The sequence below is a fragment of the Oryx dammah genome, unplaced genomic scaffold (genome assembly GCF_014754425.2).
Source record: "Oryx dammah isolate SB20612 unplaced genomic scaffold, SCBI_Odam_1.1 HiC_scaffold_14, whole genome shotgun sequence".
Classification (NCBI taxonomy): domain Eukaryota; kingdom Metazoa; phylum Chordata; class Mammalia; order Artiodactyla; family Bovidae; genus Oryx; species Oryx dammah.
This window is the reverse complement of record NW_024070198.1, coordinates 20,444,063-20,566,151: the sequence shown is the minus strand read 5'-3', so window position 1 is coordinate 20,566,151 and position 122,089 is coordinate 20,444,063. Positions and strand designations below refer to the sequence as shown.

Here is a 122,089-nt window from a genome sequence, read left to right as displayed (position 1 = left end):
CGTGCACGTGTCTCCATCTGTGCCTGACATTCAGCTCCAGGGTTTTCCCCACATCACTCTGTGTGTGTGTGTGTGTGTGTGTCTCCATCCATGCCTGACATTCAGCTCCAGGGTTTTCCCCACATCATTCTGTGTGTGTGTGTGTCTCCATCCATGCCTGACATTCAGCTCCAGGGTTTTCCCCACATCACTCTGTGTGTGTGTGTGTGTCTCCATCTGTGCCTGACATTCAGCTCCAGGGTTTTCCCCACACCACTTCAGGGCTGAGCTCAGCTACACAAAGGGACCGGGTGTGAAGCCAGGGGTACGATCTCTAATCCTGTTGTAGATCCCATCATGTCTGCAGGCTAGATGTGTGTGTTTGGGAGGAAGGGATTGTTAGGCAGTATTTGTTTGTAAAGCCACTTGCTCTTCAGATAATACTTGCACTAACTTCTATTGATGAAGCAGTGTGAGCCCCAGCAAAGTCCTTTCCCAAAGTGTCTTTGAAGCCAAGAGCCCATTGAAGGGAAGAAAGGCCGGGAGAAGGGATTAGTTTGTTCAGCAGCTGTGAATTTCAGTGGGAGGTTGATGAACTCCGAAGTCTTTGTTTAAATTAAAGGGGGGGAGAAAAAAGCCGCTGCTGGAGCGAGAGCCCCACTTGGGGCCCTGAACTAACACAAGGAGAAGTCTGAGCTGCGGGGAGCTGTGTACTGACTGCGAAGACTTTTCCCAAACACTTTCGGAAAGGTGTTGTGAGAAGGGAAGGGGGCGGAGTGGGGGATTAGCATGTGAAATGAAGTTTTCATTGACTCCGGTGGGGGTAGAAGGCTATTTTAATGGCATTTTGTTCTCTTATTTTCTCTTCTTGAGCTCTTTAGAGATATTGTTTTGCTAAGGCCGCTTTCTTCCCCCTTCTTTCCAGTCTGCAGATTGCCTCTATGGGAGCCAACATAAATATTTCTCCTCCAGGAATGCGGGTTAATTAAAAGGAAATGAATGAGTGGAAGCATCCAATCCAGACCCACAATAGGCGAGTGCCCTGGCCTGCCCTTCCCTCCCACCACCCCCAGCACCGCCAGCGCTGAGCGCGACCCTGTCTCTGTCTTGGCCCTAACCTGCTGCTAAGGCCAGTTGAGGCTAAGATTCTTTTCAAGGAAAGCAAGCCCTGCCTGTGTGTAGGCTCACAGGCCAGGGACGGGAAGGAGACAGTGTTCTGTCCCCTCCACCCAGCATCCTTGTCACTTCTCAGGACCTCCCTCCACTTCTGTCCCCTGGCTGAGACAGATGGACTCCTAAGGAGCACACAAGAGGAGGGGAGGGGCCTGGGTTCCAGAACTCACCCCATGGTACCTTACTAGTTGGTGGAACAAGCCAGACATCTTTCTCAGCATCAGTTTAAATCTGTAAAACAAAAGATTTTTCACTCGCTGACCTTGAAGTTGTCTTCCCAAGCAGCCAGTCTGGTTGTCCACATTTATAAAGGGGAACACAGTACTGGTGATTGATTATAAGAGAGAACTTAAACTCCATGAACGCAGGAGGTCAGTATGTTGTTCACCACTGTATTTCTACTGTGGTGTTTGTTGAATGAATAAATGAATCAATGGATAATGTAAGGGGCAGGGGGAAAGCAATCCAGATCTAAGATAGCTCAGTATTGTTTTCTTTATAGACACAAATGAATGTGGTGTCAATCATAGCCATTTGGGAATGTAAAACCATAACCTGTGAAAGAACTTTCTGGCAGCATGACATGTTTCAAATACCTACCTGGAGTTGTCACACATGAAGCACGATAGTTCTCCTACTAGTATGCTGAGAGACCTCCTGGGGAATGTCACTTTCCTTTATAAGATTTTACTTTTATATTTTCTAGCTGCCTTGCCAGATTTTCTTACTGAACACTGTCAGGCAATTCTGCCAAGTGGGACAACCAAGTTAGTGCATGCTACTGCTTGATTAGGGACAAAGGGCTAGTTGGGAGATCCATGAGGCCCAGATCAAAGCTGAGGAAAGGAGCAAAAGGCCTTTGCTGATAGAACGGGAAGTGAAGCACTCCAGCACCCTGAAGGGCAGCATGTACCCTGTACGGAGGGAAGGTGAGCCTCTCTCCTCAGCAGGTGTTAGTGGGACCAGAAGACGTGTAGGGATGAGGCCAGGGATTTGAGGTCTGCCCTTGCTGTTGTCTCAGTTTGGAGCATGGGAGCCATTCTGTTCTCACTGATCGACCCTTAGAGCCTCCTCCCATTTTACCCACTTGGAGCTACTCTTCCTCTGTGCTCTCCTCTACAAGAGATGAGGTGAAGTCTTCTAGCATTTGACCCATTCTGCTCCAGACGGTTGCCTGGCACCCAGATCCAGGACCAGCCTAGGGGAAGGAGATGACTGGGAGGCTCCTTGGGCTGTAGAGGGTCTTTCAGGAGTTAGTTCTTCCCTTCCCGAGCCCCATTCCATCAGCAAGTCCCTGCTGTACTGCTTCCTTCTGAGAAAAGAATGAGAAGCACCACAGGTAGCAAGGTCTTAGCCACTGAGTGAATGTATCTGGGGAAGATTTATGGGCATGATTTCCTAATACTTGGCAGATGAACCTCAGTCAGGCCAGGATAACTACTTAGGCCATCAGGGAAGTGAGGCACACAGAAGGATAGTATCCAGGCAAGGTGGGAGGGAGGAGAGGGCCTAGAGGTTACATCTTCCATGCACCCTTCCCCATAGCCCCAAGAGTAAGTTCAATACCTGGAAAAAAAAGACAGATGTCACAGTGACTGAAATAAATTAAGGTTCAAGGTACTGAACTTCCTATTAACAGTTTCATTGCAGGAAGTTTACATATTGAAGGAAAGTATCCAGTTCCTGAATCCTGCCTGTTTGAGAATCAGGTTAGTGAAAAGGAGGGATCACAGCTTCTCATTCCTCATGACGTGTCTTCAGAGGTGCAAACCAGGGTCTGAAGGGAAATTAGCTTTATTTATCTCAGTCTTGGCTCAGGGGAATAAGATCCTTTGGGGAAGAGTAGAGGTAAAGTTGGTTGCTAGGAGAATGTAGGTTAGGAGCACAGAGAAGCTTATTTGAAAGACTGGGAAATAACTGGCACTCTCCCCTTACCTCTTTCCTGGATGTTGTGGGTATGTGTCTGGGGCACCTTGAATGATTGTCCAAGAAGGTCATTGCCCCACTGGCAAAGTCCATTAGAGACACGACAGGGGTGAGTGGCAGCCTTGGTTTTCATCAAATCAGCCCTCAAGCTTCTCACTTCCTCCATCTTCAACTTCCGCCTCTAAGAACCAACCCCTAAAGACATGCTTTTTCTTGGGTCAGTTTCCTCAGTATCTCTTTCAGAGAAAGAAGGAGGGATAAGGGGAGGGAAAGTAGAGATTCTTGGGGAGTCTATGCCAGCAGTTAGGGAATCAGAAGCACAGGAGGGCCTCTGCCGAAGGAAGGTGTGGCTGTGGCAGAGAGCTGACAGCAGGAAATAGGGGAGTAGGGGTAGAGGAGGGGAGATGGGTAAGAAAAAGCCATACTTTCTCTGGGCCCTGCATAACTCAGGAGGGTTCTTCCAGTTCCTAAGTTCCATAGGCTAGGTCAGGCATTAGGGCAGGCAGGACCGGGAGAAGGAACGCCCATTCTCTTCGAAGTCCTGGGAAGATCAATAGCTCAGAGTCTCAGAACAGAGCGCTGTCAGGCCTCAGTGTCGGGGGCGGACGATGCCGACAGCAGAGAAACTGTGGAAACAGGTTGGAAAGTGGCGAGCTCCGGAGAGAATGCAGCAGCTCTCCCCCTGGGGATCCCTGGCCTTGGTAGTGTGGGGTCCCTACTCCCTAGATTCCTCACTACTGGGGTCTCTAAAAAAAGCCAAGGACCAACGGGGAAACAAGAGGGGAGAGGAGTCGCTTAGGGTTTTCTCCCGGGTTCGTGCGCCGCGCCCCCCCGTGGCGGGTCCGCGCGGCTGCAGAAGTACTTGGTGACTCGCCGGCGGCACTGCTCGCAGCGGACCGCGCAGCACCAGTGAAACTTGCAGTTGCAACTGGACACGGTCTCGGCGCGGCGCTCCTCTACCGCCAGCCCGCAGTCCCCGCAGAGTCGACGGCAGCTGCGGCGCTCCCAGCGGCCTAGGGCCCGGCCGCGCCGCAGGCACTCTCTGCCTTCGGTGCCCAGCAGCCCTAGCGTCTTGTTCTCCAGGCAGTAGTCCGGGGAGTCCTCCAGGTGCACCAGCTCCCGCGTGGAGATGGAGCGAAAGGTGTCGGCGATGGCGCCGCGGCCCGCCGCGCTGTTGCCGGCCCCCTGCAGCAGGTCCACCTTGAGAGCTGCGTGGTACTTCTCTTTCAGGTGTGCGCCCACCTCTCGGAACTCCGGCAGCTGCAGCCAGCAGGTCTGCGTGGTGCAGCTGCCAGACACCCCGTGGCACTTACACGTGCGTTTCATGGTGCCCTTCACCGCCTGGGGAGAGAGCTAGGAGTGAGCCGGCCAGGGATTGCGCCCCTGCGGAGTCTCGCCGTCTGGCGAGTTGCGAGGCTTCCTGCAAGTCTGCCTGGCCAGCCGGCTTGGTACCACGTTTGCCCAGTCAGATAAAGACTTGACGGGCTGTCCGCACCTAGGCCTGGTAGTGGATGGAGCCAGGTGCCTGATTCCAGGGGCTGCAGGACTCACCTTGCGGCCGGCCTCGTTGTTGTGCAGGTTCATAGCTGCCCGAGCATCCTGTCCTGTCTCCAGAGCATCGACGAACTGCTTGGATATTGCCTCTCCAAAGCCCACGTTGTCGCTGCAGCCTCCCCACAGCCAGCCTTGGCCCCCTGGAAAACGTGGTGGGAAGAAAGGCCGTTGAGCAGGCCGCAGGGAGCTTCCTGGGCTGCTGGTTCTAAGTGGGTTAGGGGGATTGAGGAAGGATTCAGGTGGAGCGAGTGCACCCGCTCCAGATTAGTTTCACCCCAGATTTATTTTTGACACCTTTGTACTCCTAGCTTTAGCCCATCCCCTGCTCAGGACTCCATGACGTAAGTAACTACCAGGGGAGGCAGGTGCCTGCTCCCCGGGCTATGTTCCTGGCCTTTGAGCAGAGTGTACACGTGCTCTGCCAGAGATTGACGTCCGGAAGGCACAAAATGGTGTGGAAAAGGTGAGGAAAGTGCAGACACTAACGGGGAGAGAGGCCGATTGAGGTAATATGGAACAGCAGTTGGCAGTTGAGGTGGAGGGCAGAGGCTTGCAGAGGACAGTGGAGGTAAACAGGGGAAATGAGATAGGGGTGGGTGTAAGGTAAGGGAGTTAGAGAAGGTGAGGTTCGAGAAAAAAAAAACACAAGACTGGCACTTTACAGGAACAGATCACCTTTAATGAGGCGAGAAGGGGCAGCAGTCAGATTAGTGGGCTGCTGTGCTAAGTGGCACCCCATGCCAGTACTCTTGCCTGGAAAATCCCATGGACGGAGGAGCCTGTTGGGCTGCAGTCCATGGGGTCACTAAGAGTCGGACACTACTGAGCGACTTCACTTTCACTTTTCACTTGCCTGCATTGGAGTAGGAAATGGCAACCCACTCCAGTGTTCTTGCCTGGAGAATCCCAGGGACGGGGGAGGCTGGTGGCCTGCCGTCTCTGGGGTTGCACAGAGTCCGACATGACTGAAGTGACTTAGCAGTAGTGCTAAGTCAAGAAGAAAGTAGGTATATATAGAAAACATATGTATGCAGAGATACATTGTTTTGAGGGGGTCTGTTTTTTGTCATGATTATTTTTGACTAGTTAGCTTTCAACAACTGGGGCAAGGAGTTCCTGAGACCAGCCAGAGACTGGGATCGGCTGGGAGCTGAACGTAATCAATCTTAATGTCCATTCCTTTCTTCCGGGAAGAAAGTGCTTTATTCTGTATAGAACAGTGGGGAGGTCCTGGAGGGGAGTTTTAACTCCAGGCTATTTTGAGCCTTGTAGCTTTCCTTCATTAGGCATTGTGGAAGGGCCCCCCTCCCATGGTTGAGACAGTAATAGGTTAGAATCTGAAAGGATTGTTCTTTTATTGTTATTGTATTTAAATTAAGGGAACCACCCAGTGAGAGAAGGGCTCCCAGCTACCTATAGCCTTGTTTGTCACTGTAGCGCTTACGCTCAAAGGGGTCCTACCTTGATTTTCCTCAGATTTAGAAGACTATCACCCTTCTTCACTCCACCAAGTATCTGCCAAGCTTTTCATTGCCTGCGTGAACTTCACTGGGCTGCCCTAACCACCCCCAAGATCACTACTTACCCAGTTGCCCGTTGCGTGAGTCGTCACAGCCACAGTTGTCAAAATCCCCAAGGCTGCAGTTTCTAGTCAGAGTGTACATGACCCCAGCAGAACTGATGGCATGTACAAATGCTGTCTCCCGATTAGCTGATAGGAACCAAAAATTGAGTTAGAGGGAGGAGTTACAGCCCAAAGACATACCTTTAATACCATCATTATACCCTCCTCACTCTGCTCTGTTCTGTTGGGTTGGCCAAAAAGTTAGTTCAGGCTTTTCCACAGGGTCTTATGGAAAACCCCAACAAACTGTTTGGCCAACCAAATATCTTGCCACCTTTATAATGTACCTTACTCTCTTCCAGGATCTGCTCTAGTCCTGGTCTCAGCTCATCTCTTCTCTCTTCCCATCTTTTCAGGTTATACATTTTATGACTGAGTGGTTAGAGTATTGTTGATATGGGTGGCATTTAGGTGGGAAAGAAACCAAGAAAAATGGGGAAGAATCTGAAGGTCAGGGTGTAAAGAACCCATCCCCACTTTCTCTTAGAACATGGAAGTCTGAGAGGCTTCTGGGAGGCGCTAGCTAGTCCTCAATCATTTCCTGGCATGGCTACTTTTTAATCTTCTGTATGGGAATCTGGTCTCCAAGTCAATTCCCACTTGCCCTGTACCTCTCTACTGAGCCTGCTAAAGGAAGAGGCTAAGAGGCATGAAAATATACAACCTCTACTTACCTACCTATTTATATTTTGAGGAAGCTAGGAGGCTGCAGATGGTATAGGATTGGGGATGAGGCAAGGGCCATTTGTTGAGTAGAGAGGGTGTCAGTAAAGAAAAAGGGGAGCTGGAGCAAAAAACAGAGAAGATACTAGACAGGGAGATGACCTGAGACCAGAGACCAACAAAGGGAAAGAGGAGGCTTGGTTCTGTCCCTGGAGAGTGGGGCTCTGACCTGTGGCCAAGGGGTCCAGGGACCTGTGGCTGAAGCTTTCCTTACCACTGCGAAGGCCACCATGGCTGGACAGCTGCAGGGCTCTCTCAGGGCAATTCCAGCGGTCCCAAGCAAACTGGTATTTGCATTCTTCAATTCCACTCTGGGCACCAGCTGCCACGCTGCTGGAGTAGATCAGGTAAGCCTGCAGGGACACAGGGGTCAAACTTCAGAGTCATCGCAGCTGAACTTGGTAGGCATTTGCCTTAAAGTGGCCAAGCACGTCTTTTCCTGCCCACTTTCCCACTCCTCCAAATTAATGACAGAGTAAGCACTTTCAATATGCTGTCTCATGTAACATCACAAATAACCTTGTGAAATTGGTACCCCCTGGTGGCTCAGAGGTTAAAGCGTCTGCCTGCAATGCAGGAGACCTGGGTTCGATCCCTGGGTCGGGAAGATCCCCTGGAGAAGGAAATGGCAACCCACTCCAGTATTCTTGCCTGGAGAATCCCATGGACGGAGGAGCCTGGCGGGCTACAGTCCACAGGGTCGCAAAGAGTCGGACACGACTGAGCAACTTCACTTTCACTTTATAGAATAGCAACTTAAGGCTCAGAGAGGTGATGTAAAACAATTTGCTCAAGGTCCCACCACTAGCAAATGGTGGAAGTAGGAATGAAACTGGTGTTTCATTAGACTCTAGATCTCACGCTATTCACTGTACTCTGTCACTTCAAAATGAGACTCAATTACACGATTCATGAATTTTCAACTGTTTTCATCCTATGAAGAGAACATTTTGTAGCTGGAAATATTCTTAGACATCACGTAGTAGAATGCCAGCATTTTAAAGATGGAGAACAGCTTGCCCGCCCTGTGTTAACTATATGGCTAACTATAGCCTGACACTATGAAAGAAAACTTTTATTCTGGCCATAAATTCAGAGTCAATATTCCTGAGTTCTTGTCCTGGCTCTGACATTAGTTTGCTGTGTGATTTGGGGTGTATCCCTTTCTGTGCCACAGTTTTTCTGCCTAAAAGATACACAGTATAATAAAAGATGAGGATATAATGACAAGAAATTGACATGTATAGTCTTCAGTCAAGAAGCTAAGTGAAGTCCAAATAAATCAAAGGAATTTTTTTCTTACCTTTGGACCAGTCATCAGGAAATTGTTCACTGACCTAGAAGAGAGAAAAACCACAGAGCGTAATAGAGATACACCGATTCATTTCTGATGCCAAGAGTTTTAAGAATTACTTCAGCAAATATATAGGCATACCTCAGCGACATTCCTGGTTTGGTTTCAGACCACTGCAATAAAGCAAATATTGCAATAAAGCCAATCACATGAATTTTTTGGTTTCCCAGTACATATAAAAGCTATGTCCACACTATACTGTTATCTATTAAGTATACAATAGCATTGTCTTAAAAAAAATACAATGTATGTACCCTAATTTTAAAATACTTTATTTTTTCATGGATTTTACAGCCTTGGCATTTATTTGTTTATTTTCGGCTGTGCTGGGTCATCATTGCTGCATGCAGACTTTCCCTAGTTGTGGGGGGAGGGGACACTCTTCACTGTGGCCTTCTCGTTGCCACCGCTTCTCTTGTTGCAGAGCACAGGCTCTAAAGCGCTGCTGACTTAGTAGTTATGGTGAACAGGTTTAGTTGCCCCATGGCATGTGCAATCTTCCAGAGCAGAGACTGAACACAAGTCCCCTGCAGGTGGATTCTTAACCACTGGCCCAGCAGGAAAGTTCTAAAGAAAAAAAATAGCTTATTGTTAAAAAGTGCTAACCATCACCTGAGGCTTCCTGAGTCAAAATCTTTTTGCTGGTAGAGGGTCTTGCATTGATGTTGATGTCTGCTGACTGACTGGGGTGGTGGTTGCTGAAGGCTGGAGTAGTTATGGCAATTTCTTAAAATAAGACAGTAAATTTCTCCATATCAATTCGGTCTTCCTTTCATGAATGATTCCTCTGTAGTATGCAGTGCTGTTTGATAGCATTTTAGAGTAGAACTTCTTTCAAAATTGGAGTCAGTCTCTCAAATAGTGCCACTGCTTTATCAACTAAGTTTATGTAATATTCTAAGTCCTTTGTTGTCATTTCGACAATCTTTATGGCCTCTTCACCATGGGTAGAGTTCATCTCAAGAAACCATTTTCTTTGCTCATCCCTAAGAAGCAACTTCTCATCCATTCAAGTTTTATCATGAAATTGCAACAATTCAGTCACATCTTCAGACTCTGCTTCTAATTCTAGTTCTCTTTCCACCTGCAGTTATTTCCTCCACTGAAATCTTGAACTTCACAAAGTCATCCATGAGGACTGAAATCAACTTATTCCAAACCCCTGTTAAACTTGATGTTTTGACATTTTCCCGTGAATCCTGAATGTTCTTAGTTATCTAGAACGGTGCAGCCTTTTCAGAAGGTTCTCAATTAACTTTGTATAGAGGACTCATTCATGGCAGTTATAGCCTTATAAAATGTATTTCTTAAATAATAAGACTAAAAAGTCAAAATTATTCCTTGATTCATGGGCTGCAGAATGAATGTTGTGTTAGCAGGCATGAAAAATAGCATTAATCTCACTGTACATCTCCATCAGAGTTCTCAGGTATATTGTCGGTGAGCAGTCATATTTTGAACTGAATCTTTTTTTTCTGAGCAGTAGTTCTCAACATTGGGCTTAAAATATTCAGTAAACCATGTTGTAAACAGATGTGCTGTAATCCAGGCTTTGTTATTCCATTTATAGAGCAGAATTAGCATAATTCTCAAGGGCCCTGGAATTTTCAAAAGGGTAAATGAACATTGACTTCAGTCTATATCACGAGCTGCCTTAGTCCCTAACAAGAGTCAACCTGTCTTTTGAAGTTCTGAAACTGGACATTGACTTTTCCTCTCTAGCTATGAAAGTCCTAGATGGCATCTTCTTTCAGTAGAAGGCTGTTTCATCTGCACTGAAAATCTGTTGTTTAATTTAGCCTCCTTCATTAATTATTTTGACTAGATCTGGAATCTGGGTAATTTGCTGCAGATTTACATCAACATTTGCTGTCTGCCCTTGCATTTTTATATTATGGAGATGGCTTCTTTTCCGTAAGCCTCATGAACCAATCTCTGATAGTTTCAAACTTCTCTTTTGCATCTTCCTCACCTCTTTTGGAGAAGGCGATGGCACCCCACTCCAGTACTCTTGCCTGGAAAATCCCATGGATGGAGGAGCCTGGTGGGCTGTAGTCCATGGGATTGCTAAGAGCTGAACACGACTGAGTGACTTCACTTTCACTTTTCACTTTCACGCATTGGAGAAGGAAATGGCAACCCACTCCAGTGTTCTTGCCTGGAGAATCCCAGGGACAGGGGAGCCTCGTGGGCTGCCATCTATGGGGTTGCACAGAGTCGGACACGACTGAAGTGACTTAGCAGTAGCAGCACCTCTCTCAGGCTTTTCAGAAAAAGAGTTAGGTCCTTGCTTCGGGTTAGGCTTTGGCTTAAAGGAATGTTGTGGCTGGTTTGGTCTTCTATCCAGACCACTAATACTAATACTGTCTCCATATAGACTGTTTAATTTATCACTCTTTTTTTTTCTTTTTTTTGGCTGTGTTGGGTCCTCACTGCTGTGCAGGCTTTTCTCTAGTTGCAGAGAGCGGGGCCCATTCTCTTGTTGCTGGGCGCAGGCTTCTCATTGCTGTGGCTTCTCCTGCTGTGGAGCACAGTCTCTAAGGTGCGTGTGGACTTCAGTAGTTGCAACACATGAGCTCAATAGTTGTGGCTTCCAGGTTCTAGAGCACAGGCTCAGTAGTTGTGGCGCACAGGTTTAGTTGCTACATGGCATGTGGGGTCTTCCTGGGTCAGTGATCGAACCTGTGTCTCCTGCATTGATTGGCAGGCAGATTCTTCACCACTGAGCCACTGAGGAAGCCCCTCACTTATCATTCTTGTGTTCGCTGGAGCAGCACTTTAAATTTCCTTAAGAACCTTTTCTTTGCATTCACAATGTTTGGGAAAGAAGCCTAACTTCCTCACTAAACTTAATAATTTATAGCTTTTGATTTAAAGTGAGTGATTCTTGTTTTTATTGGAACACTTAGAGATCATTGTGGTATTTTCAACTGGCCTAATGCCAATATTGTTGTGTCAGGGAATAGGGAAGCCCTGAGGAAGAGGAGAGATGAAAAGGGCTGGTGGGTGTATCAGTCAGAACCCACCCATTTATTGATTAAGTTTGCAGTCTTATATGTCCTTTTAGGGAGTGACAGAATATGGATTATAGAAGGCATAGTGAGTGTGTAATGTGAGGAGAGCCAAAGAGGAAGGAACTTAAGTGTATATGTGTGCCACCTAGGGACAGCAATATGATGAAAGGAAAGATGCTAACAGACAGTGGAAGATGGAGACAGCTCTACGGAATTCGGTTCAAGCAGCACACTACTACTCCATGGGGGTGTAAGCTTCCCATTCCCTTTATATACAGTTGCTGATGGATGACATGACCCAGGCTGGTGTCAAAGGGTTTGTGTCTTTCTGGACCCTCTCAGCTCTTCTCAGACCTTTTGTTAAACTCCAGACTTGCATAAATACATATAATACATATAAAATAATACATATAAAACTCAGTTGTGTCTGACTCTTTGTGACCTCATGGACTACAACCTAACAGGCTCCTCTGTCCATGGACTTCTCCAGGCAAGAAACCTGGAGTGGGTTGCCATTTTCTTCTTTAGCCGATCCAGGGATCGAACCTGGGTCTCCCACGTGGCAGGCAGATTCTTTACCAACTGAGCCACCAGGGAAGCAATATATATATAAAGGAACTAGGGTTTGAGGCATTATTTATTTATTTATTTATGTTTTGGCCATGCTGCATGGCTTACAGGACCTCACTTCCCTGACCAGGGACTGGACCTGGGACCCCTGCAGTGGAAACTCAGAGAGCTAACCACTGGACCACAGGAATTCCCCCAACTATATTCTTGACATCACTTCAGGCTTTAATAGGCAGCTCAAACTTAACATGTCCAAACAGTTTTGATCTTTGCCGTCACCATTTCAAAACCTGTTCCTCCCATTGTCTTCCTCATCTAACGAAAGGACAGTTCTTTCTTCCAGCTGCTGGGTGTCATCCTTAACTCCTTCCTTTCTCTCACACCCTGTGTTCAGTCTGTCATCAGCTCCTGCCAGCTCCAGTTCAAAGTACATCCAGACTCTAACCAGTTCCCAGCACCTTCACTGCTGTCACCCTGGACCAAGCTGTCATTATCACTTGCCGGGACTGTTGTTATAGCCTGCTAACTGAACCCCTTGGTTCTACCCTTATTCTTCCCATAATCTATGCTCAAAATGATTGATCCCTTTAAAAAGTGATCCATTTAAAATATAAATCAAATTTTTGCCACTCTGCTCAAAATCCTCTAGTGTTTTATTTTAATTCTTAAATCTCACATAGAACGATAGCCAAATTCTTATTGTGGTTTATGAGATTCTATGCAATCTGGTACCCAGTTATGCCTCTGGTCTAATCTCCTGCTACTCTCCCCTCACTTAATCTGCTCCAGCCAGACTGGTCCTCTTGTTCTTCCAGCACACCAGGTACTCTCCAGCCTCTGGGCTATTGCATGGGCTATCTTTTCTGTCTGGAATGGTTTTCCCATATAACCATGTAGCTTGTTCCTTCACTTGCACTGGCCTTTTAATCAAACGTGTCATTTTCCCTGAGGCTTTCCTGGATCATCTATTTAAAAATTGCAACTTCTTCCACCCGCTCTCTCTGCTCCATTTTTCTCCAGGGCACTTTTCATCATCTAAATGCCATGTTTTACATCTTTATTTGTATATTCTCCTTCCACTAGATCGTAAGCTTCATTAGGCAAGGGTTTTTTTTTCCCCTTTGTTTTTTTCTTTTGGTCTGTTTTGTTCACCAAATATTATCAATGCCTTGAACAGTGCCCAAGGATAGTAACCATTTAATAAATATTTGTTGAATGAAAGAACAAAGGAACTCACATTTAGGGGTGGGAGCAGGAAGAAGTATCATCTGAGGAAACTCAGAAGGAACAGCAATCTAGAGAGATGGGGAAAGGAGAGAATCCTTCATTCATGCGCAAGGTCTTACCACCATGAATATGCAATATCTCCCAAATCTTTACCTCCAACCCTGACTTCCATCTTGAGATCCAGAACTACGTTTTCAAACAAATGCTAGACTTCTCTACTGGGAATGCTTCAGATTGTGATGGCAATATGTTTATTTTTTTAATTTTTACCATTTAATATGAAAAAGCACACCTTCCAAATAACTTCAATTTAAATATTAACAATGAGAATATCATATGAAGACTCATAGAAAGGGGTTGAAACTTGAGGTTTTTTCTTACAGAGGGAAACACACAGCTATTAGAAAGCACTCTCAAAACAGTATATTCTTCATAGGTTGGGGTGGGATGGGCAGTTGGTGCAAGGGACAAGAGAATAATAGATTATCTGTGAAAAAGTCCTCCTGGAGATTATAATTAGCCTGCCTCCCCATTCTCATGCTGGTTAAAAGTCGCTATTATATTAAGAGAAAAACTCTAAGCACTTTTTTTTAAGAGTTAAAAAAATTTTGCTATGTGTTCTTGAAATCAGCAAAGTGAATGTAAGAAAAATAGGCAACTATAATAAAAAAGATAAGAGCAAAAGTTAAAGAATTAGAAGCCAGAAAAACGGTAGTTTTATAGGGCTGTCTTTGAAAGATAATAAGACAGCAAATCTCTAGCTAGAGCCATCAAGAAAAGAGAAACACAAATACATACAATTAAGTTGGTGTGTGCAAAGAAAATACTATAAAAGATTTAAATATATCCTATTTTCTTTAAAATTTATTTAAAATACAGATGATTCTCTAGGAAACTATTACTAAATTTGCCTTATTATGAGGCAGAAAACCTGAAGATGAAGTTCTAGAGCCAGAGGGTCTGTGTCTCAGCTCTGCTACTTATTAACTATGTGACCCTGGGAAAGAGACTAGTCTGTGCTCAGTTAACCTCAACTATAACTGATGGGGTTATGATGTGGCAACTTCAGAGGCTATTGAGAGGGTCAGATGAGATAATACTTGTATAGGACATATGACAAATTGGGGGAAATGCTTACAATATATGACACATGAAGAGCTCTTACATATTTAAAAGAACAAACAACATTAAAAAAAAAAAAAAGGACATGAACAACATAAATCCCAAAAGAAATAGAAATGGCCAGTAAACAGTGGAGGACAGAATGTTTAAAAGTTAACTCATCTTCCCTGCCAACTAGCCACTTCTGACTTCACTGTTCCCCGCCCCCGCCCAGTCTCTCTCAATCCATTCTCGGAATCCAACCAGTTATTAAAACCCGAGTGTATCTTGCCTTTGTAATATGTTTCACATACAAGCTCCCTCTTTTCTTGCTCATTGTCTCAGTGACTCACTGTTGCAGCCTGAGTTGTGGCCCCCGACCTAAACCACTACAGAGCTCTAGTGATTAACCTCTCTACTTAACAGTTTTCATCCAGTTCCTGTCAGGTACAGTCTGAGCTAGATCAGTCTTCCAAAAGCCTGATTCCAATGTATCCTACTCAAGCATCTTTTGTAGTTCTCCAACTCTGGCCACTTCAGGCACTCCATAATCTGACCCTACATCCCTTTCCAGCCTCATTTCCCGTTAAACACGCCTACTTGTCTAGTCCTCTAGTCAGGCCTCTGCTGTGCTTCGTTGCTCAGTTCTGTCCGACTCTTTGTGACCCGTGGACTGCAGCCCACCATGCTCCTCTGTCCATGGGATTCTCCAGGCAAGAATACACGGAGTGGGTTGCCATGCCCTCCTCCAGAGGATCTTCCCAACCCAGGGATCAAACCCAAGTCTCCTGCATTGCAGGCAGATTCTTTACTGTCTGAGCCACCAGGAATCCCCTAGTCAGGCCTAACCAGTTGCTATTCTTGGAAATCCATGCATTCATGCCTCTATGCCTTTGATTATGCTGTTCCATTAATCTTACCTATTCTTAGTATTGTCAGCCAATAGTGCTGGGACAATTGGATAGCCACATATAAAAGAATGAGGTTGGATCTCTACCTCATACCACATAAAAATTAACTAAAAATGAATTACAGACCTAAGTGTGAGAGCTAAAACTACAAAAATGAAACTCATAGACGAAAACACAGTTTTAATTTTTCATGACCTGGAATCAGGCAATGGTTTCTTAGATATACCAAAAGCACATGTCACCAAAGAAAACATAGATAAATTAGACTTAATCAAAATTAAAATTTTTTATGCTTCAAAAGACACCCCCATAGAATGGAAGAAAATGTCTTCAAGTCATATATCTAGTTAGACTCTACCCAGAACATATAAAGATCACTTCAACTAAAGAGTGTAAAGGCAAATAGCTCAATTTGAAAATGAGCAAAGGACCTACTGTATGGCACAAGGAACTCTACTCTGTGCTCTGTGGTGACCTAAATGGGAAGGAAATCCAAAAAAGGAGTTACATGTATACACATAGCTGATTCACTTTGCTATACACTGGAAACTAATACAACATTGTAAAGCAAGTATACTCTGATAAAAATTAATTGAAAGAAAAGTAAAATGGACAGAGGATCTGAATAAAAATCTCTCCAAAGAAGGTGTACAAATGGCCACTAACTACATGATAAGATGCCAAACATCATTGCACACATCCTAAGGCACTTCAGTCGTGTCTGACTCTTTACGACCTTATGAACTATCATCTGTTCATGGGGTTCTCCAGGCAAGAATACTGAAGTGGGTGCCATGCCCTCCTCCAGGGGATCTTCCCAACCCAGGGGTCGAACCCGCATCTTCTGTGGCTCTTGCACTGCAGGCAGATTCTTTACTACTGAGCCACCAGGGAAGCCACGTTGTTAGTTATAAAAATACAAATAAAAAACACAACAAGAATTCTCACGCACTAAACTAAAAAAACTATAACAAGTATTGTCAAGGATGTGGACAAATTAAAACATACATTTAATGTATGAAATTAAATTTCATACATTGCTGGTGGGATTACAAAATAGTGTAACTACTTTGGAGAATAGTCTGGCAATTCTTCAAAAGGTTAAACATAGAGTGACTATATGACCCTGCAATTCCACTCCTAGGCATGTACTCAAGAGAATTAAAAGTGTGTGTTCAACAAAAGCTTGTAATACATGAGTGTTCATAGCAGCATTATTCATGATGGCCCAAAAGTGAAAACAACCCAAATGTCTATCAAGTGATGCATGGATGAATAAACTGTGGTCTGTTCATACAATGGAATATTATTTTGCCATAAAAAGGAATGGAGTACTAATGCTACATGAATGAACCTTGAAAATATCATTCTAAATGAAAGCCAGACACAAAAGGCCATACATTATATGATTCTTTTTATGCAAATGTCCAGAACAAGCAATTCCATAGAAACTGAAAGTAGATTAGTAGTTGCCAAGGACTAAGGGGTGGAAGAATGGGACATGGCTGCTAATGGATAAAGGATTTCTTTTTAAGGTGATTAAAATGCTCTAAAATAGATTGTGGTGAGGGTTGTACAGACTTTTTAATATTCTGAAACCCATTGATATGTACACTTTAAGAGGGTAAACTTTACAATGCATGAATTATATCTCAATTAATATGTAAAAAAAGAATAGCAAGGAGAGATAAGAAAGACTTCCTCAGTGATCAATGCAAAGAAATAGAGGAAAACAACAGAATGGGAAAGACTAGAGATCTCTTCAAGAAAATTAGAGATAGCAAAAAACTTTTCATGCAAAGATGGTCACAATAAAGGACAGAAATGGTGTGGACCTAACAGAAGCAGAAGATAGTAAGAAGAAGTGGCAAGAATACACAAAAGAACTACACAAAAGAGATCTTCATGACTCAGATAATTACGATGGTGTGATCACTCACCTAGAGCCAGATATCCTGGAACGCAAAGTCAAGTGGGCTTTAGGAAGCATCACTACAAACAAAGCTAGTGGAGGTGATGGAATTCCAGTTGAGCTATTTCGAATCCTAAAAGATGGTGTTTTGAAAGTGCTGCACTCAGTATGCCAGCAAATTTGGAAAACTCAACAGTGGCCACAGGACTGGAAAATGTCAGTTTTCATTCCAATCCCAAAGAAAGGCAATGTCAAAGAATGCTCAAACTATTGCACAGTTGTACTTATCTGACACACTAGTAAAGTAATGCTCAAAATTCTAAAAGCCAGGCTTCAACAGTATGTGAACCATGAACTTCCAGATATTCAAACTGGATTTAGAAAAGGCAGAGGAACCAGAGATCAAATTGCCAAAATCCGTTGGATCATCAAAAAAACAAAAGAATTCCAGAAAAACATCTAATTCTGCTTTAGTGACTATGCCAAAGCCTTTGACTGTGTGATCACAACAAACTGTGGAAAATTCTTCAAGAGATGGGAATACCAGACCACCTGACCTGCCTTTTGAGAAATCTGTATGCAGGTCAGAAAGCAACAGTAAGAACTGGACATGGAACAACAGACTGGTTCAAAACTGGGAAAGGAGTACATCAAGGCTGTATATTTTCACCTTGCTTATTTAATTTATATGCAGAGTACATCATGAGAAATGCTGGGCTGGATGAGGCACAAGCTGGAATCAAGACTGCCAGGAGAAATACCAATAACCTCAGATATGCAGATTACGTCACCTTCTTCACAGAAAGCGAAGAAGAACTAAAGAGCCTCTTAATGAAAGTGAAAGAGGAGAGTGAAAAAGTTGGCTTAAAGCTCAACATTCAGAAAACTAAGATCATGGCATCCAGTCCCATCACTTCATGGCAAATAGATGGGGAAACAGTGGAAACAGTGTCAGACTTTATTTTTGAGAGGGGCTCCAGAATCACGGCAGATGGTGACTGCAGCCATGAAATTAAAAGATACTTGCTCCTTGGAAGGAAACTTATGACCAGCCTAGACAGATTATTAAAAAGCAGAGACATTACTTTACCAACAAAGGTCCATCTAGTTAAAGCTATGGTTTTTCCAGTAGTCATGTATGGATGTGAGAATTGGACTTTAAAGAAAGCTGAGCAACGAAGAACTGATGCTTTTGAACTGTGGTGTTGGAGAAGGCTCTTGAGGGTCCCTTGGACACCAAGGAGATCCAACCAATCCATCCTAATGGAAATCAGTCCTGAATATTCATTGGAAGGACTGATGCTGAAGCTGAAACTCCAGTACTTTGGCCACCTGATGCAAAGAATTATCTCATTTGAAAAGACCCTGATGCTGGGAAAGATTGAGGGCAGGAGGAGAAGAGGATGACAGAGGATGAGATGGTTGGATGGCATCACTGACTCGATGGACATGGGTTTGGGTGGACTCCGGGAGTTGGTGATGGACAGGGAGGCCTGGCGTGCTGCAGTCCATGGAATGGCAAAGAGTCAGACACAACTGAGCAACTGAACTGAACTGAACTGAATATTTTTTAAATGTTACTTATTCTTAAATTAGTATCTAACTCAAAACCCACAACCAGTTTCTTGAAGACTCACAGCAGCTTTTTTCTGCCTCATATAAAGGTTTTTGTTTTTTTTTTTAATTCCCTTATACTCAGCTTCCCTGGTGGCTCAGAGGTTAAAGCATCTGCCTGGAATGCTGGAGACCTGGGTTTGATCCCTGAGTCAGGGAAGATCCCCTGGAGAAGGAAATGGCAACCCACTCCAGTACTCTTGCCTGGAGAATCCCATGGAGGGAGGAGCCTGGTAGGTTACAGTCCATGGGGTCGCAAAGAGTCGGACACGACTGAGCGACTTCACACTTCACACTCATACGCAACTTGAAGTAGAGGCTGTCTTAGTTATCATTGTATCCCCTCCAGCTCCTAATATAGTACCTTGAACACAGCAAGTACCCGATAAAAATAAATTAAAAGATTTTGCAAAAATAATGAGAGGATCATCAGAATCAACAGAAAATTCTAGGATAAAAAGGACTGAAAAAAGATTTGGGGGGATATGAGAGAGAAGTTTGTGGCAAGCCTGTGCTCCCGCTAATTTTCTAGCATGGTGAGCAGATGAGCGTGGTACATTAGCAGATCATTCCACAAGAGCATCAATGAACACTGAGCATATGTACACAGAGGTTGATGTTATAATCAGAACTTTTAGCAACGTTAATCTGACGCACTTAATGTTATGTATAATTGTTATTGTGCTTCATAGCAATTAGGCATAAGTAGCAAGCAATTTACATAAATAACTATAGTTAGTTTTGCTTTTACACTGCCAAATAAAAATTTTACAGTTGTTTCCTCTCCTTTGGTTAGTCCTCCAGTATATATACTAATCCCATATAAAGTTTAATTTTTATCACACAAGGAATAAGAATTTATTAGATATATAAGGAACTCTTTTGGGTGCTCTACCTGTGTCATCGTTTTCAATTTTTTTATAACAACCCCATGGAATAGTTACTGCACGACTTATTGGGTGTTTATTCTGTGCACACAAAATATTATTTTTAGTGCTTTACATGTTTTAAGCTCACATAATTATTACAACAATTATATGAGGTAGAAGCTAGTATGTCTTCCATTTTACAGTCACAGAAAGAGAAACAGAGTGTTAGCCAGTGTCCCACAGCTAGTTAAATGGTAAAGATGGAGTTGGAACCTAGTCGGTCTGATTTCTGGAGCATGTACTCCCTTACTGCTGTGCTTTTCTGCAACTCATATTTCTCTTGGTCTTATTCCCACATGCTAATTGAGGACTCCCGATCCCCGCTAATTTCTTGGTATTTCTTGGAGGTTTTAGGGGTGTTTTGCCCACAGTCATAAAGGGTTCAGTTAACTATCACCTTGTCTCTGCTGCTTTTCTATTATTCCGTTGCTCTTACTCTTTCTTTGGCTTCATGCCCACCAGGCACCCATATCTGCCAGGTTCTGCTTTATCTACCACCACATCCCCTGGGTACATTTGGAGCCCTGTTGCTGCTCACATTGGGCTCAACAGATGAAAAAGCAGGGACAAACCAATGTACCACACTAATGCAAGATATTAATAACTGGGAGAACTGTACAGGGGATCAGGGGAGCAGATAGATGTGAATTCTGTACTCTCTGCTCTAATTTTCTGTAAACCTAAAACTTCTCCTTTTAAAAGTCTATTTTTTAAATGTCAGGGCAAATATCTTTTAACTCCTTTTAGAGTTTTACTTTTCCACTTCGTATCAAAACTGCTGTTTGTGTACAAGTCTTACAGGGTTTCATGAAACTGTTCTTTTGTTTTTCCTTATAACCCTCTCCTGGTTACCCTCCCACCTCCTTCACTGGACTGAAGCTGAGGGGCTTGCTAACAAATTCCAGTGACAAGATTTAAGAGCTGATCTTCTCAAGTCCCTTCCTTTAGAGAGAATGCTCTCTTAGGAAGACTCCATAGTTACTCCTTTAGATAAACTTCTGGGGCCTGAGCCCTCCCAGTTTTCCTGACCTGCCTGCAATATGCTGAACCCAAGCAGTGATCCCAGCCTGGAGCCCCTTCATACCATGGCCCTTTCAAAGGGTGCCATCTTTGCAAGGAAATGGGAATTTTTTTAAAAGTATTAGACTCTGTAGTGTTCTTTCAGTACTTTTCTTGGGATCAATGTTTAGGGATCTCTTGCAAATAGTGCTTTGCCCACCCAAGAGGAATGTGCTTAGTCTTGGCATCTGGCCATTATTGGTTCTCCCACCCTGGACCACTTCCACTCCTATAACAACCCTGAAGAATTTCTGATTTTAGGGAAGATTATTACCTTGGAAGCTAACAGTTTCCAGTGGCTCAAAAGCAAAGACGTGGAGACTTGGATTTTAGCCAGAGAAGCAGGATGATTCCTCAATAAGACTCCAACTGAAGCTCCAGCCCTTCCCTTGTCTTCAGATGCCTGAAGACAGTGAATTTGATGCGAGCATCTCCTCAGACCTGCCCCGGCTTCACTGCTAGTCCCAGTGGAAAATGGTGTAAGCCACAGCCACACTGTACCAGTCCCCTTTAACTGTCACGCGGCCATAGTGCCTGACCTGGACAGGACTTGATTCTTTCCCAGCCTCCTTTCTCCTCCTGTCTGTCTTGCTTTGGTGATCTTTTAGAGGTATTCCATTAGTCTAGGACAGTGAAGTGACTGTGGTGTAGGTAAAACTGGTAAAGTCTGAATAAGCTTTATGGATATCATACTACAGTTGTAAGATGTTAATGCTGGGGGAGGCTAGGGAAAGAGGGCATAGAACTTCCCTGTACATTTCTTTGCAACCTTCTGCAAATCTTTTATACTAATTATGCAAAAATCACAAAATGTATATATACATAATCTGGAGTGCCAGAGATTTGAAGAAGGGACTTCATTACAGGCTTTGAAAATCAATCCAGATATATTATCTGTAGAGTGCATGAGAATCTTCTGGGGAGTTTATTAAACATGAAGGCCCACAGCTCCAGAGACTCTTGCTGGGAAGTAGAGTGTTGATGGGAGAGTGGGTAGAATCTGTATTGCTGGTGATCCTGAGAGTCCGCTTTGAAGCACTGGTCAGGGGGAGCACAGGGAGGTGCCGACAAGCATCCATGCCTAGGTATAATTTGAGGGCCTGGGAGACTCAAATATTGCCTCCATCTTCTGGAAAATGGCTGCTCCAACTGCAACAGTAACAAACAGGTGGACATTCTCTTTTTTGGTGACTGGATGAAGCACCTTCTGGTCTGGGCGGTTCCCAAAGCTCTCGCTGGTCCCTGTCTTGAGGGGCTGTCTCTGACTGCACTGAGAATGAAAACCATGGATCTCCTTGCTTCCCTGCAGTTTTTTCTTGGTATCAGTGTTTTCCTGGTGATTTCAGCTGCCCTGTTTATGCCCACCTTCCCCATACAAAGAGTGAAATATTTATTTGAGAAGGGTGGCATATGCCCACAAGGATTCTGGATCTTTATCTAGGGGCCCCCTGTCCTCTAAGAAACATGCTAACTACTTTCACTCAGAGAAGTCTTTAATGCCATAACTAGTATTCTATATTCTCAGGCCACCTCCACATTCTTGTCATTAACCCTGAAGGGAGTCTGTGACTTATGTTTTGCTTTATGCTTTTTCCTACAAGCTTCTAAAGCTATTTCATTCTTATTCCAAGTTAATTTACCAATGGGACACATTTGAATGAGCAATCAGATCTTTCCCCCTCTCACTCTCTCTCCATCATTCATTCTGAGATCTCTCAATGTTTCACTGGAAGTACCTCTGCTTTTACTTGCTCCCATCTGGGCTAACTGGCCACATTATGTCCTTTTGTCTTGTCTTCACTACCTTTTGCCACAGTCCCTGTAATATTGACATTAACAAGTTCCTTCCCCTTCCTTTTAATGTGAGTTTAGGTCCTTGCTGTTTTCTCCATCACTAAATATCTTTTCAACCCTTGTTAAGCAACCATCCGTAGATACAGATACATTGCAGTATCTGTAGGCTGTGAATAACTGCTGAAGCAGAGCCCTGTGGACCTTTTTTTTTTTTTTTTTTTAAATCATTTCCCCATTGCTTCTCTGCTCTGGGGAATTTCTAAACTTGCAGTACTCAGTAGCTATAATCTGCCCACAGTCTAACCACAATTCAAAATTCTTTGATCTAGAGCATAAACACCCACAGCTTCCAACACTACACAGCTTTTTCATAGGCTATCTGGCCTCCTGAATTGGCTATTCCAGAATCAGCCTGATCACCAGCACAATTTTCCCAGGGAACTGGTACAGGACAGGAGGGACTTTGGATCAACCCAAATACAAATGCCACAGCTTCTCTTTTAGCTCTTGGAAAGCCTCCAAGTTTGTTTGTCTTTTCTTACCTAATATTTATTATCCATAGAGCCATACACTCAGATTTTCAAAGCCCTTCTTCACCTGATACTATTTGAAGAAATGTACTTTATTTTATCTGCTTAGGAAGTTCTAGGGTCTTCCCAGGTGGCACTTGCGGTAAAAAAAAAAAAAAAAAAAAAAAACCCTCCTGCCAATGCAGGAGACTTAGGAGATTTGGATTCAATCCCGGGGTCAGAAAAATCCCCTGTAGGAGGGCATAGCATCCCACTCCAATATTCTTTCCTGAAGAATCCCATGGACAGAGGAGCCTGGCAGGCTACAGTCCATGGGGTCGCAAACAGTTGGACAGGAATGAAGCAACTTAGCATTCATGCATGCAGACATAACTAATAGAGAATGGGAACCTGCAATTTTGTACAACTTCCTACGTGCATGTGTGCTCAGTTGCTCAGAAGTTCTAGAGCCTGCCAGGCTCCTCTGTCCATGGGATTCTCCAGGCAAGAACACTGGAGTGGGTTGTCATGCCCTCCTCCAGGGGATCTTCCCAACCCAGGGATCGAACCCACATCTCTTATGTCTCCTGCATCGGCAGATGGATTCTTTACCACTAGCGCCACCTGGGCACTCTTCAGTTCATTTCAGTCACTCAGTCGTGTCTGACTCTTTGCGACCCCATGAATTGCAGCACGCCAGGCCTCCCTGTCCATCACCAACTCCCGGAGTTCACTCAAACTCAAGTCCATCGAGTTGGTGATGCCATCCAGCTGTCTCATCCTCTGTCGTCCCCTTCTCCTCCTGCCCCCAATCCCTCCAAGCATCAGAGTCTTTTCCAGTGAGTCAACTCTTCGCATGAAGTGGCCAAAGTACTGGAGTTTCAGCTTTAGCATCATTCCTTCCAAAGAACACCCAGGGCAAATCTTCTTTAGAATGGAATGTTTGGATCTCCTTGCAGTCCAAGTGACTCTCAAGAGTCTTCTCCACCACCACAGTTCAAAAGTATCAATTCTTCAGTGCTCAGCGTTCTTCACAGTCCAACTCACATCCATACATGACCACTGGAAAAACCATAGCCTTGACTAGACGGACCTTTGTTGGCAAAGTAATGTCTCTGCTTTTTAATATGCTATTAATTTTGGGCAAACACTACCCAATTAGTTTTACTTATTTCTCCCTGTTTGTAGGCTTTCTCCAAACTAGCATAGCCCATGAGGAGGTCTGTAGCCCATCACCTCGTGCTCTGAGTGGTGTGGCAGCCCTCGTGAGGACACATGCCTGATTCTGTACAGCCCCACAGCACAGACCAGCACAGGCCCAGGAAGGAGCACCCAGCATGCTACCCGCAGACTTACTCATCCCTTTGTGTGACCAGGACCTTGTTACTGCACCAAGTTTGTGGGCTCGACTCACTCTCCGCTCAGTACGAGAGTCCCTCCCAGGAAAGAACTCAGTCTCATGCAGCAAGGCTAATAGGCCAGCCTTACTGACTGGCAAGTGTAACCAGATACATTAGAACTCCAGTGGTTGATATAGCTTCACTCTAAGTTAGGATTCCTTTTTCCCCTTCCAATCACCTATTTTTTTTTTTTTTAACAAAGTTTCTAAACAGAATTTTCCAGGATTTGGTGTTTTCTTCTCAATGCCCAGGACTTTCATCTTTATGCCCTCTGATCCCCTCCTTGGTTCACTCTCCCCACGAGTCCTTGAGTAACAGGTTTGGCTTCTCTTTGCCCTTTGAGGTCCACAGAGAGTCTCTGGGTCATGAAGCTCTAGTTGGCCCACTTCAGGAAGACAGTCTGATAATAATAACTTTGGGTGAAGCCCAGGGAAGAGGAGAAGTGGCGGTAAATGAATGCAGAGACGGATCTTCCACTGGAGCTGGCGGTTTGGCACAGAGAGAGTACAGGGGAAAGGAGGAGAAAGGTTGAGGGGAGGGTCCAGACTAGCAGAGCTGCTGGCAGATGCCTCAGTGAAACAACTTTCTCTTAGAATGTATGTCTAACAGCCAGGTGTTTTACCCCATGGAATTTACAAAATCCACTGGGCCGGGGAAAACCCAAGGATAGCTCTTCCTGAGCAAATTTTATTGTGACTCTAGCCTTAGCAACGTCGGACCTGCAAAGCACACACAGATATGTACATACACACAATTATATACATAGAAAGCAAGCCTTACTGGTGACTGAAATAATATCTCATTGATCCAAACATTTTCACTACGTTTGCTGATAGTACCTAAGGAGTTTTGAGCTAGAAACAATTCACTGTACAATTAGACAGAGTTAAGTTTAAAATGCAGACTTTTCCAAGAGTGACCAGCATGACTAATTCTTATACATTGTAAAGTAGAAATAATTGAAATTAAGCTCTTTCCGATTTAGTCATTGGATGGGATTAGAAAGTAGAAGGCCCAAGATATTTAAAGTCTTGAAGGGAAGAGAAGGATTCAGGATTTCAAAGATAACCTTCCTCCAACTTAAAAGTTTGTCAGGAGGGAACAGAGGTGATATCAATGGAGAAATCTATTTCAGTGGAGAAATAGATCTATTTCAGAGGCCAGATTACAGCGAGTAAACAGTTGTGAAATGAAAGCAACTAGCATAGATTCACTGAAGGAGTGTGGATGTGAAAGGAAAGAAAGACATGATTGTGGTGAAGACTAGAGCCAAGGGTTTTTTATTTTTCAAGATCAGTAGGAAAGGAAAAAGTAACAAATGTGTAGTTTTGGCCATATCCCCATTATCTCTTTCATGGTTTTAAACTCCCTCTCATTCTTCAAAAGGAACTCAGCTCTATAAATAATTCTCAAGCTGTTTTATATAAATGTGAATTTTCTATATTAAAATGCAGTGCCCTAAAGTACTAGGAAAAAGTGTTATACATCACTTGGCTATAAAGAAAGAAATGTTAAACAGATGCTTCAGTTTTAACAGTTGTCCTTAATGTTTATATTAAAATCCTGTGATATCTCAGATCTAGCCCTTGCCAAGTAACTACTGGCAAAGGCAAAGATAATATATAATAGCCCAGAGTAATAGCCCATAGGCGACAATATATCATGCGTCTCTGCAAAACAGTCTCAGGCAGATTCCTTTCCCAAAGAAATCGCAAATTTTCAAGGGATAATCTTTTCCCTTGAAACTGAAAAGGCATTTGTATTCCAGGATATTTTATAGAGCGGTCTTTCTGTCCTCATATCCCTCCTTTATGTATTGTAGCAAACTGCTGAGAAACACTGAGCTACAAAAAAGCACTTCAACACTTAGCATGTAAATGAGGACTCTAACTGGGAATAAACTGAACTCATTCTCTGTTCTATGGTCTCTAAGTGAAAGCTGCTAAGGTTCAGCTCAAACCTCTCTTCCCAGAAAGCCTGGGATTGCAGGAACATTTTCCAGGATTGTTATGAAGGCAGAAAACTTTGTTTTGTTTTATGATCTTTAACATTGGTCCCTGTAGTGTAGACTTTAGAAAATATTCATGTTCTCAGTTGCATTGATGGATCAGTCGATTGGTTTATGTCAGGATCAAGGAGGAAAGTATGTATGGTAACTGTAAGAATTATCTTACAACACAATTAGGTGACCAGTTCAAGGTGGGAAAATTGACAAGCGTTGGCACTTTGGTACCATTTTCATTACTTAATGGAACTAAATCCAAATGGATGGTAAACGTTTTCTTTCCTCAATCTGACCCAACTATCATTTTCTGTTGCCTTTACTAACCAGCCACATCTCAAATAGAAATAAACTCAAATATATGTTTGAATAAATTTTCTCTTTTTACTAATTTGGGTTCTTGATTTTCCCCCAAGGGCAGTCATATCTATATGATGCTCCCCAAGATTCACTCAAATTGGCTATCAAGATCTCTCAGGCAAAAGAATCCTTTTCCTATCCTTCTTTTGCCTATTTTGAACCATGGTAGTATTTACCATGGAAGGTTTAGAGAAAGAGAAATATACGCAGTTGACAATAATACAAAAAGTATAGATGAAGCAGGATGAACCAGCAGTTGATAACTGTTGAAGCTGAACTATGGCAGGTCATTCTATATGCTACCCTATCTTTCTAAGAAAATGTTTATAATATAGAATTAAACAACAGAATAAATAGTCTGAACAGAACCAACCATCTGTGCAGTCTAGTCTCTCCCAGAGAGAGACTTAGATTAACATGAAGAAATGCCAGACAGGATAAAACAGTTCAACTATCACTATTTATTAGCTTGGGTATTAGTATGAAGTGAAATCTTCAAAGTCTGATATGGAGGGCCCGAGTAAAGCAAAAAGGACTATGATTTATGGTAGCAAAAAAAAGGATTACAGTTTTGAATGAAGGGGAATTTCTCCTTCTGAAGGATGGGTTAAGCTTGACCTAGTAAACGTAAGAATTTCATTTAGGGAATTGCATAGAAAGATTGAACTATTGTCTCACTTACAGGGTCTTTATGAGGCTGCTGGCACATAGCCTCACACTGTGCTGGTACCAGAGGAGGTTGAAGTTGGGAAAATATCCTATTAAGAAAGGTGAATTTGAACTGGTCAGACAATAGTGGATTTAAATGATCCCCTTATGGTTTGATTTCTCTTGGTCTGGAGAAAGCTCTGATCTTAGAAGCATACAGTGAAATGATATGATCAATAACAAGAGCCAACAATAAAGATTGAGAAAAACAAACCGTAAAAGTTTGGCTCATAATGAGACTAGAGAGTCTGTCTAAAATGGATGGTAGTTTCTTTCGAGAGGCCCTCAGAGTGTAGGTATATTTCAAATGGGAGGCAGTGGGGAATGTTGTTTATGTGAACCAGGCTCAGAGTTCCCCCAACTATTAACCCAGCCTGATCTTTTACCTAGGAAGAAAAATCTGCTTTCTGAAAAATGAGAGTTTATCCTAAGAAAAATTGTGTTGCTCCATCTCTCTAAACTCTATAAAATCTCCTCTGCCTTTCTGATGGAAATAGGGAAGAGTTTTTTGGGTGTGTCTGGTTTAACAACACTATATATTTATTCTATATGTCTCCTTGTCGTGCAATTAAATTAGGAATATTGGGTAATTTGTTTTTACTATTCGCAAGTTACTTTGATAACCAAAAGGCAAAAGAGCTCTAAAGATTCCCAAGTGTTTATTTAAAAGCTGTTAAATGAAAAATGATGAAACGGAGGATACCCATAATCATTCTTGGACTCCTGGAAATTCTAACAGATGCTACAAATATATGTCTTTATTCTTAGGAGAGTATAGTCAGAACTAGCTTCCTTATGTTACAAGTAAACTTTTAACGTCAGAGGCTGTAAAGATAGCACAGAAGTTTTTGCACTGATCTCCATACAAACGCAAACCTGCTATCTTGAAAAGAACAGGTAATTTGAGTTTGGGGACAAAAGCCAGTACTTCATATATCTAATCCAAATCAAGAGGTAGACGATAGTTTTCAATGAGATGAAAGGAATGAAATAAAAGTGCATTCTATGGATAATTTGTAAGAGACAATTTAAGTAAGCTAACAGAAGAAATACTTTTAAAAATAAAAATATTAGCCAGGTATAAGCTTTTGTTTCTCAGTGCCAGACTTCTGCATGTTTGTCAGACTAAATTTAATATCATTAAAAATTCCCAGAAGAATTGGAGTGCCAGACAGAGAAAAAAGTCTGGCCATAGCATGAAGGAGCACGGTCCAGTATTCTGGCTACTGAGCTACAAATCATGGGCAGAGGAGACAAAGCAGTCCTGTCTGACACAGGATGGTTTGGTGGCTCAGTGTAGCAAGTGATGTTGAGTCAAATTCCTGTCTCATTACTAACAAGCTATGTGTTTTTGGCGAAGTTACAGAGTGAATGCTCACTAACTATTGGTTCACATCATTATTATTCCTGAGTATAGACTGTGTCCCAAGACAAATCTGGGACAAAGCCAAAACTAATCATAAGTTCCCCTTTCTCAGGAGCCTATAGTTATACAGCAGTAAGAACTTCAGTAAGCCAGGCAACTTTCTATTTTTAAACTACAAAATATGAAAAATGGAAGCAGAGGTAGCTAATTCAATCTAGGAAGACTTCCTGGAGGAGGGAATAGCTGAGCTAAATCTTTGAGGATGAGTAGATGGCAAGGCTCTGGTGGAATCTTTGGAATCTTTTAGCCAAAAACCCATTTCATCCAAATGTGAGCAAATGAAACCCTTTAGAAATGCCCAGATTTATAATAATAATAATCAGCCAGCAGATTAAGAGAAATTGATTATATGAGTTGGATTAAAAAAAAGAGCAAATGGAGTCCAGGAAAAAGGGATTTTATTAATAGTCCCAGAGATAATAGCATTACCCAATATAGAGTAGTATTAAACCAAGTGTCCCAGCTGGGAAAAAGGGGAAAAAGTAAACTCTTTCCATGGAAGAGAAAGGGTTTGGTTTGAAATCTCTTTTCTTCTGACTCTTTTTAAAAATATCCCGATTTGCTTATTATTATTGTTGTTTAGTCACTAAGTCGTGTCTCTTTGTGACCCCATGGACTGTAGTCTACCAGGCTCCTCTGTCCATGAGATTTCTGAGGCAAGAATACCAGAGTGGGTTACCATTTCCTTCTGCAGGGAATCTTCCCAACCCAGAGATCGAACCCTCGTCTCCTGGATTAGCAGGCAAATTCTTTACCACTGAGCCACCAGGAAAGCCCAATTTTCTTTCTAGAATGCCATAAAAAGATCTTTCTTTGTATCACATTATCATCCACATACACAAAAATGAAGATGTATCATGGAGTAGTGTCGTCATCGCTTCTACAAACTGGTTTTGCAAGAAAAGCTGTAATGAAGTATCTCCTCCAGACCTCACAGCCTTTGTAAATAATAATAGTTATTATATTAAAATTATTATATGTGGCAAGAGAACAGAGACTCTGAAAGAAAGAATGCATGGCTCCACTGTTGAGAAATCAATGACAAAATGGAAATTAAATTTCAGTAATCGTGTTGCAAGCCCTAAGAAGGACTTCCTACTGTGCAGCTGCCAACCTAATCCACCTCCAAGTTACTCCACAAATCTCAAGCCTTTTTTTTTTTAATGGGCTATAAACCTTTTTTATTGAGCAGGGAAGCTATTAGGTATGTGAATCTTTCATATTGGCATATTATTTTCCAGATTCCAAAGCAATTTCACACACCTTACTTTTTATGTCCCCAACTTTGAAAATCCCCAGCCTCTGTGGGGATGAGAATCCTCTTAGTTTGACGAAATGGAATGGGTTCTCACCCGATCGCACCTATTCTTTTCATATCTATCAGTGGGAAGAACTCAACAAAAACTTAATAGGCAACAAATCACCATGAATTCAATCATTTTTAAATGAATGTGTGTTTTATTATTCATAATTTATATGAAAAATAGTTTCACATACATGCAAAAAATAATAAACTATAGATGATGTTCAGTGAGAATATGGACTCAAGCCCCCCTACCACAACACACACACATAATCTCAAATCAGGGGTTTTGCATGTAATTATCAGATGAAATTTCAAGAGCCATAGAAAGGTTACCCAAAAAAATGCACATGCAGAGAACCAAGGAATTATATATTTCAAAGCTGCCTTAAAACCCTAAGTTTTCAGATAAATTCTTTCTCTACTGCAGAAAAGAGACTGACCCTGTTTAACTCCTTTGTAAAGAAGGAGAGGTAGTTAAAAATCTCCCTTAAAGTATGAGAGCAGAGCCAGCGCTAACATCTACGTCCCAGTGCATCTTTCTGATTTGGTGATTGAGTGGAGCAGAAAGAAAGAGAAGTGGATAGTACTGAGCAAGACCTAGTATCGTTATGAGACATCATTTGGAGTAAAATGAAGGTAAAAGTTAAGAAAAAACATGTTCTAGGCCTGTTCACTCCAGAAAAATGCAAGTATTGGAAGTGAAAAGTCAAATTGGCTTATCTCTGGCCCCCATCATAACCATCACCATCTGCTTGGCTGTGTCACGCGCTCATACATTCCCCTTCTCTCTCTTTCTTAAGCCATTAGGAGTAAGACAAACAAATTCAAAGAAAAGATTTTTCTCAAGTTACTAAAGAAAATTATTCTCAGGAACTGTGGAGAATGCTTTTTTCGTCCTAATTGTCTTGCACTGAGATATCTAGTAAAACCGCAGATTGTAGGTGACTGTTATCTTTATTCTCTCCTTTTCAAGCTCAGGAATTTCTGTTGATAGACTCCTTTAGACAGCAATTTCAGGAAAGCCTACAATTGAACAGCCAAGCAGAAATTGTGGTTCTCTATTTGTTAAATGCTTCTGGGATCCTTACATAAAAGGTTGATAATGAAGTATTAAGAGAAACTCTGAAAGGCTGCGGTTGGTCAAATTTCTCTGCATGGCACAAAGGGAAGGATGACCTTATGTAAAACCCTGATAGTTCCATTATAAGAATAATCAAGATTTAATGTGAAGCTTAAAAATCACTTTCAAATGCTACCCAAATCAGACTCTTGGCAAACTATAAATGTTGCATTCAAATTGGGGCTTATAGGGGAAAGGCAATTAAAATCTAATTGCATTATACAGGAGATTTGTACATTTTCTCCTCCAAGTCAGGCGAGGCAAGAAGGGGTTCTTAAACCCTGTTTTTAAATCAGAACTTTCTTTCACATCTCTTTTTTTCTTGTCTCTTTTTGAATCCAGACACTTGGATTTGGACAGACAAGCAACCCAGCCACCTTTCAGTGTGGCTGTGTCAGTTTCGGAATGAAATGAACATGACCCCCTCCAGCAGGGAAGGAACACACAGTAAAGGTATTTTTATAGAACAATTCTTCACACTGCCCTGGTGACTGGGGAAAGGAATCTCGTGTTTCTCTTTTGCTGATACTGAATCAGCTGAAGAATACCATGAACGTCAGTAGAAATGCTCTGAAATAGTCTCCTCTCCCTTTTGTCTTTTTGTTCTCATGAAGGAGAGAGAAGACAGATTTTTTTTTAACATGACATATTTAATTAAAATGCCAATTAAAACCTGACCAGTCATTTGTTGGTTCAGTTCATAATCATCGATGTTGCAAATTATTGTGTTAGCTTGCAAGTTGTTGTACTCATTTGACACACTTCTGATTGACTCTCTAATAAAGATGGCTTTACTCATTTAAAATTAGAATACACTCTCAACCAGCATAGGAAGCTGATTTTAGCAATGAAATTCCTATTTTTGTTTTCTCAATAGTTTATGCAGCAATTGGATTGATATCTTGATTACATAGATGGGCAAAGCTAAAACTGATAAAGAGAGAAACTGAGTTTATATTTTAATTGGGGAGAAATTCCAAACACCTAGCGAGATGTATCTCCCAGGTCTTTCTTCTGTGTGTTATTGCATACTTGCTTGTTAACATTTCCTTATATAGATATTTATATGGTTTCCAAGAGCTAAATGAAAAGGATGATAATATCATCTATGATTTGTATAATGGTTTATAGATTACAAAGCATTTTCAGACACATTTTTTCATTTTCTGAGCAATTTAGAAATATGTGTAAATGGAATAAATTAAATACATTTGTAGAGAAGTTTATGTTTCTAAAACAGTTTATTTCAAACATGTTTGTTAACCTAGTACCAACTCAGTAGCTTGAGTAAATTTTTCAGTGTCTAGGAAGTGTCGATATGAGCAGTTACTTAGAGTATTCTGAAAAAAAAATATTTAAGTCAGAAAGTGCAAAATAAGATTCCATTGAATTTTGTCTCCCACCTCCACCTCAAAGATCAGATTCAGCTTACAGTAGATCTTGCTCTGAACCACCTCTTCTTCACCACAATGCTGACATCAGAATTTGGTAAAAAGGGCTACTGTCCGTTTCCCCCAAAATGACTTGAATATATGTGGTCCAGCAATTTACAAAAGTAAGAACCCCCCCATCTTATAATCCATTCCTACATTGCCAAGAATCTTAAAGATTTACTAAAACCGACTGTAAATTTAGAAAGAGTCCTACTCCGTGGAACAATTTTTTTTCCCTAGGAGAGATCCCAAGGCTTCCTACAGTTCTAGAAATGAAAATAAGCTCTCTCCAATAGATTACACACAATTACCTATTCCCAATTCCAGGTAAGAGTCCAGGTTACTTACCAGGTATGGCTGAGTTGGAAGACACAGGTGAAAAGAAAGATGCACGCAGAAGGCTTCACAAGCATCCTAATCCTTTGGAGTAATAAGGATAGAAAATTCTAAACTTTGGGAGACAGAGAGGTAAGACGCAAAAATATTCTCCTCAGTGGTAGTGGGGTGGAATTCCCCTCAAACCCCAACTTCCTTGGTGTGTAAGTGATCCCAAACAGAGTTAAGGGGAGGTGAAATGGAGCTGCCAAACTTCCAAAGAAGAGATTATCTCCTTAATTAAAGTTTTTTTTTTCCTCCCTAAGTCCTTCAGCCAATCAGAACTCAAGTGCCAGAGAAAGATTGATTCGATAAAAGAACACTCCAGGATCCTCTCCCAGACAAATGCAGAAGAAGGGGACGAGGAAAAGGGGACAAAGAGAGGAACACAGAGAAAGAGGACAAAGAAAAGGGGGGGGGGAAGGGACATAGCAAATCCCCTCCACATAATCACTGCATGGAGTCTTTCTCCTCCCTCTGCCTCCTCCCACCCCACCCCAGCCTCCCCCACCCAGGCATACTCACCGCAGACACAGACACACGGAGAGGGGAGCCTGGTCCCCAAAGGGATTTAGAAGGAACTGTGTTTTCCCGACTGCACTTTGCAGGGCTTTGAGACTTCACTTGCATTCAGTGCAGTTTTCTTCAGAGAAAAATAGACCATGTACCGGGTGAACCTCAGCGCTCTGATTTGAGAATGCAGGGATATGACTCAACTCTGTATTCTTCAAGTTAGAATGAAGCTTGGGCACCTTTAGGAGCCTGTTGGTTTCTTCCTTTCAACTTTTCCATTAAACACTTACTTGAACACATTACTTTCTCAACCCAACACTAGACATTGTGGACATTTTTTAAAACCAAAATAAGATTTCTGCCCTAAAGACACCTACAACCTAGTAAGGTGATAATACAAGAATGCCATTTAATAAGGTATTAAATTGCTACAAACTGAGTATAAATCATGTAGGCTTACTTGGGGAAGGTTTTCTGAAGAAGGTAGAATTTGAGCTTCAAAGAAAGGATGAGATTTCAAAAGGCAACCAAGTCCCTAAGGTGAAGCCAAGAGGGCACCCAAGCTTCTTGTTCTCACATCTCAGAGCTGCTTTCCCTTCTGTTCCACTTAGGAAGGAAAGGTCACCTGAGTCACAGCATAGGAACCCAAAGGGCCCCCAGCACACTCCCATGTGGCTACATTTGCTTCAGCGTCTGCACCACCTCTCCTCAGGGCTCCCCAGAAACAATGGTGTGTCTTTGTTTCCTTCCCTTCATCTTCATTTCTCTTGCTTCAGAACCCTCTCTGGCCAGAGCTGCACTGGCAAAGGGAACTGAAAATAATTATTAGATCCATTCATTATCGGATTATTCAGGCCAGAAGACATAAGACTCTTGAATTGAATATTTTGACCATGAACTTTGTTGTCCGTTTTGAATCTTCCAGATGTTTATTTGAGATCCCTTAAGATAAGGGATCTCAGTGAGATAAGGTCAGTCAGTTTTGACACCCACACAAACAGCTTTAGGTCCTTCACACTCTCTTCTTTTCTCCTAGGCTTTATTGAAGTATAATTAACAAATGAAAATTGTAAGTACTTAAGGTGTCCAATATGATAGTTTGATATATGTCTATTGTGAAATGATTACCACAATCAAGTTAATTCATACATCCATCACCTCACATGGTAACAGTGTGTATATGTGTGTGATGAGAACACTGAATATCTACTCCTGTAGCAAATTTCAAGTGTACAATACAGTATTATTAACTATAGTTACTATGCTCTACATTAGATCTCTAGAACTTGTTCATCTTGTAACTGAAAGTTTGTACCCTTTGTAGATCTTTCTATCTTTCATCTTTCAGAAAGGGAGCCACAGAGTCTGTTTAAGACCCAGAGTTAAGTCCTAGGAAAACAACTCATGATGCCTCATGAATTTCAATCTTGACTTCTTCCCTGACAACAGGGACAGAGTACTCTACAGTTACTTGACTAGGAAATTCCCAGGGGAGGGAAAAACTTGTAGGAAGTAGAACAGACTTAGGTGACTTTTCTGTGAAGAGGGAGACCTGGTTTAAAACAAGTTTTTTGATGTGTTCTCCCACTCCCTCAGAATTTTTTCCCACAAAATAAAGATTTCATACCCATATTGTTTTGAACAAGGCTAATGCCTTCTCATTGTGAAAACTTAAGCCTAACAGAAACATATGAAGTCGAGAGCACACGTCCCCTTGCTGAACTGCCTTCTTCCTACTCTGGGATAATAACTAAATTTTGGAGGGTGTTTTGGGTTTTTAAATGAATATATATGAATATAAACATGTATATTAACATTTTTCACAAAAAGGAGATTATATAGATTATATTTTGCAAGTTGCTTTCCTCATTTATTATACAGCTCCCTATGCTAGGGCCTAAAGACCTCTCGCTTATTTTAAGACCATGATAATATAAATTGTCATCACTCTTACTTTGCTGAATCTTTGGGTTGTTTTCAGTCTAGCAAAGAAACTGGAAACTTTTTGATTTATTTCAATTTGGAGTTAAGGAGCCCAGCAGACTACAGTCCATAGAGTCACAAAGAGTCGGACATGACTGAAGCTACTTAGCACACCCCTACACAGGTGTTAGTGCTTTATCATGTCACATAATTATCTTTTTTTTTTTATTGTGAGAACAAAATCTTAGTCTTTTAGCAATTTTGAGGTTTATATTACCTTCTTAATCTCCTCTCATCTTCTCCAAATTTTAGGTTTGGAGTTTCCACTTGATGTCCTCAAATCAGGGGTCTGAGTTAAAAATGAACTACATTTGCATTATTCCTCTAAAAATGAAATATATTGCATTATTCCATAACTTTTCAATATGATAGATATTTGGAAATAAGATGTTCTTGGGTCTCCTGGAATTTTATAGCAGCGCCTGACATATTAAAGCATCTTACAACTAAGTTTCTTAATTTCCTTCAATTCCAGCTTATTGTCTGAAGATATTTGCTTGATAATATTCTTTTAAACCTAAAAATGTGGAAATTAAGGCATATTCAAAAAAGCAATATAATGAGTACTCTAAATGATATGAACTGTACAAACGATTGCTATTAATGTCCTGACGCTCTGCTGTATTGCTTAATCCCTATTTAAAACTTTGACATTGGCACACTTGCTTTGTGTAAGACCATGCATTCTGAGGAGAGAGGAAGCTTTCACCACTTTGATGGTCTTCTGGGAGAAACAGACTTCCAGACTTAGACTCAGAAGAGTGCTGTGGCAGCCTAGAGGCCATCTCTGTACAGGAACAGGAGAAGGAGGTAGGAAGACTTCCCAGAGTATACAAAGACTTGTGTAGGTCTTAAAAAAATGAGCGAGTTCATCAGTAGTGACTGAGAGTAAGGGGGTTCCATATAGAAGAAATAACAGAAGGTATTGCAGATCTGTGAAGCAACAAGGTATGTTTGGAGAACTATAATTAGTCTGTCTGGCTGCAGTGTTTGTGATATGAAGACAGAAGGAAAGCCAGAGACATTTGGTAGGATGCAGGTGAGGAAGGGCCTTGTGCTAAGAGTTTGGGTTTTATAATGAAGGCAACTGGAACCCATCAAATGGGGTTAAGCAGATGTGTGACATGAAATGCATATATCAGAAAGATTATCTGGGGGCAGTGATGAAAGATGGCTTGGCTGAAACTAGTGGCAGAGACAATTTAGGGCCAGGTGAAGAAATCCAGGTGACAAGAGACAAAGACTGAACTATCACAATGGAAAAAGAGGATGGAATTAGATCGCCATTAATATAACAGAGACTTCTACGAGTGCATATTTGCTTGGCACCTTATACTCATTAAGTATTCAAGATTCACTTGTTAATATTTACTCTATTGTTCTCCACAGTATTTTTAAAAATCAATTATTCAAGTTGATCTGAGGACAATTCATATGTAAGTAAAATCATCTTCTTAGATATAACCTGCCATCCAAAAAAAACCCTCTCTATAAACAAAAATAAAAATAGAAATATTTTCATCATAGATCTTAAAAAATAAATTTCTTATATATTAATATATAAAGAGCTATTATGAGCCATTAGGATGAAAAAAGTAGCTCTATTTAAAAATGGCTGATTTTAGATGCTTCAAAAACATGGAAGTAAAAATATCCCCAAAGCAAATAAAATATTCAGCTTTCTTGATTATAAGAGAAAAGATAGATAAAAAAACAATGAGACATCAGCTTCATTTTTCACATTGTCAAAGGTTAAGAAAAATGAGACCCAGTACTGACAAAAGAATTGCATTTTATCAAGTGGTCATTTTGTAATACTGCTGATAGGAGTGTGAATTAACCCAATGAAAAACAATTTTGATAACATGAATTTAAAACTTTAATCATAATAATACATTTGACCTAATAATTCTACCTTTAGGATTTATCATAAGGAAGTAATCAGATAATGTCTATTAGATCAGTTCAGTAGCTCAATCGTGTCTGACTCTTTGCGACCCCATGAATTGCAGGACGCCAGGCCTCCCTGTCCATCACCAACTCCCGGAGTTCACTCAGACTCACATCCATCGAGTCAGTGATGCCATCCAGCCATCTCATTCTCTGTCATCCCCTTCTCCTCCTGCCCCCAATCCCTCCCAGCATCAAAGTCTTTTCCAATGAGTCAACTCTTCGCATGAGGTGGCCAAAGTACTGGAGTTTCAGCTTCAGCATCATTCCTTCCAAAGAAATCCCAGGGCTGATCTCTTTCAGAATGGACTGGTTGGATCTCCTTGCAGTCCAAGGGACTCTCAAGAGTCTTCTCCAACACCACAGTTCAAAAGCATCAATTCTTTGGCACTCAGCCTTCTTCACAGTCCAACTCTCACACCTATACATGACCACTGGAAAAACCATAGCCTTGACTAGACGAACCTTTGTTGACAAAGTAATGTCTCTGCTTTTGAATATGCTATCTAGGTTGGTCATAACTTTTCTTCCAAGGAGTAAGCGTCTTTCAATTTCATGGCTGCAGTCACCATCTGCAGTGACTTTGGAGCCTAAAAAAATAAAATCTGACACTGTTTCCACTGTTCCCCCATATATTTCCCATGAAGTGATGGGACTGGATGCCATGATCTTCGTTTTCTGAATGTTGAGCTTTAAGCCAACTTTTTCACTCTCCTCTTTTAGTAGCAAACTTTTGCAATGTCTACATAGCTCATGGTGACTGCTTTTATGGACTGTCTTACCTCCAATGGCTGACCTCCAGCAGTGATTTTGTACCATGTAGCAATCTTTCCCCAACACCCTCAGTGGTCATAACTAAGTTGATACTCACCTCAGCTGCTGCTAAGTCATCTGCATATCTGAGGTTATTGATATTTCAATAACTGGCAATCTTGATTCCAATATCTTTCAGGGATCGCAATTGAGCCTATCACACATGACGTTTGAATAATCTCATATTTAACTCTTTGGACCCTTTCACTTGGGTGATCAAATCCCACGTATCAGATGAGGGAAAGTTCTGTGACTCTAGAGCCTGCATTTTTCATATTGAGCCTTTGAGCCATTTTTGTCCTTGCACCTTTTGGTTTATTTTGAAAACTCTTCATTTATTTGCCAGAGGGACATATACTTGACTGATGGAGGGAGAGTAAAATTGATGGCTTAACTCTTGTGTAAATAGACTTTTAATTAATAAGCACCACATCTCACTTATTCCATCTATTGTACCTGGTGCTTCCCAGCTAAGAGCTTCTCCAGGATTCTGACAGACTGGTTAGTGCCCTTGGCTCTATCCCTCTCTGCACCCTGGGCAGTAACTTCCTCTTACTGGCTTCATTAATTACCCTTTCTTTATCCATTCTCTAACTTCCAAATATTGGTTGAAATCTTTCCTTTGCTTATAGACTCCCTCAGTATTTGTACCATTTAATTTATGTGTATTTCTCTGTCATAATATTTTTTAACCCAAACTTTAAACTTTTTATTTTGTATCAGTGTGTAGCTGATTAACAATGTTGTAGTTTCAGGTGAACAGCAAAGGGACTCAACCATACCTATTCATGTATCCATTCTCCTCCAAACCCCACTCCCATTCAGGCTGCCACATAACATTGAGCAGAGTTCCACGTGCTATACAATAGGTCTTGTTGGTTATCTATTTCAAACGTAGCACTGTGTACATGACCTTCCCATAGTCCCTAACTATCTCTTCTCCCTGGCAACCATAAGTTCTCTGTCACCATTTTAATGGAGTGTGGTGCCAATAAGGAATGGGGAAAACTATGTGTTCACAGCTATCTAAAACTTGTGTATATACATACTTAGTTTTCTGGTAGATACTACCAAATTGCTTTTCCTTTTCAATATTTGTGTTTCTCAATTATTTTTCTTATTTTATTGCTTTGACTAAACTTGACTATAATGTTGATAGTAGTCATTTTTATCTTATTCTATTTAGGTGGAAATGCTGCTAAATATTTCATCATTAAATATGATTTTTGTTGTAGATTAGTATCCTTCATGAGACTGAGAAATTTTCTTAATATTTCTGCTGAGTTTTAAAAAATCTGTTATGGGCTTTGATCTTATTAAATTATCTTGGTGGTGTCTATTGAGATGATAGGTTTTCCTCCTTTACTATGTTAATGTAGTGAATTATATTAACATAGTTCATAATTCAAAATCATTCATGGATTTCTGGGATGAACGTTTCTGGTTCATGATGTATTATTACTTTACTGCATTGCTGGATTAATTTGTTAACATATCATTTCAGATACTTCATCTATGAACGTAAGTAAATTTAGCCCTACCTGCCTCCCTTTTTAAAATGTTAAATGTCATCCTAGTTCGGTATTGGTAGCAGGATTATGCTAGATTTTTGGAACAAACTGAAGGACTTTCATCCTTTTCTAAGTCCTGATACAAATAACATAAAAATTATCATTTTTTTAAGACTTGTTAGAGCTCATATAAAATTATGTGAATCAGATGCTGTTGTCTTGAGTAGAACATATTCATATCTTTTGTAAATATCAGTCTTCAGGTTTTCTACATATTCTTGAGTCATTTAAAAGGATTTAAAATATTATAAAATATATCATTTGGAACTGAAACATAACAAACATCTGTATTCATCTTGCTTCCATCAAATCCAAACATTTTGTTTTACTTGCTTCATGGTGGTTTAGTTGCTATGTCGTGTCTGACTCTTGCAACCCTATGGACTGTCAGATTCCTCTGTCCATCGGATTTCCCAGGCAAGAATACTGGAGTGGGCTGCCGTTCTCTTCTCCAGGGAATCTTCCTGACCCAGGGATTGAACTTGGGTTTCCTGCATTGCAGGCTGATACTTTACCACCTGAGCTATGAGGGAAGTCATAATTTATTTGCTTAATTTTAAAGAAAGAAATAAAGGATAACAGATATACTCGAAGTCTCTGACATACTACATCCCAGTTCTCTCCCTTCACTTTTTCCCCAGGCATATCATTATTCTGCATTTGGTGCTTATAATTCCCAAGCAACCTTTATACTTTAATACATATGTATTCTTAAAAAAGGTGTAGTATTGTTTTGGATGTTTTCAATATTTCTACAAATGCAATCATATGCCACATAGTTTTATGTCTTCCTTGTTTCTTTTTTCTTCTTTAGTTATTTATTCATGTAGATTCATGTAACCTAGTTTTCTTCATTTAAACTACCACATAACATACCTTTCATGAATATACTAAATTTATTTATCCATTCTTTCTCAGTGAATATTTAAGAATTTTTTACACAGATATTCATGTGTCTTGGAACTCCTATATCAAAGTTTCTATAAAATATATAACTATAAATATAATTGTTGGTCCAAAAAATATGCTTTCTTGGCTTTGCCAGATTCTGCCAAATATTTTTCCATGGTATTCATACCAATTTATATTCCCATAAGCAATATGAAAATTCTTGTTTCTTCACATCTTCATTCACATTTGGTATTTTCACAATTTTTTCTTTTTCATTTTTACTGAATGAAAGAGTCTGTCGATTCTATAGTGGTTACTTTTACATTTTACATTTTTTCAATCTATTGAGTGTGAAGTGGTATCTCTTTTGTAAAAATTGTATCTCACTTTAATTTGCATTTTATTGATTACCAATGACAGTTATTCAGATTGTTATTCCATGAGTTGATTCTTCCTATCATTTGTTTTCTATTTCATTTTGACTTAACTTTACTAATTTCATCTGCTTCAATTGAATTAATTTTATTTTTTAGAGCTTCTTGCATTATATGCTTTATTCATTTTCAATCATTACTTTCTAGTATATGCATTTAAATTTATTCTGTGAGAACTGCTTAGCCATACCCCATATTTTTAAATTTCTGTCTTGATTTCAGCTCTAATCTGATTTAATTAGGCATTTTATATTTTCTGAATGGATGCATTTAAAAAAATTATTGTTAACCTTTAACTTTATTATATTGTGATCAGAAAGTGTAGCTTGTATAATCATGACTTTTTTGAAGTTCCTTGAGATTTTCTTTCAAGTTACGTGACTGTTTCATTTGTGTTTGAAAAGTAGATGTAAATCTTATATGTACTATTATATCTAGCTTTTAAAAATTGTCTTTAGATATTATTAATATGAAAATAAAATTTACAAGTATGGGGGTTCATGTTTGGGAATGCATGGACACCCGTGGTGGATTCATGTCAATGTATGGCAAAACCAATACAGAATTGTAAAGTAAAATAAAAAATTAATTAATTAATTAATTAAAATAAATACATAAAAATAAAAAAATAAAAGTTCTTAACAACAAAAAAAAAATTTAAAGACAAGATACAATGAACACTTATGTAGCTTAATACAAGTAATAGACTAATTCTGTTTGAAATGCACTTTATATCTCATCCCAAGCTTATCTCCTTTATTCCCTCTTCAGAGATAGATAATATCTTGAACTTTTTTCCTTTAACATGCTTTTGCTGTTCACATGTTTAATTCCTAAACAATGTTTGACTTGTGTTTTTGTTTTGTTTTCTCTAGTGTTTGTTTATTACATGGCGTCAGTTCTTAGTTGCAGCGTGTAGGCTCTGTACTTGTGGCACAGGGGCTTTGTTGCTCAGTGGCATGTAGGGACTTAGCTCTCCAACCAGGGATCAAACCTGCATCCCCTGCATTACAAGGTGGATTCTTAACTGTACCACCAAGGAAGTCCCCTGGTTTTGTGTTTTAGAACTTACCTTAATGAAGTCATACTATATGTATTCTTCTGCAATTTGCTCTTTCACCTTAACATTACATTCCTGAGATTATCCATGCTGTTAATGTATAGCTGTAGTACATTCATTTTCACTGCAATAGACTATTTAATTGTATAAATAGTTTACTGTTTATCCATGTTACCGTTGATAGTATTTGGGCTGTGTCATATCTTTTGCTAATCCATAACAGGCGCTGTGAATGCTCTTATAGATTCTTTTGTACACATTCACAGCAGTTTCTTTAGAATATATACCTAAAGTGAAATTCCATGATCGTAGGGCTAGTTCATCTTCCACTTTAGAAGATGATGTTAAATTATTTCCCAAAGCAATTATACTAATTTACATTCCAACTAGTATTTTATACTCTGTCGGGTACTTTATGATGTGTAATTTCAAATCTTTCACCTATTTTTTTCTATTGGCTTTATTTGTCTTTCCTCTTTTAATGAAGTATATAAATTCTTTGTATATACTGGATATTGAATATTTTAATCAGTCTGTTTCTCTCAAATTGTCTTTCTTATGCATGTATGTACATAAAATCTATGTTTAAATAAGTTTATAAAATACAAGGTTAAAAATCCTGATTAATAAGAAAACTGTCCTATAGTTTAATTGACATATTTTTCCTATTTTAAAAGTAGTGGTGTATAATCGTTGGCATCTGACATTCTATGAAATTTAGTGTTTCTGTTGTTATTATTATCATTATTATTAACAACTTGTAAATTTTTTGCTTAAGAAATTATTTCCTAACTATAGGTTATAAAGATAATCTCTGATATTGTGTTTATAAAAATATTATAGTTTGCCCTTTATATTAGATTCTGAATTCACTAAGAATTGATTTTTGTTTATGGTGTAAGGTAGGGGTCCAATTTAATTACTTTTCATATGGATAACCAAGTACCTATCAAAAAAAACTATCCTTTTTCCTCTGCCCTTTTTTACCAGCTCTATCGTAAGTCCAGTTTTCATTTATTCATGAGTCTGTTTCTGGGCCATTTTATTTCAGTGGCTGCATTTTAATCTCTATATTAGTAAGATATAGTTTAATTATTTGGGATTTATAATCATTCTTTATATTTTATATGGCAAGTACTCCTATCTAATTCTTTAGACTCACTTTGTGAGTTCTCTCCTCCTCCCAAACCTCTCTCAGGCTTTTGATTGGAATTTATCAGATCTGCAGATTAATTTGGGGGGAACTGGCACCCTTGTATCACTGGGTCTTCCAGTCCATGATGGTGATACATCCCTCCATTATTAGGTGATCACTCATGCTCCTCAGTGAAGTCTTATAATATTCTCCTCCAAGGTCTCAGATATATTTTGTCAGGTTTATTCCTAGGTACTTCATAATTTTTATGCTATTGTAAGTTGAAAGTGAAAGTGAAGTTGCTCAGTCGTGTCCGACTCTTTGAGACCCGTGGACTGTAGCCCACCAAGCTCCTCCGTCCATGGGATTCTCCAGGCAAGAATACTGGAGTGGGTTGCCATTTCCTTCTCCAGGGGATCTTCTCGACCCAGGGATAGAACCCAGGTCTCCCACATTGCAGGCAGACGCTTTAACCTCTGCACCACCAGGGAAGCCCTTAAATACAAGAATCCAAGTACTAACATCAAAGATTTCAAGGGAGGAAAGGAAGCCAGGAGGGAGGAAGAATGGGGAGGAGGCGGGAGAGGGCGGGCGAAAGGGGTGGCCTTACAGACGTCTCCTGCCACCTACAGATACCCAGGCGTTACGGGACTTTTCCCTGGGCCTCCAGAGAAGGGAGGACGGGAACTCGGCCCTACCAGAGATCAGACCAGACCAGAACCAGAATTCGAGTTCTCTGCCAAGAGGAGGTGATCAATCTCCAATCCTCAGCTCAGGCTGAGGGCCCTTTGACCAGATTCCTGCGTCCAGGACCGGGGGACTAGAAAAACAGGGAAGGATAGGAAGGGTTAAGGAGAGGAAAGAGAGAGGGAAGGGGAGAGAGGTCAATAAAGTCTCTTGTTCCTTACCGGTTGGGGCACTCTGGCCAGTTGTCCACATCAGGAGGAGACCAGGGACAAAAGGATCCCAGTTGCGGCTGCTGGGTCTGGTCCATTGGCAGGCAAGCTGGCCCCTGAGTTAAATCATCTTTTAAATTGAATTTTCTAACATTGTTGCTAATGTGTAAAAATTCAACTGATTGGGACTTCCCTGGTGGTCCAGTGGCTGGGGCACCGCACTTCCAATGCAGGGGGCCCGAGTTCAATCCCTAGTCAGGGACTGGATCCTGCATGTGGCAGCTAAAAAAAAATTCCACAGTCCTGCAATCCTGCATGCTGAAGCGAGGATCAAATATCCTGAGTGCTTCAACTAGGCACTGATACAGTCAAATAAATAAAACAAATGTTTTTCTAATTTAAAATTTTAAAAATTAATTTCATAAATTGATTTTGTATCTAGAAACATAATATTATTCACCTTAATTCTATTATTTTGTGGTATATTTGTTTGTTGTTTCTTTGTTGATACATTATATGATGTTTCTTCCTTCTGTTTCTTTTTCTTGTTTTTCTGTATCAGCCAAGACCTCTAGTTCCATACTGAATAGAAGTGATGATAGTGGCAACCTTTGTCTGGTTTGTGAAACTGCAACACTTTGAATGCTTCACCACAAAACATTTGTCATAGCTTTGTGAAAACAGTCCTCAGGATGGCTTCAAATGATTCTTGCCTAATGATATACTCCACCCAATGCTAAATAAGGTTGACCTGTGTAACAATGTAAAGTAAAAATTAAAAATAAATTAATTAATTAATTTAAAAATTAAAAAAAAAAAGATATTGTGGAAATGACCGTGTGTCATTTCCATGTGTGACTTACGAGGCTAGATTATAAGAGATACTGCTGCTTCCACTTTGCTCTACTTTGGAAAACAGACGCTGTGTTGGGTGCCTACTCAAGCAGCCCAATGGCAGGGTCAGTGTGGCAGAGGCCTCTTGCCAGCAGCCATCATCAATTTGCTAGTTCTGTGAGTAAGCCTCCTTGGAAGTGGGCCTTCCGGGCCTTGTCAAGTCTTCAGGAAACTGCAGTACTGGCCAACATTCTTGACTGAAACCTTGTGCGAAACCCTAGCTTCTGAATTTCTAACCCACAAAAATCGTGTGAAAGCATGAATGTTTATTATTGAGCGAAGCTATTAACATTGGGGGTAACTTATTGTATAAAATGAGTAACAAATACAGGGAGGTTTTGTAGAAGCTTTATCAGATTAAGGAAGTTCCCATTGATTTTTACTTTCATTAGAGTTTTTTACAATTACAAATTGATGTTGAATATTATATGAATTTTATCCATCTAGTGAGTGAACGTATTATCATTCTTTAATATGCAAGCATGATTATTTTTGCTTCCCTGGTGGCTCAGACAGTAAAGAATCTGGTTGCAATGGGGGAGACCTAGGTTTGATCCCTGAATTGGGAAGATCCTCTGAAGGAGGAAATGGCAACCCACTCCAGTATTCTTGCCTGGAGACTCCCATGGACAGAGGAGCCTGGTGGGCTATAGTCCACAGAGTTGCAAAGATTCAGACACAACTGAGTGACACAACACTACTACTGTGATTAGTTATATTGGTTGATTTTCTAATGTTAAAACAAGCTTGTATTTCCAGGATAAACCCAAGTTGGTTATAACGTATTGTCCTTTTTTACATTATTGGATTTAGTTTTTTACTATTTTATTAGGATTTTTGCCTCTATGTTATTGAGTGAGTCTGACCTACAATCTTCCTCTGCCCGCCAGGCTCCTCTGTCCATGGGAGTCTCCAGGCAAGAATACTGGAGTGGGTAGCCATTCCCTTCTCCAAGGGACCTTCTTGACCCAGGGATCAAACTTGGGTCTCCCGGATTGCAGGCAGATTTTTTACCAACTGAGCCACCATGAAAGCCCCCTTTCTCATAATGTCCTTGGCAAGTTTTGGTGCTGGGATTTTGCTTTTCATTAGTTGGGGAGTAATTTATTTTTTTCCATACTCTGGATTGGCTTATGTAAAGTGAAATTGTTTGGCCATTCGATGTATATTTTAACTCACTGGTAAAACAATCTGGACCTGATTTCTATCTGGGAAGATTTTCAACTATTGTTTCAATGACTTAATGATTATAGAATTAGTCAAGGTTTTTGTTTATTCCTAAGTCTGTTTGAGAAAGCTATATTTTTTTTCTGGAAGTTGGTTCATTTCATGAAAGTTTTCATTTATGTTGTTTTTTATCATAATATACTCTTATTACCTACTTAATCTCTGTCATTTTTATACTTATTACTATTTGGAGCCCCCCTGCCCTTACTTGATCAGTCTTGCGAGAGATTTAAAATTTTTAATATATTTTTTCTTCTAAAAATGAAGCTTTGATTTTGTTCATTCTTTCTGTTATATGATTTTCTTTCTTTTTAAATTGGAGTGTAGTTGATTTACAGTTTTGTGTTAGTTTCAGGTGTACAGGAAGGTGATTCAGATACATATATTTCAGATTATTTTCCATTATAGGTTATTACAAGACATTGAATATAGTCCACTGTGTTATACAGTAAATCCTTGTTCCTTACCTACTTTATGTATAGTAGTAGTGAGTAGTGAGTAGTGAGTAGTGAAGTCGCTCCTAGTTTGTATCTGTTAATCCCATACTCCTCATTTGTCTCTTCCCCCCATCCCTTTCCATTCTGGTAACCTTAAGTTTGTTTTCTATGTCTGTGAGTTTGTTTCTGTTTTGTAAATAAGTTCATTTGTATCATTTTTTTTAAGATTCCACATGTAAGTTATACCAATATTTGTCTTTCTCTATTTGACTTACTTCATTTAGTAAGATATTCTCTAGGTCCATCCATGTTGCTGCAAATGGAATTATTTTATTGCCGAGTAATATTCCATTGTGTACATGTACCACATCTTCTTTTCTCGTTCATCTGCTGATGGACATTTAGATTGCTTCCATGTCTTTCTTGGCTAATATAAATAGTGCTGCTATGATCATAGGGGTGCATGTAACCTTTTGAATTAAAAATTTTATCTTTTCCAGATATATATCCAGGAGTGGGTTTCCTGGATTACGTAGTAACTCTATTTTTAGTCTTTAAGGAATCTTAATACTGTTTTTCACAGTGGCTGCACATGTTACATTCCCACCAACAGTACAGGAGGGTTCCCTTTTCTGCACGCCCTCTTCAGCATTTGTAATTTGTAGGCTTTTTGTTGATGGCCATTGTGACCCAATGTGAGCTGATACCTCATTGTGGTTTTAATTTACATTTCTCCATTAATTAATGATGCTGAGCATTTTTTCATGTTCCTCTTGACATGCCCAAGAATGTTTTGCCTATGTTCTTTTCTATTTTGCATGGTTTTGTTAATAAGTGCTAAGAATTTAGAACACTACCCTGTATGTGGAAAGTACTATGTAAAGTCTTACTTTCTGAGGTTATCTTAATTATTTCCTTCATTTTAGTTACTTTTTTTGGATCTATTAGTTCCCTTTTCTTAACTTCTTAAGCTATATGCCATTTTGTTCTCATTCTTGGATGACTTGCTCTGGGAGAAGCTAACTGCTGTGTTGGGGGAACACTTACCAGCCATAGTATGATCATCCTCTTTTCAAAAGCATTTAATGTTATAAACTTCCTTTTAAGTATTGCTTCAGCTATGTCACATATATGGTATATGTCACTTAAAGTATTTTTGAATTCTAAAGAGTATATACCTTATAGTGTTGGGTATCTTCTAGGTCTATTAGATTAAATTCTGAATTATGTTGTTCAAAATTGCTAAACTTTCTGGAATTGATCTGCATTATCTCAAGTAACACTTTTTGCTTTAACATTGATTTGTCCGATATTGATATAATTAACCAAATTGTTGTTGCTAGTGTTTTCCTGGCGTATTTTTTCCATCTTTTTACTTGAAAAGTTATTATGGTTTATGTCTGTCTTGTAAAACCTCATATAGATAAACTTACTTTTAATCAGTCTGATTAAATGGAACCATTTAACCCATTTACATTTATTGTATTTGTATTTCTATGTGATTTCTCTTTGTCCCACCTTCCCGCATGTTTCTTTTTCTATCTTTTCTTGCCTCTTTTAAAGTGATTGAATATTTTTTCATTCTTTATTTCCCAGTAGTAACTTAGAAATTATACACTTTCTCTATTTTTTTAGTGTTTACCCTTGGAGTTTTATTATCCATATTCAACTTTTCAAAGTCCAAAGGTAATCAATGTCTTTACCACACCTGACAATAAAAAAGACTGTAGAAAACTTTGCCTCCAAAGGTCTCCTTTCCAATTTATATGCTATTGTTTTCACGCATTTTAATTCTATCTTGTTTTATTTAAACCCCATAAGACAGTGTCATTATTTCATCTGGTTATTGCTTTTTTAGATCACCAACATATTTACCACTTTCTTTGCTAATTATTTTGGAAGAAACAGATCATTTTCCTTTTACTTGAATTATAACTCTTAGAATTCCTGCAGTGTTGTGGCCAACTCTCAATATTTGTTTGAAATATTTTTATTTCATTCTTGTTTTTGAAAGATATTAAGTCATTGAGTCATGTCTGACCCTTTGAGACCCCATGGACTATACCAGTCCATGGGATTCTCTAGGCGAGAATACTGGAGTGGGTAGCATTTCCCTTCTCCAGGGGATCTTCCCAACCCAGGGATCAAACCTAGGTCTCCTGCATTGCAGGCAGATTCTTTACCAACTGAGCTATCAGGGAAGCCCCTTTTGAAAGACAGTTTTACATTTCTAGTTTATGCTTATTTTATTTGAGCATATTGAATACATTACTGTTTTCTAGCTTCCATTGTTCCTACTGAAATGTCAGATGTAAATCTAATAATCTTTCCTTTGAAAGTAGTGACTTTCTGTCTGATTTTAAGATAGTTTTTTTTTTTTTTTTTTTTGGTCTTGGACATCCTGCAACTACACTACACTGTTTCTAAAGATGGGTTTCTTTTTTAAAAAATTTATTTTATTGATGTATAGTTGATTTACAATGTTGTGTTAATTTCTGCTGTATATCAAAGCAATTCAGTTTTACACACACACACACATTCTTCTTTATATTCTTTTCCATTATGGTTTATCAAAGGATACTGAATACAGTTCCCTGTGCTATATGGCAGGCAGGACCTTGTTGTTTATCCATTCTCTATATAATAGCTTGCATCTGAGAATCCCAAACTTCCGATCCATCATTCACATCCTCCCTCTCCCTTGGGAACCACGAGTCTGCCCTCTATGTCTGTGAGTCTGGTTCTGTTTCATAGATAAGTTCTTTTGTGTCATATTTTAGATTTCACGTACAAGTGCTATCATATGGTGTTTGTCTTTCTCTGTCCGACTCACCTCACTTGGTGTGTCCATCCATGTTGCTGCAGATGGCATTATTCCACTCTTGTTTACAGCTGATTAGTATTCCATTGTATATATGTACCACATCTTTCTTTAACCGTGTATCTGTTCACTGACATTTAGGTCGCTTCCATATCTTGGCTATTGTAAATAAAATTATGCCACCTTCTTGAATATCAGCTTGTTTAAAGATTCCTTTTAAACAGATAGTTTTAAAGTTCTCTTTATCTTTTTTCCCATCTCAACTTTGAATAGCTTTCCCCCTAAGACTCACTTTTAGTCTTAATAACTTCTCACTGAAGTGTGCTTTCACTGTTATCCATTCAACCTTCCTCTGGGTTGTTGGAACCTCAGACCTTGTGCCCGTAATCTGCTTTGTGTGGAGTTTAGGCTAAAATACAGATGAATCAGTCAAATTGAGGGTCTTTTCTAGGATCTGTGTCCTTCAGCTATCTCAATTCTCATTTGAACTTACAAATTCTTGTAAAATCCAAGCATTTTCATAAAAGCCTCTTAGAGAAACACATATGGAACCTGTAGAAAAAGAGATTAAGAAAGAGGTGGGATGACAATGAGAACTGCTCTTTTTTTAAGGTAGATACTTATAAGCTGAGATTTTCTTACACAGGCATTATTTTAAGCAGTAATATTTGGGTCCAATATTGGGCTCACAAAGTCTAAGACAGAGAATTTGGCAACAACAGATGAAGATAACAATGTTAGAAAATGTGAAGGGTAAAAACAGTGTTAAGAGGGCCTAATAACAAATTTATGACTGACTGTAAGAAGACAGTTTAATGATTCCATTGAGAACCAAATAGGAAGAGACAGAAATTGCTTTAGGAAGGATTTAGGTTGGATATTAGAAAGAACTTTCTGACAACTAAAAGTTATTGGATGCTGGAATTCATTTTCAGAAAAATGGTGGTATCATCTCTGGAGATGTTTAAGGATGTTTCCCTTTAGTCTGCTTGGAAGTAGTTCGCTCACTCATTCAACACATATTTAACGAGTGCCTCTGTTCTATGCACAAGAAAGACAGCTGTGAAAACGTAGAAATGAACTTATGTCGTGGAACTTCACATTACAGGGGTGGTGATGGTGGGGGAGACAAATAAGGAATAAATGACACAGCAATTTCAGATGATACATGCTATCAAGCAAGATAATTACTGAGAAATGACTGATGACTAATAGGACAGGGAACTACATTCAGTATCGTGGGATAAAGCATAATGGAAACGAATATAAAAAAAGAATGTATATATGTGTATAAGTGAGTCACTTTGCTGGACGACAGAGATTGGCATAACATTGTAAATCAACTATACTTCAGTTTAAAAAAATAAATGACCAGAGACCTACGTTAGATCAGGTGGTGATGGAAGGAATTTCTGAAGAGAGGAATATATGAAATGAGATGTGAAAGAAAGGAAGGAGCCACCAGGCATGGCTTCACAGAGGAGCATTTCAGTGAATGGAACAGCAGATGCAAAGGTCCAGAGGTAGGAGCAAGTCAGGCAGATTTATGGAACCAAAAGAAAACCTGTGTGGCTGAAGCCGAGTAAGCAGAAAGGGGAGAATAGTTGGAGATAAGGTCAAATAGATAGAATAAACTAGATCAGGAAGAGCCTGCAAGATATTTGGATTTGATTCTAAGACAATGGGAAGTCATAGGAGGATTTTAAGCAGGGGGGTAGTACCATAATATGGTTAACATTATTGAAAAATGTATTCTGGTTGCTGTGTGAAGAACACTTTAGACAAATGATTGAATAGAAACAGAGAGAAACATTTAGGAGACTTCTGTGGAGGTGCAAATAGTTGATGGTGGTTTGGCCAAAAGTGGTAGCAGTAGATGAAAAAATAAGTAGACAGATACGAAGACTTTTTCCAGTACATTGGTTCTATGATTGTCCAAGGAAATTATTTTTATTTCCAAAAGGAAAATAATGTAGGCATGCAAGAAACGTGAACATATAACTTTTAATGCCTATGATTTCACAATGGCTTCCACACTTACATTACATGGAGAAAGGGAAAGGCGTTCTTTGAAACAAGAGCGCTGGTGAAATCGGTGCCATATGCTGTTATGGAATGGTCTCGATGGAGATGTGCTCTCTGCTTTGTACATTGACAATGGTTCTTTTCTTCTCAGTCCTCTGAAGTTGCACCATGCTTAATGGTGAAGAGGCTAGAAAGATAATTTATGGCATATCATGCAGACCCTTGTATGATAGGCTAAGGACACCATATTTTATTTTATAGGGGAGTCATGGAAGATTTCTCTGAGCAGATGAATACTAGGCTTAAACACTTTTATTAAAAATGTTAACTTGGAGAAAGTAAAAGTGAAGTCGCTCAGTCGTGTCCGCCTCTTTGCGACCCCATGGACTGTAGCCTATCAGGCTCCTCCATCCATGGGATTTTCCAGGCAAGAGGGCTGGAGTGGATTGCCATTTCCTTCTCCAGGGGATCTTCCCAACCCAGGAATCGAACCCTGGTCTCCCGCATTGCAAGCAGATGCTTTATGGGGAGAGATCCTAGAGATAAGAGAATCACTTATAAAACTCTTAGTTATCCAGGCAAGAAGTAATAAGGCTTTAGACTAGGATAGAGACAGAGATGAGAAAGGAAGGAACTGATGAGATGAGAAAGTTAAGAGGCTGACTTACAGCCTCTAACACAACTTACAGATGGAACTGACTGGAATTAGTAAGTGGAATAGAAGTAGACAAAGGTCGTTTCTGAGATTTTGAATTGAAAAGTAGGATGCTTATTAAGGGAAAGTGGAGAATAGAAAAGGAGATGGTTTGGGGCAAGAGGAAATAGAATGGATCTGTTTCACAATGATGAGAATTATACTTAACATTTCTGAAATATACCATTAAAAATGGTTAAGATGGCAAATTTTATATATTTTTAATCACAATTTTTTTTAAAAAAAAAAGAGGAAATAAAGGAAAGGGTAATAAAGGCAAGCTATTTTGTGTCAGCAGCTGCAATCTGCCAAAGGACAGGCTGGAGAGAGAGAAGAATGCCTTAGTACACTCAATTACAGGACAAGTCAAGGAGACCCATGGTATCTATTCAGCTTAAGTTCTGCAAGACTGAAACATGGTATCTAATGGTCTCTGCCTGTCCAAAAGCCAGCCCTCCAGGAAACCCTCTGGTGTTTTATTTTACTCTGGACTTCTGAAGAAATACATTTCATTTGTAAAAAAAAAAAAAAAAAAGCACCAAGCAATACACAAAACTATTCTCACCCCAATGCCCATACCTTTGCTAATGCGCTAGAGGAGCCGTGATGAAGTGACACCTCACCTACGGCTTTAGATGCCTTTGGCCTGGCCAGTGCCTGAACTGCTTAACTACACAGGTTTTCTGAGCACCAGCCTTGCTGGCTCCCTGTGAGGGTGATTTATTGATGTGTTTCCCACTAGTCATGGTTATCCCTTCTTTATCAGTCATTTCCCTAGTCTTTCTCTCTCTCTCTCTGTAATTCAGCCATATTGAGGTATAATTGACAAATAAAATTGTAAGATACTTAAAATGTACATCTTGATGATTTAATATACATGTACCTATGAAAGGCTCTCTCCCATTAGTTAATGAACACATCCATCACCTTGCATATTCATTTTTTCTCTTTGTGTGTGGACACTTAAATTCTACTCTCCTAGAAAATTTCAGTTATACGATACCATGTTACCAACTTCTACTCCCCACCCCCGTTTCTTATTACATTTTCCAAGCAACTGCTCATCTTTCTATCACTCTAGATTAGTCTGCATTTTTTATAATCAAAAAGAAATTTATTTATTTTTGGCTGTTCTGGGTCTTTGTTGTTTCAAGGACTTTTCTCTAGCTACAGTGAGCAAAGGCTACTCTCTAGTTGCAGTGCGTGGGTTTCTCACTTCAGTAGCTTCTCTTCTTGTGGAGCACAGGCTGTGGGGCGTGAGGACTTCAAGAGTTGCGGCCAGTGGGCTCATTTGTTTAGGCTCCTGGGTTCTAGAGAACAGGCTCAATAGTTGCAGCACACAGGCTTAGCTGTTCCACAGCATGTGGAATCTTCCCAGACTAGGGATCAAACCCATGTCTCTTGCATTGGCAGGCAGATTCTTAACCACTGGATCACCAAGGAAACCCTAGAATTTTTTATATGGATAGAATCCTATACAGTATGTACTTTTTATGTCTGTGTTATTTCAGTCAATATAATGTTTTTGAGGTTTTTCCAAATTGTTCATTTATCAGGTTCATTTCTTCTCTTTTCCTTTTGCTAAGTAATATTCCATTGCATGAATGTACCACATTTTGCTTACCTGTTCACCTGTAGATAGTCATAAGGGTTGTTTCCAGTTGTTTAATTGCAAAGTTATGTCCGAATCTTTTGCAAAGCCATGTCCGACTCTTTTGCAAAGCCATGGACTGTAGCCCACCAGGCTCCTCTGTCTATGGGATTTCCCGGGCAAGAATACTGGAGTGGATTGCCATTTCCTTCTCCAGGGGATCTCCCCAACCCAGGGACTGAATCTGGTCTCCTGCATTGCAGGTGGATTTTTTACCACTGATCCACCAGGGAAGCTAAACTAAAAAACTGAAAAAAAATTTTTTTAATTAAAAAATTTTAAACATTTATGTTCCCAATTTAATTGGGATCTCTCCCAACTATGATAGTATAAAACTATCATTGCAATATTGGATGTCCTTAGTTTGTCTTTTGAGAGCTTCCCTTGTGGTTCAGTTGGTAAAGAATCCGCTCGCAACGTCGGAGACCTGGGTTCGATCCCTGGGTTGGAAAGATCCCCTGGAGAAAGGTAAGGCTACCCACTCCACTATTCCAACCTGGAGAATTCCATGGACTGTATAGACCATGGGGTTGCAAAGAGTCAGACATGACTGAGCGACTTTCACTTTAGTTTGCCTTTAATATTTGTTACTTTCCCTTTAATATTTTAAATTTCTTTTTGATTTTAAAGTTTCCTTCTTTTTCACCTTCTATGTCTGTTATGGTGTTTTTTGTTTGTTCACTCTGGTGTTCCAGTCTCTGAATTTTTTCTTTTATTTCTAGTTCTTTTATGAGTTCTGTCACTTTATTTCAAGTAACTCTACTTCTGATTTCTACTATTATTTTATGTTTTGTATCATTTAAAAGTGTTTTTCAGTTCATTTTGGAGCAGAATATAATAGCTTTCATTTTCACTGTTTGTAAAAATGTTATCTGCTTCTCAGTCTCGTTTTCCTCATGATAACCTTTATTGGATTTAATCTTGATGCTTTTCCATTGCTTATTTTTATGGGATGTTGATTTTCCTGAAATTATATGAGACAGGCGAATCATGTGTAAAAATGCCATGTCTTGCTTTCCCACAGTTGCCTGACATTGCTCCCTTCCCCCATTTAATCAGAGTCTGTCTTTCCTCGGCTCTATGACCACCGTTACCAGGTGGACACAACTGAGCAACTAAGCACAGCATACACCCGGTGGAGAGTTCTCTCAGGAAGGAGACAAGCTGCTTCTGGTTGCTTTGAAAATAAACGTTTAAGTAGTGTTAAAGTCCATCAAAGATAATTGATGGCACATATCTGTCTGCAGTTTGAGAGGTCTTGGTACTCAGGAACACTGGATAAAGACCTCCTCTGTGAACTCTAGGCTTCTTTGCTTAAAAAAAAAAAAGATTTATTTAGGGGAACATCCTAGGCTGGAGTCACCCTCTGAGCTGTGCTCTCTCAATGCTGTTTTTCCTTTTCTCCAACTGGACATAAAATTTAGTCTCAGGCCAAAAAAGAAGGACACTATTGAGTTCCACTCAAGAGGATGTCACCATGGCACAGTAACCAGGACATTCACAAAGTGAGTATTGCTCCACCACTCCTCAAGTGATAAAGAGCAAGTCATTTTACCTTCCTATGCTCAGAGACAAAATTCCTTTGTCTAGCAAATTGTTTTCAAATGCATTGTAACTTAATTTTTAAAAAGTAAAGAAGATAGGGCATGGGCTTTCCAGTTCCATTTGGTAAGCATCACACCATTTTTATCTGACACCCTGTCCCTTCCTGTACATGCACAATCTGCTTGGCTTCTGAAAGGTTTTGAGTTTGATACACTGGAACTGGGTAATTTTTCCCATTTTATTGAAATATAATTGATATATAACATGGTAGAAGTTTAAGGTGTACAACCTGATTCGACAGACATATATATTGCAAGAGGATCACCACCCTGTTTTGTTAACACACCCATCACCTGGGACTAAGTTATTTTTAAGGCCATGTTTTTCATGGTGCAAGTGTGAGGATTGTTGAAGTGATGATGCCTGGCCTCCGTGCCAGGTTAACTTAATCAAGAATCATGAGCCATAGCCTAGGAAACCGCACTTTTAATATGTGCTCTGGAGGATTCGATCACTCACCAAAACCTGAAAACTCCTGCTAAGGTAAGTTCCAATGGTATCATTCTAACATGAATGATTGGAGGATTAAGGATTGCTAAAGATATTCATTTTGTCTATCTGCTATGATTCAGAGAAGGGAAGGACACTTTCTTTACTTTTTAAACAGGTTATTAGAAACAAGGCTGAGCAGTCTTTCTCAAAACAGGGCATTAGGATGCAAAAAATATCAAGTATGTAGAGAATCCTTAGATTGTACGGGTGCTGGAGAGAAGTTCCAGAGATCACAGGTAGCATGACTACTACTGCTAGTAATAAATACCGTTCATTAACCATCCTGTGCCAGGCAGGATGTATGGACTTTAAATCACCTCATTTGAGTCTTCTACAGCCTTCACAGGCAAGTATGACTATCTCCTATTATAAATAAAGGTTCAGAAAGGTTAGGTAAAATTGTAAATGCCCCATAGCCGATCAGTTGTTGGGTTAGGATTCAAACTCAGTTCTGAATAATGCCAAAGTTAGCCAGACCACCTCTGGTCTCTAACTGGGGTGATCAGTGCCTGGAAAGGAGACAGTGTGGTCTGGTACTAGGGAATTATGGTTCTGTTGGGTCACAGTCTTTGCCCATCGTGAGAGAAAACATGGAATAGAGGTCTGTTTAGTAAGCACTTCAAGGAGACAGATGGGCATCGTCAATCAACTGTGCTCTGATTTCCTAGAGAACTCAGGAGTAGATTCTCATAACCACAGAATAGATTCTCATGGCATTGGTTGTTATTGAATTGAGAAATGGAAACGGTATGCTGCAAGAATGGATTCCTCTTAAAAATTCTGTTTTCCTCTCTAAAACTCGTATAAATGAAACGCAAATGATCTCTGGGAGAGCTTTTTAAAAACACAAGTGGCTGGGCTCCTCTCCAGATTTATGAATCAGAGTTTCTTGAGGGTAGAATCTGGGGATCTACATCTTTTTTAAAAAGTTCCCTGGTGATTCTGTCAGTCAGGAAGGTTTGGGAACCATTGGATTAAATTTTCCAAAATGAATTATTTGGGTTCAGGGCTAACTCTAATTGGAATGGGTCTGATTTGAGTTGCCAGGCAAGCCCTCTCTGGCAGAAAGAGTCTGCTTTCTTCCTTAGCCAAGCTCTCCTCCTAATTCGCTTGTACTTCCCACCCTATATTTTCACTGTCCCCATCACCCTCTTTCCCACCCAAAACTGGCTGAAAAACGACATTTAGAACAGCAGCGCCACATTGTGGAGAGAAATAGTATTGTACTACAAAAAGCACGACGCCGTCCTCAAGGGTCACTGGGGCTGCGATTACCATTTTGTCCTGCAGAGAGCACCATTTCCTTACATTTTTAGGTGAGGCAGTTTTCTTTCCTTACCTGTGTGGGGTGACCTTAGTAAACATCCTTATAGAAAGGCACGAGGTGGAAGGAACATTGCGCCGGATAGAAACCAAAAGTCTCCTCGCTGTGAAACTAGAATAAACTGGGATGACTAGGTACGCAGGCATGGCCAAGCCTTCTGCTGATGTTAAATGCCAATCTCTGTGACAGTATGCTCAGGAAAAGACTAGAATGGTCCCCGTTTCCCAGTATCTATCTCAGGTAGTACCTGCTATAAGGTAGATCTTGGAAAGATTTATTTTTTATATGGTAATTCAAGCATTAATTAATATATCAGACCTCTTAAATGGTGCTATTTCTCCACAGTGACACATTGGCTATATTGCTGGAGCAGGTTGGAGTACATTGTGTTCTGATTATTCACCTTTTGGTTGATTCCTACTTGGCTAAGTCTCCCTCCATCTCTGTCTGTCTATTTCTCACTTGCACACACTCATGTTTCTGATATTTATGGACACCTTTTTCAATGGCCTGATCATCTTTAGTGATCCAGCTAACAAATTAATACAGCTAGAAAGAAGATGCTAAAAGTGTACATAAAATCATAGTCTATCTGGTTGCCTTCTCTTCTTGTTTTGTAACAGTTCCATATTGGCTCCAAAGCTGGGAAGTCACACTGGCCAGGATCTGTGTCTCTGCAGATTTGTGTACGATTTCTTGGCAGATGATGGTGTGGCTTTGTTTCTCTGCTTTGCAACTTCAGGCTGCTTGGTTTTCTGAACTCTAGAGCTCAGATCTGGTAGCCAGATCACAGGGTCTAGTGTCCTGGTTTCCTTGTGGTTTTGTTTGCTCCGATATGCTTGCTGTCTCCCTAACCAGACTGAAAGCCCCTTGACTGAAGGTTCCAAGCCTAGATCTCTTCTAGCCTTCAGACATCTACATTGTTGGACGTGCACTGCCTGGTCAACATGAATGTTTGGCCTGATTGAATAATGAGGAGAGGTGTTTTAAGAGAATGAGAGGTAAAAGAGAGCCAGGAAAGAGAAAGGGGTAAAAAATAATGTTTCTAAAAGACTGATTTAACTGACCAGTGGAAGGAAGTAATTTCAGAAAAGGAAAACAGAAGAGAAGGTCTATTCAGAGGCAACATGAAGGGAGGAAATTAGTTTTTTCAAAAAGTGGAAATGCTATTGTGGACAATAACTTCTGAGGAGATATGATTCATACATGAGGAAAGTAAGATTTCTTCACTGAATGATGACCAAGATGAATGTTTCAAAAGGTATCCTATGAAAGAAAATTATACTTTTGGAATGTGTGAGTTGTAAATTCACCCGGTTGGTGAATGAATACAGCTTTAAAATAATAGGTCAGACTTCAAATTCTCCCTGAATGTTATAATCAAATGTTGAATTCAGTCGTGTCTGACTCCGTGCGACCCCATAGACAGCAGCCCACCAGGCTCCCCCGTCCCTGGGATTCTCCAGGCAAGAACACTGGAGTGGGTTGCCATTTCCTTCTCCAATGCATGAAAGTGAAAAGTGAAAGTGAAGTCGCTCAGTCGTACCCGACTCTTGGCGACCCCATGGACTGCAGCCTTCCAGGCTCCTCCATCCATGGGATTTTCCAGGCAAGAAGACTGGAGTGGGGTGCCATGGCCTTCTCCGCTTTAGCTCCTTAGATACCATGAATTGAGGAGGAGGGCCGTCTTGCCTTTCCAACACTCAGCTTCATCAGTGAGGCATGTTTTCCATCTGTCCGTCCTAAGTTGCTGAGTCATGTCCGATTCCTTGTGACCCTATGGACTGGGGATTCTCCGCCAGGCTCCTCCGGCCATGGGATTCTCCAGGCAAGCGCACTGGAGTGGGGTGCCCCGCCCTCCTCCAGATCTTCCCGACCCTGGGATTGAACCGCGTCTCTTATGCCTCCTGCCCTGGCAGGAGTGTTCTTTGCCGCTAGCGCCACTGTAGATCTTCCAACGCTCAGCCTCATCAGCGAGGCGTGTTTGCCAGAGACCCTTATTTAGCATATGTTAATGCTTAGAATTTAGAAGGGATTAAGATTTATTGAAGTAAAAGCATACTTGGAAAATAGATGTTTTATTTCTTATTTTCACTTGCTTTTTAGTTGTATATATACTTGATAGAATACATCTGGGATGTTGTAAAACAAACCTCAGAACTTTATCACTTTGCTCATATTTTTTCTTTCTTTCTCTCTTCCTTTCTTTCTTTCACAGGGAGAAGAGGAATGTATGTTCTTTCTTCCTACCCAGGCCCCTGATAAGATACTCCCTTTTCCTGCCTCTTTAATAAATATGTTTTCATACTCCAGCCCTTGCCTCTTTAAATGTCTTCAGGGCTTGCCTCTAGTCTCCTGAAAAAATGCCCAGCTCTCCTGAGCACCTACCACTTTATATGCCTTCTGTCTACTGAGCTGTCTCTTAGTGTCTGTTCTGTCTCAGGTGCCTGTCCTTTAAGTGTCTAACCTATCCCAGGCCTTGGCCCCTTCATTTAAAACACACACAACTCAGAATCACTTCACGCAATCTGTTTCTTATTTAACCTAATAAGTCTTATATAAGTCTGTTTCTTATTTAAATAATTTTTTTTCTGTCTCTGAAGTGATTGTTTTGGTGGTGGTGGTTCAGTTGCTCAATAGTGTCTGACTGTTTGCAGCCCCATGGACTGCAGCATGCCAGGCTTCCCTGTCCATCACCAACTCCCGGAGCTTGCTCAGACTCCTGTCCATCGAGTCAGTGATGCCATCCAACCATCTCATCCTCTGTCGTCCCCTTCTCCTGCCTTCAATCTTTCCCAGCATCGGGGTCTTTTCCAATGAGTCAGCTCTTGGAACTGAGCCAACAGGTGGCCAAAGTATTGGAGCTTCAGCTTCAGGATCAGTTCATCCAATGAAATTCAGGGTTGATTTCCTTTAGGATTGACTGGTTTGATCTCCTTGCTGTCCAATGGACTCTCAACAGTCTTCTCCAGCACCACAGTTGAGAAGGCATCAATTCTTCAGTGCTCAGCCTTTTTTATTGTTCAGCTTTCACATCTGTACATGACTACTGGAAAAACCATAGCTTTGACTATATAGACCGTCATCAGCAAAGTAATATCTCTGCTTTTTAATATGCCTTCTAGGTTTGTCATAACTTTCCTTCCACGGAGCAACTGTCTTAATTTCATGGCTGCAGTCACCGTCCACAGTGATTTTGAAGCCCAAGAAAATAAAGTCTGTCATTGTTTTCATTGTTTTCCCATCTATTTGCCATTAAGTGATGGGACTGGGTGCCATGATCTTCATTTTTTGAATGTTGAGTTTAGGCCAGCTTTCACTCTCCTCTTTCACCTACAAGAGGCTCTTTAGTTCCTCTTTGCTTTCTACCTTTAGGGTAGTATCATCTGCATATCTGAGGTTATTGATTATCAGTAATCTTGATTCCAGCTTATCCTTCAACTGATATTTTTCATGATGTACTCTGCATATAAGTTAAATAAGCAGGTTGACAAATCATAGCCTTGACGTACTCCTTTCCCAATTTGGAACCAGTCCATTGTTCCATGTCCAGTTCTAACTGTTACTTCTTGACCTGCATACAGATTTCTCAGGGGCAGGCAAGGTGATCTGGTATTCCCATCACTTTAAGAACTTTCCAGTTTGTTGTGATATACACAGTCAAAGGCTTTAGCATAGTCAATGAAGCAGAAGTTTTTCTGGAATTCTCTTGCTTTTTCTATGATCCAACGGACGTTGGCAATTTGATCTCTGATTCCTCTGCCTTTTCTAAATCCAGCTTGTACATCTGGAAGTTCTTGGTTCGTCTCATATAGTTTGAAGGAGACATAATCCACTGATTTTAGTGGACTCAGTGTAAATGGCTGGGATCTGGATCAGTGACTTTGTCATGGTTGTAAAGAAGAATAAATAAGTCTGAAAACTGTCAACTCTTGGACAGGAGCATACTAATTAATTGGGTTTCTAATTAACTATGGGTTATGAGAAGACAATTTTGTTTGAAATCTCTCTATATTGCCTTAGTCATTTTCTTGCTTTAATAGGTAGTCTAATGAACATAATTAAACCTTGTCTTACTGATTCAGCATCATGAAATGCCTCAGGATCATTACTCTGAACATAAAATACACTTCTACACCATACTGTAGCAACAGAAGGTAGAGAAGTTTAAGATGGCTCCCAGACATTTCTGTACTTTTGAAAAAGGTATCTCTATAATCCGTGCATTTCACTGTATGTGGATTTACCTTAATCAAGTAAATGCCTGTTACATATTATAAAATAATAGACTATCCACTCCAGAAGAGACTCTTGAGATTATGAAATTTAATGCCATTATTTAATAGATGAGAAAACTAAGACCCAGAAAACAACAAGGAAAATGAGTACAGGACGTCTATGATCAATGTCGTCTGATTGCAAATCCAGAGGCCCTTTGACTCTGCCATGCTGCAGCTTTCAAATGATTTGGGATTACTGTCATTTGTCTCCCTTCCCCCATAAAAAGTGGAGTCCCTTCTCAAAATTGGCTGTTCGGGGGTTTTGGTCAAATGAATGTAAGCTCCAGTAAAATGAGCTCCCTAGGGGAGCCTGTTTTGTTCACTGATGTCTTTTCAACACCTAGAACAGTTCCTATCCTTTGGAAGGCCCTGAATTAATGTGTGTGAATGAAAGAATGAAACGAAATTGGAGTATTTATTTTCTACAAGATAACTTGATTTCAAGTTCATAGGCTACCTCTGCTGCTGCTGCTGTTAAGTCGCTTCAGTCACGTCCAACTCTGCGCGACCCCATAGACGGCAGCCCACCAGGCTCCCCTGTCCCTGGGATTCTCCAGGCAATAACACTGGAGTGGGTTGCCATTTCCTTCTCCAATGCATGAAAGTGAAAAGTGAAAGTGAAGTCGCTCAGTCATGTCCAACCCTTAGCGACCCCATGGACTGCAGCCTTCCAGGCTCCTCCGTCCATGGGATTTTCCAGGTAAGAGTACTGGAGTGGGGTGCCATTGCCTTCTCCAAGGCTACCTCTACCTCTGGGTTAATCTACTCAGCATTCTTTAAGACTGATTGTATATAGATTACAGGTTAGAATCATTTGAGCCAAAACTTTGAGTTAATAATTAGAAAAATGAAAGGTATACAATAAATATTAAATAATTATGGTGAAGCATCATGAACTTTTGTTTCACTTTAACTGTGTATCTCAATTTCAAGCCCCACGTGTTTGAAGCAAGGAGCCCAGATGCTAAACTGTAAAAACACTCTTTAGATAGTAAAATGGATCAGCAAAGAGAAGATATCACAACTCAGCTTTGCAAAGCTGTCTGTTAAATATGAGTTCTACATAATAGTCAAATATCTCTTTGAACAAGGCAAACAAAGCCATCAAAGCTAAGGAGAACAGGAAATTCTTGGACACTGTACCCTGTACTTATTTTCAGAGTTGCCTTTTGACTCTCAAAATTTGTGAGTATGTTTAAATCATCCAGTAAGTGCTTCAGTATTAAGAAATACCTCAGAAACAAACTCAAAAATGAATGAATTGCAAAACCCCTCTATTTAAGGACCAGTTTAAAATTTAACAATGTAAACATCTAAGGTTACGTGCATACACAGGTGGATACGTGGAGTCATGATTTCAATAATACAAAATCAGAAGATGTTAACTTATCTACAAAAGATACAGATGTTATCACTTTATATTTCTAAAAATGCTTTTAGATCTCCAGAGGTGTTTGAATTTTTTTTTCTTGAATCACCACTAAACCATAAGCTCCTCGACATTGAGGATCATGTCTAATTCCCGTTTGTATCGGCAGTGCTTGGCTCAGTGGTGGAAAATAAAAGGAACTTAAGTTGAATGAATGAATTTTAGGGACAGACTTAAGGGCCTTCTTGGAAATTATAAAGATATGTGGAAACATTAACAGAAAAATGTTTATGGGGTCCAGGAACACTTAACTGGAGTAAAGAGATGGGTAAAGATTAAAGGAAACACAGACTTATCTTTTTGGACTCCAATCTCTGGTATTTGTGAGCCTGCCTCTAAGCCCCTTAATCCTCATTATCACATATGTCCACTGCGAGAGCTTTGTGAAAAATATATGCACAAAAACATCTTCACTGTTACTGAAGTACATTGAAAGGACAGCTTTCTTATAACTTATTTCTAATTTTGCCTGATTTCTGAACTACTGTGCCTATTAGTAAAGAATCTCATACGTGCCATGGAGATATTGCTTTCTGAGTAGAAATTTGACTTTCTGTACTCTCTTCTCTCAGCTTTCTTTTCAAATCAACTTTAACCTGTCCAGAACAAGAAGTTATATGGTAGGAGAGATTGATTACAAGGTGGTGGAAATGGGCATAGAGAATGCAACGAAGAAGAGGCTCTTCCTGAAGCTTAAACAAGGAATGTACAGCCTTTAGGAAGCCAAAGAACTGAGAACAGGCTACCTAGGCAAAGTTGTGGAATGTGGTTCCTCCTTACTGAAGGGCTATTAGGATCCAGTGTCACGAGAAGGTTGGTCTGAGACCTTAGGGGTCAGGGCTGTTGTGAGGGTCTGGTTTTCTGTACTTAAGGCTTGGAATGTCATTGTTCATGCCAGCTTTTCCAAAAAGCTGGAAATTTTGGATCAAGAAATTTCAAGATCAGGGCCAGAATCTATACCTTATCTTCCCATTTTTCTAATTAGCAACTTGGCTGAATGTGTAAGCCTCCAGGAGTAAGTGACATTTTAGGTTAATGTTTAATTTGTTAACCCTTAAGGAAGGAAGTATCTGCTTGTATTCTTATCATTGATTTTAAGGTTGCTTAAGGTTGAAGCAGTTCACAGAAATGATTTTATTAGTTCTTCCCAACATCAATTTAACAAAGTAAGGGGCACAAATGATTATACACAACAAATCAAATTCTTGAACCACAAAAAAAGGTTCAGTTCAGTTCAGTTCAGTTGCTCAGTCATGTCCGACTCTTTGCGAACCCATTAATCGCAGCACGCCAGGCCTCCCTGTCCATCACCAGCTCCCGGAGTTCACTCAGATTCACGTCCATCAAGTCAGTGATGCCATCCAGCCATCTCATCCTCTGTTGTCCCCTTCTCCTCCTGCCCCCAATCCCTCCCAGCATCAAAGTCTTTTCCAATGAGTCAACTCTTCGCATGAGGTGGCCAAAGTACTGGAGTTTCAGCTTCAGCATCATTCCTTCCAAAGAAATCCCAGGGTTGATCTCCTTCAGAATGGACTGGTTGGATCTCCTTGCAGTCCAGGGGATTCTCAAGAGTCTTCTCCAACACCACAGTTCAAAAGCATCAATTCTTTGGCACTCAGCCTTCTTCACAGTCCAACTCTCACATCCATACATGACTACTGGAAAAATCATAGCCTTGACTAGACAGACCTTAGTCGGCAAAGTAATGTCTCTGCTTTTGAATATGCTATCTAGGTTGGTCATAACTTTTCTTCCAAGGAGTAATCGTCTTTTAATTTCATGGCTGCAGTCACCATCTGCAGTGATTTTGGAGCCCAAAAAAATAAAGTCTGACACTGTTTCCACTGTTCCCCCATATATTTCCCATGAAGTGATGGGACCGGATGCCATGATCTTCGTTTTCTGAATGTTGAGCTTTAAGCCAACTTTTTCATTCTCCTCTTTCACTTTCATCAAGAGGCTTTTTAGTTCCTCTTCGCTTTCTGCCATAAGGGTGGTGTCATTTGCATATCTGAGGTTATTGATATTTCTCCTGGCAATCTTGATTCCAGCTTGTATTTTCTCCAGCCCAGCGTTTCTCATGATGTACTCTGCATAGAAGTTAAATAAGCAGGGTGACAATATACAGCCTTGACGTACTCCTTTTCCTATTTGGAACCAGTCTGTTGTTCCATGTCCAGTTCTAACTGTAGCTTCCTGACCTGCATAGAGATTTCTCAAGAGGCAGGTCAGATGATCTGGTATTCCTAATCTCAATTTCTCAACAAAAGGAAATTTAGTTGTTGTTCAACATTCTTTGCTCTCATCACTGGTTAGCTTCTTTGCAGAGGAGAAACTGAGAAGCTGAGTGAAATGTCCTAAAATTTCTCAGCAGAGCTTTATCTTCTTGCTGCTTGAGTGAGGACCTTAACAAAATCTATTTGTGAGAGGTGGTATTCCATCAGCTAAACCCTGGTAATAAGTCCTTTGACCTTTTTCCTCAGGTAGAGAATTAGGTGAGGATTAGGGCTGACCTCGGAGAAGGCAATGGCACCCCACTCCAGTACTCTTGCCTGGAAAATCCCATGGATGGAGGAGCCTGGAAGGCTGCAGTCCATGGGGTTGCTGAGGGTCGGACACGACTGAGCGACTTCACTTTTACTTTTCACTTTCGTGCATTGGAGAAGGAAATGGCAACCCACTCCAGTGTTATTGCCTGGAGAATCCCAGGGACGGGGGAGCCTGGTGGGCTGCCGTCTACAGGGTCTCGCAGAGTCGGACATGACTGAAGTGACTTAGCAGCTTAGCAGCAGCAGGGCTGACTTAAGGCAAAATGATGAATTAATCAGAGGGAAGAATCCCTGGGGGAGGGCACAGTAACCCACTCCAGTACTCTTGTCTGGAGAGTCCCCTGGACAGAGGAACCTGGAGGGCTACAGTCCATGGGGTTGCAAAAGAATCAGACACGACTGAAGCAACTTAGCACACACAGGGTGAAATGATGAACTAATCAGAGTTTTCTACGCTACCCTCCTCCCCTTATAGGCATGTACCCCAGAGCCACCTCCTCAGTCCTAGCCTCACCTCCCTGGTATTCCCCTCATCTACCTATGAGAGGTGAGGCTTGATTACAGTCAAACTCTATTGTCCCTCTCTCTCTCTCTCTTTTTTTAAAATTCAAGTTATTCATTTTATCCTCTCTGAAATCTAAACTGATTTTAAAGATGACAGTGAACTAGTCTGATAAGTGAGTTTGAATGAGCCACTTACATTTGCTAAATTAATTTTCTTTCCACTTTCACCTTAATTCACTCTGGCATTTTTACCCACCACTAAATTGACCCTGATTATTGGTTACCTTCCTTGCTTGAGCTCCTAGATGCATTGGACATGTTGACCCCTCCTTCTTTCTTAAAATTCTTCTCCTAAACTTCAGACTCCAATTTCTCCTGGTTTTCCTCCTACCTAGAACACTCTGGCCATTTCTCTATGTCCTTTGTCAATTGCTACTCTTCTGTGCAATCCTTAAATATTACTTCCCCAGAGTACTCTCCTAGGATCTCTTTCCTTATTCTAAGCTTCTGGTTTGTGTGATTAGTTGCTCAGTCATGTCCAACTCTTTGCAGCCCCATGGACTGCAGCCCACCAGGCTCCTCTATCCAATGGGATTCTCCAGACTAGAATACTGGAATGAGTTGCCATGCCCTCCTCCAGGGGATCTTCCCAACCCAGGGACTGAACCCAGGTCTCCCACATTGCAGGTGGATTCTTTACCATCTGAGCCATCAAGGAAGCCCAAGAATACTGGAGTGGGTAACCTATTCGTTTTTCAGGGGATCTTCCCAACCCAGGAATCATATTGGGATCTCCTGCATTGCATGTGGATTCTTTACCAGCTGGGCTCACTTCTGGTTTGGCTGTCTCAAATCCTCCATGACTTTGACTATCTTCTCTACACTCCTGACTCCCACATCTCTCCAGCTCATCTGTCTCGCCCAAGGTATAGACATGTATTTCCAATTGCTTCCAGGACCCTTCCCCTGGGATGTTTCACAGGAACCTGCAACTCAGCATGGTCAAAACTCATTCTCCACATTTCCTCTTCTTCCTCCATGCCCTGAACTCGGTGAATGATGCCACCATAAACCATATGCTTATAACCCAAAATACAATTTAACCAATAAACAGTTTTTAAACACTGTTGTGTGTCACATACTATGCTAGCACATGAACACAGAAATAAGGTGTTGGATAAGACTGGCCCCTGTCCTTGGGTTGCTTATAAGCCAGAAGGGAAGGCAAACATTAAACAATCACACAAATACCCAATTCATCATAACTGTTGTAAGCACTACCAAGGAAAAGATGAGGAAGGAATCATCTTTGATTCTTTCTCCTTTCCACACCTATCAATTCTATCCTCTCAGTTATAACTCCTAAGTATCTCTTCAGTTTGTCCTCTTCCCTCTTTTCTGTTGCCACCAATAGCTTTCCTTTGATCTGAAATAGTTCCCTAGTAGGTTTCCTGTGTCTGCTCCTGTGCCTGTAGTCTATTCACCACACTATATCCACAGTGATCTTTTACAGTGCACATCTGCTTGTCACTTTCCTATTTCACACCCTTCAGTAGAATAAGATTGTTTATATAAAAAAGATAATAAAGTCAACAAATTAATAAACAGAGGTGAAAGCATGATCTGGGGTTATTGAGGAAAATTCTAGGAGTGGTTCGGAGAGGAAAAATCATTTGACTTCCCATTATAAACTCATCCTTACCATTTGATCTGCTTTATATATATGTATCACTTTAGTAAAAGTGAGTAAGTGGTGACCATTTTGTAATGTATAGAAACATCAAGTCACTGTGTTGTGCACCAGGAACTAATATCGTGTTACAGGTCAGTTATCCTTCGAAAACACACAAACTCATAGAAAAAGAGATCAGATTTGTGGTTACCAGAGGTGATGGGCAGGAGAGGCGGAAACTGATGAGTGTGGTCAAGAGGGACAAACTTCCATTTATAAGATAAACAAGTACTAGGGATGTGCAACATGAGAAACAGTTAACATTGCTGCTTATTACATGTGAAAGTTGTTAAGGGAGTAACTCCTAAGAGTTCTCATCACAAGGCAAACATTTTTTTCTTTAATTTTCTGTCCACATGAGATGATAGATGTTCACTAAACTTACGGTGATTATCATTTCGTGATGCTGTTGTTCAGTTGCTCAGTTTTGTCTGGCTTTCTGTGACCCTCATGGACTGCAGCACGCCAGGCTTCCCTGTCCATCACCAACTCCCGGAGCTTGCTCAGACTCATGTCCATCGAGTCGGTGATGCCATCCAACCATCTCGCCCTCTGTCGTCCCTTTCTCCTCCTGTCTTCAATCTTTCCCAACGTCAGGGTCTTTTCCAGTGAGTCAGCTCTTCCTAACAGGTGGCCAAAGTATTGGAGCTTCAGCTGCAGCATCAGTCCATCCAGTGAATATTCAGGATACAGCATACTGATTTGACTTATGTCACAAAATGTATGTAAGTCAAATCAGTATGCTGTATACCGTAAGTGTACACAGTGCTGTATGTCAACTATATCTCAGTATAACTGGTAGGAAAAAAATAAGGCAATACTGCTCTGTAAAAAAAAAAGTATTAAAAATTAGTATACTTGGACCAAGTAGTATACTTGGGCATCCCTTGTGGCTCAGTTGGTAAAGAATCCACCTGCAATATGGGAGACCTGGGTTCAATCCCTGGGTTTGGAAGATAGCCTGGAGAAAGGAAAGGCTACCCACGCCAGTATTCTGGCCTAGAGAATTCCACAGACTATATAGTCCATGGGGTTGCAAACAGTCGGACACAACTGAACGACTTTCACTTTCATACTTGGACCAAGGCGAGAGGAATCTGTGTCCCAAGTCCCAGGTTTTAGGGCCCCTGTGATCCTTATTTCAATAAGGTGGAAGCATCCGTGGGACCAAGCGGCTGTGTCCACCCTGAATCTGTATTCACCTCCTTTTCCACTAGGTTTTGGGGACTTGGAACCCTAGCACTTCTTGCCCAAATGGCCTCAAACCCTCTTCTAGAGCCTGTGTGGGCCCCTTTCCAGGTCTACCCTCTAAGGGTGGACTGCACCACCTGTGCACACGTCACCACATCCCTGGTGTGGCTGTTTGAAGGGCACAAAACTGGAACTGAAATGTGGGGATTGGAGAGTTAGCCTGGAGGAGCACAAGGACCTCTGATAATGGGGAGGCCTGGGGAAGGGTCTAGAGGCTGGAACTTGGGAGCCAGCTCTCACCACAATTTCTGGTGTAGAACTCTGTGGCATTTGGGAATTCTAAATACAGATCTAGGCTTTAAAATATGGAGGCATTTATGTGTTGCAACAGAAGGAAACATGAAATCTCTGTCCTCTTTTAATAGTTTATCAAGTTCATTTGTAAATTGTAAATATTTGAACACAATATGTGAGCCTTTGTTCTCTTGCTGTAGCTCTGCAAATATTAGGGCCAAACCTGTTGAAAATTCTCCTGATAACTTAGGAAAGGGTGGTTTTAAAGCCTTCTGGATATATCTGTTCCTTTTATCATAATATTTAAAACTGCTTATAAACATTTCACAAGCCAAGTTGGCACGGGTGTAACTCAGCTATGGGAAAACCCAGCCGGGGCCAAGCAGCCACTTCAGAGATCCCAATGGTCAGTGACTGAAGGTGACATGATCTGGTCAGGCCAGCCCCAGCTCCCCCCAGCATCTCAGGATGAACATGTGGCTGTCTTAACTCCATTCAGATTGAACCTAACCGCACTGGTTGCGTGTGACTTTCCATATGATTTACCTTGTTCTTGTTACCAAAGCAAAGAATTCATATTCACTTTATGGAGTGTTCATATTTTCAAACTGGCCCAAGTTTGTAATTTTGTAAAAAACTGAAACTACTTTGATTCTCTTTCTCTCCTTTCCTTTCTTTCTTCTTAAAGACAAGACAAAGTCCCCAGAAGAAAGTCCCCCCCAAAAGAAAGTTATTGTGAATTTCTTTAGTAAACAAGCTTTTCACTGGGAAGAAAACAGACCAATTTATGGGCCCAGAGTCCAGGACTGTGACTTTTCATCCTGTTTCTAAGAGGGTCCCATCATGTGCTCTTCCACAAATGCTGTAGTTTCTTCATGCCTCTTTTTCTTCATCACTAGCTACACAGAACTGAGGTTTCTGTCCTACTGCCCAAAGGAAGTGGCTATCTGCATAAACTGAATAAGGAAAGAAAAGTACAAAATGTCCTGTGAATATGTTTTATTCATGAGCAACAGTATGAAAGCAGAGTACAGTGATGAAAGAACTGTTGGTCACAGAGGGTATTTTTCCCCCAGCCACACCCACATACTGACAACAATCTCAGCCACTTGCGTTCTCTCTGATTACAAAGAGGTAACAGAAAAAATTCTGGCTGCACCAGAGTTCCACTTCACATAAAGTGGACATTTTTGGAGGCAAGACTCATGAGTAGCAAGACTAAGGGATAGTCACAAGGACAAAGGTCTCTACCAGTTCCAAAATTCTGGAATTTTAAATTGTTTGAGAGTAGGCATGCTCAGCTGAACAGGAGAACTACTTCTCTCTTCAATGTTAGTGTCAAAATTTTGGCATTGCCTGGTCTGTCTGACGTTGAATTTGATACTTTATCTTAATCTGGGATTAAGTCAGTTGAACTCACAGACTAAGAAATATAGGATTAGAAAAATTTATTAGCTTTGTTGGATGAATCCAAAAGGTAGGAAGGTATCCATTTTACTGGCATCTGAAAAAGGTTGACCAATACCTTTTCCTTTTATTTAATCACTCACTAAGTTGCCAGACTGAGGGGAAAGGAGTATGGATGTCCAAGCTAAGAATAATTGAAGGTAAGCCCTTCAGTAGTAGACCAGGAACAGGGCTGTGCAAGGGCCTAGTGTCTTTTTCTTCCCAAACAGAGGGCAGAGTGGAATGAATATATGGGACAGTGAGAGAGAAGTGCATGTCTCAGAAAATGGAAAGAAGAGCTGATGACAGAAGAAGCAGAGACACCAGTTGATTCCTGCCTGAAGCCATCATTCTGCCCTCTGGCTTCTGCATCCTGGCACCACTGAATGTTAGACCCTATGCCTGACTGGAGAGACTCACCATCCTCTTTATCCCATGCACCATTCTTATAAAGTCCCTGGTTGAATATAATGTTGTGAAGAGGTCCACTTTCTTCATACAAGTCTAGTAACTGCAGGAAGGATTACATACACTCACCTTGAAGTTTGGAGACATTACTGTAGGTCTTGTGTGCTGGTCCCCCATCACCAAGTGAGATGAGTGAATTCCTATGTGTTTCCTCCTGATTTTTGTGGCAACTAACTCACTGCAACAATAGCTTTTTCTGTGAAATGTTCAAAGAAGATAAAAACATTACACTTGATTTTGCAAATGTCTTCATGAAAAGAATCTTTTTTTTTTTTTCTTAGAATCTGCAGAAGGTTAGATGCAAAGGGAATTTCCCTCATGAAGGAAAAGCTAAAGATTCTCACTATGATAAGCAAGTACTTATCTCTTATCTTCCTTCATGAAAGATTATCATTTCCCATTCCAATTCTTGGTAAGGTAAACCTGTTAATAGATTTTGGCTTCAAACTAAGCTTCCACTGATATGTCCAAGTCACCAGTGTAGCTGAGTTGGCAACAAAGAGTCTATGGGTATGGATATCTTTGGTATCCGCTGTATCTCTTTCCCAACCTAAAATCTGGGAAGGTTGCATATTAGTCTTTTTAACACAGAGGATTTACAAGCCAATGTGGAATATTCTCACCTATGTTTAAGACTAGAGATCTCTTTAAGAAAATTAGATATACCAAGGGAATATTTCATGCAAAGATGGGCTCAATAAAGGACAGAAATGGTATGGACTTAACAGAAGCAGAAGATATAAAAAAGAGGTGGGAAGAATACACAGAAGAACTATACAAAAAAGATCTTCATGACCCAGATACCTATGATATGTGATCACTCACCTAGAGCCAGATATCCTGACATGTGAAGTCAAGTGGGCCTTAGGAAGCATCACAACAAACAAAGCTAGTGGAGGTGATAGAATTCCAGTTGAGCTATTTCAAATCCTGAAAGATGAAGCTGTGAAAGTGCTGCACTCAATATGCCAGCAAATTTGCAAAACTCAGCAGTGGCCAAGGACTGGAAAATGTCAGTTTTCATTCCAATTGCAAAGAAAGACAATGCCAAAGAATGCTCTATCTACTGAACAATTACACGCATCTCACATGCTAGTAAAATAACATTCAAAATTCTCCAAGCCAGGCTTCAACAGTACATAAACCGTGAACTTCCAGATGTTCAACCTGGATTTAGAAAAGGCAGAGGAACCAGAGACCAAATTGCCAACATCCACTGGATCATTGAAAAAGCAAAATAGTTCCAGAAAAACACCTACTTCTACTTTATTGACTACGTCAAAGCCTTTGACTGTTTTGGATCACAACAAACTGGAAAATTCTTAAAGTGACGGGGATACCAGACCAACTGACTTTCCTCCTGAGAAATCTGTATGCAGGTCAAGAAGCAACAATTAGAACCGGACATGGAACAACGGGCTGGTTGCAAATCGGGAAAGGAGTATTTCAAGGCTGTATATTGTCACCCTGCTTATTTAACTTATATGCAGAGTACAGCATGTGACGTGCCAGGCTGGATGAGGCAAGCTGGAATCAGATTGCCGGGGGAAGTATCAATAACTTCAGACATACAGATGACACCACCCTAATGGCAGAAAGCAAGTAAGAACTAAAGAGCCTCTTGATGAAAGTGAAAGAGGAGAGTGAAAAAGTTGGCTTAAAGCTCAACATTCAGAAAATGAAGATCATGGCATCTGGTCCCATCAGTTCAGTTCAGTTCAGTTCAGTCGCTCAGTCATGTCCAACTCTTTGTGACCCCATGAATTGCAGCACACCAGGCCTCCCTATCCATCACCAACTCCTGGAGTTTACCCAAACTCATGTCCATTGAGTTGGTGATGCCATCCAGCCATCTCATCCTCTGTAGTCCCCTTCTCCTCCTGCCCTCAATCTTTCCCAGCATCAGGGTCTTTTCAAATGAGTCAGCTCTTCTCATGAGGTGGCCAAAGTATTGGAGTTTCAGCTTCAACATCAGTCCTTCCAATGAACACCTAGGACTGATCTCCTTTAGAATGGACTGGTTGGATCTGCTTGCAGTCCAAGGGACTCTCAAGAGTCTTCTCCAACACCACAGTTCAAAAGCATCAATTCTTTGATGCTCAGCTTTCTTTATAGTCCAACTCTCACATCCATACATGACTACTGGAAAAACCATAGCCTTGGCTTTGTTGACAAAGTAATGTCTCTGCTTTTTAATATGCTGTCTAGGTTGGTCATAACTTTCCTTCCAAGGAGTAAGCGCCTTTTAATTTCATGGCTGCAATCACCATCTGTAGTGATTTTGGAGCCCCCCAAAATAGTCAGCCACTGTTGCCACTGTTTCCACTGTTTCCCCATCTATTTGCCATGAAGTGATGGGATTGGATGCCATTATCTTAGTTTTATGAATGTTGAGTTTTAAGCCAATTTTCACTCTCCTCTTTCACTTTCATCAAGAGGCTCTTTAGTTTTTCACTTTCTGCCATAAGGGTGGTGTCATCTGCATATCTGAGGTTATTGATATTTTTCCCAGCAATCTTGATTCCAGCTTGTGCTTCTTCCAGCCCAGCATTTCTCATGATGTACTCTGCATAGAAGTTAAATAAGCAGGGTGACGATATACAGCCTTGATGTACTCCTTTTCCTATTTGGAACCAGTCTGTTGTTCCATGTCCAGTTCTAACTGTTGCTTCCTGACCTGCATACAGCTTTCTCAAGAGGCAGGTCAAGTGGTTGGGTTTCCCATCTCTTTCAGAATTTTCCACAGTTTATTGTGATCCACACAGTCAAAGGCTTTGGCATAGTCAATAAAGCAGAAATAGATATTTTTCTGGAACTCTTTCTTTTTCGATGATCCAGTGGTGTTAGCAATTTGATTTCTGGTTCCTGTGCCTTTTCTAAAATCAGCTTGAACATCTGGAAGTTCACAGTTTACATATTGCTGAAGCCTGGCTTGGAGAATTTTGAGCATTACTTTACTAGCATGTGAGATGAGTGCAATTGTGCGGTAGTTTGAGCATTCTTTGGCATTGCCTTTCTTGGGGATTGGAATGAAAACTGACCTTTCCCAGTCCTGTGGCCACTGCTGAGTGTTCCAAATTTGCTGGCATATTGAGTGCAGCACTTTCACAGCATTATCTTTTAGGATTTGAAATAGCTCAACTGAAATTCCATCACCTCCACTAGCTTTGTTCGTAGTGATTTTCCTAAGGCCCACTTGACTTCACATTCCAGGATGTCTGGCTCTAGGTGAGTGATCACACCATCGTGATTATGTGGGTCATGAAGATCTTTTTTATACAGTTCTTCTGTGTATTCTTGCCACCTCTTCTTAATATCTTCTGCTCCTGTAGGTCTGTACTATTTCTGTCCTTTATTGAGCCCATCTTTGCATGAAATGTTCCCTTGGTATCTCTAATTTTCTTGAAGAGATCTCTAATCTTTCCCATTCTGTTGTTTTCCTCTATTTTTTTTGCATGGATCACTGAGGAAGGCTTTCTTATCTCTCCTTGCTATTCTTTGGAACTCTGAATTCAAATGGGTATATCTTTCCTTTTCTCCTTTGCTTTTTGCCTCTCTTCTTTTCACTGGTATTTGTAAGGGCTCCTCAGACAGCCATTTTGCATTTTTGCATTTATTTTTCTTGGGGATGGTCTTGATCCCTGTCTCCTGTACAATGTCATGAACCTCCACCTGTAGTTCATCAGGCACTATGTCTATCAGATCTAGTCCCTTAAATCCATTTCTCACTTCCACTGTATAATCATAAGGGATTTGATTAAGTCATACATGAATGGTCTAGTGGTTTTCCCCCACTTTCTTCAATTTAAGTCTGAATTTGACAATAAGAAGTTCATAATCTGAGCCACAGTCAGCTCCTGGTCTTGTTTTTGCTGACTGTATAGAGCTTCTCCATCTTTGGCTGCAAAGAATATAATCAATCTGATTTCAGTGTTGACCATCTGGTGATGTCCATGTGTAGAGTCTTCTCTTGTGTTGCTGGAAGAGGGTGTTTGCTGTGACCAGTGTGTTCTGTTGGCAAAACTCTATTAGCCTTTGCCCTGCTTCATTCTGTACTCAAAGGCCAAATTTGCCTGTTACTCCAGGTGTTAATGACTTCCTACTTTTGCATTCCAGTCCCCTATAATGAAAAGGACATCTGTTTTGGGTGTTAGTTCTAAAAGGTCTTATAGGTCTTCAGAGAGCCATTCAGCTTCAGCTTGGTCCCATCACTTCATGGCAAATAGATGGGGAAACAATAGAAACAGTGACAGACTTTATTTTGGGGGGCTCCAAAATCACTGCACATGGTGACTGCAGCCATGAAATTAAAAGACGCTTGCTCCTTGGAAGAAAAGCTATGACCAACCTAGACAGCATATTAAAAAGCAGAGACATTACTTTGCCAACAAAGGTCTGTCTAGTCAAAGCTCTGGTTTTTCCAGTAGTCATGTATGGATGTGAGAGTTGGATTATAAAGAAAGCTAAGTGCTGAAGAATTGATGCTTTGGAGAAGACTCTTGAGAGTCGCTTGGACTGCAAGGAGATCAAACCAGTCAATCCTAAAGGAAATCAGTCCTAAGAATTCATTGGAAGGACTGATGCTGAAGCTGAAGCTCCAATACTTTGGCTACCTGATGCGAAGAACTGACTCCTTGGAAAAGACCCTGATGCTGGGAAAAGACTGAAGGCAGGAGGAGAAGGGGACGACAGAGGATGAGATGGTTGGATGGCATCACCGACTCTGAACATGAGTTTGGGTAAACTCCAGGAGTTTGTGATGGACAGGGAGGCCTGGTGTGCTGCGGTTCATGGGGTCGCAAAGAGTCGGACACGACTAAGCAACTGGATTGAACTGAAGTTTGTGAAGCTTTCTGTTTTCATCTGTATAGAGAATGTCCTTCAGTGGGTGCCTTCCCTTGCGGCTCACCTGGTAAAGAATCTGCCTGCAATGCGGGAGACCAGGGTTCAGTCCCTGAGTTGGGAAGATGCCCTGGGGAAGGGAATGGCAATCCACTCCAGGATTCTTGCCAAGAGAATTCCACGGACAGAGGAGCCTCATGGGCTACAGTCCATGGAGTCGCAAAAGCCTGGACACTACTGAACAACTACACTTTCACTTAAGTGGGTATATATAAAAAGTTATGAAAATTTCTTCATATAGGTTTGTTAGTTAATAGCTAGTATATGTTTCTCACAAAATCCTGGAACAAAATCAAGCTGTCAGTTTCAGTATGAGGTGGGAACTTAGGTTGGAAGAGAAAGAGGAAAACATTCTATAGAGAGTATAGAAGCCACTAGCTAAATTCCTAGCAAGTCCTAAATTGCTCCAACCTCATTTCTCCATTGCTATACCAAAAAAATATGCCAACATTTTTCATTCTGCTGATGGGTACAGTGATAATGAACTAATGTTGCCAAGATCTTTTGAAATGGGCATATAGAGTTTATTAAGGAAGCAGGAAACAAGACTAGAGAAAGTCTTTTTGATTGGCCAGATTTTATAAGGTTACATAATATGTTTTTTTGCACCAAAGGAATTGGGCAACTGACTTTGAAAAATATTTTTTTAATTAATTAAATTAAAAAAATAAATGTTTATAAAGGATTTTTTAAAAGTCTTCCTGTTACTTGGATAATAGCCCCAAATCAGTCTGATTTAGTAATTAGTTAAAATGTTTCAAAAGTCAAGCATTTGAAAGAAAGGAAGCCAAATGATTTAGCCCCTACTCTTTTGTTTTAATCTTTCATTCAGCAACATTGACTGAATTTACAGTATATATCAGTAATCTTCCAGGCTGGGTGGGAGACAGAAGGAGGTCTAAGACAGAAACACCTCCCACAAATAAATTTATAATTTAGTAGAAAAGGTAAGGCATACATATACAGATATCTACAATAATATAAGACGGTATAATGCTGGCTGTAAGGAAAATGCAAAGTACTTCCCTTGGGTGATTGGGACATTTTGTGTGGAGTTGGCCTTGGAGCTGGTCATGAAAAGGACAAGATCTTCCAGAGTGAAAACATGGGCGAACTATTTCCTCTCGGAAGGCTCTGCTGACCGTCTCTCCCACTCCCCTTCCTTTCCCTGCCCCAAATGGAGGAACATTTGTGTGCTGCTTCTGCCTTACTGTCTACTGTAATTTATACAGACTTGCATTATAACAATTATATTCTAAATCCTACTTGCAAGTCTTGTCCCTCCAGGGAAGTATAAAGTCTTTTAGGACAGGAGCTATGTCTTTTCATATATGTTTCCTAATATTTAGCTGGGCCTCTGGCATAGTATACTTATTCAATAAATATTGAGGGAGAAAGGAAGTACATTACAGGATATATTCAGGTATCAGTGTGTACTATAATTTAGCTGAAATCAAAGATTAAAGAAGGCAAGCAGGGGGAATTAAAGCTACAAGAGTACATTGGAAAGTAGGTCTGAAACTATCAAGTGTTGGTGAGTAAATGGAATAGTGGAAACTCTGTGCTGCCAGTGAGACTGTAAATTGTTACAACCATTTTGGGGGGAAATTTTTTAGCATCTAATAAAGTCAACAGACTAGTTCCAAATTGGGAAAATAGTACGTCAAGGCTGTATATTGTCACCCTGCTTATTTAACTTTTATATGCAGAGTACATCATGAGAAACGCTGAGCTGGATGAAGCACAAGCTGGAGTCAAGATTGCCAGGAAAAATATCAATAACCTCAGATATGCAGATGACACCACCATTATGGCAGAAAGCGAAGAGGAACTAAAGAGCCTCCTGATGAAAATGAAAGAGGAAAGTGAAAAAGTTGGCTTAAAACTCAACATTCAGGAAATTAAGATCATGGCATCTGGTCCCATCACTTCATGGCAAATAGATGGGGAAACAATGGAAACAGTAACAGACTTTATTTTGGGGGGCTCCAAAATCACTGCAGATGGTGACTGTAGTCATGAAATTAAAAGACACTTACTCCTTGGAAGAAAAGCTATGACCAACCTAGACAGCATATTAAAAAGCAGAGATATTACTTTGCCAACAAAGGTCCATCTAGTCAAAACTATGGTTTTTCCAGTGGTCATGTATGGATGTGAGAGTTGGACTATAAAGAAAGCTGAGTGCCAAAGAATTGATGCTTTGGAGAAGACTCTTGAGAGTCCCTTGGACTGCAAGGAGATCAAACCAGTCAATCCTAAGGGAAATCAGCCCTAAATATTCATTGGAAGCTGAAGCTCCAATACTTTGGCTACCTGATGCGAAGAACTGACTCCTTGGAAAAGACCCTGATGCTGGGAAAGATTGAAGGCAGGAGGAGAAGGGGATGACAGAGGATGAGATGGATGAATGGCATCACTGACTTGATGGACATGCGTTTGAGCAAGCTCTGGAAGTTGGTGATGGACAAGGAAGCCTGGCGTGCATAGTCCGGGGTCACAAAGAGTCGGACACAACTGAGCAACTGAACTGAACTGAATAAAGTCTAAGATGCTGGTGACCCAATCTTGTGACCCAAAACTTCCAATTCTAGAGTAAATCTTGCTTGTGTTTACAAGGAGACAGATGTAAATATTAATAGCAAAAAGTTGATAACAAATGCCCATCAGTATCAGAATGGATGAATAACTATGGATTTATCAGTGATGAATAGCTATAATATTATATCTATGTTACGTGTATTATATTAATATTAGTCACTTGTTGTTGTTTAGTCATTCAGTTGTGTCTGACTCTTTGCAACCCCATAGCCCACCAGGTTCCTCTGTCCACAGGATTTCCTAGGCAAGAATACTGGAGTGGATTGCCATTTCCTCCTCCAGGGGGTCTTTCCGAACCATGGATAGAACCCGTGTCTCATGAATTGGCAGGTGGATTCTTTACCACTGAGCCGTCAGGAAATATTAGACGTATATAATACATAATGACTACAGATATATCAACATGGGTGAATAGCATACTGGTGCTTCAGCTGTTGACACTCACAACAGCCTGAGAAGACAGCCTCCTGGAGTTGCAGTTCAGAATGTTTTATGGAACATTGGCACTATACCACCCACTCTTCCAGGTGTCTAGCTTGCATAGATAATAACTTCTGCAGGTGTTTGCTTCTCAGCCTCCATCATCATGTAAAACAATTCCTTATAGTAAACCTATCCATTTGTTCATCAGTCAATAGATGGCGAGATGGGTAGGTAAAAGTCTCTTTGGTTCTTTCTCAGAAGAACCCATAATAATATACCTACTAAATAAAATGGGGTTTTTATTTTCTTGTTAATTTGCTCACATTTCAAAAACTCTACCATTCAGTTTCCTTACTTGAAATTAGGGCTAGAAACTTATGTCTCATCAGACTGTTGTGAATATCAACAGGCAAAGCACCAGCATAGTACTGGGCATGTAAGCACTCAAAGTTAGTTCCTTTGATTGTGACGCTGGATGGAAGAATATTGCTTGGCCAAATGATCATGAAGTCAGCCTGCAAAACTGTGGGTGGGAGCTTGAGGGGTGGCTGAGTGGGATTGGTAGGGTCAAACCAGCTTACTTCAGTATACCCCAGAGTAAATCTAAGTGAAGTGAGAGTCACTCTGTTGTGTCCAACTCTTTGTGACCCCATGGACTATACAGTCCATGGAATTCTCCAGGCAGGAATACTGGAGTGAATAGCCTTTCCGGTCTCCAGGGGAGCTTCCCATCCCAGGAATTGAACCCAAGTCTCCTGCATTGCAGACAGATTCTTTACCAGCTGAGCCACAAGGGGAGCCCAAGAATACTGGAGTGGGTAGGCTATCCATCCTCCAGCGGATCTTCCTGACCCAGGAATCGAACCGGGGTCTCCTGCATTGCAGGTGGATTCTTTACCAACTGAGCTATCATGGAAGCCCCTAGTAAATCTAAAGTCCAAAATAAGTTCAGTATTTTCTCCCTGCCAAAAAAAATGTTTCCTTCTCTCTTGTCATCAAAGATGTCATGCTCATCACATAATTTTTATTGTGCTTTTATTTTTCTAACCTTAGAAGAAATAGGTACTAGCTTCCAGGTAGAGAATGAAGCCGAGTGATTCACCATCATTCCCACATACAAATGGAAAAACTGAGATTCAGGAATTGTGTTTTACCCAAAAGAATATGGCTGGTTAGCCCCTAAGTTCAAATATCTCTCCAGGATGTAGGCAGCTAGTGAGGTTGGGTTCTCTGAAGAGTTATAAGCCAAGTACAGTGAGAGTGCAAAATAAAGAGAAGATTTTGGTCTCCCTTTAAGCTAAGGATAAACAGAGGCTAAACTTGTGGAAAATATGTGGAAATCCATCCAACAAGAAATACACATATTTATTATTCCAATTCCTTCAAGTCTTTGCTCAAATTTTACTTTCTTGATAAGACCTACACTGATCATTTTATTATTAATAAATACTACAACCTTCCCCCCTGCCAATTACTACTGATTCCTGCTGTACTTTCTTTAAATTGAAGTATAGTTGATCTACAGTATTGTGTTAGTTTGAGGTATACAGCAAAGTGGTTCATATTTATATGTGTTCTCCAAATTCTTTTCCATTATAGATTATTACAAGATATTGAATATAGTCCCCTGAATTATATAGTAGGTCCTTGTTGTTTATCTATTTTCTATATAGTGGTGCTGCTAAGTCGCTTCAGTCGTGTCTGACTCTGTGCGACCCCATAGACGGCAGCCCACCAGGCTCCCCTGTCCCTGGGATTCTCCAGGCAAGAACACTGGAGTGGATTGCCATTTCCTTCTCCAATGCATGAAAGTGAAAATCAAAGTGAAGTCGCTCAGTCGTGTCTGACCCTCAGCGACCCCATGGACTGCAGCCTTCTGGGTTCCTCCTTCCATGGGATTTTCCAGGCAAGAGTACTGGAGTGGGGTGCCATTGCCTTCTCCGATGTATCTATTAATCCCATTCTCCTAATTTATCCCTCTCTTCCTTTCTCTTTTGGTTACCATAAGTTTGTTTTCTATGTCTGAGTCTAATTTGTTTTAAAAATAAGTTCATTTGTATCATTTGTTTAGATTCCACATATAAGTTATATCATATATTTGAATTACTTCATTTTTAGTATGATAATCTCTGAGTCTAATTCATATTGCTGCAAATGGCAGGTTTTAATTCTTTTTTATGGCTGAGTAATATTCCATTGTATATACATACCACATTTTCTTTGTCCTATTCATCTATCAATGAACACTTACATTGCTTCCATGTTTTAGCTATTGTAAATAGTGTTGCTGTGAACATTGGGGTGCAGGTATTTGTTTGAATTAGTTTTTGTCTTTTCCAGATATATGCCCACAAGTAGAATTTCTGGATCATATAGTAATTCTATTTTTAGTTTTTTTAAGGACCCTCCATACTGTTCTCCATAGTGACTATACCAGTTTACATTCCTACCAACAGTGTAGGAGGGTTCCATTTTCTCCATACTCTCTCCTCCTGATGCACATTCTACCTTACCTATATAATACCTAATATATACTCTATGGATTTAGGTTTATTTTTATTATCTCTCCTTACACACACACAGATAAGCACACAAATGTAAATTCTATAAGTACAAGGATATTCTGTTTTGTTCACTGACGCATCCCGAGTGCTTAAGCAGTATGAGGCACTCCATGAATCTATGTGGGATAAATAGGTTCTGAGAGACTACAGGAAAGTTTCCAGATAAGGAAGACATTTTGAATACATGCATTTGCTCCCTCCCTAAACCCTAGTAAAATAATAGTAAAGGAGGCATACCAAGCTGGTTTTAGAAAAGGCAGAGGAACCAGAGATCAAATCGCCAACATCCACTGGATCATCGAAAAAGCAAGAGAGTTCCAGAAAAACATCTATTTCTGCTTTATTGACTATGCCAAAGCCTTTGACTGTGTGGATCACAATAAACTGTGGAAAATTCTGAAAGAGATGGGAATACCAGACCACCTGACCTGCCTCTTGAGAAACCTATATGCAGGTCAGGAAGCAACAGTTAGAACTGGACATGGAACAACAGACTGGTTCCAAATAGGAAAAGGAGTACGTCAAGGCTGTATATTGTCACCCTGCTTATTTAACTTCTATGCAGAGTACATCATGAGAAATGCTGGGCTGGAAGAAGCACAAGCTGGAGTCAAGATTGCTAGGAGAAATATCAATAACCTCAGATATGCAGATGACACCACCCTTATGGCAGAAAGTGAAGAAAAACTAAAGAGCCTCTTGATGAAAGTGAAAGAGGAGAGTGAAAAAGCTGGCTTAAAGCTCAACATTCGAAAACCTAAGATCATAGCATCCCATCACTTCATGGGAAATAGATAGGGAAACAGTGGAAACAATGGCAGACTTTATTTTTTAGGCTCCAAAATCACTGCAGATGGTGATTGCAGCCATGAAATTAAAAGATGCTTACTCCTTGGAAGAAAAGTTATGACCAACCTAGACAGCATATTAAAAAGCAGAGACATTACTTTGCCAACAAAGGTCAGTCTAGTCAAGGCTATGGTTTTTCCAGTGGTCATGTACAGATGTGAGAGTTGGACTATTAAGAAAGCTGAGCACCAAAGAATTGATGCTTTTGAACTGTGGTGTTAGAGAAGATTGAGAGTCCCTTGGACTGCAAGGAGATCCAACCAGTCCATCAGTCCACCCAGATCAGTCCTGGGTGTTCATTGGAGGGACTTGATGTTGAAGCTGAAACTCCAATACTTTGGCCATCTGTTGCGAAGAGCTGACTCATTTGAAAAGACCCTGATGCTGGGAAAGATTGAGGGCAGGAGGAGAAGGGGATGACAGAGGATGAGATGGTTGGATGGCATCACCGACTCGATGGACATGGGTTTGGGTGGACTCCGGGAGCTGGTGATGGACAGGGAGGCCTTGCGTGCTTCGGTTCATGGGGTCGCAAAGGGTTGGACACAACTGAGCGCCTGAACTGAACTGAATCTCACAAGGACATAAAGAAGAGAGACAAGTCCACAATAAGAGTTCAGAAGCTGGAAAACAGATGAAAAAATGATTACTGTCTTAGTAGAACCTGGAAAGCTAAAGCTTAAGCCAGCTGTTGGGGAGAACCAAGAAGCATTGTGATTTACACTCAAGAAGCCACTAAGGTTCAAGATTTGGTGGTACCTCAACTCAACACATAACACTGGAGGTTTATTCATTGGACAGGGTAAAATGAAGGGTCTCTTGATGGGGAAACACCAGATTCAGTTAAAGAAAGAGTTATTATATCAATCTGGGTCCATTCAGGAGACAGAAACCACACAATATTATACAAAATATTCCCATGCTCCGTAGAATATTTACATATTGAAGGTCGGCCTCTTTCCTCTTTCAGCTTCTAAATGCTGGCAGCCAAGCTGAACTATTCAGGCAGGAAATTGAAGGGGGCTTCTTTGCAGAGGCTGATAGCCTAAAAGGAAAAACCTATGGTATTGAGGATGCCTCAAAGAAAGAATCCAGTCAGAAACACAGAGATCTGCTTATGTCCACTGGAAATCAAATGTGTCCAACACATGCTTAGAGCCTCTGACTGGCTCTTTGGTGCCCTACACTTGTATGTAGAAAGAGAACTAAGGATCATCTGTTATCTGTGGAAACATATCTGCCCCCCAAAAAAACAGGAAAAAGGAAAAACTTGGAGGACAAGAGACTATGCAAAGAGAATGAAAATATTCCCTCACATTATCATTAATATTTTTAAAGGAATAAATGAAAATATTGCATCCATAGAACAAGATAAGAGGCAATAAAAAGGAAAACTCCAAAAGAACTTTTAGAAATTAAAGTATCATAAAATCTTAAAAAAATGCAATAGAAGTTTGTAGGGTGAAGTTGAAGAAACCGCCTAGAAAATCAAGCAAAAGAAAAAGACATGGAAAATAAAAGAGAATACTTTTTTTTTCTAATAAAGGATCAATTCTGGAGACTCTAGAGTGAGAGAATAAAGAGTGGATGAGGAAGAAATAATCAATCAAAAAATTTATCAGAATTGAATGACAAGGATTTCTAGATTGAAGAATCCACCAAAGTCCTTGATGTTGAATGAAAATGGATCCAGACCAAGGCACAGCATCATGAAATTTTGGAAAACTAAGGACAAAGAGACTATCTTAAGAACACTCTTTTTCATGAGATTAATACAGAGAATGGGTTTCTTCAGAAAAAGAAGAAACCAAGAAAAAAGGGTCACACAGGATACAGGAGCAGGGAATCCAACCTAGAAAAGAAGAAAAGGGAATCTCTACGATGATGGCAAAGAGAATTCCCAGAACAAGAGCTCTGCACCGGCTTAAAGAGTAACCAGTCTAGGTTGGAGCAGATGAGAGGGCTCCAGGGGAGATTTCTTCAAGAAGATGAAACTGAGAGAATACCTAACATGACCAAATTTATTGAGAAGGGATGTAGACAATTAACGGGGAATTTGGGTTGAATTGATGATTAACTAGATAGAAAACTAAATGAAATAAATGTCATCATGAGGGCCAGAGAAAACAAAAGGTTGTGCAAGCAAGAAATCATGGGTATATTGCATGGCTTATATGTGAGCCATATTTACATAGTCATAGCAATATAAACACTGAATGTTGTTTTAACCAAATATCAGAACACAGCCATTTGGAGAGGACAGGGAAGGTGAAGCCTGCTCAGCCCATGTGAATGTGGTGGTGGTGGTGATAATGATAATGAAGGTGGTAGTCTCATCTTTCATGGAGGGAAGTCAATAAACAACGTATGTGAAATCTATATACCAACAGATAGCCACATAAGCCTGTCATTTAGAGATACAGAAGTAAATGCCAAAAGAGTCAGCTAAAAAGAGTTGAAAATGGGGACTTTCCTGGCAGTCCACTGGGGATGAGGGTTCAATCCCTGGTTGGGGAGCTAAGATCCCACCTGCTTTACAGCCAAAAAACCAAAACATTAAAAAAAAAAAAAAAACAGAAGCAATATTGATAAATTCAATAAAGAAGAGTTGAAAATAGTTACTTCTGTGGAACAGAAAATGGTAAGGAGAGGTGGATGGCATACCGCTGTTTTCAAAACAAGACTTATAAAAATATTTGACTCTTTTATGTACAACTTAGGTCTAAAATAAAAACAAAATTCAAAGAAACTACAAAAGACTTTTCAAGTGAACAGAGCCCATTGCAACATTCTCCACCCCTTCAATCTATTATCAAATCCTGTCTTATCTCATGAATCGCCAGCCTCTCCCCAGTACCTCCACCACCTCAACAAACCAAAGTTCTGACAGAGGAAAGGGAAACACTGGTTGAGTCTGGGATCTGCCCTTCTGGGATCTTGTTAGGAACCCTGGATTACCTTTAGTCCATTATCAGTAGATAACTTCTCCGGGGACAGTTTAAAGCCTTTTCATTGATGTTACAAATCTCAAAGAGACTCAGATAATCTCTCCTAATGTATTTCCTCTTCTTTACATTTCACTGAATATCTTGATTCCCAAACCCTTGATTCTAAATGCACCTTCTACTCCTTCTTCCTTTAGATTCTCCTTCTTTAGAGACAGGGATGGCCTCAGGGTACATCTGCTTTTAGCAGATACCCACACTTGCCAAGTTGTTAACACTTGGGTAACAGACTATTGCTGTTAACCTTTCATCTTACTGTGTTGCCCTCACCAGGGATAAAAGGCAAAAGCCCTATTAGCTTTGGTTATTTTTGCAGAGAACATTATCCTTAAGCTACCAAATTCTAGAATATTTTTTCTTTCCCTTTCACTGGCTATCTACTGGCTCTGGTTCTAAGGCTGGCCCATGATATAAACGAGAGAACGTTTTGGAGGACACAGTTAAGTGACCCTGGTAGGTCAGGTGAGCTTATCTGTTCATTGCATGGTACTCAGGGGAGAAGAATCTCTCATTTTAGATTAGTTCAAAACATTTTGCACTGTCCTTGGCTCTGACCTAGACAACCCTCTTATCTGTGACAGAGAAGGCATACTTATCCTATTTTCAATTAAGCAAAGCTGGAAGAGATATTTAATATCTTAGAGGAATGAATTGGGGATTCAAAAAACTCAAAGGGTTGCAAAGTTAAGATTAACAAAAGATGAAATTTACCATGCTTATATTCAAAATATTAATTTTACAAACAGCATGTAGAAGATTTTGCTTAACAGTTCAGGTGGGGAACAAAAGGCTATGAGTCTAACTAATTGCAAGTTTAGCAAATTGACAGCAGAAAGTGGCTGGGGGTGGGGCAGTGACTTCCAAAAAAGTAACTTTTCTTTCTGCCTCCCTGAGAACATAGGCAAGATTGTTTATGCTATATTAATCAGTTTGCTAATAATTGTTTAGTGAGGCTCTGCTAAAATTGATTGTGATGATGGTTACACAATCCTGTGAATATACTAAACACCAGTGAACTATACACTTTAAATAGCTGAATTTTATGGTATGTGAATTATATCTCAATAGAGCTGTTATAAAAAAATAGAGGACTCTGAAGAGGGTTTGTTTATATGGGCTTTATATAATAAACCCACATAACCTATCATTAGAGCTTCCCTGGTGGCCTGCCAATTCAGGAGACACAGGTTAGATCCCTGAGTTGAGAAGATCCTCTGGAGAAGGGCACAGTAACCCACTCCAGTATTTTTGCCTGGAGAATCCCATGGATTCTCTGCTAGAGAAGCCTAATGGGCTACAGTCCACTGGGTTGCAAAGAGGTAGACACGACTGAGTGACTAAACAACAACCTATCAATAACCTGTAAGATAGTAACCTATTCAGTTCAGTTCAGTTGCTCAGTTGTGTCCAACTCTTTGTGACAGGAGAGTGAAAAAGTCGGCTTAAAACTCAACATTCAGAAAACTAAGATCATGGCATCTGGTCCCATCACTTCATGGCAAATAGATGGGGAAACAATGGTAACAGTGACAGACTTCATTTTGGGGGGCTCCAAAATCACTGCAGATGGTGATTGCAGCCATGAAATTAAAAGACGCTTGCTCCTTGGAAGAAAAGTTATGACCAACCTAGACAGCATATTAAAAAGCAGAGACATTACTTTGCCAACAAAGGTCCATCTAGTCAAAAGTAACCTATTACGTGTTAACATAAACAGATAACATAACAAATTTTTATGGAAAAATACCAACCAACTTAAAGGTTAGTTGCAGTGCGGAATATGAAACCACATCAATGAACTTTTTGTTTTTATTAGAATCCATTGATCTCTCTTGCATTTCAAATGCACCTTTTATCCATGCATGATTTTGTAATGCTCTTTGTTCATTTTGAAAACACTGGCTTACAAAGTTATGCAAATCTTCCAAAATGTTGACACATTTCATTCTACAATATTAAAAAATCACCATCATTAATAATACCACTGATTTCATCAGAGGAGTCTGTAATTTGGGGGAAGTCGTCCAACTCAATGCCACATGCAAGTTTTCCTAACTTCTAACTTTTCCTTGAAAGCTCAAATTTTATCATGAGAACATATACTGGCAGTTTTTTCCTAGATTTCACTAATGAAAACAAGCTGATGTTTTCATTGATGAAAATAGTCACTAATGTTCTAAATAACATCTGTCTGAATGTCTATAGTTTGCCTGTCAGTCATTCCTTTAAGTAAAAATGATATTATATGAAAAAAATGATTAGAAAAAAGTGCTTAATTTAACTTACAACTCAAATGTTTACAGTACTGCTTTTTCTTAAGATTATATCATCGTTTTGTGACAGCAGAAGTGCTCTATGCATACGTCCTGTTTTTAACACAAAACCTTTAAAGGATATGTTCTCAACTGTCAAGATTTAGTATAATTAATAAATTTTACTTCCTAATCAAAAACAGTTTTAAGTGAAACTGAACTCCCTCCAAGTGGGTGACAGAAATACAATGACCCTAGTATATTTTGGTGCTGCTGCCTTGATTCCTGTCAAGGTGCAAAAAGTTTACATTACTTGGTACAAATGTCAACATGATGGTGAAAAAAGACAAACAAAGGTTGAATATTATCATGAAGTTCATTGAAGGGTCTCAAAGATCCCTGAGAGCTTCTTGGGGGATCTCCAGGTGTATATGGATCACATGTTGAGAACTCCTGCATTTAATGCCTCTCTCAAAGTCATTCATTTAGTTTCACCTGAAACTAGGACCTATTAACTCCTCATCTAATAGTTTCTCCATTATATTGCAGCATGCCAAACTGAGAGATACAGATAATAAAATATAATGTGTACCCATATTAAAGCCAAATAATCAAATACATGCACCTGAATGTTCATAGCAGCACTGTTTACAACAGCCAAGATACGGAAGCAACCCAAATGCCCCTCAACAGACAGGTGGATGAGGAAGATGTGGCATACGCATGCGCGCGCGCTTGCACACACACACACAATGGAATTTTGTATGCGTGTGTGCTCAGTCATGTCCAGCTCTTTGTGACCCTGTGAGGCTCCTCTGTCCATGGGATTTTCCAGTCAAGAATACTGGAATGGGTTGCCATTCCTTTCTCCAGGGGATCTTCCCGACCCAGGGACTGAACCCACGCCGCCTGTGTCTCCTGCATTGGCAGGCAGATTCTTTACCACTGAGCCATCTGGGAAATCCCACAATGGAACTTCACTCAGACATTAAGAGAAAATGAAATTTTGCCATTTGTGACACCATAGATGGACCTAGAGAACATTATGCTTAGTAAAATAAGGCAGACAGAGAAAGACAAATACTGTATAATATCACTTATGTATGATCTAAAAAACACCAATAAATAAAAAATAACAGAAATGAATGTATATGTAAAACAGACTCACGGAAAACAAACTAGTAGTTTCCAAAGGGGATAGGGAAAGGCAGAGTGGAAAATTAGGGGTATGGAGCTAAGAGACATCAACTACTGTATATAAAATAGAGAAACAGGGATATATTATATAGCACAGGGAATTATAGCCATTATCTTATGATAACTTTTAATGGAGTATAATCTGTAAAAAAAAAAAAAAAACGGAATCACTATGCTGTATCAGTTCAGTTCAGTTTAGTCAGTCTACCTGAATCTAATGTAATATTGTAAATAACCTATACTTCAATAAAATACAATAATAATAAAATTTCTACCAGAGGCCTACTTTGAAATCCAGTTAGTTGTTATCAGCCAGACATTACCATTTTAAGCTCCTCTCTTCCAGGTCATAAAGGTAATTTAAATAGATGTGCTTAAAACCATAAAGAGATGGGATATTGCTCAGACAATCAAAAGAGGCAAGGTGGACATCCATTCCAAGACTGAAAACAACAAAATTTAACTTCTATCACCTTGAGAAAGGGCTTTCATGTACTTAAAATCATAGAGTCTTAAAATTAGGTGGAACCTGGGACTTCCCTGCCTGTCTAGTAGTTAAGACTTCACCTTTCAATGCCGGGAATGAGGGTTCAATCTCTGGTCAGGGAGCTAAGATCACACATGCCTCCCAGCCAAAAAACCAAAGCATAAAAACAGAAACAATATTGTAATAAATTCAATAAAGACTTTTTTAAAAAGTTAAATATTTTTTAAGAATTAGGTGAAATCAAAGAGGTAAGCTCATCCATTATCACACCTCATACTAGAGGTTGGACAAATCCGGTGAGGAGTGGCTTACTTCTCCCAAGACCTGTAACAGCTGTCTTTGGATCTCATTTTTCTTATAGGGCCCCTATATGTATGCAGTTGAATTTTATTATCTCTTGTTAATCTGTCTCATGTCAACTTAATTCTTAGAACAACAGACAAACCTAGAAAGGGAAGAGGAAGAAGTTTTTCCTTCTTTACCATTACCCTTTCCTTCGCCACTGACCAAGCCCTTCTTATGTTCCAGGCACCATGCCACTTAATTCCCAGAATAACTCTATGAAATAGACACCATCGACAGCCACTTCTCCTTTTCTAAGGCATTATGGTTTGAGGATGTTTGGCAGTTGTATACAGTTGTGTTACTACTGCCTCAATCAGCATATAGAACAGTTCCCTCCCCCTAAAATTTCCCTCATACCCATTTGCAGTCATATATGTAATTTTAAAAAATAATTTTGCACATACTATTTTTAAAAAGGAATGCTTCTCTTAACAAGATTTATTAAACATCTTCTGATGGCAATAATTTTACGAGATAATCTTAATTTCTGCATAATAGTCAATTAAATGAACGTTTCATAATTTATTTAACCAATGTCCTTTTGTCAGATATCTGTTTTTTGCAATGTCCTGCTCCCTCTTCCTGGAATTAATATTTTACTTCTCATATGCTGTTCTAGTTTGCTTGCTTGTTTTCCCTCATATCTCATACTTGTTAGTCTAGGTTTTGCTAACTCTGTGTCCTCTTTCTTCCTGTTAAGTGTCAGTATTTCCCAAGATGCTGTTGCTGAATCTGCTTACTGTGCAGTCCCTTCCAGGTGATCAGTTTTCTTCCTAGTTTCAGTATAAATCCCTTGGAGCTCATCTTTATTTCTCTTCCTAGCACTAAGATCCCTATTCCCTACAGTCTACTAGGTATTTTTTCCACATAGATATTCTTGTAATTTCAACTCCACTTATTAAAAGTTGAACTCCTATTCTCTTTCCGAGATCTGCTTCTCTCTCTTTTTTAAACCACCTATTTCAGTTAGTACAGGTGCTTCCTTTCCAGTCAAACAGGAGTGAAACCTCAAAGTCATTTCTGACTACTCTCCCAGTTCATCTCTCATGCGTGCTAAGCTGCTTCAGTCGTGTCCGATTCTTTGTGACCCCATGGACTATAGCCTACCAGGTTCCTCTGTCCATGGGATTCTAAAGGCAAGAATACTGGAGTGAGTTGCCATACCCTCCTCCCAGGGATCTTCCCAACCCAAGGATCAAACCCGTGTCTCTTCTGTCTCCTGCCTTGGCAGGATCATTATTTACCACTAGTGCTACCTGGGAAGCATCCAATCAATTAAGTGCTATCGATTTGACTCCAAAAGACCTCTCAACCTGGTGCCCGTCCTTTCCATTTGGCCATTACTATCCTAGTGTTTAGGTCTCATGACCTCCTATCTGATCTTCCAGCCCTAATTTGATCCTTGATCAGCTTTCTGAATCATCAGAGATAACTTCTGGAAGAACGGAGATTATTTCCTTCTCCTGCTTGAAAATAGCTGGTGGCTCCCGGGGCTCTGTGTCACTCACGGAAGCATGTTTAAACGCTCCAGGCTGGCTTTCAAGGCCTCTCGCCACGTTGCACTCCAAGTCCTGCATGTTCCGGTTACATCAGCCCTGACCACTCCCAAACACGTTCTTGCTTCTGCTCTATCCTGTGACTATCCAGTCTTTAGCCTGTTTTGCTGATCCTTTGCTCTTTGCCTTTTACTGACAGGTGTTTGCACTATTGTTGGTGAGAATAAAAATTAGCTCTGCCTACTGGCCTGTTGTGGTCAGCAACGTCGCACCGCCTGCAAGACAATCATGGATTAAGAGCCCATATTGATAATCCTGAGTCAGAGAGGGGGTGGCAGTGAGGGAGGAGAAACTCTCTCAATACAATTTTTCGAAGCACAAAAGCACAGGATCTGTGCTGGGAAGGAAGACACCGTGTTCTCCATTCGTTTATAACACCCTCCTAGAATTCTATGTGCAGTTGTCTCCCCAGCTGAGTGTTGTTTCAGTATTTTCCCCATTCCAGTGAATGGCAAACTGAGGTCTAGAGAGAGCCTGAACTCTTGAGTCAGGCTACCCTCCCCAAAACAGGCGACAACCGCCCTGTGTGATTCAAAGAGAGAGAGGTTATAAGGATAGCACCTCCTGATTGGCGCAGACGGAGTCAGACAAGCTTGGGGGCTGCTGATTGGCTCCCGCCTGATCAGGCGCTGTTGGGCTGTTGTAAATGTAAATAGCTCTGTGACCAGCAGTAACCCCGGTGAGAGGGGGTGGAGAGGGAAGCTCTTCCTTTCCATTCATGTCTGCGCCCAGCCAGGCCCAGACAAGCTCAGACAGGCAGGCCCTTTAGCAGGGGGGATGGGCAGCACAAGGCTCGGGGTTGTGTCTTCGGAGATCTTAAGCTTGAGCTAAGAGTTAAAACACTCGCCTGCAGAGCTGAGCCAAGGTTGGCAGTTTCCACACGGAGCTGCTTCCTTTCTGTTCTCAGTTTTGGCTGTTTAAGACAGTTTAATAGAATATTCTGTGTAAGGAGGGAAGTGTTGGAGGGCTCTGGGAAGGTCGTTTTATGGGATAACATAAATGGCTGTGGTGGGTGTGCCACAGGGAGATGGAAGCCTGCCCTCCTCTGTTCCTGGTCACAGAATCCTGTTTGTTGAAGAGGCAAGAGCAGAGGCAAAGCATAAAGCCAGAGGGGCTCCTGCTGCCCCGGTTTATGGGGGGATCATCTTTCTACTAGAGGTGCAGCTTCTCCCATCCTCTACCCCGTGGGAAAGGGAAGTCAGTGGGAACTGGGCTTTCTTGCAAGTAGGGAGCAGGAAGGGAACAAATGGGTACATGTTAAGTATAAAGGGTGAAAAAAGTAAAAGAATATGCGTGATAGGAGCATTGCTTGTGGAAACATAAATGGTGCATCTGCTGTGGAAAACAGTTTGGTGGTTCTGCAAAGAGTTAAATGTATGATTGCCATACAATCTAGCCATTCCTCTCCTAGGTATAAACCCAAATAAATTGAAGACCAGACTCAATTATTTGGGACTTCTCAGGTGATTCAGTGGTAAAGAATCCTCCTGCCAAGCAGGAGACGTGGGTTTGATCCCTGGGTTGGGGAGAGCCCCTGGGGGAGGAAATGGCAACCCACTCCAGTATTCTTGCCTGGAAAATCCCATGGGCAGAGGAGCCTGGCGGACTATAGTCCATGGTGTCGCAGCAGAGTCGGATGTGAGTGAGCACGCACACATTCAATTTCTTACACACAAGTGTTCATAGCAACACAATTCACGATAGTCAAAAGGTGGAAACAACAGAGGAATAGAGAAAGCAATTGTGGTATATTTATACAATGGTATATTATTTGGCATTAAAAAGGAGTGAAGTACTGATACATACTACAGCATGGGTGACCGTCAAAATCACTGTGCTGAGAGGAGGAAGCCAGACACAGAAGGTCTGTGTGGACAGAAGGTCACATCTTGTAGGATTCTATTTGTGTGAAATATCCTGAATAGGTAGATCCATAGAGACAGAAAGCAGACTGGAAGTTGCCAGGGGCTGGCATGAGGGAGACTTGGAGAGTGTGGAACAAGTCTTCTTTTGGGGTGAAGGAAAGGTTTCAGAACTGTATAGAAGTAGGGGTTGCACAGTGTTCCGTATGGACTAAGATGTCACCCTATTGTTCACCTTAAAATGGCTAACTTTATGGTATGTGAGTTTTACTTAAAACATATGGATATGAAACAAGCAAAGAAAAAGACTGAAGGGTGAATCCTCACTGCTGTTCAGAATTCTGACTGTGCAGTCTGCCCTTTCATTTTCGTTTTCCTCTGGTCGGTCACAAAGTTTTAAAGCCTGGCCCGGCCCTAGCTGTTCCCTGTTCCTACCGGAGATGGCCAAAAGGAGAGGGCCCCCCTCAGGCCCTTCTGGACAGTCCTGGCCTGGCCATAGAAGGGCCGCCGTGAGTCAGCACAGCAGACACTTGGGCTTTGTGAGCTCTCTGTGGCTTGGGTGCAGCAGGCTTGTGAAGGCCAGGGTGGGGGAGGGGGTAACCTGGGTCTGGAAAAGGGGAAAGCCCTGCCTCCAGCAGTCCTAGTATAGAATCTCAACTGCTTGGAACCTGCAATTAAGTCCTGTGGCATTTGCTCCAAAGGCAGCATACAAGAAGCAGCACTTTGCCTGCAGCTTAGTAAGTTAACTATCGGTCACAGAATACAACTCCCACTCCCTGTGACATTTGACACAGTTTGTGGTAGAGACAGAATTTCAAATGAGATGTGAGATCTTTCAATAACTTTATCAAACAGATTGTTCAGGTGTGGGAGACATTTCTAAAAGATGAGATACCCTTAAAGTAAAGTGAAGTCACTCAGTCGTGTCCAACTCTTTGCAACCCCACGGACTGTAGCTTGCCAGGCTCCTTCGTCCATGGAATTTTCCAGGCAAGGATACTGGAGTGGGTTGCCATTTTCTTCTCCAAGAGATAGGGCTGCTGCTGCTGCTGCTAAGTTGCTTCAGTCGTAAGGATCTCAAAATGTGGCAGCAGGGTGGAGTATGGTTGGCAAAAGTTTAGAGGAAATGTCAGATATGTTTCTATTGTCAGAGAGGTTAAAACTCAGGTGTGGTTCAATGTTATAACAGGTCACGCGGTGGCATGAGTTGGGTTCTTCTGGACCAGAGAATGCATCTGCAATTTGACTTTGCATAAATTTAGCTCTTTGCCACTGCAGCCAGGCTTTGCCTCTGTGTAAAGTGCATCTCACCAGCCAGCTACTTGCATATGAGATTTGTGCACTCCAGGTTTACTTAGATGGTTATCTACTTCACACTCATATGGAGAGCAGTTAATGAGTGAGCTCCTGGAACTGGATCACAGAATTGTTGCTCACTGCCACAGTGTTTTTTCTCCCAGTGAATTCGGTTCCCTCATCAGTAAAACTGGGGTAATCAGAGCGCTTACTTCACATATCATGAGAAAATGCACTCACTGTCAAGTACTCGCTACAGTGCCTGGCTATTGTAAATGTTATCATAGCATCTGCGGGTCTGGTGGACTTAGAACTCAGATTTCCAGCACCAAAAGGTTGTGGGATTTCTGTTGAGGCTTGGCCTCAATGCCTCTATCTAATATAGAACATGGTACATCTGTGAACTTTTCCAAGGAGTTTGGTATCACAAATATTATCATTCTAAGTAGGCTTTAGTTTATAGCAACTGCCATTTTTACATGTGGCTGGTGTCTCTGTCTCCAAGACAAAGGTAAGACTTGGAAGGAACAGGGCAATTACAGAGCAACAGGAAAAAATGTCCAACCCGAATCTTTCAAACAAAATAGAGGGAAAGGGGTGGAAAGCCAGATATTGATTAAGAAAGTGCACCATCAACTTATTAAGGTCTGGCCAGACCTCAGGGAATATAGACTTGATGTTGGATGCTCAGAATCAGAGAAAATCTTGCTTCTTGTCCAAGGTGAGTTAACTTTACATTAAGAAGTGAGGGAGGTTGGTTCTGGTGAATGTTTAGAAGCCCAGGCATTGACCAGGTAGCACCTGTTGGAAAATGAAGCTCTCAAACCATAAAATGTCCTTCTATTTTCCACTCAGATTCTCAGATAAGGTGGTGATGGTTTAGTCGCTAAGTCATGTCCAACTCTTGCGACCCCATGGACTGTGGTCTGCCAGGCTCCTCTGTCCATGGGATTTTCCAGGCAAGAATACTGGAGCTGGTTGCCATTTCCTTCTCCAGTCTCAGATAAGGGAGTAAAAGCTAAAAACCTTTTCCCCTTAATGATCATGAAGCCTTCTGTTCCAGGAATTTACAAGTTTTTCCTTGAATTTTTTTCCTGTCTTCCTGCTGCTGTTAATCAGCATTTTCAGGAAGCTTTATTCCCCTGAGAGAGACCACGTTTTTGTTTCCATTTCAGATGAACGAACGACCTGGACAGCCCAGCCTGGCTTGCCAGGTACAGAACTGCTTTCCAGAGTGTCTCCTGTTGCACCCTTCCTCTCTGTTTCTCTATTTTGGGCTCATGTGACCATGGGACACACAGGAGACGAGGTATTTCCCCAGACCCAAAGTGCTTGCTGGGTGTTAACATGTTTTATCTAATGGCAGCAGACTCCTGGATCCCTGCTGCCAAGGCTGAGTTTAACCTAAAGTTACCCCTAGAAGGGCAGGAGGGCAGGGCAGGTTACTGGGGTATGAGTCAACCACTGCGGTTTCTACTTTTTTTCACTCTTAAAGGTACAGGAACAGGACATAAAGGTGGTGAATAGACTGAATCACAGCCAAAAAGCTCAGACACAGGGCAATCAGATTCACTTTTATTATGAACAAACACAATCTCAGATCAGTACAACTAGCTTCAGAGTTGATATTAATAGAAATTATTCCAAAATTATTCTTAGGTCACAAATAACTACTATCCCACATAAAAAGGGAAAAATCCCACCCAATCAAGGAAAAGGTATCCTGTGTATGTTTCCATGGCAATGAGTTTATGCATTCTCAGATTTTGTCTGGCTAGTTATCCACCCCTTATCTGATGCATTTATTCAATCTCTCAGAAAGAACCATATAGATTCCTGATTGCATCCAGGACACGTGGTTCATGGTGGACACACTTTATGGTGGATACTGCTACTATAAAAATACTCAGGACTTAAGAGAATTCCAAGATGCTTTATAAAAAGCATTAGTCACGCCTCAAAACTGCCCTTTGAGGTAGGTCAGTATTATTATCCCATTTTAACAGAAGGAAAACTGAGGCACATTATAGTTAAATGACTTGCCCAGGGTCACACAGCAAGTCAGTGGCACAGTGGTAGGACAGGCCCTGGCCTTAACCACCCATATAACTTTGACATCAAGCTTTCTTGAACTTTTCATGATGACCCATTTGAGCTACATTTACAGAGAATACACTCAGGATACTAGCTAACCAGGAGGAAAATTTTCCATTTTAAATGCTACAACCATCTTTTAATCTAAAAAAAAAATAATAATAATAAATCAAATACATTCAAAATTCCTTCTACCCTCCATCAAATGCGGGCAATTAAGAAAAACAGCCCTAAGCAAAGTTTCCAAAATGAAGCCCAGAAAGGAATCCTGCAAACAGCTATACTGATCATTTTCTAGCCAGGCCCCCTTTTATACCAGCCACTTCTGCAGGCTCTGGGGTGCAAAGGGACTCCACAGAGGGAGCAGGGAGGGAGCAGAACAGGCTCAGAGGCAACACTGTTTAGAAAAGATGTAAGGCATCCAGATAAGTTGTCAGCATTCCCACAAAGCAAGGACTGTTAGAAATTCAGACACCATCAGATCTGAGTTTCTGGGTCATTAATGCATCATTTGAATTTAGCTTTAGAACCTTAAAAACAATATTCCTTACTCAGTAGACAACCCCCACCTACACAAGTACAAGTATCCTGGGCCCAAGGACACCATCCAGCCTTGTGTAGGGTCATGGTATAGATCAGATCCATGGAACACAATTAGAATAGAAAGATAAGCTGTTTTTGATCATCAGTTGTAAAGGATGCATCTGATGACCTGTGGAATTAAAACTACCCCACAGGCATTTCCATGGGGTAGGTGCTTCAGTCAGAGGATCTAATCTACAGTGATCTTCCATTAGATATTTTTTTTCCCTACTGAGAGGAACAGCTCAAAAGACAAGGATGCCTTTAGTTTAGCCTAAGCCCTGTAGCCTCCATCTATCCAATTAATACAGGAAGAAATGCTCTCCCCCTTTCCATCCTTGGAGCTCAACAGTGGCAGAGCATTTGGTATTGTATATTTTCAACCTTTAAATAGAATAAAGCCAGGCTTCTGCCTTGACAACTGAGGTTACAGGGACAAAGGGACCCAAGGTTCTTCCAACACTCCTCTATACTATTGTCTGCCCTAGACTGTGTTGTGGGGAATGCTGGTTAGTTTGCTGAACAGAGACACTGTTCAGCAAAGTTCATGGCATCTCACATCCTAAGCCTCAGTCAAGGTCTTGCGGCATACCCTGGCTCCCTCCAGGGGGCTGGGGCCACCTTCTGAGTGAGGCACTTTGGAACCGGCCTTTGCTTCTTGTGCTTCCCAGTGAAGGCTAGACTACCCCTGCTTCTGCAAGCATTGCACTGTCCGCTGGGAGCACTGACTCAGGCTAGGCAGCTTACCCAGTAAGCCGGGGGCATCCAGCATGCTCTCTGGTTCTGACCCAGACAGAGGAGACTAAAAACAAATCCTCTTTTGCTCCATGGCTGGCTCTGGCATAACATGAGCATTCGGCTTGGCCGTGCCTCATGAATGCGAATGCCTGTGCCCAGGATGTTTCTAGCAGGGTTTGCCAGCCTCGTCTGGAGTCATCAGTGTGGTTGGGAGCACAAAGATATAGATGGAGACTCTGGAGGCCAAGTGAAAGTGGCAGCTTGCTCAACTTTGTAAAGAGTAACAGTGGTTCAGTGACCCTGCCCATTCTGTTGGTAAGAGAGGCAACGACTTGGACCGCAGTAGCCATCACTGCCTCTGAATACACACAGAAGAGGCTTGCCTGTCCGAAGAAAGAAGGAAACATCAAGGAGATAGAACCAGCAGGAGAAAGTGGACAGAGAGGGCAGAGCCAAGAATTGATAGGGTAGTTAAGAGATTCCTACCCCATCCCCCAGCCAGTCCTATACTTTCAGCTAGAAATTAATAGAAGGAATGAGTGAAAGGGTTCAACACTGTGGGGAGAAGCCTTTGAATACTTTCTCAATCCAAGGAGAAAGTGGAATTAATGAAATGAACCCAACATCTAACTTGTTTGTATAACCAGCTTCCATATCAGGACACCCCTCAACTTACTCAGTAACCTTCTGAATCCCCCCAGCAATGTGATCTCAGAGCCTTTCTTTTGTAACCTTATCTCTTAGAAACTGCCTACAGACTCTGCCCCTCAACCTCTCCATCTCCTGTCCAGCAGCGAGAGGAAAGGAGGCAACCTGGCTAATTCTTCCTCTTCTTCAAGCCCCCTTTCTTTCAGAGGGAGATACTCTGAGAATTACTTTAATATTCCAACCAAAGTACCCATGTATATATAGCTTTATGTTTGACCCAACTCCACCTCATAAAATTCTTTCTTTTTTGGGAGGCAGCTATGCTCACCACCATACCACCAACGCATCTCTTTTTTTGAAGTCTCAAAATGCTGTAGCCACCTTCTTACTATGAGGGGAGCTGACCAATATCCCCAAGACGGCAGAGGAGAAAGATGAAAGAATTTTGACAATTTCCTGAGCTTCTGGAGTCAGCAATTCTGGAAATAACCAACCTCAAGATTTCTTGTTATCTAGAATAAGAAATCTTCCTATTATGAAAGAAAGAAAACAATTCGTCTGTAGCAGAGACCACTTTTACCACAAACTAAATGCTTCTTCTTTATCCTCAGCCTAAAGTATATCAGGACATTGAGATTTGCTTTTGAGTTCTAGGACTGCCCTGCTCCACAGCTATTTCCCAGACTCAGGAAAGAAAGGGAGCATGCCGGGTGATGGGCAGACAGGGGTGTCTGATCACAGCAGGAGCTTCCTGCCTTGTTTCCCACTTCAACTCACCCTATTTGTCAATCACACCATGCATGCTGACTCTCTCCCCTGACAATTTACCTGTTTTTGCAGTTTGGTGCCAAAATAAAGTTATTTTTCCATTTCATCTAGCAAAAGCCTGGGCCGAAGATCATCAGGGCCCTTCCCAGAAGATTCTGTCATATATCTAGCTCGAGCCATCTACCTTAAAGCTCAGACAGCTCAAGGAAAGGGTCAGCCAGGGCAAAGACCACTTGTTTTAGACTACAGAAGGGTGGTCTAGGCTTTGGAAGCTGGAAACCCACCAATGACTGACCAACTGCTTGCCTTGGGGGCAATGAGGAGAAAGAGAAAGGAAGGTGATAGAGACAAAACAAAGGGAAGGATAATGGGAACAGAAGAGAAAGAAGATAAGAGAAGAAATAAGAACATGAGCTTAGCATCATAAAGGCAGAGTTGTTGGCTTTCAATTTAAAAGAAAATTTTAAAGAATACTGTACTGTAATGGGTTAACGTCATCTTTAGCATCCTGGTAGCATTATTCAGTAGTTAATAAACAGAATATTAAACCTCTGCCCAGCTGGATTTTGGAAAAGGAACCCAAGGGACCAGAAACTCAGCCACTCTTGTAGCTTTCCTCTCCAGTTCTTTTCATCCTGGCCAAGATGGCAGCCTTGGATACTTTCTTCCGGTCATAAGCCAGACCGATGGCAGCCATGCAATCAATGAAGAATGTGGTAAAGTTGATGTGCCAGCGGTACTCGCTGGCAGAGTAGTCATAAGGAAAGGTGTGGTGGTAGTTGTGGAAGCCCTCACCTGGAACAAAAGCAGAGAAAAGTTAAGCAGCTATACTGTGGATTGCCGGCTTCTTGATCTTGGCACTCTGGTTCCCTAGCAGAATGCCTCACACCTAGTAGAAACCTGTTGCTGTTGAATGAATGAATGCGGCTAGTCTTTTAAACTCTGAACCAGACAGACCCCCTCAGAGGAATCTTCAGAAATGACTGGGGAGAACCTGATCACCATGGCTTTCTGGGAACCTTTGTGGGAGAAGGGCTGGCAGTTTCTCTGAAAAGATAAGATGATTTGAGAGAAACTGCTATCAGTAGGAACGGGTTTTAGACTAGAAAACTCCAGAGCTTCACTACATATTGATATAAGACCCTAAAGGCTCTGTGTACATATGCTTGTGTTAGAGTGGAGAGAGTCCAGAATGAAGAACTTTTACTGGGTTTCTTACAAAGATGAGCAAAGAAGCACACTTTCCCCCACCGCATGGGCACTCTTGAAGGTACCAAGAGAACTGGGCGACACAGTCAAAAGTCAGAAGAAAGTAGGCCTAGCCCAGGGGCCTAAGTTTCCTCAGCCTCTACTGTTTCAGAGTGGACTGTTTTGGCTCCTATTTCTTTGAGCTTTCACCCTGGGGGTGATGCTGATAAAACAGAAGCTCTCTGAGGGAATAAGAATCAAAAAACTTAGGCATTCCTTCTAACCTCTAAAATTCTGAAACGAGCAGTTCACTTTGCTGGACAGAGGAAAATCAAAGAAATTCTAGATTTATTATTCTAAATTCTAGAATAATTTCTGTAATGAGTCAAGCTGTGGAAACTCCATAGACAGAGTTCTCCAGTCCTAGGCAGGATCTTCTTTGTGAACCACATTCAATAACAATACCCTTATGAGGCTGGGGTAAAGAATAGCTAATAAAAGAGTGTGCTGAGCCCTTTGAAGATGAAAGAGCCCCAGTACAGTAATAATGACATTAATAACCAACAAGGAAGGAAGTCCTGTGACGGGAATAACACCATCCAGGGCACCATCTCAAGGTTCGTTCACAGTGTGGATCATCAGTTTATTCAATGTGAACTGAGTAGGAGGGTAGGATAACCCCAAGGCTAAAGGTACTGATGGAAGATCGCTAATTTCCATAAATGACTTTGCAACTAGGCTCCGTCTAAGCACTGGATAGACCCACACTTATCAGATTTAAAACAATCAGACATACACATGGTGCCAAGAGAGGCAAGAAAGTGGAGGAAGGTTAGTGGGCAAAAGAAGGATGAGACTCTGTAACTGGAACAGCAAGATATAGCCAAGAGAGGCTCAAGCAGGGAGGTTAGCTCTGGCAGAGAGAAGATGAGCATGTGACTGGGGGTGGGAAGGTAATTCAAGAAGAACGAGATTAGAATGGCAGGGAAGCAGGGGAAACAGGCAACCAGAGAACAAAGGGTGAGGTGATAAGTGGGGAGCAACAGGGATGAAGGAAGAACGATAAGTGAGATACTGACAGCCACTCTGAATGGGCTTGGGGAAGCTCACAACAGATCTGTTTGCAGTACAGGACTGATCTCATTCCAGAAACCTTCCATGACATTCACCGGTTTTCTATGAAAATAACCTATAATGTGATTGATTTCAAACATGGTTCAGAGTAAGAACACGTAAACAGTACACGGTGTCTGGAAGGAGGGAAAGATGCATGAAAATTAAAAAGGAATGAAAAAATGTCTTTAGTACAGAGAGTAATAAAAAAGAAAAAGATGGTCAGGGTTGAGAGTATAAAGGAAGGTTTTAAAGAGAACCGAGTGACATGACAGCTAGGCCATGGCATATGTCCATGTGTGGAGCAGGGAGGTTATCTATCTATGCTGGATGACCAGAAGCCCTGATCACTGGAAGAGGCAGTAGGGTCTGCCTAAGGAAACCTAATTCCAGGCCTTAGTCAAGGTCTATATTTAGCTGAAAAGAGTGACAGACCAAAAAAAAAAAAAAAAAGAAAATGGAGACAGATGGCAGAACCCTGTTGTCTGGCTATTGAACAGGAATGGGAGAAATAAATTCCTGAATAGTCAGCATTAAGTCAGTGAGTAATTGCTTTACTGGGAGTTTCCTAAGTCACACTGTGGGGAGGGAGTGTTCCCAGCAGAGAAACAGAAGAGAGAAAAATAAAGGATAAGAGAAGAGAGTGGTAGGTGGTGATAAAGGGCTACCAACAGTTGCTTTGATGTCCTTCATACTGGCATCACCAGGCAGTAAGGCATGTAATACACTTCAAATATTGCCCCTCTGAATACAGGAAGGTGATAAAAGAGAAGCTTATTGAGTTAAACGACAAGTATTTGTTCTGTATATCACGTCTAAATATAACACACTAGGCTTTCTGGCCACCCAGATGACCTTACTCTTCTATTTATGCATTCCCTGCCCCAAGCAAGACTACCACCCAGATCAGAGATGACTGGGAAGAGAACAGCCCAAAGGGGCTCATCATAGCATTTTGTGGCTTGCTCTTAAACCTGGAATTAAAGGCATTGTTATTTTTCACCCTTTTCTCTTTACATAGGACTTGTTGCTTAACTTTCAAGGGTTTTCTAATACTGTCCCTTAGTTTTATAGTGGAATGACATATGGAGAGGGGTCATAAAACAGGTAAATCTAGTTTTTCTGGCTCGTAACCTAATACCCTAAGCAGGAGACCACTAGAGGTGGTCTTGCTGTGGACTGCTGACTTACCCACAGCTCCCAGGGAAACCAGGATATTCTCTCGGGGGCTGATGGTCTTGTCGTAAGGGCGATATCCGTACATATGGGCAGCGCTGTTCACCAGCCAGGTGGCGTTGAGCGTAGTGGCATAACGGAAAAAGGTGGCAAAAAATAGGCTGTTTTGAAACGTTTCACCCCATAGATACCACGGCACAAGTGTGGGCAGGATGAAGCACAACAGCAGGATACCAGGTTTGTAGTACCTGCATTGAGAGACCATACGATCAGTGAGTGGAGAGATGACGCTGAGACTTACCTGATTTTCCACTCTTACAGGGCTGGGCTGTCCCTTTCTACCCTGCCAGCACGGTGTGGCAGGCAACCGAACAAGAGGGAATGGGCAAGGAAACTTTCTGAGAATATAGTGTTATTATCATACTTCTTAGACGAGGTAATGAGGGGTTAAATGACTTTTCTAGGGTCGCACTACCAGGAAGTGGTGGAGCAAGGACTGGAATGCTTCATCTCCTGACTCTAAATCCATGGCTCTCTTTCACTACTTCAGGGAAATAGACAGGGTCCAAGTTACAGACTGAGTTCTCCTTCCCGGGTTTTTCAGTTCTGTCTTTGGGCTTTCTTTCCCTTTCAGCAGTGCTCTTTGCAGAATCTATGTTTAAGTCAATCTTTTATTTTTTTATTTTTTTTGGCCACACCAGGTGGCACGAGGGTATCTCAGTTCCTGGACCAGAGATTGAATCCGTGCCCTGTGCACGTGTGGAGACTTAACCACCAGGCCACCAGGGAAGCTCCCAGAATTTTTGTTTAGTATGTTGCCTTCATCTCCTGCTAGCCTTTCTCATCCTTCCTCTTCTTCTCCCTCAGAGAGGCACCCCAAATGTCCTAGATGCCAGCAGATCTGTCCCTTTGGAGGCCCTGTTCCATTCTTCCTCCTCCCAAAGGTACAGCAAGCATTCGACATTATCAGGGAACTGATTTCCTAGATGCCTTCAGCAGTTAAGTCTGCTACTCTTGTACCATTAGTAACCCCTGCTGCCTTCAACTCCTCTCCATTCCTACCACCACTTCCCTGCATGGAAACCCAAGACTTCCCCACCTCTTTAGTTCAATGCCTTCTCTCATCCACCCCAGAGCTACCTTTCTAAAGCACACCTCCAACCATGCCACCTTCTGGCTCAAAAACCTTTCCATGGTTTCCTATTGCTTGGGTTGAATTAAACCTTGTCTGCTTGTAAGACTCCATAACAATGGCATCAGTCTCCGTTGCTAGTCTTTTTTCCTATCACACCTTGTATTTCAAGCAGGACTCTGTTGCAGGAACACGCTTCAGCTCTTTCTTTCTGTTTGCACTGTCCCCCCACCCACCTGCCCTGTGCCATCCATCAGTGGATTCCAAAGCTACTTTCTTCATAAGCCCTTCCCTGATGTTCCCCACTCTACAGTCTCCCTCCCCTTTGTACCTCTCCTCGCTATGGAAAATATTTTGCCATGTATCATAGGTATTTGGACACTTGGCTTATCCTTCCACTCCCCAATAAGCTATGAACTCCTTGAAGGTAAGGACTATGACACATTTGGCTTTGCATCCATGACTGTCCTACGTCAACAAACATTTGTTGAATTTAATTGGCTTAGGTAGCTCAGAGAAAAAGAAACAACAGTCTATGGCTCTGGGCCCATGGGCTATTAAAAATTAGGGTTTTAAATTATAATCTAAGATATGGAAACCAAGTAAATTTCTCAGCTCATGTTGACAAGTCCTAGGAGAAAAAAGGGGGTCCACAAATGCCAGGTCCCCAGCTCCATCACCATGTCACTCACCTCCTCTGGAACATCACCAGCTTCTCGGCTCTTAGGTCAGATAAATTTAGCATAGCACCCTTTTCTTTGACAGCTGGGTGTTTGCGCACAAGCAGCCAACCCACGTGAGAGAAGAAAAAGCCACGTCGGGAATTGTGGGGATCAGCATCCGTTTCTGAAAACTTGTGGTGGGCACGGTGATCTCGGGCCCATTCAAAAACATCATTCTAGAGGAACAGAGAAGAGGAATGAAGGCCTGCGGAGAGACACCCTCTCAGGGGAATTCCAATTGCCAGGCGTCTTCCAGAGCCCACAGCTCTCAGCCCAACCTCACAAAATACCTAGCTCCAAAGAAGTCATGGAGTTGCCTCCTCTCCTTAAACTTGCTTCTGAAGCATAAGTGGAAAAGCAACTTCAAGTCTCAGGACCACATGAACAGGGCTAGCTGCTTCTCGAGGGTTATGTGGTGGGTGGAATGCAGGAAGACGGTACAGGGCTCAGAGTTTCATCAGGAGGGAACACTGCAATTCTTCAAGCAAGAAATGGGGTGTGGGGTGCCTAATCCCTGAGTGTGGATAACAGGAGGCAGGTAACCTTGTGTCTTAGCATCCTGGTCAATGGATAAAGCTGTGGGCAGCTCCATTCTGATGCAACTCGAAAAAACCAGACAGATAAATCAAGATATGACCACATTCCCAAATGGCCTCTGGGACTATACAGTGTGCCAATCTCGCTTCCTTTTTTTGCCCCGCGGGGACAATATCAGGAGCCTTTGAAGCATTAAAGCATATGGCAGAGATGATTATGCAACTGTGGGATATTGCCATGGAGAGGGAGACTAACTGGGCTTCCTTGTGTTTTCCTCTTGTTCCAAGCTAGGCCCCTCACTACATGCTATCTTTTGCCCTTTGCTACTGCTTAATAACTGTGAGTTCTCTTTCTCCAGTCCCCTTCATTCTATCTCTGCCAAAAACTTTCTGCTTCAACAAACCTCAACACTTGACTTAGGCAGCCTGGTAACCCATTAAAAGGACCATAATGTTGGTCTACCTAAACCCTCAGTGACACAATTTCCCCATCTGTGAAATGAGGATAACAATAGTACCTACCTCCTAAGACTGTTGTGAGGGTTTAATGAGGCAATCTATGTCAAGTGCTTAGAATAATGCCAGACATATATTTAGTACTATAAAAGTGTTTAATCATCTTACCTGAAAACAACAGAGTTTAAAAGAAGAATCTGCGAAACATTAACTTCAATCCCATTTTGACAGTCCTAAGACATCCACCCAGAGTTGTGAATGTTTTGTCCAATGTCTGCCCATGAAGCCAGGCTCAGCTCTTGCCTTATACACTTATGAAAGACCACAACAGCCAGACTGGGTGATAACAGAGGTTCAAAAATGACCCTACACACTGACAGTATTTCCTCTTTATCTCCTTCTTGCCTCTGCCATTCACTCAGAAGTATCCTTATGTTTTATGGACTTTGGGACTGAACCTGAACTTAACCACAAGGAGAGAGGAAAGTGAAGTGGCTGTCCAGGTGCTGTCCCTCTCCAGGCACCAATCACCTCTATTCCGCCACCAGCTCATCGATAAAGAGTGAGGAGAAAAAGAGCTGAGCACAGCTGGCTTCTCACCTGGAACGCCATGGTGTTGGCGATGATCAGGAAGACCCGCAGGGGCAGCCGAGCTTTGTAGGTTCGGTGACTCCACAGGCGATGGGCCCCTGCTGTGATGCCCAGGGCACTCATCATATAGTAGAATAACACTGCCAGGATAAGACAGGGCAGGCAGTCACTCACCTGGGAAAGTGTTTCCATGATGGTTTCCTTAGGTCAGAGTGTGTGTAGGCTCCCAGTGAGGATCTGCTATTCCCTGAACTCCAGGGATACCTTGATCTCTTAGGCTCCTTTGATTTTAATCACTTGAAAAATATCATCCCCTCTTATCATCTAACCTAGGGGCTGGAATAAGCTTAGGAGTCCCAGGGAACTTCAGAAAGGCAAGAGAGAGAAGAGGGCTCTTACCCCCCGGCCACTTGGCATTCTCAGTCATGAGGGATATTCTCCCAAGTCCCCTCCCCTCTGACCTTCTGCTAACCTTCTTCAGCGTTTTAAGGACCACAGACCACTACAGCAGTGCTTAAGACCCATAGGCAAGGGTGGTATTAAAATATTTAACAGACAGTAGAGTCTGGGCACTGACCCATTTGAGGGTTCCTGGGTTCTAGGGGACATTAAGGGGGCTCAGAACTAGGACTATTTACCAAGTGGTCCAAAAACCTTTTAGCAGGCAATGTGGCCACAGGAGGGGAAAATTCACCCTGCACATGAGTCATAGCTGCAGTGTCTTAAGCTTCGCCAAGGATTTTATGTTTTCTGATTCACTAGATACCTTGAAAGGGGTTTAATATCCCTCCCTTTGCGGCTGAAAAAACAGATGCTCGGTGAAGTTAAGCGTTTATCTGTAGTCACATGGCTAGGAAATGGAGCCATGGCTCGAAACTAGATTTCTGTCTCAACAAAGTGGTTCGTGTTCTGAAGTCTGGCACGAGGATGTATACCATCCACCTCCCCAAGATATATGCCCACAGTGCCATGGCATATGTCTCGCCAGATATGTCTCGCCTTTGCCACATCCCTCTGCCAGCCCATACTCCAGCTGACAAGGCTAATTCTAGATAATGGCAGGACGGGCTCAAAGTTGCCCGACACTGTCATGCCTCACCTTCCTGGAGGCCTGCAGGTTCCAGGCGCCAAATAGAGTCTCTAACTGGGAAGTAGGTTGCTGGGCAACCCAACAGCCACCCACCTTCCTCTGCTCAATAGCTCTAGGGAGGCAGGGGCTGAGGCCTTGATAAGAGGAGTGACTACTGACAATGTTTCATTCCTGGGGAAGTGGCTAGAAACAATAGATTCTCAGTGGCCACTGAACTTATTTGCAGTTGGAGACACTGCAGATTGTAACAAATCGTTCTGTGTTCTTCTCCTGCCACAGATACCAGTTTCCTAAACAAGCCCCCACCCCACCCATCTTCCTCTACCCTATCCACTTTCTCCTACAGGACGGGAGGAGAGCCATGGAGCCCGAGTTTGTCCTGGTGAGAGTTCCTCTACTCCTAGCCCTCTGGACTGGGTTGGGGCCCTAGGTGATTTGCTGGACCCTGGGCACGTGGTAATAGCCTTTCAGATGCCGTATCTGTCTGCATCTACACCTGGATAGACGCCAGTGGAGCCACAGCCCACCAGTCACCAAGGGTAAAGGAAAAGGTCTTTGGGCACAAAAGAAGAAGCACTCAGCTCAGAAGCAAAGAAGCTCCTAGGGTTGTTTCATGCCACACAAGACCCTGGCAAGTTGACTCAGCAAAGTACCTAAGATCCCGGCATTAACAGAGGAATTGGAAAAAGCACTCAAACCCTCTGGTGCCTTTTTCTATCAGCACCTCTAAGCCTATCTACTAGAAGGCTTTGGGTCAGTTGGAAATTCATTCTCTATTAAAGTCCGAATTGGTGGTTAAGCAAAACCTCAGTTTTAGTCCTAAGAAAGAGACTGAAGAGAAAGAGAAAGAGAAAGAGAAAGAGAAAGAGAAAGAAGTTTGGCCCATGGTCCCTCAGTGTACCCAGAGATGGCTCTTCAGCCCTTTCCTCAAGGCGGTCTGAGACACCAAAACTGCTTAGTCATGAGAAATGCTGGAATCACAACCATTTGCTAATTTAACACCAACCTTAGGGATAAAACAAGGAAAAGTAAAGCAAAGCTCCTGAACTCTGAGGACCCTGTGACCCTCCCCCCACCCCCCTTTTGTTCCTTAAGACAAGAGTTCTGATATCCCCACACCAAACCAGTCATTCCATCAGCTAAGCCGTCCACCACAGGGCCCAGGGACAGGAGTATAAAAGTCACCATCCAGTCTCCATGTGGCACATTTTCCTGTCCAAAGGCACAGCACACACCCATGGGCAGGGCACCAAAAAGGTAGCGGGCACAGCCCTGGTTTGTGGAGAGCATTCTGCCCCTGCACCAGCAGCCGAGGAAAAGCAGTGAGCAGCAGCATCTGGTCAAGCTCAGGACTTTACGAGGCTTTCAGGGACTCCTGGGGCTGGAAGGGGCTCGCAGGTGACCAAACACCTTCACCAAACACCTGGTGAAGACTTCTCTACTGCAGAGGAGGGGTGGAGAGAGGAGTCCCAAGTCTCCCTGGGGAATCCCTGTCCTGCTTTTGATTCCTCAATTTGAACTGAAATTCCAGAACTCAAGTTCTGCTGGGTTCTCAGAAGGACTAGAGAAGAGATGTCCCCCTCCCCTCAAAAATAAGAGCCCTTCCTGGTTTGCAGATGAAACGATTTCATCAGTGCCTGGCTGGCCCCAGCAATTAAAACACATGTAAAAAAGCACTATCTTTCTAATCTGAAAAAAAAGTACTATTGTCCCCAGTGTGTTCCTTGAAAAACTGAGAGAGGGGATCTACCCAGCTGCATTTCTGTCCATGGATTACCAAGAGGATTCCTCCCCAAAGTTCCACAGACCAGATCCACCACCTTTAGACCAAAGAGGTTCTGGTGGACTTGGCTGAAACTTGGCCCGCCAGCCCTTCTATGTAACTCCCCTCCAAGAGTGTAGCTGTCTGCAAGCACCCCACACCCAAGACTGCTCTGGAAGACCTACAGTTGCTTTCTGGAGGGGGAGTTCTGGTCTGCCCCTCTCAGAAAGTGCTGGTGTGCCCCACCCTCCCAACCCTAGTCTTTAGGGTTCTCTGTTTTCCCCTTCCCAAGCCAGACTCATAGTGGCAGAGGTGGGAATGCCCACAGAGCACATGAATGTGTGCAGGCAGCAGTGCCCTGCTATCAGCCCCAGCCAATGGATTCCTGAAAGAGCTGAGCTAAGGGCAGGCAGGTCAGGGATACACTGGGAACTGTCCCCCTCACTGCAGCAGCCTGAAGGCCAGGGCTGCCCGGGGCCTGGGAGAGAACGGCTGGAGCAGGATGGGTATGGAATGGGACATGGAACACTTCTTGAACCTTACTTCATTCTAAGAACATTTTGTTGAGTGGCATGTACAGTCGAGACCTACACAGAGTCACAGATCAATCAACTGTGTAAACTAGGTTACACAGGAGCCTTCTTCATCTGTTTATGTAACCAAGGAGCCTGAAAGGGCCAAGGGTCAGGGCAAAATAAGTTTGTGGATGACCACCACTCTGTTCCCCTACTACTAACTCTCTTCCTGAGCCGTTGTTCTTATTACCCCATGACTAGACTCAGCTTAAGCCCTCTAAAGTCACTCATCGAGTCCCATGTCCCCATGCCTCCCAGGTAGGGACCTGGATTCTTTCCTGGCTGGCAGGGCTGGGACAAGCAGTCAAGCAAAAGACTTAAAACAGAAAACCTCTTTCAGAAAAAGCTGACTCTCTGGCATAGTTCTGCTCATTTCAAAACCTGAGGCCCATGGTCTCAGGGCTCCAGCCCCAACACCGAAATTAAAAGATCCCTCAGAGTGGACGCTCCTGCATCCCAACCCCCTACCCAGGCTCTGTTCCCAGGCCACCCAGCCTCTCAGGACACCAAAGAGAAATGGCTGGGAAAACCTCAGCCTGGAGGGTCTGGTATTTGTACTCTATGTAAGATCTTACTTAACTAAAAGAGTGGAGAGAACCTGGGGTACTGGGTCGGGAGGACATGGGAACTTCTTACCCCAGAGAATGGTGTATATCTTGCAGGTGGGGGTCAATATGATCCCATACAGGGCTCCCAAGTGTAACAGACCCATGAGGATGATGTTTCTCCAAACATACTCAAACTTGGGCTTTGGGCCCCCCTTATCCTGGTAAGTTGGGTCATAGATGTCATCTCTCATTTCAGGGCGGATGTCTTCTTCCAAGTATAGGGGAGTCTTCTCCAATTTGCCCCCTCCATTCTGCAGGACCCTGGAAGGAGGTGCTGTGATGGTGGTGGTGGTTGTGTAGGAGCTAGCGATCTGGAAGGGAGAGGAAGTGGAGGGTCAAGAGAGAGGACACGTGGAGGTAGTAGGGACCACTTCACTCCCTAGTCAAGCTGGGGGAAGGGCGGGGGATAGGCATAGACCTGGTCCCAATACCCAGGTTACCTGAGGGAAGGCGGAAGACAGGGAAGTCCCCAGGAACTATGCAGAGATTGGGGAGAGGAGGTGAAACCACAAGGTGAAGGGGAAATAAAGAGGAGTGAAACACTCACACCCCAACGAGCACACAAAGGAAAGCCCGCATACCTACATACAGAAGGCTACCGGCAGGACCAGGTTTCTCTTTAAAGCTTAAGAAACGAAAGTTGGAGACCTAAATTTGCAAATTACAGTCCCCATTCCTAACAAACTGAAGGCAGTACAACTCGCAAAAGATGGCTATGTTCTCCCGCGGCGATCTCAACTCTTCCCCAGTGAGTCACCTAGAAGCCCCACCAGCACCGGCGAACCCGGGGTCTGGGGGCCATTACTCGGAAGCTCTCACCTCCTCTTGCAGCAAGTGGGCCGGCATCTGGGCTCTCGGACACTGGGATCACTTTCTCGGGGCTGAGACTGCGGAGCGGAGTTCGGGGCAGTCCGAACTGAGTGTAGACTAGTTCCTGAGCCTGCTTTTGCGTGGCGATGCGTGGCGATCCGTGGCGATGCGTGGCGATCCGCGGCGCTGTGCTCGGGACCTTCCGCTGCACGGTGCGCGCTGGATCGGTGTCCGGACCCGACCTGCTGTGCTGGGGATTTAAAGGCTAGCGCTGGCAGCGGGTGACTGTGTCTCGTATTTCCTCAGACCCCTTTTATTCGCTGCCAACAAGGGGCAAAGTGCGCAGAGTTGGCTCACCGTGGGAGATCCGCATGGGCGGGAGAGGGGAGGAGACAGAGCGCCGAGGCGTGCTGGGGACAGGAGAAGCAAGAACTGGATGCTGCAGACACACCGCGGTTTGGCCGCCGCAGCCCCAGCCTCTGCCCCTGCCCCTGGGGAAATGCTAATGGGCTTCTGTAGACTCTGGCGCGTCATTGGCCGAAGGGAATTTGGTGCCACCTCGTCCTGCCGTTGCCATTGGCTCGGCGCAATCTGCTGTTCCCTCTGCCGCGAGCTCCTCACTCCCCCTCCCCTCCCTTTCTCCTCGGCTTCTCTTACACCGGCCGCTGGGCCTCTACCGGGCACCCTGCCGCCTCGGAGGCGCTCGGGAAGAGGGAGAGGACCCAGTAGGGGAATGGCGCGGGGATGCGTGCCAGCCCAGGACTGGCCCCGGGCAATTCGCAAATGGATGGGCACTGGGGAAGTTTCCCGGGAAAGAGTGGGGAAACCACGAGGGCGACCACTCCACACAACTCCACCCCAGCCTTCCCGCTCGTCTAGACGCGTAGGAGGGGAGACGTGTCCTCAAACCCGCGTCCGGGGCCGGGAGCCCGGCGAAGCCCCGCCTCCCTCTGTGCGGAGCGCGCCGGGGGATGCGGGGTAGGGGGCGGGGGGGGGCGGTTCGGTCTGCCGCGGAGCAATGCCCCGCCCCGCCCACCAGCGGCGCGGCGCTAACCCGGGACTGCTGAACAGGCTTGCGGGTCTGCCCGCGGGCGGCCGCGCGCACACGGTAGAGGCACTGATGTGTAGATCTGCACGCGCGCAAGAGGTTCAGCCAATGGGCACGCCGAAAGGAAATGTTCACCTCCAGGCACCAGTGAGCTGTGCTATCCCTGTGCCCACGCCAACAGGAGGTGTGCGGGATGTTTTGGAGATTAGAATGTCGGGTCGTTGTTTTGGAATTGCCTTCTTTGGGATAGGCCATTTCGTGGAGAAAGTACAGATGTGCTTTCACTCAGAAACAGGAGAAAGTACTTGTAAGTGCAGCAAGAGGAGCCAAAAGGTATTGCAAGCCAATCCACAAAAATCATTTCATTTGATACTTACTTGTGGCCCTGTGAGGTGGGTAGTTAGTTATTCCCTTTTAAAAGATGAGAGAAGTGAGCTATGGAGAAATTAAATAACTTGCTTTATGGTCACAGCAGCCAATCAATGATGGAGCTAGTAGCTGAGTCCAGAAATGTAATGATGCAGCCCAGCTCTTAATCCCTGCTCAGAATCCCTGGTCCCTGAGATGTTCTGACTTCACTGTTGTGGCTCACAGTCTTGCCTTTTCCGGGGGCTGTGGGAGTCTTACCATGGGGATAAGCTGGGAATCAGGCAGGCTGTGCACTCTACCGGGCTCCATACCCCTGTCTCCCCAAATACCATCCCTTTGGGAAGAGAAGAAAGTGAGGAGTTTTGTGCCAACAACTAGCTTCTGGAAGAGAGGCACCTGGGATTGCCGGGGAGGATGATTAAGGAGCTCCCTAGTAGGCCACAGGTCTTGGGGTCTGGCCAGCTGGCCGGTCACCATCTACCTCCATTCCAGTCCTGACTCACTGTCCAGTGCAAAAGTTTTGAATGAGACTAGATGTTTTTAGATACAGACAGCTGTCTCATCACAGCTCAGAAGCCCTCAGCATGTATGTGGGAGAGAAGTCTGGGCAGGTGTTGCTCCTCTCTAGGCTCTCCTGCAATGTCTAATTGGCTTAATTCCTCTGCCATCTATAGGGCTATTCTTCAAGAGTCAGGGTTGCTTTGAAGGTGTACCCTCAATTGTGGCCAAAAGTAGCTCTACCATTGAGACCAAATTTCTTTCCCTTTAACTGACTAGGTATGTCTGAGCCTATTTCCTCCAGACCCTGGACTTCATCAGGGAACGAGCCTGAAATATCAGAGTTCTCTAGAAACTACCCTCCTCCTCACTTAGACTCAGGTAGGTATGACTGCTGGTATCACTTAATGCTGCCATTACTATGTAAGCTAGGGGCTAGGTCATTCATTTTCTGCAAGAGAAAGGAAAGGGGGCCTGCCAAGACGTAAATGGAAAATCAGGGATGTTTTATTCCTCTCTAAAGACAAGATGCTACACTGTGGGGGAATCTCTGGGAGTTTATGGAAGGTCTGGATAAGGAGAGTTTCGGGGAGGAGAGGAATGGCCAGAGCCCGTCTCACTGTTGATAACTATAGTAGAAAGGTGAATGGTTCCCTAGCTTGGGCTTCCTCCCTGAAGTTCATCTGGGGCATATCACATGGCTATGAATGTGTCACCCACTACTTTAAAACTCTCAGTAGCTTGCCACAACCCATGAAATGTGGCTATGTGGTAGGAGTAATATTATGAGGAAAGCATGAGCTTTTTTTTTTTTTTCCGGTCATGCGGGACCTTAGTGCCCTGACCAGGGATCAGACGTGTGCCCCGTACATTGGAAGTGCAGTCTTAACCACTGTGCTGGCAGGGAAATCCCAGCATGAACTTTGATATCAAGAAGTATTAGGTCAGTGGCAAATTAGAAGTTATAAATAAGTATATGATCAATATTTGTATTCAATTGCATGTATACATTGATTAAGATGGTAGGTGTTTTAGTGCATAATAGAAAAGCGCAAAATATGCTTGGGAGATGAAGATTGGACCTATAAATCTTGCTTTGTGAAAAGGGAGTACCATGGCAGTTTCTGGACTGATGTTGATCTATGGATGAATTTAATCCCTATAAAAATACAACAGATTTATTTGAGGAAATAGACAAGCTGACTTTAAAATTTAAGTGGAAATGCAGAGGATCTAGAGTAGCCAAAAGAACAAAGTTGAAGGAGTAAAAATATTTTAATTAGGACTTACCATAAGCCTAGAGTATTCGAGAGAGTGTGGTATTAGGAAAATAGAGACAAATAGGTCAATGAAACAAATTAGAATTTTTAGAAACTCACCAACACATGTTAACTGACTTTTTACAATGGTCCCAGGTGAGTACAATGTGAGAAGGAAAGTCTCTTTTAACAAGTACTGCTGGGACAACTAGATAAGCATATAGGTTAAATGAACCTCAACCTCTAGCTCATTCCACACACAAAAAATTAATTTGACAGCTAAATGTAAACCTACAACTATAAAGTTTCTATGTAGAACAGAGGAAAAGATCTTTGTAAACTTGAGGTAGGCAAAGGTTGTTTGGACAGGATACAAAAAAGCAAGAACCATGGGGAGGGGAAATGGATAAATTAGACTCAAGAAAGTTAACATTTTCTGATACCAAAAGGAACTATTAAGAAAACAAATAGATAAGACAGTGAATGAGAACATATATCACAGCACATAAAAAGATAACTCAGAAAAATGACATAAGATTTAAACATACATTTCACAAAAGGAGGTATAAAAATAGCCAATAAGCACATAAAAACTTGCTAAACAGCACTAGTCTTAGATATGACACCTAAAGCATAGGCAACAAAGGAAAAAAATAGATAAATGGAACTTCATCCAAATTAAACCTTTTATGCTTCAGGGGTTATTATCCAGAAAGTGAAATGACAACCCCAGAATGGGAGAAAATGTTTGCACATTGTATATCAGAAAAGGAATTCATATCTAGAATGTACTAGTAACTCTTACAACTCAGTAATAAAAACCCAATTAAAAATAGGTACTGCTCCAAAGAAGACTTGCAAATAACCTATAAGCATAGGAAAAGATGCTCGGCATTGTTAGCCACTAGCAAAATGCATGTCAAAACCGAGATGAGATACTTGATGCCCATTAGGATGCCTGTATTCAATAAAACCTAAAAAGTGGTGAGGATATGGATACATTGAAGCCTTGCTATTGGTAATGGAAAATGGTGCACCCACTTTTGAAAAACACTAGCTCCTCAAAAGATTAAACATGGAGTTACCATATGGTCCAGAATTTCACTCCCAAGTATATCCCCAAGAGAAATAAAAATATATGTGCACAGATAAACATCTATACAGATATTCATAACAGCCAAAAAAAAAAAATGGAGACAACCTAAACACCCATTGATTGACTAATGGATAAATAAGAGGCAGAATGTTTTGCAGAGGAATATTATTCAGCATTTTTTAAAAAAAGAATGAAGTACTTATACATACCATGGTATAAATGAACCTTGAAAATATGCTCAACCACTCAAACCACTCAACAAAGAACCACATATGTATGATACCACTTATATGAACTGTCCAGAATAGTGAGATCTGTAGAAACATAAAGTAATTTGTGTTGTTGTAAATAAACATAATAAAGAAATTTATTGTAAATAAACAATAAAGTAAATTTGTTGTTGTTGTCATTTGGTAACTAAGCTGAGTCTGACTCCTTGCGATCCATGGAGTACAGCCCACCAGGCTCCTCTGTCCATGGGATTTTCCAAGCAAGAATACTGGAGTGAGTTGTCATTTCCTTCTCCACAGGATTTTCCAGACCCAGGGATCAAACCCTTGTCTCCTGCTTTGGCAGGCAGATTCTTTACCACTGAGCAACCAGGGAATCCCTATAAGGGCTGAGAACACACTAAATGTTGGTGACCATGTGAAATCTCTGAAGCCCTCAAACGTTGTTGGTGGAAGCATGAAACAGTACAACTACTTTGAAAACAGTTTGGCAGTTTCTTACAATGCTGAATACTCCCATCCAAAGATCCAGCAATTCCACTGCTGGAACTGTCCTCAAGTGAAATGAAAACATATGTCCACAAAAAGACTTGTACAAGAAAATTCATTATAACTTCATACATTATAGCCTCAAATGGGAAACATCCCCAAAGTTGCTCCAAGAGGAGAATGGATAAACAATGTATGGAAAGAATGAACCATAAACACGTGCAACAACATGGATGATTCTTTAAAAAAAACATGCTCACCAAAAGCTAGACACCAAAAGTAACATAGTGACTGATTTCCTTTTTATGAAATCTAGTAAGAGGAAAAACTAATGTGTAGTGTGAGAAGGCAATAAAATATTCACTGAACCCCTACTCTACAGCAGGGATTGTTCTAGGAGTTGGGAACACTTGTGATAAAGCTCCCCATTCTTGCCTTCATGGAGTTTACATTCTGATGGGAGAGACAATTAACAGACATATTTAATAGCAAGTGCAGGGGAGGGGAAAAAAAAGAATAAGGGAATTTAGAGCAAATTGTTCTATGAAATGCAGAAACTTTGGAGTTTCTGGGCATGATCTGTGCTCAAGAGGAGCCAAAGCTCGTCTTTTTTTTTTTTATTATTACAGATTGCTGGCCCTAATAGCCTGCTGCTTCAATATCTGTGGCCTCTTTCTGGTCTGGGTTCCCATTTAGCTATGACTTTTCTGGTTCCCCTTTGGGATACAAATGTGTACTCAGGACTTGCTGTCCTGGTTCCTGGGCTGGACCCAAAGTAGACGGTCACTACCGGGTGAGGTTCATTTGTAGGTTGCAGGTAGTTGCAAGGCAGGTAGTTGCAAGGGACAGCCTACGGGCAGAACTCACCAGAACTGCTGAGTCTCTTCACCTGGCCTCTATCCTTTTTTGACCTCTGCCAACGGTGAGGAGGTTCTGTGCCCTTACTCTTTCATTTTAGCCTTTAGGAGCTGACAGCTGAACTCTCCCCCATACTTGTGCTCTTGCATTTACCTGACCTCTGACTTACAGGGATTCTTAAGAAAAGGGAGAAAAAAAAAAAAGAAAAGGGAGGACAGTTCAGAGGACTTTCCCACCTCTTCCCACTGCTGAGAAGGCAAAGATTTTCCCCACCCACATGACAAGAAAGAACATGACCCCACCCAGGCAAGCAGGTCACTATCAGGAGAGAGAGAGATACTTCTGGGACCTAGAGGGCTTCTCAGCCTGGCATCAGCTCTTCCCCTTGTGTTAAAGCCTCTCTTTAGTGACCTGGCCTCTCCGAGCTTGGCTTTGGGTGTCCCATGCTAAGCAGCCCAGTGGGAGGGCAGTAGGCTTCCATGGGAGGCCATGATCCTCCTGGAGGGGGAGTCCTTCAGGTGTTGGGGTGGGGAGAGTGGCCCAAGCCCAAAGCTTTCAGGAAGGAGCAGACTTGTGAGGCAAGGTTCCTTCTCCCTTTTTAACCTCCTGTAACTGTGAGTCATTCTTGGCTACAGAACCAGCTGCCACATTGTCAGGACCGTCCCTCTGTGGACTCCACATGGCCAGGGCAAAGGTTTTGAAATGTAGGGGCTGTGCGTTGCATGCTGGTGATTCTGTCGGTTTATGAGTGTTTCTCTGCTTTCTGGATCCAGGGCGAAGCCTCCAGAATCCTTGTTCTGAAGACCCTGGAGCCCTGGGTGTTAGGATACTGGCTCCCTGTTGCTTTGTAGTTGGCCACATCACAGCATAGTAGGTTTCAGCTTTCTTTCCCTTTGTGTAGTAGGCAGTGGGGTGACACAGTGGACAACCCCGCTTGGGAAATAAGCCAACACTTGAGAATATGGAAAATAGCAAGATTCCAGAACCAGTTCCTTGCATCAGGAAGATCCCCTGGAGGAGGAGATGGCACGCAGTAGCAACCCATTCCGGTATTCTTGCCTGGAGAATCCCACGCACAGAGGAGCCTGGTGGGCTGCAGTCCATGGGGTCACAAAAAGTCGCATGTGACAGCGCACACACACACAAGCAGAGATAATTCATTTCCTTGACCTAACGGCCTACCCAATGATGATAGCAATTAGGCTCATTTCCTCCCCGATGCCTGACAGGTACCCAAGGCTTCTCTTCAGCCCCTCAGATCCTGAGATTAAAGTGTCTGCTTGCTCAAACAAGCACATTGAGACAAGGTGTGATCCAGCCAGCCCCACGTCACTGTCCTTCCATACTGCCCATGGCCTTGTGACATCAGGGCAGAGGCCAGAGCTGTGCAGACTGTCATCACCCCCCTGACCTCAAGATTTTCCGTGGGACCTGGCAATGTGGAGAACGGCTGGAAGTCAGCACCCACATCTGTCCTGGGGTTGTCCCCAGCCTGTTCTCTGTGCAGAGACAAGGGGTAGGACCCTCCTGGGCTATGGGCTCCTTCCTGTCTCATGGTCCAAGCTGAGTCACAGACAGCTGACAGCCAGGAGAGCAAGCATCAGTGAACTCCCTTCCTCCTGGCCAGAGGAGTGGGGACCAGGCTGGTCTGCATTCTGGGCATCCACTGGCTTCTGGGGGAGATTGAGTAAAACAAGGGGTGGAGAACCTGCACTTCCATAAATATATCAGCTCTCTCATTCAGTGAATATGGAGTGCCACATGGTCCCAGGCACAGTGGCAAGTGCTTAAGTTATAAGGAGATCCTGACCTTGGGCAACTCACTGTAGTAGTGGAGATCCTTATAACTCTGGATGACGGTGTTTAGCACAGGGTGCTATGGACTCCAGGGAGAGGCACATACCAGACCAGCTTGGGAGAATCAGGGGAGACTTCCTGGAGAAGGTGGCAGGGTTGAGTCTCAAGGTACCATTGGGATGGATGTGGAGAAGGGCAGTTGACAAGTTTAGAGGCCCAGAAGAGGAAGAGAGATTCAAACTGACACTCTCCTGATTAGGACCTGAAATACGCTCCTCCAAGGACCCAGGGCAGAGAGATGGTGCGAGGGCTTTTGCTGTGTGACCCTAGTTGAGGAGAGGTTGGGGCACTTTTCCAGCCAGCTCCCTGTTTGACTGTGTGTCTGTGTGTCTACACTATCCCCAGAGCTGTGATCTACCTCGCCGCAGCCCTCCTTCCCCAGATTTTGCCGTCAGGCCTAGAACAGCAGTGTGTATGCGTGCATGCCTGTGTGTATGCACATACAGCCATTTGCAGCTGTGTGTCCCCAGTGGGGGGTTGTGGGGGAGGTTTGGCGCCTCTACCAAGTAATTCCTGCCTATCTCTGGGAACTGGGCCTATGTCTGCAGATCAGAGTGAATGCTACTGGGCGCAGTTAATGGGAAGACTGTGGGACCAGGGGCTAACAGTCTAGGCATGCGAGACTTGGGGACAAAGGTCTTCTTAGGATGAGGTCCAGGCTGGTGATCTCACTGACACCCTGGGGAGGTGACACCCAGGGACAGATCATGGGACTGGGGCCAGGCTGGCAGTTTCTGTGGTGGCCTAACTTTTCACCAGGGCTCTTACCCCAGCCAGGGAAGGTATCCCATACCTGAGAATTTCATCTGTGGTGGGCAGCAAGAAGGACAGGCCCAGGGCCTCCAAGAACAAATACATGAGCTGGAAGGAAAGCCTTTCTTGCCCTGACTCTGTTCTGCACTGAATGGAGAAGAGAGGGCCTGCCCCAGCCTTGCTTTTGTGGTCAGAGAGAGGTATACCCCGCTTGCTTCGTATAGTAGCTAAGGGGAGTCTCACTGTCTTCCAGAATTCCAAATCAATTTTCCCTCTCTCCTACAGGTGGAAGGTTAGAGGACTTAACCATTCCATGCCCTCAGCCCCTCTCTTTTGCATCTCTCCCTCCCTCCTTGTTGTTCCCTGCAGGCCCCTACCTGAACCCAGCCCCCATGAGGCACCCTCTCCCCAGCTGATCCAGCCTCTAGCCTCCACAGGCAGTTGGCCTGTTCTTCCCTGCCCTTCCCTTTGCCCGATTGTAACCTCTTCCACAGCTGATGTCACCTTGCTTTGCACTGACACAGCAGTTGAGCTGGGTACAGCAGGGCTACACGGGCCAGAGGGCAGCTGTCTGTGTCCCAAGTCAGGCTTCCTGTGGTGCTTCCCCCCGCAGCCTCTCCCTCTGAGCCAGTGTATCCACCTGAGGACTGAGTGTTGACTGAGCCTTCACAGTGCCCAGTCGACTGTTAGTTCTCTGTTGTGCAGGGGTAGTGGTGGTGGGTGGGGAGTTGGTGGAGAATGCAGCCAAGGCTCCAAAGCTGCCCCGGGGAGCTCACAGCTTGCCAAAGGAGACAGGACAAAGTACAATAGCCAACTTGGCAGGATAGCATCTAATGACAGCAGGGTATAAACATATCATATTAAATGGGGAATGGGTTCAGGAGAGGTTCCTAACCGAAGTGCCCCTAGAAATGGTTAAAGGAGAGAATGGGCCGGAGACAAACTCATTTAGCAATTTTTTGAGCCTCTATTCCTGTGCACTGGCCTGGGTGCTTTGACAAGCTACTAATATTTATTGATATATTTAGCCTATTTTACAAGGCTCAGAAAGCTGTACCAGTCTGGGGCTATTTGGGTGGGGGTGATGTGGTGGGGACATATTAGCTCCCTTTGCTAGGGGTGGGTAGATACTTCATAGATTCGTCTAGCAAGGAGTTCATTCCAAGCATGGAACAAATGTGCTGAGTGGGGAGTGGAAAGGAGTCTTGCTAGTCCCATTGTCCCCATCAACCTGAACTAAGGTCCAGGCCCCTGGGCAGGTTACAGTCTGGAAGCCCACCCCACCACCACGACCTTCCACATCACCTGGAGGTGACTTCCTTTTATTTCACTCCCCATCTCCACCTTTCTTCTCCATCTCTCTCTGCCCAAGAGAGAAAAAGGGAAATCCCACACTTGCCCTCAGCTTCCCCTTTGTCATTTAGGTGCAAATGATGCAATTGGGGTATATTGCCAGGCCATTCTCTGCTGCTCCCACGCCAGGGGTTACCTGGATTCCCTTTTAAACTCCCAAGTTATTCCCTCCCATTTCCCTAAGGGACTCTGTGTTTGCCATGTCACCTGGCCCAGACATGCTCTTGCAGAATCCTTGCTTTCCCCATGCGCTTCTTTCAAGCAGCAGCCCAGAGAGCCAGCTATATTCAGCCCATCCCTGCCAAGCCTGTCTTTCAGCTGAGGGCCAGCCAGGGGAGAGAGGGGCAAAGCCCAGGGGTCTGAGCACAGTGAGCCCTCGGCACTCCGGGCAGGCCTCGGAGGCAACTGACATGGTTAAGTCCCTGTCATGCTGGGCACCCACAAGTCTTCTTCCCTAACACCCTTCTCCCCAAACTTCTGCTTTCTGTGGGCAAATGCCAACTTCTTCCTGGCCCCCAAGAGCTACCTGGCCCTCTGGACCACTTGGCAAAACTATAGCTGCCCTGTTATGTACTTGGCCTTGGCAGAGGCCAGAACTTACTGACAACTCTGGTGCCAGGGGAGGGTCATCTGAGACAGCAGGACCCCGGGAAAGGGATGGGCCCTGGTGCTTGACAACCTATCTCCTGCCAGGCCAGACCGACACCTGGGCCTGTGGGTCAGAGCTGAAGCCAATACCCAGTTAATCCCATCACCTCCTTCAGTTTTCGAGAGCTTATAAGCAAGAAGGTGCCAAAGGCAAGGGCCTCAAAAAAGTAGGGCTTTCTTGGGAGAGTATAGTGCTTGGATTCATCCAGGAAAGTGGAGAATTGGATGCAGCATGCAGCAGATGGGAGGAGTCTGTTCACTGGGGGAGGGGTTAGGGAGTGAGGCATGAAG

General features: G+C 42.1%; 2 protein-coding genes and 2 long non-coding RNA genes across 4 annotated transcripts; 1 reads left to right on the top strand and 3 right to left on the bottom strand.

Annotated features, from left to right (window-relative positions):
* Positions 1–3,873: 3,873 nt before the first annotated feature.
* Positions 3,874–9,126, bottom strand: WNT8B (Wnt family member 8B). Its single transcript, XM_040255143.1, has 6 exons — positions 9,108–9,126; positions 8,283–8,317; positions 7,194–7,332; positions 6,218–6,343; positions 4,630–4,772; positions 3,874–4,419 (listed from the first exon to the last, which is right to left on the bottom strand). The coding sequence occupies exons 2-6, from the start codon at positions 8,295–8,297 to the stop codon at positions 3,874–3,876; spliced, it is 969 nt and encodes a 322-aa protein (XP_040111077.1). The 5' UTR covers positions 8,298–8,317; positions 9,108–9,126.
* Positions 9,127–51,743: 42,617 nt separating this feature from the next.
* LOC120873507 lies at positions 51,744–91,652 on the bottom strand. Its single transcript, XR_005723477.1, has 3 exons — positions 91,546–91,652; positions 71,482–71,608; positions 51,744–51,940 (listed from the first exon to the last, which is right to left on the bottom strand). It is a non-coding gene; the product is annotated as an uncharacterized LOC120873507 (long non-coding RNA).
* A 4,652-nt stretch (positions 91,653–96,304) lies between these two features.
* On the bottom strand, positions 96,305–111,840 carry SCD (stearoyl-CoA desaturase). The gene is made up of 6 exons (XM_040254220.1): positions 111,350–111,840; positions 110,559–110,841; positions 106,505–106,635; positions 104,883–105,088; positions 103,074–103,306; positions 96,305–100,376 (listed from the first exon to the last, which is right to left on the bottom strand). The coding sequence occupies exons 1-6, from the start codon at positions 111,374–111,376 to the stop codon at positions 100,177–100,179; spliced, it is 1,080 nt and encodes a 359-aa protein (XP_040110154.1). The 5' UTR covers positions 111,377–111,840; the 3' UTR covers positions 96,305–100,176.
* Positions 111,841–112,732: 892 nt separating this feature from the next.
* LOC120873535 lies at positions 112,733–116,708 on the top strand. Its single transcript, XR_005723483.1, has 2 exons — positions 112,733–113,636; positions 116,141–116,708. It is a non-coding gene; the product is annotated as an uncharacterized LOC120873535 (long non-coding RNA).
* Positions 116,709–122,089: the final 5,381 nt, after the last annotated feature.

What these genes read in the sequence shown, in the direction of transcription:
- WNT8B (XM_040255143.1), bottom strand. An exon ending in CCATGGTGGCCTTCGCAGTG is followed by an intron (nt 6,344 to 7,193) that starts GTAAGGAAAGCT and finishes GGTTCCTATCAG; the next exon opens with CTAATCGGGAGACAGCATTT. An exon ending in CTCACGCAACGGGCAACTGG is followed by an intron (nt 4,773 to 6,217) that starts GTAAGTAGTGAT and finishes CACGTTTTCCAG; the next exon opens with GGGGCCAAGGCTGGCTGTGG.
- SCD (XM_040254220.1), bottom strand. Translation starts at nt 111,376, where the DNA reads ATGCCGGCCCACTTGCTGCAAGAGGAG. An exon ending in GATATACACCATTCTCTGGG is followed by an intron (nt 106,636 to 110,558) that starts GTAAGAAGTTCC and finishes TTATCCTGGCAG; the next exon opens with TGTTATTCTACTATATGATG. An exon ending in CCAACACCATGGCGTTCCAG is followed by an intron (nt 105,089 to 106,504) that starts GTGAGAAGCCAG and finishes CTGTTCCTCTAG; the next exon opens with AATGATGTTTTTGAATGGGC.